The 113745-nt window shown below is 32.5% G+C and overlaps 1 protein-coding gene and 1 long non-coding RNA gene across 7 annotated transcripts; both read left to right on the forward strand.

Annotated features, from left to right (window-relative positions):
* Window positions 1-375: 375 nt before the first annotated feature.
* Window positions 376-86665, forward strand: LOC143066910 (uncharacterized). Of its 6 annotated transcripts, XM_076239743.1 has the most exons (18): window positions 376-536; window positions 6955-7670; window positions 29483-29588; window positions 41407-41427; window positions 42659-42679; window positions 49453-49473; window positions 50650-50670; window positions 51703-51723; window positions 52756-52776; window positions 53618-53638; window positions 56460-56480; window positions 63292-63312; window positions 65092-65112; window positions 66382-66402; window positions 68169-68189; window positions 68546-68566; window positions 71849-71869; window positions 86181-86665. In XM_076239743.1, the coding sequence occupies exons 2-18, from the start codon at window positions 6996-6998 to the stop codon at window positions 86285-86287; spliced, it is 1182 nt and encodes a 393-aa protein (XP_076095858.1). In that variant the 5' UTR covers window positions 376-536; window positions 6955-6995; the 3' UTR covers window positions 86288-86665. The 6 variants fall into 6 exon arrangements, with proteins under 6 accessions (XP_076095858.1, XP_076095860.1, XP_076095859.1 ...); XM_076239745.1 differs by lacking the exons at window positions 51703-51723; window positions 53618-53638; XM_076239744.1 differs by lacking the exons at window positions 42659-42679; window positions 49453-49473.
* On the forward strand, window positions 34711-36314 carry LOC143066284 (uncharacterized). The gene is made up of 2 exons (XR_012975528.1): window positions 34711-34858; window positions 36162-36314. It is a non-coding gene; the product is annotated as an uncharacterized LOC143066284 (long non-coding RNA).
* Window positions 86666-113745: the final 27080 nt, after the last annotated feature.

The raw sequence follows: 113745 nt of genomic DNA on the forward strand, positions 1-113745 counted from the left end.
AAGTTCATTATATTAAACATAAGAAAAAAATATCCAACAATTTTAGACGGCCGTGCAACACTGAAAGTTAAAAAAAAAGCTTTCGAATGGTTATTGATATAGCCGTATGTTTGGTGAAAGAATTGAAGTAACTAGGAGGGATTTTTATTTAAATGTCACTGGTTTTGAAATGAATTCTTTGTTCGTGTTATACCAGAAAACATGTCCTATTTAAATCTTTTCTTTAGTTGTATGATTGTAAATACATATAAATTATCTGATACCATTTTCAAAAAATGTTTGTTTAAACATAAAGTAGGTCAATGACAAAACATTTACTTATAAAACATTTTGTAAATAGTATATGTTTCCTTTAACGCACGGTGTCTCTATTGACACAAAACAAAACCAATATACCATATCAAATTTCAATATGTTCAAGGATATCTTGTTTTTTGTTAAGATCATTTTAAAGTCGTATAAGTTTGGTATACAACCTTTATAAAATAGGGACGGCTTTACTTTATTTGTTGTGGCCTATTGCGTCTTAAAACTAGGTAAGTTTGATTTAATACTTAGATAATGGATAATATTCACAGAAAAATCATACCTTCAATGTAATACTGTAAAAAAGAACGTTGATGTGGTGTAGATCTTTTTCATATTATCTACAATTATAGTAGTTTATACGTGCAACTCCTCTGTTCTTTTTTCACATAAGAATATAAGGTTATTACCATCCCGGGCCGTTTCTTTTGTTTCTTTTGTTTTTTTTTCTGACTTGTACGAAATGTTTAATTGGAAAGTAATAAATTTTGCAATAAAAAAACAATTGCATAATTAAAAAGATTGAACTAAAACAAAGTGTAAGTTTCGTTGACAGGCGAGACATCAGAAAAGTATGGGATCTGGTGAGTGGGATCAGGCATTTTGTTACAGGGGTGACGTTTGCATTCCAAAAAAATATTTCCCGATACATTTATTGACTCTTTACCATAAATTCGATTACTCGTATGGCTAAACCCTTTTCACAATTACTGATGATGATAAATTGCTGCTACGCTTTCAACGTAAGAATATAGATATTTTACAAATTGATATATAATAATTGTTTGATTGAATTGCCATCCATTGATATATGATAGGTCTAAATGTTCATTTGTCTGTCTTTATGTCCAGTAGTCTGTTAACAGTGTATATTTTACAGTAAAGAGGTGAAATTAGGAATTACACGTAATTACTAAAGACAATTCTTACTTGTACTGCGAAGATGACACCTCCCTGCTGATACCAGAAGTAGAGGGGATTTCTCTTGATGACAAGAGTGAACCCTAGGCAATTATTTAATACCTTCCACTATAGAGCCGGTAGGGTAGATATATGTGTCAGAGGGGGACAGTTCCAAGTCCGTTTATTGTCGCCGAGAACCGCCAAAATGAATGAGGGTCTTATAAATCCCCATTCACCGTCAAACATTCTCTGCGCTCACATATCTGGTGGGAAAACACCGAGTACAAAAGTTTCAATAGCAGCCTGAATGTTATTTAAGAAAATACCAATACTAACTTGTGACAGGTGGGTGTCGTCATGTCTAAAAAAAAATGTAATTCAGAGGCTTTGATAGCTGAATACCTCAAAATATATTGACCTTCAATCTCCATGAACGATCTTACGGCACAATTTACTATTTTTCTAGCTATTTCTACTAACTTTGGCCTTAATGTTCCATGCCAGTATGGCCTTGGTAAAATATCTGACCATATTTACTTAATGTCAGGTGTGAAAACCTTTATTCTTAACATTGAACTGAACATGTGATGTTCTCTATTAGCTCTTTTGATTTCATAAGTACTAAATCATTTGCACCTACATGTATAAATATATAATTTGGGGCTGGCCACTTTTTAATTTCACATTTAAAAGATGAATCTAGATATTTCCATTTCATTCCTGATTTTGTCATCCATTTAAATTTTACTCCTAGCCTATCCAAATTTAGGTTTTTCCTTCAAAATCGGCTTGCAGCTGTTATGCCAGCCCAATGGGGAATAGACAGAGAGTTGACTGCATCTCATGACCTACAAACCGAAATTTTTTTAAGGAGTTTGCTATAATGTTGTTTACTTTTGTTCTATATGAACATATAAAGAAATTGAAAATTTGAAATTATTTTCACCAATGATTCCTGATGTAGCTCAAATTCACCTGACGACCACGATTGCTCGCCTCTATGGCGGCTCCAATTATTAAAGAATGCGATTTCAAAAGGTTAAGGTTTGGAATGTTACAAAAATTTACCGACTTCCTAAGCATAGCTGACAGTTGATAACGGGTTAGCGGTGACCCGTCAAAATGCATAAATATCTGATTACGACCCACAGGAACTTGTCTCAGAATTTCCCCCCTAAATACCTTAATGTTATATTGAGGTATAAAGGGGAAAAAATCTGAGACAAGTGCATGTGTTACGACCTAAAACCGTAGGACGTGCAGCTAAATATTTCTTCAAGGTTAACACAGGCAGATGCACTGGTTATCTTTTTCTTTATTTGTCACAATAAACGTTGGATGATTTCTCTGATTCGTTTTACCTTTCTCAATGTTAATTTTTATTTGACGATCTGACAAGACCACACCCGACAATTGCTGTGCTTCGGTACTAAAATCAGATTTATTTTTTTGTCGTAAACTCACTTACACCTAACATATCGAAAAATGCCACAATAAATGAAGATTTAAATAATAAAGATTCGTAAGTAGATGTACAAACACTAGGGAGAGCGGCTGTAATCTATCGTAAAAGTGGTAATGTTATCGGGCTCTGTTGTCTCTCTGTGGGTGATTTCTGTGTAAAACCTTGAAGCATTTTACACATCTTGATACAACAAAATTCTAAGAAGTATCCTTTAAATTACGTGCCTTGTGAAAAAAGGAAATACCACTTATATATAATCGAACTGTAGCTGGAGAAAAATGCTTCACAAATTAATAAGCGATGAATTGTACAAATGTACAACAGGAACTGGCCATACTTTATCCAGTGTGTATAGAAGTTGGAATGAAGCAAGAACAGATCTCGCTCTGGAATAGCTTTTCTATGTATTTTCGGCTAACGAATCGGAAAAAAGTCTAGCTGATTCCTCTGTTATAGAATCCATACTTGGTTCGGAATTGGAGTTGGTGTCAGAGATGCATTTGGTGCTAGGTTCCGGAAGCGGAACCACTGGCAACGAGAAATATTAACACTAGTTCTAGAAACATTACATCATAACATAGAACTAGTGTATGTGTCATTTTGGTCTCTTGTGGAGAGTTGGCAATTATACCACATCTTCTTTTCTTATATAAACGTCTAACTAAAATCATGAGAACCGATGATTTTGACGATTTTTTGGTAAGAATGTTCACTGTGCCTTCGTTATCAATATGAAACAACACCTTTTTTTATTTTTAAGTTCAGACCCCCACAGAATGATTGATACCATGAAACTGGGAATAGTTCTAAAAATGTAATGTTAGACAATAAACCGCGCTTATGCCACGTTCTCGGCAATAACCCGTCAGCCTATCCACCCTTTAAATATATGCCGAAACCAAGTGTGGACCCCCTGCACTGTCTGTGTAAAATTCGAGTTTATTTACAACCACTGGGTCGATGCCACTGCTGGTGGAGATTTATTTCCCCGAGGGTATCACAAGTCCAGTAGTCATCACTTTTTGTGCTGACATGAATTGTCATTGTTATGGTTATATTTATAAATTGATTGTTTACACATTTTTTAATTTTTTGAATTACTAAGGCTTTTCTACCTCAGGCATAGATTACCTTAACTGTTTTTGGCAAAACGTTTTGGAATTTTGGTCCTCAATGCTCTTCAACTTCGTACTTTGTTTGGCCTTTTTAATTGTTTTGGATTCGAACGTCACTGATGAGTCTTTTGTAGACGAAACGCGCGTCTGGCGTAAATACTAAATTTAGTCCTGGTATCTATGATGAGTTTATTTGCAAATAGCCTTGAAAGAATGATGCAAGTCACCACTTTGACTGGTTCCGCCCCTTCAAGGTAGTTTATAATGGTGCCCTCAGATTTTCTTACAGAAACAGCCCAGTGCAGAAAAGAGGCAAATTTGTCAAATAAAGCACTGCTAATTGAGGCTCCAAAAGGGTGGGCTTTATCAAAATATTTTGTTTGATTAATTTTGAAACAAAGAAGATAAAAATCAATCGGCGAGATAGGAATTAATATAAATGCCGAGCTGATGTCGGACTTGCTGGCTTATGTTTTATTTCCGTATAATTTTATAACATCGACAGCGTCATCAATATTTGAGTACGCTACTGAAAATATCTTTTGATCAATAAAATCATTGACGGATGAGTTTTCGGGATAAGAAAAGTGGTGAATACTCTAAACTTGCCGTCCTTTCCCTCTTGAACTAAACTCAATGGCGAGATTCGTAAAGTAGGAATAGGCCTAAACTTAAAAGGACCGGCAACACGCCCTGTATCCATTTCCGTACATCTAGTTCCTTCTTAATTTTTTGAAGAAGTATATCTGGTCTCTCGATAGCACTTTTTAAGATTTTGGAATCTGTAGGTAAACGAGGGCCTGAGTAATGTAAAGAAAAAATAATTTCGAAACCGGACAATGCATACGCAATACGAGGCACTTTTAAAAGGGGGTTATCATGTAAATATATTTCTAAATTTTCAACCGTAACTGGGGAAAAACTAAGTGAAAATGTGTCTCTCTGTTTTGAAATTTTAATATCTCTTACAAAAATAAGCTTAGTGTTGACCTCCATGCTGAGCATCCATGTTTGAATCTACAAGGGTTTAAATTACACTGCTTCCCTTTTGTGCTTTATGCATTGTATGTTCTAGGTGGCTGAATATTTTGCTGGCCTGATGACTGACAAAAGGAATGAAGAGGCTCACTTTGAGAACCGAAACCTACTTTACTTTCATTACTTTGACCTTGATCTCTTATAGCTGTTGCTATATTAAATGAGAATAAGTCTTTGTTTATGACAGCCAAAAATGACTGAGGTCTTTGTGCTTTTCGGAGTCTGAATTGCTCATCGTATGTTCCCCAAACGTGTCATTTATTTGCTGCAAAACGAATATCTCTCATGTACCTTAGCAGTTCTTGTGTTAAAGAACTCTGTTTCTCTAGCAAAATACTCATATAAATCATGAAGGCGCTTATCTATGTGTGTATATTTGGTATAGCGTGACATGGTAAAGATTTAATCCGCATGAGACCCCTTTTACAACTACTAAGTAAGTCACCTTCTTTGTCAGAAAAAATTACCAGTTATCTAGGAGATTTTATCAACAAACTCAGATCGATAAATTCATGTTTCCGATTCTTATCTCTTAGCTTCATGGGTACGTAACACCCAATTTGGTCAATCAAACTTTCCTCAAGACCATGTAGGCTTTGTGAAAACTGAATGTTTTAATTAAATGAGTTAGGTTTTAAGTTGACGTTTTAGAGGGCCCTTGGACACTACTAAAATCAATAACTGACTCACCAGATGATCAGGGGTGACTTCACTAGCCGTTTCTTTTTACCCCTTTCATCCTCTAGCTGGAGTCATTTTCTTAGAATTCCCTCTTGGCATGTTGGATTGGAAACTGGTCAGCAAACACTCTTGAGAAAAAAATGCACGCGATAGTAATCATTCTAAACAAAAATAGGCGTTCCTAAATGTAAGCCAGTGTAAGCAGACCCTTTTGATTTATAATACAAACACATAATAATCCAAACAAAAACAACATTCTCCATTAACCTCATTCAATTCAATTATCTGATAAACAATAATTGCTATTACAAATGTCCGGAAAAGTCTCGAATCAAATTAAGTCAATCACCCCACTGTGACACATAAACCTATGTGACATATAATTAGATACTGTTGGTATCGGTATCGGACTTGACCCGGAACCTTTTTATTATTGGCAATAACAAGTGTTTTTCTTATAAACGGAATAACCGATTGGATCTAGTTATCTAGTATTATACTGAGCAGTTCCTGTATTATTGTATCATGTGTATTGCACGATGAACTATCAAATTATACATAGCGTCGTTTTTATGCAAGTGTTAGTCTCAGAGTCAGAGTCTGTGCAGACTAGTCGTATTATTTATTGTGTGCGTGTGTGTGGTTCCAGGACAACACATTGAAATTTACAAGCCCCTGACTTTGTGCAGACACATACAGAATGTGGTGGTTATAAACATGTTTATGAGCGCTGAACTCTTCCCTAACCTGGAACAGTTATGTTACTGAAAAAAAAAACTGTTTAAGTTTATTTACGTCTTAGAGACCTGTATGTCAAACATTGTCAAAATCTCTAGATGCATAAAAAATCGACACACTGAGTGTTTGTATTCGCCTGTAGAAACTACCGTAATCATTAGTTACATAGTGCGTTAGTGACTTTACTGACCTCGTATACGTCGTATTAGGTCACTAGCACACTATGTAACGAATTTATTTTACCGACTATCTTTATTTGTTGAAATTAGACTAGAGTTTACTCATTTGCAATCATACCACAACTTTTTATTTGTAATATTAAAGTGTTCAAGTGTTGAATTTTAAGAACCTACTGCAGTTGGTATGCACACAAAAACTAATGTCAACAATAACAATTTAATATCAACAACCTTGATATAACAATATTAAACAGAACTTTCAATACATTTGAATAATCAAATAGTGCCTAAGTCGTAACTCCACTACTAGCCGTGTATTGAAAGCCCCGCCTCCCTACTAACCTAATATGGTATATACACGGTCTCAACGTTGACGCTATTAACCAATCATATTCTTAGAAATGTATAGGAGGTAACTTTAAAGATGAAAATGATTATTCGAGTCTTCTGTATAATAAAAACTACGCTTTTAAAATTTAAAATACTACTAGATAGTAATATGCATGACTAATATTTTCATCGTTTACAGAGAGACGGCTTAATAGATTATCGAAAGCAAAGTGGTAGAAAATGAGGAAAAGGGAAAACTTTTATAGAATTTGTACCGCCATTGTTGATCATGGAAAAGAAGCGTTGGTTATGCTTCTTCAAAAAGAATTGAAAAAAAGAAATGAATCGTTTGAAGATTTCATCAAACGTAACCAACATGAAATTTACCATCTTTGTCATAATCGAGTGCCATGTTGCCAATGTAGTGGCGGAACTGTGCCTAAAGGAACACCCAAAGTTCTATTCGTAGCACAACTGGATATTTTACTCGATACAACACCGAACTTGAAATGTCAAAGTTGTAATACACCAGGAAAATTTAAGTGTTGTCACCCGGCGAAAAAAGGATTAACAGAAAGCGAATTAGATGTCACTCTTTTGCGGTGTCTTCTTGTCAATTTGGTACCAGATTTGAAAACCCCAATTGCAAATTACTGCGCTGTACGGAAAGCAGTTGAAGACTTAACAAAGCACAGGAATCAATTGTATGCACATGCAAAATCAGGAGAGATCGATGATGCTGATTATAAAAGAAACATGACCGATATAAGGGTAGCCCTAGTCAAAATAGCAGAATTTTGTAAAAATAAGGCAATTATGGAGGGAAAACTAAACAGTCTGGAAAATCTTTCCGATACCCACGATTTTGAAGAAAGGTACCAAGATATGCTCCAAGAATTAAAGGATAATTCCAAGGTAAATATGAATAAAGGTCGATGTGAATAATACTTTAATGAGACAGCAACAGAAATCATCAAAATATATCTACAATCACTTCAACAATAAATTGTATGTTACGTCATATTAAGCATTTACAATCGGTATATATACATAAAACAAACAACATAGTGAATATCTTTTATTTGGAAATGAAAGAACATTTTGTAATTTAAAATGCATTATAAATAAATGCATGCTATTTTGATTTTGACAAAGAAACAGCATAAACAAGAATGTGTCCGCAGTACATGGATGCCCCACACGGACGGACGCACAGATCAGAAAACATAAATGGGGCATAAAACATTTACAATAATTACTGAGATTGTTACGAATCCAATGAAGAGAACTTAAACAAATATAATAGGCCATAGTACAACCTTCAACGATGTGCAAAACCCAATATCGCATAGTCAGTTATGAAAGGCACCGACATGACAAAACGGTTTAAGAAAAAGGACGAGACAAAAGTCTGGGTAATTTGTTTTTTTGTTGCTCAGATACGAAGTGTGTTTGATTTTTCCTCCTGTCTTTGCTCCTTTAAAGTGAAAAGTGAAATCACAAAAATACTGAACTTAGAGGAAAATAAATTCGGAAAGGCCATAATCACATGGCAAAATCATATAATAATACGCATAAAAAACGAATGGACAAGAAATCACTCTTCATTTATTAAGTGTACGCCGGAACCTCCCTTGACCCACTAAGGGCAGAGGACCTTCTGGTACGTAGACGTAGCCCCCTGAACATAACACGGTTTGAAAGAGTGCCGCTTGATAAGTGCACTACAGTTGTCTAGCTGATTCAACGCAATCACTGTCTTAACAAAGAATTAGTTTGAGTATTGTGGTGTTTTGCTTGGTGGAATATCAAAACACTTAGAGTGATTCTTTACTTGCTTTTCCCCAATATTTGTTGCCGGGTATTCTTCGAATTTCTTGGCAGTTATGGTTTTCTTCGGGCTCGATTTTTTTGAAGAATTCTTCTGGTTCAATAGCTGGAATCAGCCCCTCAACCACTTTGTACATAAATACTTACTTCTGGCTTGTTCGTCTTGTCTGGAGATCTTGTAGTTCCAGTGAGGCAAGCATTTTTGAGACACATCCGTCCTCTATCGACTTGTAATCTCTGGTGATAAATCTTGCCGCTTGACATTGTATCTTTTCAAGCTTATTTATGTTTGTTAGTGTGAAGGGGTCCCATACTATATCTCCATATTCCATCGTTGATCTGACGAGCGAGATGTAAGCGTTTTTTTTTGCAATTTTGTGGGCAGTATTTCAAGTTTCTTCTTAGAAAACCTAGTGTTGAATTTGCTTTCTTTGCAACGTTTGATATGTGGGTGGTCCATTTGAGGTCTTCCGAGATTTGTTGGCCTAGGTACGGGTTATGTTTGACTTGTTGTAGTATGTGTTCATTTAAATTTAAGAATTTATAGCTCTTGTTTCTAATGCTTAGGATGTATCATTTTTTGGCATTGAACCCGCATTCCCCACTTGTCAGCCCATACTTCTAGTTTTTTTAGGTCTTGAAATATGTCGTGGTATTTTTGAGATTTCACTGATCTGTAAAAAAGGCAGTCATCAGCGAAAAGTCTGACTGAAGATTTGACGGCGTCTGGGAGGTCATTTATATTGCAAAGGAAATAGTAATGGTCTTAGGACTGTACCTTGTGGAACTCCAGAGTCTATCGTTACTTCTTCTGATTGTTTTCCTTCCACTACCACTTACATATAAAACCAGTTGTTTATTGGCCCACGAATTCCATAATCGCCCATTGTTATGGCATTTTTCTATGGGGTAATGTGTTGAAAGCCTTTGATAAATCTAGTATGGCAATAGTCCAGCATATGCTTTCACGAAGTCGTTCATAGTGACAAGTAGTTGGGTTTCACACGAGTAACCGGATGTCTAAAACCATGGTTTAAAGATGTAAACATATTATGCTTTTCTAGTAGTTTCATTATATGCCTGCATACATATTATATGTTCCAGGATCTTATATGACACTGATGTTAACGATACAGGTTTGCAATTCTCAGCAGCATGTTTATCGTCTTTTTTTGAAAACGCATTACTATTATATGTTTGCGTTGAGCCAGTCTTGTGGAAGAGTTCCAGTGTCTATAGATTTTTGGAAGATTGCTGTCAGTCCTGGTGTTATTTGACTTGCACATTCTTTCTAAATTCTGTTTGGAAATCCATCTTGTCCAGAAGCTTTGGATGGGTTGACATCTTTCAGCAGTTTTTTCTAGTCCCTTTTTTGTTATTATAAGGTTTGGTATAACTTCCTCAATATGCTTTGTTGTGTCTGGTATGGTTGTGGATTTATCTATTGTGAAAACCGATTTGAATTGCTGTATTAGTATTTCAGCTTTCCCTTTGCTGTCGCTGATGAGTTTCCCTTTGTTTTTTAATGGGGCTACTCCAATGTTGTAATTTTGTCTTGTTGGTAGTTCATGTATTCGAGTAAGTTGGAATGTGGCTGTTGTTTTCATAATTTTGTTTTGGATTTCTTTATCGTTTGCGTTTGAGTTAACTGTTTATGTTTCCAAGTTAATATCTAGACAGTTAAAGTTATGTCGGGTTTTATGTGATTGACTGCTGCCTTGAGTTCTGATGTTTTGTCTTATATGCTCATAAAGTTAATAAGTAGTATTCATAGGTTTCGTTTTTCCTGTAGGTTGAAGATGTTTTTGCTTTCTGTTCTGTTCTGATTTGTTGTGTTTAGACTGTTTTTTTTTAATTTTTCTCATTTTGGGGCTGCTGGCTTTCAAAGGACTGCATATGCTTGATGATATGGATTCAGAGGTGATGTTATGTGAAAGTTGTTCATTATAGTTGGTGGTATTTAGCTCGTAGCTATGAAATGTAAAGGATTTACAGAAAAGTCATTGACATTAGATCTTTCGAGTAGTACATATTCAGCTGTGCATAATTCGATGCATGATCTGTGATGCCATATGTCACAATCATCGCATCATACACTTCGCATTTCCATGTTACAGGATGATCGCATAGCCAACATGGGTAGATGCTTTGATGTTTTTCTCTAAGGCCTGGATTTTGTTCTGTATCGCCTCCAAGTAGTATTAGGAGTAATACATGTTGATGTTTTGTCTTCCCTTTTATTGGTATTGAAAATGGTCGTCTACCTGTGTGTAGCATGTTTTTGTTAAGTGTTTACGAGAGAAGTTGTTGATGATCCAATGATTTGCCTGCTGTAATGCTGGTTCCTATGATGTACTGGAAGCTGACTATCAATATTGTAGCTACTAAGTTCATGCTGATTAGATATATGTATATATGTTGTTTTTATTGTTACCGTTTTTCGGTAAAGCGCGGAAGAGCCCGTGCTGACCTAAAAACTGTAAGCACTTGACCAATGATCTAGTTGAGTTCTGTGTGTTATCGAAAAAAGACATTCCATTTCTGTCATTTAAATCCCATCAATAGCAACATTATATAGAGTCTAATTTGTTTATTCTTTATGCTTTAATGTATTTATTGTGTTGATTTGGAATCCAATGGTCATTTTCTTTAGTCAAAATCGCACAGGCACTTGTCTCAGAATTTTTTTTATATATACCTTAATATAACACAAGGAACTTAACTCGCATTTAAGAGCAATTTCAGGCGGTGATGAAATTTCGTTATATGCCGATTTCAACCCCACTAAAACTTGTTATGTCGTAAATCTAAATTGATTTATCTTCACAATGGTGTATAACACGCCTACGTTTGTTGTTGGAATCATCCGTAGCAATCCTACCGAAGTATGTCAATCGTAATTATTTCGTCTACTGACGCAAAACTGGAAATAAACGTCACTTGGCGTCCGTCGTCCGTCGTCGTCGTCCGTCGTTAACTTTTACAAAAATCTTCTCTTCTGAAACTACTGGGCCAAATTTAACCAAACTCGGCTGCAATCATTATTGGGGTATCTAGTTCAAAATATGTGTCCGGTGACCCGGCCAACCAACCAAGATGGCCGCCATGGCTTAAAATAGAACATAGGGGTAAAATGTAGATTTTGGCTTATATCTCTGTAACCAAAGCATTAAAAGCAAATTTGACGTGAAATAAAATTGTTTATCAGGTCAAGATCTATCTGCCCCGGAATTTTCAGATGAATAAGACAACTCGTTTTTGGGTTGCTGTCCCTGAATTGGTAATTTTAAGGAAATTTTGCCGTATTATATTGAATATTATTATAGATAGAGTGAAACTGTAAAAGAACAATAATATTTAGCATAGTAAGATCTAAAAATATGTCAGCATGACCAAAATTGTCATTTGACCCCTTAAGGAGTTATTGTCCTTTATAGTCAATTTTTGTCAATTTTTCGTAATTTTTTGTAATCTTTAACAAAAATCTTCTCCTCTGAAACTACTGAGACAAAATAAACCAAACTTTTCCACACTCATCATAAGGGTATCTAGTTTAAAAAATGTGTCCGATGACCCCGCCCGCGAACCAAGATGACCGTCATGGCTAATAAAAAATCTGACGGAATAAAATTGTTTATAAGGTCAAGATATATTTTCCCTGAAATTTCCAAACCAATCAGGCAATCCATTGTTGGGTTGCTACCCCTTGAATTGGCAATTTTACGAAAATTTTGCAGCTTTTGGTTATTATCTTCAATATTATTATAGATAGAGATAAACTGTGAACAGCAATAGTGTACAGCAAAGTAAGACCTACAAATAAGTCAGCATGGCCAAAATGATCAATTGACCCCTTAAGGAGTTATTGTCCCTTATAGTCAATTTTGAACAATTTTTATAAATTTCGTAATTTTTTGTAAATTTTTCTTCTGTAACTACTGGGACATGGGAGAATGTTCAGTTAAGTAAGATCTACAAACAAGCCAGTCACAATCACCAAAACAGAGACCCGATAATTTCTAATTTAATACTGCAAAGTTGTGGTGACACATTTCCTGAACAGAAAAAATTGCATTAAATTGAAAAAAAGTTTAATTTTTATCAACGTAGTAATATGTTTTGGTGATTTATTGAGAATATATGATATTTTCATTCATTAAATTACAGTAATAAACTAGAAAAGTCATTTTTTAATCATTCATCACGCCTTGTGGTTTTAAAGTAGTATTTGATATTCCTCTTCTAATAAGTTTATAAAAGTTTATAGACTTTCCAGATTCAACTATTTGGTTATAAAAATAAAATTGTTTCCGTTTACATGCCATGTCCTGTCGTTGTTGTGACCGGATATGTCTTTTGATGGATTTGCGTTCATTAATGATTGGGTAATTCTCAGTTGGTCTGCCATATTGAATCTAATTTTTGTTGATTAAATTGCCTTTAGCAAGTAATTGTCTTAGTGCTGGAGTAGCCTTTCACTTTGGTCCCTTAAGTCGAATTTTCCTACATGGTATAGCTTGTCTAGCTGCTGCAAGTATATTACCATTAAGTTGGTCAATAAATGTCTTTATTTGATCTGGTCTTTCAATAATGGGTTTCTGTGAATTAGACAGAGTGCTTTGATATAACTCTTAATCACAATCTTTCCATGTATTTCTTCTTCTTTCGAAAGGATTATCAGTTTTTCAATAGTCATGCTTAATATTACCTTTATTTTGTCTACCACAGGTACATGACTAGAAGTATTTGTTGGGTTTTTGCTGACATATCTCAAGTTCTAAAAGATTGTCATCTGTATGACTGAAAATATAGTCAATCTGAGATGATCCTACACCATGCTGATACGTTGGTGTGGTTCCTATATTAGCAAAAGTGCCTAGTTAATGTTTGTCTATAAAAGATCTAAAAGGTTTATCTGAATCGTTCCTTCGAGAGAGTAACATTGTTGCATTCATATCACCTACAAGAATAATTTGGTGTGAATCACAATACTTCTGAATAATGATATCGAGCAAGTCAAGATTATCTTGATACTTAACGGCTGTATCAGAGTATCCAGATGTAGGACGGTAGCAATTTATCATACATATCCTTTCCGAGAGCAGTTTTAAAATTTCTACTGCAATAATACGTTCATTACCATCATTTAGGGTTTTCACATAGCTATCAAATTTGGAATTCAGCCAGTAAGAACCTCCCAATTACCACGTGAACGCACAGAGTGTACTTTCGGAAAGTTACAGTCACTTGATCTTATAGCATAATTTAAGTGTTTAAGAAATTTTAAGGCCTCTTGTTGTTCATATTGCCACAACCAGTGCTCTTGTAAACATATTAAATCATTAAAAGGTAATGTTTTCTCCAAATAAGGAGCACTGCTTCGAAGGCCTTCTATATTAAAAGTCAAAAGTTTAAAATGATCAACCACATCCCTCGATTGCACGGTTACATCTTCCGTGTGTCCTGTTCTGTCATGCCTTTGTCTAGAAAAGGATCTGAACATTTAATGTCAATGAAATTGGTTTCATTAGATGGTAACACTACATTGTCAATGATTTTGGTTTCGTTAGGTGATACCACTACATTTTCAATGATTTTGGTTTCGTTAGATGGTTACACTACATTCTCAATGTTTATGGTTTCACAAGATTGTAACAAAACATTGTTATCTCCACCATGATTGTTGACATCAAATTTTGCTAATGAACATGTTTTGATCGTATAATCTTGAAACTGATTCACGGTAAGAAGGTGGATATATTCTCATTGTGTGCACTGGACCTCTATGAATGTTGTAGTTAGCCTGGGTATTACAACGCTAACGAGCAGAATGATGACCAGTGGCTGATTTAGTTATTGGATGAGAATTCCTTTGATGAAGAGATTGATCTGAGTCAATATGTACTTGATTTATAGATTGAGCCATGTTTAATGAGGCATGATAATTCTGTAACAGATGAACTGGAGTAAAAGCATTATGTCCCGGATGGGCTAGATTAATTCCTTGTTGATAATTCAGGTTTAATGGAATGTGTTGAGGATGTAGCTGCATATGCATATTCGGAACATGTCTGATAGGAGCAGTAAAGTTGTGTCCCAGTTGGGAGTATGTTTGTGGATGTACAGGTACATGTTGATAATGAGTTTGTGTTGAAAAAAGATGGAGTGTACGGATTATGAACTGTTTGAATGGAACCTGGGAGTTGTTCATCATAGTATTCTGAAGATTATCGATTTTTGCATTCGGATTTGAAAAGGCAATCATGTGTTGGTAGTCCATGAGAGTAGCAATCTTCTTTTCGTATGTTGTCTATGTGGTTATTATATCCAGAGTTGGGAAGTCCATTTATGTTGTTATGATTGTTCATAAAGTTTTGCGTACTTGTATACTCGTTACTAGATTTTTCAGATTTTAGTTCCAAATGGTTATTCATTATTCATTATAAATAATTTAAAAATATAAACAAATTTTGAAATTAAAAAAAAAAAATCAACAAGTGCTTCAATTTAAAAATTGGACTAATAGTTTTATGTCTTAAAAACAAAAAGAGTAAAGAAAATCAAAATACGATTAAAAATAAGTAAGTATGAGAAATGTCAAAAAAACAAAAGTGTAAAGGAAATATAAATGCAATAAAAATTTAGTATGATACATTAAAATATATACTGAGATCGAATAAAAGTCTAATACCGTCCGTTATATGAGAAAGCAAGTCTGAATAAATAAGATTTAATGTTTTTCTTGAAGGCATTCACATATTCCGGGTTTCGCAGTTCTTTCGGCAAGTCATTCCATAAAACGGCGGCCTCTCTAGCAAACCTTCTCTCTCCGTATGTTTTTGTTCTAATTATTGGTTTGACTAGAAGCATGTTGTTTTCTGACCGAAGAGTTCTTGTCTGCTTGTAAATGTTTACTAGTTCTTAAAGGTACACGGGTACTTCTTGTTTCACAGCCTTAAACACATAAAGCAACGATTTGTATTTGCAACGAAATGTTATTAGCAGCCAATGAAGAGACTTTAAAATTGGACTAACGTGTTCGTTTTTCCTTTTTCTTGTTATCAATTTTGCGGCAGTGTTTTAAACACGCTGTAATCGTTGGATTGCATTTGCGAGAAGTTCATATAACAATGCATTCCCATAGTGCAAGCGAGACGTCACTAAAGAGCAAACAAGTGTCTTTGCTGCATTCTCTGCAATGAATGGACGAATCCGACAAATATTTCTGATCTGGTAGAAACAAAATTTCGAGGTCGCACTAATCTGTTGGTCCATCGCCAATGTTTTGTCAAAGTAAACATCAAGGTTCTTGACGCATGCTAAATTACTAACAATGTTTTTGCCAAAATTGAGATGACAGTCTGAGAACTCTTTTACTCGGTGTTTCGGTGAGTAAATTATCAGCTCAGTTTGATTTTCTTTCAATTTAAGCTTATTTGAACACATCAAAGAGCTTATGTCCGCCATACAGGATTCAAGTCGAGCAGATATATTGTTCCAATTGTCAAGCAGTTTAAATACGAGATACACCTGAGCATTTCACCTATGGGTTTCGAAAAAATGCAGTAAAGTTTCAGTCCGACGACGGATCCCTGTGGAACACCATACAGATGAGTATCGTCCGACTTCTCTAGAACCTTTATTCTAGATACTGATGCGAGTAATAACGCTATCAGAGCTGTGCTATCACAGGAAATTGATGGTAAAAAGAGAGTCATTGCTTTTGGAAGCAGAATCCTATAAAAAACCGAACGGAAAGATTGTGTCACCAGAAAAGAACTCTTATCAGTAGTACACTTTGTCTAAAGTTTTCGTCATTTTCTGTATGGCCGAACATTCATCGTTCGAACCGACCACAGCTCATTGTAATGGTTGTTAAACTTCAAAAACGCAGAGGGGCAATTAGCAAGTTGGCCTGAGGTGTTGAGTACGTATGACATGAAAAAAAAACACAGACCAGGAAGTCAGCACCGATCGCAGATGCGTTAAGTAGGATACCTTGTAGACAGTGTGGATATAGCTCTCATTGGATGGCACAACAACTTGTACAAACAGTGTCATCAAAGCCCGATGAATGTGAAAGAGACAGGAGGGACGACACAGAAATATCACTCAAACATCTTCAAGACAACGACAAAAATTTGCAAATTGTAAGACAGTGGATACAAGATGGACACAAGCCGAACCTGAAAAATACAAGAGAGTACAATTATGTTATTAAAAGCTTAAGCTCCAGTCCCACTAGACCACGATCGCACCACGCTCACCGCGATCTAAACCAAATTTAGATCGTGGTGAGGTCGCGGTATGAGCGGCATAAAAATGTAAATTTTCGTTGCTTTCACGATGCTACTACATCCTAATTACGCTTCTACAACGATCCCGATAGACTAAACCACGTTCAAACCGCGCTTATTCTGCGACCTCACTACACTTATAAAGATCTTTCTACGCTCTTCACTTTCTCACTGCGACCATACCACGAGTTATCCGATTGCAACACGATCTTACTGCGATTATAGCACGTTCTTACCACGATTATACTACGTTCATACCGCGATCTTACTACGTTCTCAGCAATACCGTCAATATCGTGTTTCATATCAATATAGTTCCATTCCTTCTATTTCTGATTAAAACGGAGATTTCTCGGAAACAATACAGTCATGCCACCGAAGTCTACTAGAACACGTGGGCGTGGTGGTAGGGGTTGATGTAGAGGCAGAGGGAGCAAAGTATGAACGCCATACAAATAGTACACAAGAAACTAAAATTAAAAATAGTACAAGACTAACAAAGGCTCCTGACTTGGGACGGACGCAAAACTAGTGGGGTTAAACATGTTTGTGAGATTTCAACCCTCCCCTATACCTCTAGCCAATGAAGAAAAGTAAACGCATAACAATACGCACGTTAAAATTCAGTTCAAGAGAAGTCCGAGTCTGATGTCAGAAGTCAGAAGATGTGACTAAAGAAAATAAACAAAATGACAATAATACATAAATAACAACAAACTACTAGCAGTCAACTGACATGCCAGCTCCAGACTTCAATTAAACTGATACTATACACAAAAGTAGTATAATACTTGTCATCAAGAGATGTCAGAGCGACCAATCAAACCTAAATTACAACCTATTGCTGGTCCATAAAGCTCAAATGACGATATTTTAGTGAACGATAGCAGAGATGATACAGATGTGTCATATATATAGGAAGATGTGGTATGAGTGCCAATGAGACAACTCTCCATCAACGTAAAAATCTATAAAAGTAAACCATTATAGACCAAGGTACGGCCTTCAATACGGAGCCTTGGCTCACACCGAACAGCACGCTATAAAGGGCCCAAAAAAATACTAATGTTAAACCATTTAAACGGGAAAAACCAACGGTCTAATCTATACAAAAACGAGAAGCATGGTAGAGCCGTTAGAGCAAATGGAGAAATACATTCAGACAAACAAAATCTAGGGAGTTTTTTTTAGATATTTTATGTGAAAATGACAATAAAAATGATGGTCGTAGTATGAACATAGTAAGGTCGTGAGAAGAGCGTGATGAGGATGGCAAGGGCGTGCTAAAATCGTACTATGGTCGTGAACAGCGTGGTAAAGTCGTAGTGGAAGCGTAGTTGGGTCGCGGTGAGAACGTGATGGTCGTAGTAAGGTCGTGATAACGTCGCTGTGAGATCGTAGCGCAATAATAATAATAATAATAATAATAATATCTTTATTTAGAGAGAGTAACTCATTTGGATTACACCAATTTTCAATAAGGCTCTCTTAATACAATAATAATTACATTACAAATAAACAATGCATCAATAATAATAAATTAAATAAAGATTATGTACAATTTAAAATACAATAAACAATTATGATATGGCATTACAGTAAAAATATGATGGTAATGTTAAAAGTACATAGATTTGTATTTATGTTTAAATTCGGATACTGTATTTGATTTTTTTATTGAATTAGGAAGAGCATTCCACACTTTTGGTCCATTGTACGAGAAACTAGACTTATACAACTCTGTATTTGGTTTTGGAATAATAAAATTATCTGAGGATGAAAATCTCGTATTATATTTTTGGTTTGCGGAAGCTGATACAATAAGACTGGACATATATTCTGGAGCTAAGCCATGTTTTGCCTTATACATTAGTAATGATTTGTGATAAAGTATTCTTTGTGTGATTGGCACAATGTTACATTCGTGAAATAATTCTCTTGAAGGTTTGGTGTAATCATGTTCGTCTAAAATTATTCTTGCTGCCCTTTTTTGCAGTTTTAGTAAACTATCTAATAGAAAGTTATTACAGTTTCCCCATATTGAACAACAATAATCTAAGTGAGGTAAAACGTAAGCGTTATAGTACATTTGTCTAGCTTTATGATTTAGATATTTCTTTATCCTTTTTAGTAAAGCTAAAGAAGAGTTAACTTTTTTGATTATATAATCGATATGAGAAGACCAAGATAGAGATGCATCAATAAAAACACCTAGAACTTTTTCACATGTACTTTCTATAATTTGTTGTCCATTTAAAGCAAGATTAATGTTTTCATTTGATGTAACGGAAAGCTTTTGTTTAGATCCAATGCATATAGCTTTCGTTTTAGATACATTTACAGCCATCTTATTGTCATCACACCAGCGAAAAATATCTTGTAAAACCGTATTTAGTTTTTGACTGATGCAACTTTTGTTTTGTCCAATGACTGATATGGTGCTATCATCAGCAAATAAATCGGTGTTATGATTAGGATTAGACAAAGGAAGATCATTAATAAAAATTAAAAACAACACCGGTCCTAATACGGATCCTTGAGGTACACCCGTTTTTTGTTTTTGTACGTCTGAAAATGTATTTGAAATAGATACTTTCTGATATCTGTCAGCCAAATATGATGTAAACCAACGTAATGAAGTATAAGCTAATTTGTATTTGTTTAATTTTTGAATAAGCAGTTCATGATTGAGAAGATCAAAGGCTTTTGCTAGATCTAGAAATACTGCTCCAACAAGATCGCCATCATCAATGGCTTTAAGCCATTTATCTATTAAAGCTGTTAAAGCAGTTTGACAAGAATGGTTTGCACGAAAGCCTGACTGCATTCTATACAATAACTTGTATTTATTAAGATATTTTACTAAGTGTGTTTTCACATGTTTTTCAAGGATTTTAGAAATGAGTGGTAAAATTGCAATTGGTCTATAATTAAAAACATCCTGTTTTGAGCCTTTGTTCTTATAAACTGGTATGACTTTTGCCAGTTTAAATGAGGATGGAAAAATACATGTTTTGATACTCAAATTAAAAATATGACAAAGTGGTAGTGAAATAGCATGAGAAGACATCTTTAAAAATTTTGCACTTATGGTATCAAGGCCTGTTGCTTTTGATTCATCTAGTGCTTTTAGTTGTAAACACACAAAATCATTACTCATAAGTGGTATAGAAAAATACACGTCATCTGGTACATGACCCGATATAAAATCACCAAGTTTGTTAAAACAACTACTAGAATTGTCGATGTTTTGATCTATATTAAGATTATCTGTGATATTTGTGAAATAAGCATTAAAAACATCAGCAATGCCTTTTGGTTCTAAAATTTCCTTTTTGTTACAATCACTTATGATTTTTATACTGGTATGATTGTCGGTACCGCTGACAGTATGTAGGTGCTTCCATAATTTACTGCTGTTGTTCTTTTTTTGTTCTATGATATTGGTATAATAATTTTGTTTAGAGTTTTCGATGAGATATTTGACTTTATTTCTCCAAAGTCTATAACTATACATATCTTTTTTCTTATGATAAAAATCACGTTTTCTCATGCTATCTAGAATTTCATCATTCATCCACTCATTTTGATACAAACGTTTTACTCTCTTTTTAATGAGTGGAGCATGATGATTTAATACTTTAGTAAAAATATTCAAAAAAGACAACAGTGCTTCTTCGGGGTCATCAATTTCTAATACACAATTAAATGAACACTGTGATATGTCATTGACAAAATCATTTTCATTAAAATGTTTAGTAGATCTGAACGTAATATATTCATGAATTTTCTTTTTCGATTTTAACCCTCTTTTGTGAGAAATGCATACTGGATAATGGTCACTGATAGAATACTTCGGAACAGATATAAAATGAATATTATGTGGTTCATTGCTATAAATATGGTCTACCAAAGAGGAAGATGTTTGTGTGACTCAAGTAGGAACTGAGACTATTTGAGACAACTCCGAATAGAATCACGCTTTCGCTACGCTCTCGCTACGATTGTACAACGACCTTCGCGATCTTACTACGATCTAAGTGCGCTCTCACTACGCTTCTACTACGCCCTAATTTAGCCACGACCACACCACGATTGTTTTGAACATGTTCAAAGTTGGTCACGCTCTTCACGATCTTGAAGACCTCACCACGACCGTGGTACGACCTTACTGCGACCTACACGATCGTACCACGATCATCAAAATTTGCATTTTTTTCACAGATCGTAGTGCGATCGTGGCCTAATGGGACTGGGGTATTATGGTCGCAGTTTGATGACCTGAAGATTCAGGATGGAGTACTCTGCAAAGTGAACAGAGGCAACCTCAAAAGTAGAGTGATAGTGCCCCTCACAGAAAGACGTCAAATACTTAAGCAGTGTCATTTTAACAAGACATCAGGTCACCTTGGCATTAACAACACAATATCAAGAATCAAAGATGGGTTCTACTGTCCTTGTTTACGACAGGACATGGTAGCATATATAGCCGGTTGTGAGGTCTGTGCCAAGAGAAAAGGTCCGAATAACGACAAAGGGATCCTATGCAGTTGCAGAAATCGGGAAGGATTGCAATAAATATATTGGGAGAACTACCCGAAACCGACAGGGGACAAAAGTATATCCTAGTCATTAGCGATTATTACAGCAAATGGACTGCAAGCTTTCCAATGCCAAACATGCTTGCGTTAACTGTAGCCAATATATTAGTAGCAGAAGTTATTGCGCGTTTCGGTGTGCCTACTGTAGTTCACTCTGACCAAGGTGCGCAGTTTGAGAGCGAATTATTTCAAGAAATGTGTCATTTATTACAGATAGACAAGACTAGAATCACGCCCTATCATCCGCAGTATGAGGGAATGGTAGAGAGATTTAATGGCACATTGGCAAAAATGTTGACTGCTTATCTTGATGAATACCATTATAATTTGGATTGCTTACTGCCCTACGTTATGATGGCATGTAGATCAGCTCAACATGATGTTAGATCGGGAAGTTGCTACACCTGTGGACCTTATGTACGAGGTACCTGATTATTTTAAGAAAATTCCACAAAACAAATGGGCATGGGAACTTCATGAACGAATGGAAGAAGCTCACCACTTTGTTAGATAAAAAGGTAGGACAGGAAACGGTGCGTCAGAAAAAGTACTATGCCAAACAGTTAAACTGGAGCAAGTTTAGGAAAGGCGACCAGGTATATATATTCTTTCCAATTCGAAAATCTGGCCATTCTCCAAAATTCACATCCTACTGGCGTGGTCCTTTTCGAGTACTCAAAGAATACTCGGATGTTAACTATCTCATAAACTGTGGTAGGCGTGGATAGAATGAGGTTGTGCAAGGGCCAACTTCTGAGAGGAGAAACAGAGATGAATGAAAACGAAAATTCAGATGATACTTTTGTACCGGAAAGTGTGGTGCCCGAAACTTCCAATGTTGGGCCTGATAGTGTGGACAGCATTGTTGATGAAAGTGATTCAAGGGATGAGTCACCTACACAGGGCGTCCACGCCGGGTGATTTGGTTAGATAATGTGGATCTCATTGTTGTATATATATATCCTTATCATGTATATAAATATATAAAAAGAAAGTTATATGGACGTTTATAGAAGTGTTTAAAAGTCTTGGTGGAAAAAAAAAGTTTAATTTGTAATTAAAAGTGACAGAATTACTACTAAAAATGTTATTTTGTTGTATATTTTAATATGATGTCCGTCGGATGGGCACGTTCAATCCAAGGTTCCGTGTTCATTGAGTACCATGCGTTGTGCACGTTAAGGATCCCTCTAGCTTTCATGGTTAAAGATTGGTTGCTCAAAAATCTGTCAGCATGCATATTTCAAATCAAGATGTAAAACGACTTAAGGGTACTTAAGATAAAGTTGATATATTTAAGTTGATGCACATATTAAACGTCTTCTCCAATGTTAAGACAATAGTGTACAGTTGAGAGGGAATCTTGTCATGTCGGGTAGATCATTCATCTACGAGTTGTTCTAGTGGACTATTACTGAAGAAGTAACAGTTGTGGTTTTTGAATGACATGGCTCGAGGCAATACCCGGATAGAGTTTGGGACTGAAAAATGTCCACTTGATGTAGATGTGCTCAATTGATTTCGATAAATGCGGGACGCATTTCTTGGAGGCGTGGGAAATGTGATGAACATGGTTCACCTGTTTTGTTTTATTAGGGTTCATCTTCTTATTCCTTTTATCAAAAGTGGGACATTTAAAGGCGTATCATATCCGTATCTGATACGTTGACGCATCTGAACGTATAGATGTGTTATTGTTTAATTGATTATTTACGTGTTTAGATAGTACATCTTTATATGTTTTCTTCCGGTCATTGATACACTCTTTGTATTACATGATAGTTTACAATTTATGTATACTCGTTTATATCTAAACACTCGATAATTAAACTATCATCACTCTTCGTGCGTGAATTTAAGGTTGATGACCACTTCTGTCGCCATGTGTATTACGAAATTTTCGAAGTGCAATAACATCAAAGCAGCAAAGGTAATGAATATTAGAGATATGTCATTTTGTACATATACCCAGGGGAAACTTCGTTCAAAGCAATATTATGTATTATTTTATTGTATTTAATAGAAAATCGGGACTGTGTGGCAAATAAAGCCAAACTTTTTGGAGAAATATATAGACTTTCATACAGAGATTTTTCTTATAAAATTTTAAACATGGATTACTCACTTCTTTGTCCATAATGTGCTATCGTCTATTGCTTACAAAAAGTCCTTAACAACCTTTACATTTCAAAAAATCTCGTGCTGAGTTATTTAAGTCGAGCGCACCCTAGACGATGTACTTGAATTGGTCCATATTAATATTTGTTTGAACCAATATCGTGAATTGAATTGATAAACTTGTTTTAAGGAAATCATTGCTAGTACTGCCTGCAATAAACATCTATCTTTCAAGCACCGAATTGTCAAATATAAGGGTACAAGGGGAAAGGCTTTGAATTCGAGGGGGTGACACTGGGGTGTTCATTTCCCAAATCCTTCATTTTTTTGGAAATTTTTCCTACTTCCCAAATTTTTTAGACCATTTTTCCCACTTCCCACTTTCTTTCCAATTCTCCCAAATCCCAGATTTTTTTAGGAGCCATCCAAAGTTGTCTTGTTTCTTCTTCAGTATGTACAGAACTTATTAATAAACACATATTTGCCTTCCCTATACTTCCCGATTCTTACTACAACCTCAAGAAACAATGTCATTTAAGACTTTTATGAAAAAAATAATAGGAAATAGTTATCAAAGGTACCAGGCTTAGAATTTGATACGCCAGACGCGCGTGTCGTCTACATAAGACTCATCAGTGAGTGAAAAAACACCAAAGGTGATAAAGCACTCCTGGATGACTGTGAAAATAAATGCTTAAAGCAACTCCCGTTTAGTTAATAGAACACAAAACTTAACTGAACACATATCCAACAGAACACAAAACCCAAAGCAGGGAATCTTCATATCGGACACAAGTCTGATACAATTGATAAACAATTGTTAATTGATGAACAAGAATTACTGGTGTACAAGTATGACCAATAATATTTCCAATTGGTACGTTGATACTACTGTCTGTTGAAGTATGGAATTTAATCAACAATAAAAAACATAGAAAATATCACCTAAATATATGCAAAACCATGGAACAAACACCTTTTAGATCGGACGAAGTTTGTGAATTCTCCAGGAAACCCCTTTGTTTGTAACACTATATTTACTGTATGACAATAAGCAGAGACCATTCGGTGAAGGAACTATCTCTGAATGCAAAGCTAAATGTGAATTCAAATGAAACACTGTTAATTTTTCTAAAATTTTTTACAAGGAACTTATTGACTCTTATTGGAAAACCAATGTACAAAAAAAGAAGTAAATTCAAACATAATGAAGACAGAAACACAGATATAAAAATCTTCCGGGACAAGGTAATATATAAAGAGATCTGAAATGGCTAATACAAAATTTAAAAAAACATTGATTGGTGATCATTGATTATTTTTTAAGCAAAATAGTCTTTTAAATAAATTGGTGTCCGTCTTTGTCGTGTCCCGGAAGATTGTGTTATCCCCATAACTGCGCTGATGTCTTCATCCTGTTCGTCTCAAATGCCGTTTTTGTCCTGGGGTTTTCAAATAAGTTCATTATAAAGAAGTTCAGATATACTTATATGATTTGATTATCATTTATCCGTAAATTCAGATATAGTTCCTTCACCACATGGTCTATGCTAATTGTCATACAGTTAATAGTTTTACAAATAAAGGTGTTTCCTGGAGAATCGACAAACAGATCCCACGTACATCGTCCAATCCAACAGGTGGTTTTGCATATGATTAATTCGCATATCCTTCTTTCTTTTTGATTCCCTTGTGTTTAGCACTATAATAGCAAAAGGGTACTACATAATTCTCAAATAATAATACAGATATAGTTAATGATTGAGTCAAAAATATTGGTAAAAAAAATCGAGAATAGGAAAAAGAGATTGAAAAAATAGGGTAATGGTGATGAAAATATTTGGTCTCTTTCTTTTTTACCATTTGAAAAAAAAATATTGCCAGTTATCTATAAACTTATTTGTATTGGTATCAGTAATCAATCCGACTCATCTGATGTGGATGATTCAATCCCCTTTAATCAGCAAATTTAAAGTACGTGTATAAATATTATTAACAATAAATGTATTTGTTTTACAATACAACTACACGCCTGGGAAGTTCTAATGATTTAAATTTCGAGTGTTAAAAAAGTATACAGATTGACACGAAAATCACGTGATTGATAAATGTGTGTAAATGTAAGCTTCTGTTGTCGTCCATGTAATGTTTTCATAATTGTATTATATGTACTGTACATACATATCGTAGAAACATCACTTTCAGGGCAATACATGTAATTAAGTCAGGATTTTGACATACAAGAAGCAAGTGTATAAACATACATAATGATCCAACTCTCATAGCCAAACTGGCCAACATCGGTAAGAATCCATCCTCTGTTTCCATGTTTTGTGATAGCTGTATTACACTCAGCTTCAAGACTATACAATTAAGATAATAAAAATGAAAGATACCAACAATTTTCATCGCTATTTCTTTATTTTTTTCTTCTCTTTTCTTTGTTCTCGATTACTATATAGCATATTTACTTGACGATATCAAGATTTTGGTATTTAGTCAAATCTTAACCGGAAATTGTGATTCTAAAATTTATTAAATGTCAACAACATGTCGAAATATTTAGGCTTGAAATAAATATATTTTTGGATAAGTTAATGCAAGCACACGAGGTGTATAGTGTCTTATACGATTACAGGTTTGTAATGTTTAACAACCTTATTATATCAGTGTGTAAACACGTTAATTATGAGCTTTGAAAGTCAAGTAGTTCGAGCATTTTTCTGAGTAAGTGTTAAAAAATTTCAAACAAATATTCTTTACTGTGGTTAGCATTCAATAGTCGTCAGTATCTATAGATTAACAACTTGTGGTTATATTGATAATTTAGAATCTTCCTTGAAGGTGGTGCACGAATTCGCAGCTAAATAACTCGATTGATGTGTCATTTGTATACAAGAGTTATATTCCTTTGAACTATGAGTCTATGTTTAATTTCATAAAGTTAATATGTTGATTGTCTACCTTGATCAGGGTTATAATTATATCTTATAAATATAGTTTTTTTATTGAATTTAAAATCGTTACAAAATCAGTAATGTACTAGATACTTGTATTTTTCAATAGTTTATCAAAGACATTTATGTATATCTATAATTTCTTTTATTTGTTTTGAAATGTTTAAAATTATTATATACCAATATAAAGAATTATTTTGTTATCTTATAAATATTTTTTTGTTATCTGTAAGTATTCATACCGTGTTTGTACGTAAAAAAATAAACAAGGTCAAATCTGCCTTCATCATCACTAACTTTCTTAGAGCGATGAGACAAACTGATCTAAATCACAGATCACAGGCACTTACAGAATAAAACTTTCCTTTGTTAGGGGGATATATTCTGAAACAATGAATATGTCACAGAAAAAGCATCTTCCCAGTATTCATGAAATTGCTCTCTATTAAAGCCATATCCTGGAAATTATTAAAAAAAACACGTTTTTCCTACTTTTTGAGGTACAATATGCCGGTGAAAAACATTAATTGTGCTGTCAAGAATACACTGTTTCAAGTTGTGGTATGCATCAAAAACTGTCCAACAGCATTCGTCATTCTACTCGTAAAGGCATTTGTTTCTAAGATCGGTATGGTGTATACCATTATGCCAGAACTCAAATGAAGCATTAAGCTTATGTAACTTATCTGCTTTACTCGATCCCTTAAGACAAATACATTAAAGAAGTGTAATAACGCCTAATACAAACACAAAACAGTACACCATAGTCACCATTTTATTCCAGAAGCTTCTAACTGATGCCGAATGCTAGAGTGTAAAATTGTAATTGGGACCTACCCAAAACAATTAGAACTTTTATGAAAAAGACTATAAATGAAAACAGAACTATATCATCTTCCTATAATGATTGAATGTTAGGAAAATTGACCAGAACAAGGTTTAATCCACCATTTTCTACATTTGAAAATGCCTGTACCAAGTCAGGAATATGACAGTTTTTGTCCATTCGTTTTTGATGCGTTTTGTTATTTAATTTTGCCATGTGATTATGGACTTTCCCAATTGATTTTCCTCTAAGTTCAGTATTTTTGTGATTTTACTTTTGACCAGAGTTATCATACTTTAATCACAGAGAGGGGAAAGCAAACAATTTTTAATTTAAGCCTAATTAACATTAAAACAATTTTCCATTAACAAATAAAGTTACCTTATTGAAATATAAGGACTTTGTTAGCTAAATCTATCAATTTTATTAGATATTATGATTTTTTATGACAATAGAGAAACATGCTATACTATATAAACAAGTAAATAATCAATTAAACAATAACCCATAGTCATAGATATGGTCAGATACGCCAACGTATCAGATACGGATACGATACGTCTTTAAATGTCACACTTCTATCAAGCTGAAACATTGTTATACGAACTCGTTAACTTTGGAGGAACCGCATCACGAATGAATGTTCGGTGTATGCTAATTTACGGAAAAAGTAATAACACTTCGTACCCCGAAAATTTAACCACATATGTGAGAATGTCACAGCTTCGAAACGAGCTATCATACATATCCAAGTTTACGATATGGACTGAGCTACAAGAAATACCGTTACCATTACCGCCTATGTAAAAACAAGTAACGATATTGACCAATATGGGTACCAGGGCTTAATGACTTCATACGTATTAGGCCTACCAGGGCTTACAGGCTGCATAATTTAGTAAGGGCCACCATGTAATACTTAGTCATAAATGGTCGGCCCAAAATATGAGGGTTCTAAAAACACCAAGTTCCCTATAAATTAACATTACAGTATTTAAACTGATTTACATATAAAGCTTTAACGAATGACTACCAGTAATATCTGTAATAAAATAAGTACATAATATATGGATTTTTTTTATGTATGAAAATATATTGTCAATATTTATAAAGAAGTTAGGAAGAACAATCACGTCTTAATGTCAAGTCTGTAATTAAAATAAAGTCATGGACTTTCAATTTCGAATCAATTAGTCCTTCTTACTAAATAAAAAAAAACAAAAAAACTCGCAACTTAGAGCTAAAACTTAAAACCAACCAATCCGATTACTTGAAATCCAAATAATCATGAATATTGAACAATAAAGTTTGAGTGTAATTAAAGTTCATAAAAGACAATTTGACTATTGGTGTGGTAAATATTTTTTCGATGATGCGTATACTTTCATAGATAAAGAAAAGAAGGATCATGATCCGATTGATTTAATAGTTTGAAGATGAGTTATTTCAAAATTTTTAAAAACATTAAATTGTATCAGCGATATCACTCACTTGCTTGTTATTCTTTCAATCTAATTATAATATAGATCTCTGGTTTCGTTTACTTATTCATACAAGCATGCATGCTAAGATACATCTGAATTTAACTATAGTTATTCTTTTTATTTGTTTCCTCAACATACTTTGATAGCCGTATAAGAGAGGCAAAGGGGTATTAGTAAGTAAAAAAAAAAAAACCCAAACCGACAATACCATGCAAAAACAAAAAATGAAATACGACCAAAAGACAAATAACACAACACAAACACAACAAAAAAACAACAACTAAAGACTGGGATACACCAACCCCACTAATATTCGAGATGTTCTCAGGTGCTCTAGTAGGCCTAGATAAAGAGATACTGCTCCTTATGTGATACCCGTCGTGTTGTTCTTTAAGACAAAACCGGTGATGAGAATAATTCGATAGGTCACATTCAAGGAAAAGAGGACAGCATATTGTGGAAAAGAGAATTGGAACATACCCGTCTTCATTCATCTCTGAAACAGATATTCCATAACTGTAAACCAACTTGATCAAGCAGTATCAAAATCATAGAATTGAGATCAGAACTTATCAGGATAAAATAATTTCTTGTATGTTATGTATTAATTTCAGGGAATAAAGCTTTTGAAACGATCAGTTAGCGAGTTCGGAGAAGCACAAAATAGAATTGGAATCAAAGTCATGAAAAGCCTTCACTCAGTGGAGCAAGAAACTACAGGTAAAACATCCAGATTAAGCGATAGACTTCAATTATTTACTATAGGCACAAAAAAACATGTTCAGCATGCAATAGGGTTCTTGGACGGAATAAAAGTCTTGATTGGTTTCCTAATCCTTTTTTCTTCAATGTATCTGATAAAGATAGTTTCAGGAATACGCGATGTGCCCTTGGAAATCATATAAATGTTATTTATATTGTGTAATAGAGAACACTAACATGGTAGGGTTTTTTGGTATCATGGTAAAAATTGCTTCACGAAAAGCGGTTGCTGTTCGCATGTTTTTTGTTGTTGCTTAGTTTACATGAAACAACTTAAGATAAGTTAATGGTATTTGGTATGAAGTTTTATAAGTATTGGCATTTCTTTATTTTCATATGGGTTATTTTGCCCTGCAACCTTTATTTGTGGTTCATTGACTGGATCTCACAGTCCACATGTTTAATTAGTTATCAAAGGTACCAGGATTATAATTAAGTACGCCAGACGCGCGTTTTTAAATCTTGCCTTCTTCTTCTTCTTCTGTCGTAATTCCCTTCTGTTTAGGAGCACTCGGATGAGACCGATTATTTCAATACTTAGTTTAGTTTAGTTTATACATATTTATTTAGTTTACTGGAAACAACTTAAGATAAGTCAATGGTATTTGGTATGAAGTTTTATAAGTATTGGCATTTTTTTATTTTCATATGGGTTATTTTGCCCTGCAACCTTTATTTGTGGTTCATTGACTGGATCCCACAGTCCACATGTTTAATTAGTTATCAAAGGTACCAGGATTATAATTAAGTACGCCAGACGCGCGTTTTTAAATTTTGCCTTCTTCTTCTTCTTCTGTCGTAATTCCCTCCTGTTTAGGAGCACTCGGATGAGACCGATTATTTCAATACTTAGTTTAGTTTAGTTTATACATATTTATTTAGAGTGGATTGGGAAACAAGTCTGCCATTGCAACTTATATAAATCCCTTTCCACTTTTTGCGGGTGCGAGTGCTGACTTGTAGCGGCATTAGCCTGCTTTTTTTTCGAAATCTACAAGGATGTCTTTTACGTGCAAGAGATATGACTCTCTCTTATAATAAAAGTAAATAAACATCATAAACAATAGGTGGCTTATTTACAATAATATGAAGCCAATATTTCAAAAATGATTTGTTTTCTTGAGATATTATATCTCCAAGTCCAATGTTGTTTAGTTCATCTTTAATTAACTTTGCCCAATTTACAAATTTTGAACATTTTCGATCAATATAGATACACATATCTTGTTGACAGGATTCTGAACAAGTATTTAAAAATTAAAATTTTCCTTTAACACATCATTGGAAGTATTCCTAGTTCCATGTATATCAACTCAGATTTTGTAGACTGTTTAACACAATGTAGTCTTTTTCAAAAATGCAAGTGGGCTTTTTCGACAATTTCACCTTTATAAACCCCAGACTTCGTATGCGTAAGAAATTACACTACCAAAGTACACATCAAATAGAGACAGGAGAGTTTGAGTGTTGAATGGTAATTCATTGACATAGATAACATGGAAAACATTGATTTTCGACCTTGGTCTGCCAGTTTATTCTGTGAAAATAGAAATTTTCCATTGAATTTAAATGAAATCTCAAGTAACAGAAGTCATTCCCAGTCTCTAAGATCTCATTATTGTAGAACCATCTCTCATCTCTCATAACACCTCCGTTTCGAAACACAACTACCTTATTTTTGTCAATGTTAATTGTTAAATTGTTTTAAGATACAGTGGAGATCACTTCTAACCTCTCATTAAATCTGTTAGAATCTGTCAGGAGAACTGTTCTAGTTTTGTCAGCCTGACACCTTTTAGACAGTTCTAGCTAGAACAGTTCTAACCTGGAACTGATTTGGTCAGTTCTACTTAGAACTGATTTGGACAGTTCTACCTAGAACTGATTTGGACAGTTCTACCTAGAACTCATCCTGACAGTTCTACCCTAGAACAGTTTTAGACAGTTCTACCTAGAACTGACCAAATCTTTGGTCAGTTCTGCAGTTATAATTGATTGACAAATTCTACGGCTAGAATTGATTTATAAATTCTACGGCTAGAATTGATTTAAAAATTCTACGGCTAAAATTGATTTATAAATTCTACGGCTAGAATTGATATATATTTATTAAAGTTATTGGTCACATGACGTTGTAACGGTCAAGTGATTGTTTACTATAAACACGTGTGTGTGTTTATATCTAGCACATGGTGTGTGTTTACGTTCAATTTGATTGGATGGCATATACTTGTAGTGCCGGTTTTACGGGTATATGCCCTCATGATTTTCGTGAAAAGCATGATTAAGGAATATTTAAGGGGTTAGTTTGAGAAAATAAAGTTATTCGAAGTTTGCCTATAGTTCAAAGTAGCAGCATTCGTTATTATGGTATGTCTGACACCGAGAAACTTCATTCATCGCCTGATGGTAGTTCTGCACATCTTACTGGTAATAAAGACCTGGTGGATACATTCTCGCTGTTTAAATCTTGACGGGAAGTTCGATACTCTTTATAAAGACTTGGCCGTTGGCAATGAGAACTTTAAATTTGCAACCAAACTCAAGCCGGAAGTTTCAGTTAAGCGCATTCGTTCTGCAGAATGCCGTGCAATTATGAGTATCCAGGAAAAGAAAAGACCTCATCCTTATAGAACCGCTGCAGCTACTGTTTCTGCTTCTCCTGCTACAATGCCAAACCAACATTACGTTAGAAAAACAACCAACAGCCGCCCTTTCGGACCAGCAGACGAAGGGAATCATCATCTCACGACATCAGTTTCAACTGCAACCAGCTTGGTCACTGGCGAACTCAGTGCCCCCTTTTCAGTTCAAAATCAGCTGTCCCAGGGACATCAAGGCAACATATTTAATGATAAGTATAGTTATACTACTTTTTTAGATGAAAGCAATCTTTACGGACAGTTTGAACTGTTTCTGTCACATGCAAAATATTTTGACAATATTGATATTTCATCTGTTGCAAAAGGGGTAAAATATAGCTTACGCAAGCATATACAATTTTGGAAACATATAGGTGCAAATGAATTTGTTATAAATACTATCAAACATGGTTACGTTATTCCTTTTTTGCAGACTCCTACATCTATGTCATTTAAGAATAACAAATCTGCTTATGTCCATTCTAAATTTGTAAATGAAGCAATTTCAGATTTAATTGATATCGGATGTGTTATTGAAACTCCATTTCAACCATTTGTTGTAAACCCGCTTAGTGTTGCGGTTCAAAGTTCGGACAAAAAACGTCTAATTTTAGATCTAAGTGAACTGAATGTTTTTATTAAAAAAAAGAAAGAATAAAATTTGAAGACTGGAAAGTGGCTTTAAACTATTTCACAAAAGATTGCTATCAATTTAAGTTTTATCTTAAGTCTGGTTATTTTCATTATGACGTATGTACTAAACAACAAACATATTTAGGATTTTTCTGGAACAATAAATTTTACTGTTTTACAGTGTTAGCCTTTGGTCTATCATCTGCTCCATATCTATTCACTAAATGTTTACGTCCAATCGTAAAATATTGGCGAGAAAATGGCGTAGATATTGTACTTTACTTAGATGATGGACTTGGAATGGGTAAAAATAAACAAGAAGCTTCCGAATGTTCATCTTTTGTGAAAGCGTCTTTGTTAGAAGCAGGGTTTTTAATTAACATGGACAAATCTATTTTTGAACCAGTCCAATGTTTAGAGTGGTTGGGTTTAGTTTGGAATTCGTCTGAATTTTCAATTAGTATATCAGATAGACGTATTAAAAATACCCTAACATCATTGGTTGATGTTTTAAATAACTTTCCTAATTTCACAGCACGTAAATTGGCTCAGGTAACGGGAAAGGTAATTTCTATGTGTCCAGTCATGGGTAACATAACTAGTTTAATGACCCGTTACTTACACTGGGCTATTGAAAACAGAGTAAAGTGGGATTTAAAGTTAATATTGGAATGTCCTGATTGTGTATTCAATGAGCTCACATTTTGGCTGAATAACATTCAAAGATTGAACAGAAAACATTTAGCAGGTTATCCTTTTCCTCACGTGGTTGTATATTCTGATGCTAGTAATGTAGCTGCTGGTGCTTACTCGATAGATATCGACTCTAATATTTTTCATCAGATGTGGACTTTACAAGAGTCCTTACAGAGTTCTACATGGAGAGAACTTCAAGCTATTTTGTTGGCTTTGATGTCGTTTAAAAATCGTTTAAGAAATAAATGTGTTAAATGGCATACAGATAATAATAACTGTGTTTTCATTGTTCAGAAAGGAAGTACAAAAGTACATTTACAAGAGATAGCTATTAATATTTTTAAGTTGTGTTCTGAATTGAATATAACGTTAGATGTTGTTTGGATCCCCAGATCTGAAAATACTAAAGCTGATTATATTTCAAAAATGATTGATATAGAAGACTGGGGAACAAGCATAGCATTTTTTAGATTTGTAGATGATATGTGGGGTCCGCATACTGTGGACAGGTTTGCGAGTAATTTAAATAAAAAATTACCAAGGTTTAATTCTAAATTCTGGAATCCAGGTGTTGAAGCAGTTGATGCGTTGACGCAAAATTGGAATAATGAAGTTAATTGGATTGTTCCTCCAATTTCTGTTGTTTGTAGAGCAATTAGACATCTGATTTTATGCAAAGCTAGAGGCACTTTGATAGTTCCAAAGTGGCCTTCCTCGTCATTTTGGACAATGATTTTTAAAAGAGGTTTGCATTTGCAACCATATGTAATTGATGTTTTAGAGTTTCAACCAAATCAGAACATTTTTATTCATGGTATGAATAATAAGTCCTTGTTGGGATGTTCTGAATTCGTATCTAGTGTTTTAGCTATAAGATTGAACGCTGAGTTCACGTAAGAATTTACGACAAGGCTGTTGAGCAAGGTCGCATAGTAAAGACAAGGCCAATATAGTGGCAAGGTCTTATGTTGATGACAAGGCCAAATTTAATAGGCAATGTCTCTCTGACATGGCCAGTGTAGAAAATAAATATGGCAAGGTCATTTAAATATATTGTAAGCTAGTAGTAAAGTATAGTAGATTATATTTCTATTTCATTTGCATTTTCAGATATTTTTTCATGTGGAGTATGGAAATCCTTGCCTAAGCCAGTCGACCAAGATTTGTCATCTTTATCTTATTGCCTACCTGAGTTCTGTCTGTGTTCGAAGGCCGAGAACACCGAAAGAAAATAATCATATGAATTTAACAATTTCTGTAAGTGATGTAATAATTATTATTATGTTAAACCTTTACAAGCTTCAGATTTTTATGTTTCATTGTACTTAATACAACTATCAAAGACATTTAATTCATATGCTAAGGTTGAAGAAGCATACTATTCCATAAGCTGGGCCCATAAACTAGCTGGCTATCCCAATCCGTGTTATTCACAGTTGTGTATATCGGTTAAAGAAGGAGCTCATACAGACATTGTACATGTTATTGTAAATATAAAAGAACCAATTACGCCAGATATTTTAAAGAAAATTGTTATTAAATATGGTCAAGAATGTAACAATCGTATAGAAATTAGAATTTGTTGCATGTGTCTTATTAGCTATGCAGGGTTTCTAAGATTTTCTGAAAAAAAAAAAAAAAAAAAAAAAATCTGTTTTAAAAATTTCTGATACACATGTATCTTTGCTCATGCAGAAAAGCAAAACCGATCATTATAGAGAAGGCACACAGGTTTTAATTGCTAGAACAGATACACAAACATGTCCTGTTAGTATGTTGGGAGAAATGTTAATTATTATCCAATATTGACACATCATCTTCAAATTATATATTTAGATCCATGTATTGATGTAAAAAATCTAAGTCTTATAACCTGAGACTGACTCAGTGAGAGGTCTTAAACCTTTATCATATACTAGAGTAGGAGAAATTATATTATCAGCTCTTGAATCTATCGGTTTAGATGAGTTCGAATTTGGATTACATAGCTTGAGATTAGGTGGAACTTCTTCAGCTGCATCAGCTGGCATTCATGATGGATTATTTAAGAAGCATGGTAGATATACTATACTATTATAAATATACTATATATATATGTATTATTCTCTGTTCAGATCTACTTGGCTTTCTTTTTCTTTCGAAAGGCTGCTACAGCTGTAGGCACACTTATCCTATATATGTTTTGTTTTATTTAATATTTATTAAAGTTATTGGTCACATGACGTTGTAACGGTCAAGTGATTGTTTACTATAAACACGTGTGTGTGTTTATATCTAGCACATGGTGTGTGTTTACGTTCAATTTGATTGGATGGCATATACTTGTAGTGCCGGTTTTACGGGTATATGCCCTCATGATTTTCGTGAAAAGCATGATTAAGTATTACTTAAGGGGTTAGTTTGAGAAAATAAAGTTATTCGAAGTTTGCCTATAGTTCAAAGTAGCAGCATTCGTTATTATGTTATTATGTACCCGCCCTTTTATGAGATGGTTATCGTTAATAGGAGTATATGCATCATATATTACATTATATTAATATGAATTTTTCCTCTTTTGTAGATAGTTTTTGATTGTGTAACTGTATATTACTGTGCTATTGTATGATTGGATTGGTAGTGTGCCTGAATTATAGTGAAGGACTTTAGTTTGAGAATTATATTGAATGTAAAGTTAATATTAAAGGCTGCTACAGCTGTAGGCACACTTATCCTATATATGTGTTGTTTTATTTATTAAATAATTTATATTCGTTTGAGCTGGCGAATTAGAATATAATTATAAATTCTACGGCTAGAATTGATTTATAAATTCTACGGCTAGAATTGATTGATAAGTTTTAAAAACTTTTTCGTCTTAAATATAAGGCTTCGGCAAAATAGCGATTTATATATAGTTTTGCTATTTTGCCGGTCTTATTTCAGATTTTTAATCAAGACAAGCTGTTTAACTCCGCCATATTCTGCATGTATGTGCCTGTTCAAAGTGAAGAGCCTGTAATTCAGTGGTTTTCTTTTGTTGATTTGTTACATAAATTATTTGTTTTTCGTTCATTTTTTGTACATAAATTAGGCAGTTAGTTTCCTCGTTTAAATTGTTTTACATTTGTAATTCCGGAGTCAGGATAACTCGTATAACAAAAGAATTTGACCTTATCAAATGTAATAACTTGTTTCCCAATCCACTATAAATAAATATGTTTTTAAATAAAACTTAAACTGACCATATTTGCACTTCATCATGTAAATCTATATACATGTAGCCGCACACTGCAGTACTACAGTTATATTTTTAGGCCAGGATGGATTGTACAAATGACAGCAATTATATTGGATAACAATGACTACAAAATTTTGTTTGCATCAATTTATAGTGCCAGCATGTCCTCTCTTTATTTAAAATATTGAATCGTAAAGAAATATGATATCTGTTTACGAGTAGTTTTCATACGTCCGACGGACCCGACTAACAAAAATCTTTTGACCGCATCAACCTAAACTGACATTATTTGCTCATTTTTTCTGCAAATCTATATAGCTGCACAGTAATTCAGTTATAATTTTAGGTCAAGAGAGACTGTAATATACAAGTTACAGCAATATTGGAAAACGACGACCACAAAATTTTGTTCATTTATAGTGCCAGCATGTCCTCTTTTTATTAACAGTTTTGAATCGTAAACAAATATCAGTAGTTTTCATACCTCAGACTGACTCGTGTAATAAAATCTTTTGACCGCATCAACCAAAAATGACCATATTTGCTCTTTTTTTTTAATGTAAATCTATATAGCTGCACAGTAATTCAGTTATAATTTTAGGTCAAGAGGGACTGTAGTATACAAATGACAGCAATGTTGGAAAACTATGGCTACAAAATTATGCTCGCATCAGTTAATAGTGCCAGCATGTCTTCTTTTTATTCCAAATTTTGAATCGTAAACTAATATAGGTAGTTTTGATATCTCAAACTGACTCATATAACAAAATTATTTGTCCGCATCAACCAAAACTCACCATATTTGGCAGCATCAACCAAAACTGACCATATGTGACAGCATCAACCATATTTGCACTGTAAATAAGTTATATTTTTGTTAATAAAATTTTGACTTTATATAAAAGTTAACCAAATCCTTCGGATAATAGGTTTTTCCGGATAATGACTATAGTTGACATTGTGTGAAAATACATTGTTTGTCAATTTTTAACCTCAGAGCAATTAAGATGCATGCAAGATGTCGGGGGAAAAGTACTATTGAAGATTCGCAGAGATTTGGTGTGTGACAAGGTGATGCTAAAACCAACTTCTCTTAATATTTTGCCTTCCGTGGGCGAATCATCAGTGATGTTATGAGACTTGCACCGGAAGGCAAAATTGGTGCGTCTTTAAATTAGATTGATTGATTGATTGTTGGTTGCTTAACGTCCAGTGACAAATATTTCATGCATGTTCAGGACGAGAACAAGTTAACAATAAAAACAATAGGTAGGTTTTGTCATAATAGAGGCCATTCGGGATGATGATCGGAAAAATTTAGACTGCCACTGGAAAATGATGGTATATCGGATTGTGACAGAAATTTTCCATTGCAACATGCCACCTTCGGACTCCTCAAACAGTTGATGCAAGGGTTTTTAACATGCAAAGAACGTGACACTCCCTTTACACGAGGCATCGGACTTAACGTCCCCATTCTGACCGGACGTGACTGCGAACTTGGTACATCCCGCACAGCCAAAACGCCCCACTTCGTTTTACTGCCGGTCGGGAGAAGACCAAGTGACCATACTTCGTTTCCCCAGTCACCCTTGGGGAACTTTAAATTAGAAACAACAGAAATCCATACATGTGATCAAACTGATCGACATGTATCCTCACAACCTGACACTTTTATACGATCTCGCGCTCAGTTTCTTCCTTGTAGTTTGGATATGAAAACAGGGTTTTTGTGTAAAAGACAAACCTTTAAAACAAAACCAGAAAACTACGCAAAACTGAGTCCTCTAAACGTGTTGACAGTCTTTTAAGTTGTGCTAATTAATGTGAGTAATCATTTATCCATGCATAACCAAGTACTTATTGAAGTCAACACCTGTGCAATTTAGTAAAACAGTTACTGAAAAATTAGAATTTGAACTTGCTGTCAGTTCATTAATAACGATTGTTAGTGATGTGATTTGTTCTTCCATAAAAAAAGCCTTTCTCATGTAGCACATCCTCTATATATACCGATCAAATTACCCAAGATTGTCTCTGATGCTTACCAAACTGCCAAACTCCAGAACTAACTAGATATTGTGACACCTTACAATTCAGACACAGTGGGGCAAAGGGATATGAAACATAGAGTTTAGCTCTGAACTCAATTTAGGGGATGCCATATCTGCTGCAGGAAAATTGAAGTCTATGTTAAGACTTTCAGAATTACACCAAGGTGTGTCTGAAAATATTAAGGATACATTAAAAGAAGAACAATTACTTCACCCTGCCACCAGTGCTCTTATGAGCTATGTCTTCGTTTTGGTATTTCTATGGAAACGCATAGCTTGTTAATAGATATAGAAAGATGTGGTATGAGTGCCAATGATACAACACACCATTCAAGTCACAATTTATAAAAGTAAACCATTATAGGTCATGGTCTGGTCTTCAACACGGAACCTAGGCTTAAAAGTTCATTTGTTAGTTAATTGATAAAAATAACCCAAAGGCGCTTCTGAACCGTATATTGTCCCTAAAGATAACGAAAATTCGTAAATGTATGGCTATTACAAAATCAATCGTTTCTGTAGCAACATTCGCCCCATTACATTTTGGATTGGCAGTGCAGATACATCATGCATATGCATATGGGAAATATGGGTCACGAACATTGATCGAAACTTTGTACTCACATTTCTTTTGTGTTTCCTATGCAAAGGTAAGACTATATCTGATGAGTTTGACCGAATCATGACGGTATTTACACTCCAGATAGCATTTGTACTCTGTCCTACGCCGAACTTGTTCTTATAAAAAAGGGAAGTGTCTTGTAATGCTAATACGCGTACTGAATCCGCATATGATGACTAAGAGATTGATTCATGTCACTATTTTATGAATACTTGAGCAATTGTGTGTCGCTTTTAAAAGTTATATAAGGATCATGACTGATTTTGAATTACAACATTAGAAAATTGGCATTGCATTGTATAATTTTTCATCCTTCCCTTAAAAAATTAATGAGTTAAAAACACTGTTTCAGCGCTTGAATTTTTTTTTTTTTCAAAGATAGAAAAAATATTGAAATAATTTGATAAACTGGTGTTTTATACTTTAGAAAATAATTCTGTAATATACTATAGTGAAATACTATACACAATATGAAAGTTTATGGATGTGAAAAGGTCAAGGCCACTTCTTATTTTGCTACTGTATGTCTTAAATGGAAAAAAATCAGAAGGTTCCAAATCAACGCCATTTTGTAATAGCAGCTTTTCATATAAGTAGTCAAATTTGTCGTTTTAACATCTTTTATATCATATGCTTATGATTGAATCGTTTTTGTAGCATTCTATTGAATAAATATCAGAATATTTCTCCTTTTTGTCCTTGTGGTTGAAATGTTGATATTTTTAGGTCTGACCTTTGACCTCAATTTCACAAAATTGTGACCACTCTGGATTTTTACGACCCAATTTTTCTTATTGTACACGTTTTCCTCTGTCCATCGATATATAATTTAGATGTGTGTTCTTCCGGACCATTAAAGTTTTGAAAAATGAACTCTGGTTGCAGTACTATAAGGAGATGTGAGGTATGCAATTCAAGTCAATCATATCAACCCAACAATTACAAAGTTTCTAATGTCACACTGTCCCTACATATATGTATCTTCATATCGGTCTTTTTTTGGGTATATTAGTTGGACGGTAATTCAATTTGTCAAAAACTACAAATGAAAAAACAAAACTTTACTGAATAATCTGTGTCTGTATTTATTTTTCAAAATCCAGTAGAAACGCAGATGGAAGTAAAGTCAAGCGAAAGAGTTTCGTATATAAAATATTAGCTCATTAGTTATAGCAAGAAAATTAGAAATGAATAGATAATGAATAAATAATTAATTAATTAATTAATTGATAAATAAATAAATAAATAAATAAATTGAAATTTAAAAAATAAATAAATAAGGAGATATGAGGTATGCTAATCAAGGCAATGAGATAAACCCAACAATTAAGAAGCATTCACGAAGTTTGCAGTGTCACAATGATATGTATTATATATATATTCATATCTGTCATTTAGTCACTGATTCATATCTATCTGTAAGTGACTATTTTTTTAGTATTTATCTTTAAGAAGTTAAATTGTTAATTATAGTGGCAATTGTTAATCAACATCAATTTATACATCTTCAAAATATTATCCGACATACAATATGCACATCGTCTATTGTACTAATAAGTCAGTTTTTACTTTCAATTCAACTATAAGTGACTATCTTTGTATATATTTATAAATGACTATTTTGTTTAATTATAATATGTATTACTCGTTCAAATCAAATTGGACGATACACAAGTCAAACTAACTTATAGTCGTCTGATTTGTCCCATAGGTGAGGGGAATCCACAAACTGTTTATTTAACTACTTACTAATGTAGTATAAAAGCATAGAATGTACATTTATATGGTTCTGGCACACCAAAACTGGTATTTGCCGTCTAAAGTCCTAGTAAAAATGAAAGAACATTAGAAATAGCTGCGAATTAGTTACAATGAAACGAATATTTAATCGTCATCTGTATTTATTTTTTAGAATTAAGTAGGAGCACAGATGGTAAGTTAATTTAAATGAAAGAGATTTGTTTATAGATTATTTACTCATGAGATATGAAAACAAGAATATTGTATCTCAATGAATTAAAGAACACATAAATTATTGAATTAAATTAATTAATTAATAAACAGACAAAAAATCATGAAAGAAAAAAAATAATACAAACTAAAGTGAATAATTAAAAAAAATAACAATAAATAAATAAGGAGATGTGAGGTATGCAATTCAAGTCAAGCAGACCAACTCAACAACTACAAAGAATTCACGAAGTTTCCAATGTCACAATGTTCCCACATATATGTATCTTCATATCTGTCTTTTTTAGGGGGTATATTAGTTGGACGTTAATTCAATTTGTCAAAAACTACAGATAAAATAACAAAACTTTACCCAGATAATAATCTGTGTCTGTATATTTATTTTTAAATTCAATAGAAACGCAGATGGTAAGTAAAGTCAAGCGAAAGAGTTTCGTATATAAAATATTAGCTCATTAGTTATAACAAGAAAATTAAAAATGAATAAATGATAAATAATAAATTAATTAATTAATTGATCAATAAATAAATTAATTAAGATTTAAAAAATAAATAAATAAGGAGATATGAGGTATGCTAATCAAGGCAATGAGATAAACCAAACAAAAAAAAAGCATTCATGAAGTTTACAGTGACACAAAGATATGTGTTATATATATATTCATATCTGTTTTTAAATGACTGATTCATATCTATCTGTAAGTGACTATTTTATTAGTATTTATCTTTAAGAAGTTATATTGTTAATTATAGTGGCAATTGTTAATCAACATCAATTTATACATCTTCAAAATATTATCCGACATACAATATGCACATCGTCTATTGGACTAATAAGTCAGATTTTACTTTCAATTCAACTATAAGTGACTATCTTTGTACATATTTATAAATGACTATTTTGTTTAATTATAATATGTATTACTCGCTCAAATCAAATTGGACGATACACAAGTCAAACTAACTTATAATCGTCTGATTTGTCCCATAGGTGAGGGGAATCCCCAAACTGTTTATTTAACTACTTACTAATGTAGTATAAAAGCATAGAATGTTCATTCATATGGTTCTGGCACACCAAAACTGGTATTTGCCGTCTAAAGTCCTAGTAAAAATGAAAGAACATTAGAAATAGCTGCGAATTAGTTACAATGAAACGAATATTTAATCGTCATCTGTATTTATTTTTTTAGGATTAAGAAGGAGCACAGATGGTAAGTCAATTTAAATGAAAGATATTTGTTTATAGATTATTTACTCATGAGATGTGATAATAAGAATATTGTATCTCAATTAATTAAAGAACACATAAATTATTGAATTAAATTAATAAATTAATAAACAGATAAAAAATAATGAAAGAAAACATTTAATAAATTAAAACACATTTCCAAACCACACTGTTTAGGAGGACTAAAAATGAAAAATATTGAAAACTACATAAAAGGTCTTAAGAAAACATGGATAAGAAGAATTAATAGAAACAATTCAAAACTAGGGAAACTATTCCTCGTTTTAGAAAATTTGAGTTTTTGGGAAATGCAGTTTCTTGGTCCTTATAAAAAGTTAAATAATCCATTTTGGAAAGAATTATTTGATGCTTGGCAAGATCTTAAACATGAACAAAATAACTCTCAGATTAACACATGCTTTATGGAAGAATGATGGAATAAAGATTTTTAACCATTCAATTTTATATAAAGATAGGGCTAAAAAAGGGTTTGGCTGATCAATGACTTGTAACAAGAAGGTGAAAGTTTTTTGACTTTTGATAAAGACTTTAATAAAAGAGGGACGAAAGATACCAAAGGGACAGTCAAACTCATAAATCTAAAACAAACTGACAACGCCATGGCTAAAAATGAAAAAGACAAACAAACAACAGCACACACGACACAACATAGAAAACTAAAGAATAAACAACATGAACCCCATCTCAGGTGCTCCGGACGGGTAAGCAGATCCTGCTCCACATGCGGCACCCGTCGTGTTGCTTATGTGATAACAAATCCGGTAAATAGTCTAATTCGGTATACAATATTAAAACTAATTTTCTCACAAATCAAGGCCTTATTTCGGCAATAAAAAAGTATTTAAAAGATGTCCAAATGACTTAAAGAGAAACGGTCCAGTTTAGCCCTCAGTGTTAAAGTGTTTTTTTCAAATCTCAGAAAGGTTCAAAAGATATGTATATTATTTTGAATGGTAACAAGTCAAATCCTTAACCTAAATGTGAACAAAAATGGTCATTTATTCTCAATGCAAACTTCAATTGGAAAAATATCCATGTATTGCCCTTTTATATAACAAAAATTCAAAATTGTAGTGGTTTCAATACAGAATAATACATCGAATTTAAGGCACGAATGAACTTCACTTTAAAATAAAAAATTAAAGATACAAATATTTGTAGTTTTGGGTGCGGAGGGGTCGAAACAATAGAACATATATTATGGACGTGTCCATATATATCAAAACTATGGGAAGACCTTAACTCCTGGATATTTGAGAAGACAGAAATAGAACTAACTTTAAATATTGATTTGGTTTTATTTGGTATTCTAACAAAAACAGATAAAAATGATATAAAAAACTTCATACTTCTGTTAACAAAATTCTACATTTATAGAAGCAAACTATCTATGGAAAAAACCAATATAATAGCACTAAAAAAATATTTAAAAGAAACTTATTAATAGAAAAAAATATATTCTATAGAGATTAATACATGGCCTTTCCCATATCAGCATGGGTATCATCCCGGGACCCCCATATCAGCCCGAGACGGAGTTGAGGTGCTGATATGGGTCGAGGGATGATACCCAGGCTGATATCTAAACCATCACCACTTCTCAGTCGTGAGTTTAAGGTTCATGTGGACACTTTGTCTAAAATGGCTGCATTTTCACCTCAAAATTTAGTCTGATTACAGACAAACCTATGCATCTGGGAAAGTTTCAATGCATGGCATGCCCTAGATAAGTAAATTTCAGATGCATTGTATGTTTTAGAAAACTGAAAACTTAACTGGATTTTGCAGTGCACTTTTTTTCGTCCCTGCAGTACTCTGAGTAAATTTTGACATGAAAATGCAGCCATTTCATGAGTCCTTCTGTAGCTATGTGTATTACGTAAAGTGCAATAAAATCAAAACACCAAAGGTATAATAGAGATTTGTCATTTTGTACCACAGGCACTTGTCTTAAAAAAAAATTCTTATATACGTGTTATATAAAGGTATATAGGATTTTTTTTCTGAGACAAATGCCTGCGTCTGGTACATATATACCGGAAACTTGGTTCACAAAATCGGGACTTTGTGGAAAATATAGTTAAAATCTACAACAGACTTAAAATTAAGAGATTATAAAATTTTAAACATAGTTTACTCACTTGTTTGATGTGTTAGCGTTTATTGTTTACAAAAAGTCATTTCCAACCTGTACATTCAAATGAAACTCGTGTAAGTCACTAAAGTCCAACGGATTGTGCACTTGGTGTACACATTTAAAAAAGGAGTGCCTGCTAATTTATAAATTTATTATTATTATTTTTTTTTTTTTATTATTTTTTTATTTTTTATTTATTAATATCAGTATCATATGATGTTGATGATTCAATTCCCTTTTATTAGCAAATTTAAAGTACGTGTTTGCATATCATTAACTTTATTTGTTTTATAATTCAACTTCACGCCTGGGTAGTTCTCATGATTTAAATATATAGTTTTAAAACATGTACTGTAACAAGTATATAGATTGACACGAAAATCACGTGATTGTTAAATGTGTGTAAATGTTAGCTTCTGATGTCGTCCGTGCAATGTTTTCATATCTGTATTATAGGAACTGTAAATGTAGTAAAAACATCACTTTTAGAACAGTAAATTTAATTAAGTACAGATTTTGACATACAAGAAGCAAGTATGTAAGCCCAAATAATACATACATTAAACAATTATTCATTATCATAAAAGAACAATTTATATATTTTCATATACTAATCTTTATTTGTCATATAAGTAACATTATACTTGTGACATAAACAAAAGTAAAAACAACAATAAAATAACTGAGTTGAACAGACACATTTCTATATATATATACAAGTAAAACTAACTAAGAGTCACCTGTCCTCAGCTCTAAAGGAACCTGTTTTTTTTCACTTGGTTTAAATTAGACCTTTTCAACAACTCTCGGCACCTACAGTTGAGAACGACTACAACAGGTAAAATATGAAGGGTCGTCTGAAAAATAAAAAAATAAAATAATCATTATTGATTTTATTGCTTTCATTGACAATGGTACAACTTTCCTACAGAGTCCAAATAACATGTATTTTTTAATTTATTATAAGGAAAATGATGGACTTTAAGTCACATTCATCGTTTTTGACGTTTAGCTTCTAGCTGTCCTGGTGTAATTTGAAAATTAAGAAAAAAAAAAGAATGTTTTATTTTAGATGATATTTGATTAAAAATTAATATGTATGTTGACAAGGACGGCACATGTTTCCACAATGTCTGCTAGTGTTGGCCTTGGTGCCTCCATTATAAACTCAATACTTTGAATCTTTTAAATTCACCAATTTGGTGCTCCACTTGAATTCTGTATTCACCAATCACTGCTTAAATGTTGTAACATTGAAACGAGGGGCCAATTATATTTTTTTCATTATCCATCTAGGAAAAATAATCAACTCTGACAAGATATCTTGCAATGGAGAAGTCCATTGTTGATAAAAAAAAAAAAAAAAAAAAAGCAACGATGTGATATTTTCCTTCGACCTTAAAAATCAATATGTGATTATCCCTCCAGAAATTGAATATGTACACCAAGTGAAGATCGGTGGAAAAACACCAAGTTTGTCGTATTCACAATTGTGATATTGACGGACGGTCCAGTAATCATTTTTCATTAATTTTGAAAAAAAATTCATAAAAGCTTTTACACCAATAAATTACTCGTTATTTGCAGGCGAAACATATTTGGTGAAAGACTCACATAATCATAAAATTGAAGAGAAAGTGGGTTATGATGCAGAATGATTGCAGTATTGTTTAATCAATTCAACACGAAATGTCGTTCAAATACTTACGAAATAAGAATATTATATGACAGAGACATATATTTATTTATTTATTTATTTGGTTGATATATATTCTTAAGCTATATACACTTGGGTTAAGCTGATGACCGTTACTGCATTCACGGTCATCCCAAGATGTCGGATGAAAAATAAGGTCAGTTTCTGTATTGTCTGTTAAAGGGTTTTTATATCTTTGTCTTTACAAAGAATTCATTGGTACGATGTAATGTTATAAAAGATTCACACGGGAATTACAAATTGCTACCGAGAAATGTGCATGAAACTGGAAATTGGATTTGAAAACATCGCTAAGATGACCGTAAATCATCACCAAAATATTTTCAAGATGACCGTAACATATGACGAGGATGACCGTGATTGGTAAAGAGATGACCATAATTTGAAAAGGATGACTGTAATTTATAAAGAATAAAAGTATTTAAAGTTTTAAAGGATGACAATCAATTAAAGGAAATATTCGTATTTGTATAACCTTCTTATACGACGCAAAATTAAAAAAAAAATGGTCGTATATTGGTATCCGTCGTCGTCAGTGTCGTCCGAAGATGGATGGTTTCCAGATAATAACTTTAGTATAAGTAAATAGAAATCAATAAAATTAACACAAAGTTTATAACCACAAAAGGTAGGTTGGGGTTATGGTCCTAAAGGTTTAGAAATTAGGGAAGAAAAGGGCCCAAAAGTAGGCATTTTCCAGTTTCAGGACATTAAGTTTCAATTGCTCTGAAATTGTACCACAATGTTCAATACCATTAGAAGAAGGTTGTCTTTTACTGGGTTCAGGGGCAAACAGTCTAGGAATTAAGACAAAAAAGGGACAAAAACGAGCATTTTTCTAGTTTCCGGACAATAACTTGTGTATAACAGTATGGATCTCTCTGACATTGTACCACAAGGTTCCATATAAGAAAGGGAAGGCCGGGATTCAGTTTGGGATTAATTTCCCCGAACATTTAGGAATAAGGGGCCAACAAGAAGCATTTTTCTCGTTTACAGGCAATAACTTGTGTTTAAGTGTATAGATCTCTCAGAAATTATGCTACAAAGATTCCTACTTCAAAGGAAAGGCTGGAATTGAGTTTTGGGGTTCTTGCTTGTTTTTTAATAAGTTGGGGGCCAAAAAATGGGCCCATATGAGCATTTTTGTAGTTTCTAGTCATAAACTTGTGTGGAAGTGTATATATCGCTCTAAAATTAGACCACAAGTTTGCATACTACAAAGGGATGGTTAGGGGGAGGGGGTTGTTATGTGTTACATATTTGTTTTTCGAGTTTTTGTATATAAATAAGGCCGTTAGTTGTCTTGTTTGAATTGTTTTACATTGTAAATTTCGGGGCCTTTTATAGCTGACTATGCGGTATGGGCTTTGCTCGTTGTTGAAGACCGTACGGTGACTTGTAGCTGTTAATTTCTGTGTCGTTTTGGTCTCTCGTGGAGAGTTGTCTCATTGGCAATCATACCACATCTTCTTTTTTTTTTTACATATATACGTTTAGATAAGTCAATTTATCAAATACGGATACGATACGTCTTTAAATGTCCCACCACTGTTAGAGGTCGGTCATTTAAAGACGTATCAACCGTATCATATCCGTTGACGTATTCGCATTTGTAGATATATACTAAAAACAGTATCTGATTCCAAGCTTTAATTTGATGTTCTTTAAATAATCCAATTGGGCGACTGATTTATCTCTAATGCAGACATTTACAAAACAATAAGAAAATATCGAGTTTTTGTGGAACATATAACACGACTTTTAAAGATATTCCAGATAGTTTGAACAGTTTACAGGCATGATAGGAGTGAATACGGTAAACTCGTGTGTTTGTGTATGAACTAGTGCTCACGTAGAACCAAATTGTAAGTTGACAAATTGAGTGAGACTCAGTACTTTTTTATTACCTTTTATGATAAAATCGCAAATGAACAATATTCAAAGTTCCTTACATGTATATAAGAAGTACATTTGATTTTTTTTTTGGTGTTTATTCATGTAAGATCTTGAAATATTTATTAACTAGATTATTAAAGGATTGTGTACGATATTCGTATACCTGTCCTACATTGGCTCCTTTTTTAGGGGATGTAAAAGTAGTTGCTAGAACACCTTAATTTTTTTTTACAAAACACCACTATTACAAATATGTAAAGTAAAATTGAGAAAGGAAATGGGGAATGTGTCAAAGCGACAACAACCCGGCCATAGAGCAGACAACAGCGGAAGGCCACCAATGGGTCTTCAATGTAGCGAGAATTCCCGCACCCGTAGGTGTCCTTCAGCTGGCCCATAACTATGTATACTAGTACAGTAATAATGGACGTCATACTAAACTCCGAATTGTACCAAGTCAGGAATATGACAGTTGTTATCCATTCGTTTGATGTGTTTGGACTTTTGATTTTGCCTTTTGAGTTTGGATTTTCCTTTTTTAATTTTCCTCGGAGTTCAGTATGTTTGTGTTTTTACTTTTTTTTTATACACAAGAAACTAATATTAAAAATCATACAAGACGAACAAAGTGTATCTTTGATTGTTTCGAAGAGATTCCAATTAGTTTCTTTTTAATGAAGCATGGTCTTATCAATAAGCTTGGGATCACATACTAATTTTTTTTTAGATATCTGCAGATGCGGATACGTTTGTAAATGACCGACATCTCTTTGTCCTATATGTGAGTGGAATCCCCAACCTGTGTATTAAACTACTTACTAATGTAGTATAAAAGCATAGAATGTTCATTCATATGGTTCTGGTACACCAAAACTGGTATTTGCCGTCTTAAGTCCTAGCAAAAATGAAAGAACATTAGAAATAGATGCGAATTAGTTACATTGTAACAAATATTTAATCGTCATCTGTATTTATGTTTTAGCATTAAGTGGGAACACAGATGGTAAGTCAATTTAAATGAAAGAGTTTTGTTTATAGATTATTAACTTATGAGATATGATAACAAGAATATTGTATCTCACTGAATTAAAGAACACATAAATTATTGAATTAAATTAATTAATTTCTAAACAGACAAAAAAAAAACATGAAAGAAAAAAAATAATACAAACTAAAGTGAATAATTAAAAAAAAATAACAATAAATAAATAAGGAGATGTGAGGTATGCAATTCAAGTCAATCAGATCAACCCAACAAGTACAAAGAATTCACGAAGTTTCCAATGTCACAATGTTCCCACATATATGTATTTTCATATCTGTCTTTTTTAGAGGGTATATTAGTTGGACGTTAATTCAATTTGTCAAAAACTACAGATAAAAAACAAAACTTTACCCAGAAAATAATCTGTCTCTGTATATCTTTTTTTGTAAAATTCAATAGAAACGTAGATGTAAGTAAAGTCAAGCGAAAGAGTTTCGTATATAAAATATTAGCTCATTAGTTATAACAAGAAAATTAAAAATGAATAAATAAGGAGATATGAAGTATGCTAATCAAGACAATGAGATAAACTTAACAAATAAAAAGCATTCATGAAGTTTACAGTGACACAAAGATATGTGTTATATATATATATATATATTCATATCTGTTTTTAAATGACTGATTCATATCTATCTGTAAGTGACTATTTTTTTTAGTATTTATCTTTAAGAAGTTATATTGTTAATTATAGTGGCAATTGTTAATCAACATCAATTTATACATCTTCAAAATATTATCCGACATACAATATGCACATCGTCTATTGGACTAATAAGTCAGTTTTTACTTTCAATTCAACTATAAGTGACTATCTTTGTACATATTTATAAATGACTATTTTGTTTAATTATAATATGTATTACTCGCTCAAATCAAATTGGACGATACACAAGTCAAACTAACTTATAGTCGTCTGATTTGTCCCATAGGTGAGAGGAATCCCCAAACTGTTTATTTAACTATTTACTAATGTAGTATAAAAGCCTAGAATGTTCATTCATATGGTTCTGGTACACCAAAACTGGTATTTGCCGTCGAAAGTCCTAGTAAAAATGAAAGAACATTAGAAATAGCTGCGAATTAGTTACAATGAAACGAATATTTAATCGTCATCTGTATTTATGTTTTTAGGATTAAGTAGGAGCACAGATGGTAAGTCAATTTAAATGAAAGAGATTTGTTTATAGATTATTAACTTATGAGATATGATAACAAGAATATTGTATCTCAATGAATTAAAGAACACATAAATTATTGAATTAAATTAATTAATTTCTAAACAGACAAAAATTCATGAAAGGAAAAAAATAATACAAACTAAAGTGAATAATTAAAAAAAAAACAATAAATAAATAAGGAGATGTGAGGTATGCAATTCAAGTCAATCAGATCAACCCAACAAGTACAAAGAATTCCAGATAATAATCTGTGTCTGTATATTTTTTTTTAAATTCAATAGAAACGTAGATGTAAGTAAAGTCAAGCGAAAGAGTTTCGTATATAAAATATTAGCTCATTAGTTATAACAAGAAAATTAAAAATGAATAAATAAGGAGATATGAGGTATGCTAATCAAAGCAATGAGATAAACCCAACAATTAAGAAGCATTCACGAAGTTTGCAGTGTCACAATGATATGTATTATATATATATTCATATCTGTCATTTAGTCACTGATTCATATCTATCTGTAAGTGACTATTTTTTTAGTATTTATCTTTAAGAAGTTAAATTGTTAATTATAGTGGCAATTGTTAATCAACATCAATTTATACATCTTCAAAATATTATCCGACATACAATATGCACATCGTCTATTGGACTAATAAGTCAGTTTTTACTTTCAATTCAACTATAAGTGACTATCTTTGTACATATTTATAAATGACTATTTTGTTTAATTATAATATGTATTACTCGCTCAAATCAAATTGGACGATACACAAGTCAAACTAACTTATAGTCGTCTGATTTGTCCCATAGGTGAGGGGAATCCCCAAACTGTTTATTTAACTACTTACTAATGTAGTATAAAAGCCTAGAATGTTCATTCATATGGTTCTGGCACACCAAAACTGGTATTTGCCGTCTAAAGTCCTAGTAAAAATGAAAGAACATTAGAAATAGCTGCGAATTAGTTACAATGAAACGAATATTTAATCGTCATCTGTATTTATCTTTTAGGATTAAGTAGGAGCACAGATGGTAAGTCAATTTAACTGAAAGAGATTTGTTTATAGATTATTAACTTATGAGATATGATAACAAGAATATTGTATCTCAATGAATTAAAGAACACATAAATTATTGAATTAAATTAATTAATTTCTAAACAGACAAAAATTCATGAAAGGAAAAAATAATACAAACTAAAGTGAATAATTAAAAAAAAAAACAATAAATAAATAAGGAGATGTGAGGTATGCAATTCAAGTCAATCAGATCAACCCAACAAGTACAAAGAATTCCAGATAATAATCTGTGTCTGTATATTTTTTTTTAAATTCAATAGAAACGTAGATGTAAGTAAAGTCAAGCGAAAGAGTTTCGTATATAAAATATTAGCTCATTAGTTATAACAAGAAAATTAAAAATGAATAAATAAGGAGATATGAGGTATGCTAATCAAAGCAATGAGATAAACCCAACAATTAAGAAGCATTCACGAAGTTTGCAGTGTCACAATGATATGTATTATATATATATTCATATCTGTCATTTAGTCACTGATTCATATCTATCTGTAAGTGACTATTTTTTTAGTATTTATCTTTAAGAAGTTAAATTGTTAATTATAGTGGCAATTGTTAATCAACATCAATTTATACATCTTCAAAATATTATCCGACATACAATATGCACATCGTCTATTGGACTAATAAGTCAGTTTTTACTTTCAATTCAACTATAAGTGACTATCTTTGTACATATTTATAAATGACTATTTTGTTTAATTATAATATGTATTACTCGCTCAAATCAAATTGGACGATACAGAAGTCAAACTAACTTATAGTCGTCTGATTTGTCCAATAGGTGAGGGGAATCCCCAAACTGTTTATTTAACTACTTACTAATGTAGTATAAAAGCCTAGAATGTTCATTCATATGGTTCTGGCACACCAAAACTGGTATTTGCCGTCTAAAGTCCTAGTAAAAATGAAAGAACATTAGAAATAGCTGCGAATTAGTTACAATGAAACGAATATTTAATCGTCATCTGTATTTATCTTTTAGGATTAAGTAGGAGCACAGATGGTAAGTCAATTTAACTGAAAGAGATTTGTTTATAGATTATTAACTTATGAGATATGATAACAAGAATATTATATCTCACTGAATTAAAGAACACATAAATTATTGAATTAAATTAATAAATTTCTAAACAGACGAAAAATCATGAAAGAATAAAAATAATACAAACTAAAGTGAATAATTAAAAAAAATAACAATAAATAAATAAGGAGATGTGAGGTATGCAATTCAAGTCAATCATATCAACTCAACAACTACAAAGAATTCACGAAGTTTCCAATTGCACAATGTCCCCCACATATATGTATCTTCATATCTGTCTTTTTTAGGGGGTATATTAGTTGGACGTTAATTCAATTTGTCAAAAACTACAGATAACATAACAAAACTTTACCCAGATAATAATCTGTGTCTGTTTATTTATTTTTAAACTCAATAGAAACGTAGATGTAAGTAAAGTCAAGCGAAAGAGTTTCGTATATAAAATATTAACTCATTAGTTATAACAAGAAAATTAAAAATGAATAAATGATAAATAATAAATTAATTAATTAATTGATCAATAAATAAATTAATTAAGATTTAAAAAATAAATAAATAAGGAGATATGAGGTATGCTAATCAAGGCAATGAGATAAACCCAACAAATAAAAAGCATTTATGAAGTTTACAGTGACACAAAGATATGTGTTATATATATATTCATATCTGTTTTTAAATGACTGATTCATATCTATCTGTAAGTGACTATAAAGTCCTAGTAAAAATGAAAGAACATTAGAAATAGCTGCGAATTAGTTACAATGAAACGAATATTTAATCGTCATCTGTATTTATTTTTTAGGATTTAGTAGGAGCACAGATGGTAAGTCAATTGAAATGAAAGATATTTGTTTATAGATTATTAACTTATGAGATATGATAACAAGAATGTTGTATCTCAATGAATTAAAGAATACATAAATTATTGAATTAAAAAACAAATAAAAAATAATGAAAGAAAAAAAATTAATAAAAAATAAAATGAATAATTAAAAAAATTACAATAAATAAATAAGCAGATGTGAGGTTTGCAATTGAAGTCAATCATATCAACCCAACAATTACGAAGAATTTACGGAGTTTCCAATATCACAATGTCCCCACATATATGTATCTTCATATCCGATATCTGTCGTTTTTGTAGGTATATTAGTTGAACGGTAATTCAATTTGTTAAAAACTACAAAAAAAAACATTACTCAGATAATTAAAAACCAATTGTTCAGAGAACAATTGAAGGTCTTTCATAATCAAAGAAATTTTGAAAAGAAGCTAGTTTCTTCAGACTGATGCAATAAATGATGGTTTTGATATGCTTGAAAGTAAACTAAAGGAGATCATATGCTACTTCCAGTTAAGTAAATGTTACTTTTGGTCTCATATGGTAGCTTCTTTCACACTGATTCCAAAAATATATAGTTTTTATATACTTTTGCCTGTAAACTAGGATATAATTCACCTCTTCCGGTTTACAAAAAGTTACTTCTAGTCTTAAGTGATAAGTGAAGGTATTTAAATTACAAAATATATCGAATCTGAGTACTTAGATATGAAAAAAGTGTAAAAAAAGCTCCTTCAGGTTTTCTAAAGGTCGCTTCCGGTTGTCACTTTTCAAGGTCATATGTCACCTTACCTTTTGTAGAAGGTCATATGGCTTTATAATGAAGTTAGTTGAAGTTATAATCAAATAACCTTATATTAAGACATTTCAGGGGCACTAACTCCAATAAGATGCCATTTAATTGTATCAGACCAAATGTAACATATCTTCATTACAATATGCACTTGTTCTTTTATATATATATCTTTTAAGACTCAGAGAAAATCTAAAAATAATGAAAAGTCAAAATTTTGAATTTGACCTTGACCTTTGACCTTGTAACCTTTGTCAAGGTCATTGCTCCACAATGTCATTGCAAAAGACCCTATGGGTCAAGGACATTTTGTTTAAGAGTTTTGCCTAAAAATGGCGTTATATAAACCATCAATGGGGATTATGCCCCTTACCCAATGGTAAAACCAATACAGTCATATGTAACAAAGTTGCCCCTTGAAGTACCAAGCATTTTTCACTATGTAAATTTTCTGTATCTATAATAATTCTAAAGTTATGGGAAATCAAAGACAAATAAAAATCTAAAATACGACCTTGACCTTTGACCTTGACCTTATTTTCATTTTTTGAGACCAAGGATCTCAAATCAAAAGACCCTAGGGCTCTATCACTTATGGTTTTCCAGTTAAAAATACATTTCAAAATTTCAAATACAAAAGGGGAAATTACTCCCATATGGAGCGTTCATATTGCTTCGGTCAAAATTGGACATATCATCCAAAGAATATAATGAGCAATTTTATAAAATAAATTTGTCGTAATATTTAACGGTTGCGAAGGAGTATTGGACACAAGGAAAACAGTGTTTGGGGAGATAACTCCTACAAAGAAAAGTATTCGGTTACACAGGGTAAATGTCAAAAGCACATAAACTGTTCGATATCATATACCAAATATCTAAGTGACTTATTGCGAAACAAATGTTTATCGCAAGAAGAAAATTAGGCGGAAAAAAAACAAAAATAATCCACAGAAAAGTGGAAAGACCTTATAATCTGTGTCTCTATTTATTTTTTAAAATTCAATAGAAACGCAGATGGTAAGGAAAGTCAAGCGAAGGAGTTTCGTATACATAATATTAGCTCATTAGTTATAAAAAGAAAATTAAAAATTAATGAATGATAAATAATAAATAAATTAATTAATTAATTGATCAATAAATAAATAAATTAATCAAAAGTTAAAAAAAAAACCCGACAATTAAAAAGCATTCACGAAGTTTGCAGTGTCACAATGATATGTATTATATATATATTCATATCTGTCTTTAAATGACTGATTCAAATCTATCTGTCAGTGACTAATGTTTTAGTATTTATCTTTAAGTAGGTAAATTGTTTATAAAAGAGGGACGAAAGACACCAAAGGGACAGTCAAACTCGTAAATCTAAAACAAACTGACAACGCCATGGCTAAAAATGAAAAAGACAAACAGAAAAACAATAGTACACATGACACAACATAGAAAACTAAAGAATAAACAACACGAACCCCACCAAAAACTAGGGGTGATCTCAGGTGCTCCGGAAGGGTAAGCAGATCCTGCTCCACATGCGGCACCCGTCGTGTTGCTTATGTGATTACAAAATTTAATCCGGTAAATAGTCTAATTCGGTAGGTCAAATTTATAATAGTGGCAATTGTTAATCAACATCAATTTATACATGTACAAAATGTTATCCGACATACAAAATGCAAATCGCCTATTGCACCAATAAGTCAGTTGTTACATTCAATTCCACTATAAGTGACTATCTGTGTACATATATTTTGTTTAGTTATAATATGTATTACTCGCTAAGATGCATAATGGACGATACACAAGTCAAACTAACTAACTCCAACCTGTGTATGAAACTACTTACTAATGTAGTATAAAAGCATAGAATGTACATTTATATGGTTCTGGTACACCAAAACTGGTATTTGCCGTCTATGGTCCTAGCAAAAATGAAAGAACATTTGAAATAGCTGCGAATTAGTTACAATGAAACGAATATTTAATCGTCATCTGTATTTATTTTTTCAGGATTAAGAAGGAGCACAGATGGTAAGTCAATTTAAATGAAAGATAATTTTTTTTAGATTATTTACTCATGAGATGTGATAATAAGAATATTGTATCTCAATTAATTAAAGAACACATAAATTATTGAATTAAATTAATAAATTAATAAACAGATAAAAAATAATGAAAGAAAACATTTAATAAATTAAAACACATTTCCAAACCACACTGTTTAGGAGGACTAAAAATGAAAAATATTGAAAACTACATAAAAGGTCTTAAGAAAACATGGATAAGAAGAATTAATAGAAACAATTCAAAACTAGGGAAACTATTCCTCGTTTTAGAAAATTTGAGTTTTTGGGATATGCAGTTTCTTGGTCCTTATAAAAAGTTAAATAATCCATTTTGAAAAGAATTATTTGATGCTTGGCAAGATCTTAAACATGTACAAAATAACTCTCAGATTAACACATGCTTTATGGAAGAATGATGGAATAAAGATTTTTAACCATTCAATTTTATATAAAGATAGGGCTAAAAAAGAGTTTGGCTGATCAATGACTTGTAACAAGAAGGTGGAAGTTTTATGACTTTTGATCACTTTAATAAAAGAGGGACGAAAGATACCAAAGGGACAGTCAAACTCATAAATCTAAAACAAACTGACAACGCCATGGCTAAAAATGAAAAAGACAAACAAACAACAGCACACACGACACAACATAGAAAACTAAAGAATAAACATCATGAACCCCATCAAAAAACTAGGGGTGATCTCAGGTGCTCCGAAAGGGTAAGCAGATCCTGCTCCACATGCGGCACCCGTCGTGTTGCTTATGTGATAACAAATCCGGTAAATAGTCTAATTCGGTATACAATATTAAAACTAATTTTCTCACAAATCAAGGCCTTATTTCGGCAATAAAAAAATATTTAAAAGATGTCCAAATGACTTAAAGAGAGAAAACGGTCCAGTTTAGCCCTCAGTGTTAAAGGTTTTTTTTCAAATCTCAGAAAGGTTCAAAAGATATGTATATTATTTTGAATGGTAACAAGTCAAATCCTAAACAAAAATGTGAACAAAAATGGTCCTTTATTCTCAATGCAAACTTCAATTGGAAAAATAACCATGTATTGCCCTTTTATATAACAAAAATTCAAAATTGTAGTGGTTTCAATACAGAATAATACATCGAATTTAAGGCACGAATGAACTTCTTTTTAAAATAAAAAATTAAAGATACAAATATTTGTAGTTTTGGGTGCGGAGGGGTCGAAACAATAGAACATATATTATGGACGTGTCCAAAACTATGGGAAGACCTTAACTCCTGGATATTTGAGAAGACAGACATAGAACTAACTTTAAATATTGATTTGGTTTTATTTGGTATTCTAACAAAAACAGATAAAAATGATATAAAAAACTTAATACTTCTGTTAACAAAATTCTACATTTATAGAAGCAAACTGTCTATGGAAAAAACCAATATAATAGCACTAAAAAAATATTTAAAAGAAACTTATTAATAGAAAAAAATATATTCTATAGAGATTAATACATGGCCTTTTCTATATCAGCATGGGTATCATCCCGGGACCCCCATATCAGCCCGAGACGGAGTTGAGGTGCTGATATGGGTCGAGGGATGATACCCAGGCTGATATCTAAACCATCACCACTTCTCAGTCGTGAGTTTAAGGTTCATGTGGACCCTTTGGCTAAAATGGCTGCATTTTCACCTCAAAATTTAGTCTGATTACAGACAAACATATGCATCTGGGAAAGTTTCAATGCATGGCATGCCCTAGATAAGTAAAATTCAGATGCATTGTATGTTTTAGAAAACTGTAAATTTAACTGGATTTTGCAGTGCACTTTTTTTCGTCCCTGCAGTACTCTTAGTAAATTTTGAGATGAAAATGCAGCCATTTCATGAGTCCTTCTGTAGCTATGTGTATTACGTAAAGTGCAATAAAATCAAAACACCAAAGGTATAATAGAGATTTGTCATTTTGTACCACAGGCACTTGTCTCAAAAAAAAATTCCTATATACGTGTTATATTAAGGTATATAGGATTTTTTTTCTGAGACAAATGCCTGCGTCTGGTACATATATACCGGAAACTTGATTCACAAAATCGGGACTTTGTGGAAAATATAGTTTAAATCTACAACAGACTTAAAATTAAGAGATTATAAAATTTTAAACATAGTTTACTCACTTGTTTGATGTGTTAGCGTTTATTGTTTACAAAAAGTCATTTCCAACCTGTACATTCAAATGAAACTTGTGTAAGTCACTAAAGTCGAACGGATTGTGCACTTGGTGTACACATTTAAAAAAGGAGTGCCTGCTAATTTATAAATTTATTATTATTTTTTTTGTTTTTTTATTATTTTTTTATTTTTTATTTATTGATATCAGTATCATATGATGTTGATGATTCAATTCCCTTTTATTAGCAAATTTAAAGTACGTGTTTGCATATCATTAACTTTATTTGTTTTATAATTCAACTTCACGCCTGGGTAGTTCTAATGATTTAAATATATAGTTTTAAAACATGTACTGTAACAAGTATATAGATTGACACGAAAATCACGTGATTGTTAAATGTGTGTAAATGTTAGCTTCTGATGTCGTCCGTGCAATGTTTTCATATCTGTATTATAGGAACTGTAAATATAGTAGAAACATCACTTTTAGAACAGTAAATATAATTAAGTACAGATTTTGACATGCAAGAAGCAAGTATGTAAGCACAAATAATACATACATTAAACAATTATTCATTATCATAAAAGAACAATTTATATATTTTCATATACTAATTTTTATTTGTCATATAAGTAACATTATACTTGTGACATAAACAAAAGTAAAAACAACAATAAAATAACTGAGTTGAACAGACACATTTCTATATATATACAAGTAAAACTAACTAAGAGTCACCTGTCCTCAGCTCTAAAGGAACCTGTTTTTTTTCACTTGGTTTAGACCTTTTCAACAACTCTCGGCACCTACAGTTGAGAACGACTACAACAGGTAAAGTATGAAGGGTCGTCTGAAAAATAAAAAAATAAAATAATCATTATTGATTTTATTGCTTTCATTGACAATGGTACAACTTTCCTACAGAGTCCAAATAACATGGATTTTTTAATTTATTATAAAGAAAATGATGGACTTTAAGTCACATTCATTGTTTTTGACGTTTAGCTTCTAGCTGTCCTGGTGTAATTTGAAAATTAAGAAAAAAAAAGAATGTTTTATTTTAGAAGATATTTGATTAAAAATTAATATGTATGTTGACAAGGACGGCACATGTTTCCACAATGTCTGCTAGTGTTGGCCTTGGTGCCTCCATAATAAACTCAATACTTTGAATCTTTTAAATTCACCAATTTGGTGCTCCACTTGAATTCTGTATTCACCAATCACTGCTTAAATGTTGTAACATTGAAACGAGGGGCCAATTATATTTTTTTCATTATCCATCTAGGAAAAATAATCAACTCTGACAAGATATCTTGCAATGGAGAAGTCCATTGTTGATAAAAAAAAAAAAAAAAAAAAAAAAAGCAACGATGTGATATTTTCCTTCGACCTTAAAAATCAATATGTGATTATCCCTCCAGAAATTGAATATGTACACCAAGTGAAGATCGGTGGAAAAACACCAAGTTGGTCGTATTCACAAGTGTGATATTGACGGACGGTCCAGTAATCATTTTTCATTCATTTTGAAAAAAAATTAATAAAAGCTTTTACACCAATAAATTACTCGTTATTTGTATGCGAAACATATTTGGTGAAAGACTCACATACTCATAAAATTGAAGAGAAAGTGGGTTATGATGCAGAATGATTGCAGTATTGTTTAATCAATTCAACACGAAATGTCGTTCAAATACTTACGAAATAAGAATATTATATGACAGAGACATATATTTATTTATTTATTTATTTGGTTGATATATATTCTTAAGCTATATACACTGGGGTTAAGCTGATGACCGTTACTGCATTCACGGTCATCCCAAGATGTCGGATGAAAAATAAGGTCAGTTTCTGTATTGTCTGTTAAAGGGTTTCTATATCTTTTTCTTTACAAAGCATTCATTGGTACGATGTAATGTTATAAAAGATTCACACGGGAATTACAAATTGCTACCGAGAAATGTGCATGAAACTGGAAATTGGATTTGAAAACATCGCTAAGATGACCGTAAATCATCACCAAAATATTTTCAAGATGACCGTAACATATGACGAGGATGACCGTGATTGGTAAACAGATGACCATAATTTGAAAAGGATGACTGTAATTTATAAAGAATGAAAGTATTTAAAGTTTTAAAGGATGACAATCAATTAAAGGAAATATTCGTATTTGTATAACCTTCATATACGACGCAAAATTTAAAAAAAAAATTGGTCGTATATTGGTATCCGTCGTCGTCAGTGTCGTCCGAAGATGGATGGTTTCCAGATAATAACTTTAGTATAAGTAAATAGAAATCAATAAAATTAACACAAAGTTTATAACCACAAAAGGTAGGTTGGGGTTATGGTCCTAAAGGTTTAGAAATTAGGGAACAAAAGGGCCCAAAAGTAGGCATTTTCCAGTTTCAGGACATTAAGTTTCAATTGCTCTGAAATTGTACCACAATGTTTAATACCATCAGAAGAAGGTTGTCTTTTACTGGGTTCAGGGGCAAACAGTCTAGGAATTAAGACAAAAAAGGGACAAAAACGAGCATTTTTCTAGTTTCCGGACAATAACTTGTGTATAACTGTATGGATCTCTCTGACATTGTACCACAAGGTTCCATATAAGAAAGGGAAGGCCGGGATTCAGTTTGGGATTAATTTCCCCGAACATTTGGGAATAAGGGGCCAAAAAGAAGCATTTTTCTAGTTTACAGGCAATAACTTGTGTTTAAGTGTATAGATCTCTCAAAAATTATACTACAAAGATTCCTACTTCAAAGGAAAGGCTGGAATTGAGTTTTGGGGTTCTTGCTCCAAGGTGTTTTTTAATAAGTTGGGGGCCAAAAAATGGGCCCATATGAGCATTTTAGTAGTTTCTAGTCATAAACTTGGGTGGAAGTGTATATATCGCTCTAAAATTAGACCACAAGTTTGCATACTACAAAGTGATGGTTAGGGGGAGGGGGTTGTTATGTGTTACATATTTGTTTTTCGAGTTTTTGTATATAAATAAGGCCGTTAGTTGTCTTGTTTGAATTGTTTTACATTGTAAATTTCGGGGCCTTTTATAGCTGACTATGCGGTATGAGCTTTGCCCGTTGTTGAAGACCGTACGGTGACTTGTAGCTGTTAATTTCTGTGTCGTTTTGGTCTCTCGTGGAGAGTTGTCTCATTGGCAATCATACCACATCTTCTTTTTTTACATATATACGTTTAGATAAGTCAATTTATCAAATACGGATACGATACGTTTTTAAATGTCCCACCACTGTTAGAGGTCGGTCATTTAAAGACGTATCAGCCGTATCATATCCGTTGACGTATCCGCATTTGTAGATATATACTAAAAAACAGTATGTGATTACAAGCTTTAATTTGATGTTCTTTAAATAATCCAATTGGGCGACTGATTTATCTCTAATGCAGATATTTACAAAACAATAAGAAAATATCGAGTTTTTGTGGAACATATAACCCGACTTTTAAAGATATTCCAGATAGTTTGAACAGTTTACAGGCATGATAGGAGTGAATACGGTAAACTCGTGTGTTTGTGTATGAACTAGTGCTCACGTAGAACCAAATTGTAAGTTGACAAATTGAGTGATACTCAGTACTTTTTTATTACCTTTTATGATAAAATCGCAAATAAACAATATTCAAAGTTCCTTACATGTATATAAGAAGTGCATTTGATTTTTTTTTTGGTGTTTATTCATGTAAGATCTTGAAATATTTATTAACTAGATTATTAAAGGATTGTGTACGATATTCGTATACCTGTCCTACATTGGCTCCTTTTTTAGGGGATGTAAAAGTAGTTGCTTGAAAACCTTAATTTCTTTTTACAAAACACCACTATTATAAATATGTAAAGTAAAATTGAGAAAGGAAATGGGGAATGTGTCAAAGCGACAACAACCCGGCCATAGAGCATACAACAGCCGAAGTTTACCAATGGGTCTTCAATGTAGCGAGAATTCCCGCACCCGTAGGTGTCCTTCAGCTGGCCCCTAAAAATATGTATACTAGTACAGTGTTAATGGACGTCATACTAAACTCCGAATTGTACCAAGTCATGAATATGACAGTTGTTATCAATTCGTTTGATGTGTTTGGACTTTTGATTTTGCCTTTTGATTTTAGATTTTCCTTTTTTAATTTTCCTCGGAGTTCGGTATTTTTGTGTTTTTACTTTTTTTATATACACAAGAAACTAATATTAAAAATCATACAAGACGAACAAAGTGTATCTTTGATTGTTTCGAAGAGATTCCAATTAGTTTTTTTTTAATGAAGCATCGTCTTATCAATAAGCTCGGGATCACATACTAATTTTTTTTTAGATATCTGCAGATGCGGATACGTCAAAGTATGCGATACGGTTGATACGTTTGTAAATGACCGACATCTATTTGTCCTATATGTGAGTGGAATCCCCAACCTGTGTATTAAACTACTTACTAATGTAGTATAAAAGCATAGAATGTTCTTTCATATGGTTCTGGTACACCAAAACTGGTATTTGCCGTCTTAAGTCCTAGCAAAAATGAAAGAACATAAGAAATAGATGCGAATTAGTTACATTGTAACAAATATTTAATCGTCATCTGTATTTATGTTTTAGCATTAAGTGGGAACACAGAAGGTAAGTCAATTTAAATGAAAGAGTTTTGTTTATAGATTATTTATTTATGAGATCTGATAACAAGAATATTGTATCTCACTGAATTAAAGAACACATAGATTATTGAATTAAATTAATTAATTTCTAAACAGACAAAAAATCATGAAAGAAAAAAAATAATACAAACTAAAGTGAATAATTAAAAAAAATAACAATAAATAAATAAGGAGATGTGAGGTATGCAATTCAAGTCAATCATATCAACCCAACAACATTGTGACATTGGAAACCCCAAGTTTCCAATGTCACAATGTTCCCACATATATGTATCTTCATATCTGTCTTTTTTAGGGGGTATATTAGTTGGACGTTAATTCAATTTGTCAAAAACTACAGATAAAATAACAAAACTTTACCCAGATAATAATCTGTATCTGTATATTTTTTTTTTTAAATTCAATAGAAACGTAGATGTAAGTTAAGTCAAGCGAAAGAGTTCCGTATATAAAATATTAGCTCATTAGTTATAACAAGAAAATTAAAAATGAATAAATAAGGAGATATGAGGTATGCTAATCAAGGCAATGAGATAAACCCAACAAATAAAAAGCATTCATGAAGTTTACAGTGACACAAAGATATGTGTTATATATATATTCATATCTGTTTTTAAATGACTGATTCATATCTATCTGTAAGTGACTAATGTTTTAGTATTTATCTTTAAGAAGTTATATTGTTAATTATAGTGGCAATTGTTAATCAACATCAATTTATACATCTTCAAAATATTATCCGACATACAATATGCACATCGTCTATTGGACTAATAAGTCAGTTTTTACTTTCAATTCAACTATAAGTGACTATCTTTGTACATATTTATAAATGACTATTTTGTTTAATTATAATATGTATTACTCGCTCAAATCAAATTGGACGATACACAAGTCAAACTATCTTTTATATCTGGGCGTCACTTGTAAGTCCTGTGTGGACAAGGCGCGTTTTTGGCGTATTGTATTTTAAACCTGATGCTTTTTGTTATCTATTAATCATGTTTTTTTGTCTAATATGTTCTCCTATTTATTTGTATTGTAGTCCTGTAATATTATGTTGTCATTTGAATGTTATATTTAACTTTGCCATTAAAGTGCAAGGTTTGGCATGCCACAAAACCAGGTTCAACCCACCACTTTTATTCCCCTTTAAAAGTGTCCTGTACCAAGTCAGGAAGATGGCCAGTGTTATATTATTGTTCGTTTCTGTGTGTGTTGCATTTCAACGTTGAGTCGTTTGTGTTTTCTCTTATTTTTGAGATATTGAGATAAGACGTGGCACGGTACTTGTCTATCCCAAATTCATGTATTTGGTTTTCATGTTATATTTGTTATTCTCGTGGTGTTTTGTCTGATGCTTGGTCCGTTTCTGTGTGTGTTACGTTTCGGTGTTATGTCGTTGTTCTCCTCTTATATTTAATGCGTTTCCCTCGGTTTTAGTTTGCTACTCCGATTTTGTTTTTTGTCCATGGATTTATGAGTTTTGAACAGCGGTATACTACTGTTGTCTTTATTTATAGTCGTCTGATTTGTCCCATAGGTGAGGGGAATCCCCAAACTGTTTATTTAACTACTTACTAATGTAGTATAAAAGCCTAGAATGTTCATTAATATGGTTCTGGTACACCAAAACTGGTATTTGCCGTCTAAAGTCCTAGTAAAAATGAAAGAACATTAGAAATAGCTGCGAATTAGTTACAATAAAACGAATATTTAATCGTCATCTGTATTTATTTTTTAGCATTAAGTAGGATCGCAGAAGGTAAGTCAATTTAAATGAAAGATATGTGTTTATCGATTTTTTATTTATGAAATCTTTTAACAAGAATATTGCATCTCAATGAATTAAAGAACACATAAATTATTAAATTAAATTAATTAATTAATAAACAGATAAAAAAAAATGAAAGAAAAAAAATGATAAGAAATAAAGTGAATAATTTAAAAAATAACAATAAATAAATAAGGAGATGTGAGGTATGCAATTCAAGTCAATCATATCACCCCAACAATTACAAAGAATTCACGAAGTTTCCAATTGCACAATGTCCCCCACATATATGTATCTTCACATCGGTCTTTTTTTTTTGGTACATTAGTTGAACGGTAATTAAATTTGTCAAAACTACAAATAAAATAACAAAACTTTACTCAGATAATAATCTGTGTCTCTATTTATTTTTTAAAATCCAATAGAAACACAGATGCTAAGTAAAGTCAAGCGAAAGAGTTTCGTATATAAAATATAAGCTCATTAGTTATAACAAGAAAATTAAAAATTAATAGATAATAATTAATAAACAAATTAATTAATTGATAAATAAATAAATAAATTAATTAATTGATAAATAAATAAATAAATTAATTAATTAATTAAATCAAAATTAAAAAAAAAAAAACAAATAAAGGGATATGAGGTATGCTAATCAAGACAATGAGATAAACCCGACAGCATTCACGAAGGTTGCAGTGTCACAATGATATGTATTATATATATATTCATATCTGTCTTGTAATGCATGACTGATTCAAATCTATCTGTCAGTGACTAATGTTTTAGTATTTATCTTTAAGTAGGTAAATTGTTAATAATAGTGGCAGTTGTTAATTAACATCAATTTATACATGTACAAAATGTTATCCGACATACAAAATGCACATCGCCTATTTGACCATTCAGTCAGTTTTAACATTAACACTATAAGTGACTCTCTTTGTTCATATTTATAAATGACGTTTTTGTTTAATTATAATATGTATTACTCACTCAAATGCATTTTGGACGATACACAAGTCAAACAAACTTATTGTCGTCTGCTTTGTCCCATATGTGAGGGGAAACCCCAAACTGTGTATGCAACTTCTTACTAATGTAGTATAAAAGCATAGAATATTCATTCATATGGTTCTGGTACACCAAAACTGGTATTTGCCGTCTAAAGTCCTAGCAAAAATGAAAGAACATTAAAAATAGCTGCGAATTAGTTACAATGAAACGAATATTTAATCGTCATCTGTATTTATTTTTTAGGACTAAGTAGGAGCACAGATGGTAAGTCAATTTAAATGAAAGATATTTGTTTATAGATTATTTACTCATGAGATATGATAACAAGAATATTGTATCTCAATGAATTAAAGAACACATAGATTATTGAATTAAATTAATTAATCAATAAACAGATAAAAAAGTATGAAAGAAAAAAATTAATAAAAAATAATTTGAATAATTAAAAAAATAACAATAAAAAAATATAGAGATGTGAGGTATGCAATTCAAGTCAATCAGATCAACCCAACAATTACAAATAATTCACGAAGTTTCCAATGTCACAATGTCCCTACATATATGTATCTTCAAATCTGACTTTTTTTTGGTATATTAGTTGGACGGTAATTCGATTTGTCAAAAACTACAAATAAAATAACAAAACTTTACTCAGATAATAATCTGTTTCTGTATTTTTTTATAAATCCAATAGAAACGCAGATGGTAAGTGAAGTCAAGCGAAAGAGTTTCGTATATATAATATAAGCTCATTAGTTATAACAAAAAAAAAAAAATAATAAATAATAAATAGATTATTAAATTGATCAATAAATAAATAAATTAAAATAAAAAAAAATAAAAATAAGGAGATATGAGGTATGCTAATCAATGCAATGAGATAAACACAACAATTAAAAAGCATTCACGAAGTTTGCAGTGTCACAATGATATGTATAATACATATATTCATATCTGTCTTTTAATGACTGATTCATATCTATCTGTAATTGACTATTTTTTTAGTATTTATCTTTAAGTAGGTAAATTGTTAATAATAGTTGCATTTGTTTATCAACATCATTTTAGACATGTACAAAATGTTATCCGACATACAATTGGACATCGCCTATTGGATCAATAAGTCAGTTTTTTCATTCAATTCAACTATAAGTGACTATCTTTATATCTATCTATAAATGACTATTTTGTTTAATTATACTATTTATTACTTGCTCACATGCATATTGGACGATACGCAAGTCAAACAATGTTATTGCCTTCTGATTTGTTCCATATATGAGGGGCATCTCCAACCTGTGTATGAAACTACTTACTAATATAGTATAAAAGCATAGAATGTACATTTATATGGTTCTGGTACACCAAAACTGGTAAAGTCCTAGCAAAAATGAAAGAACATTAGCAATAGCTGCGAATTAGTTTTAATGTATCAAATATTTAAAGTCATATGAAACGAGTGAGTGATGAAAAATAATGTTTATCCAATTCTTGAACCAATGCATGTATATATCATAAACGTATTCCTCTGTGCACGATTATTTCATTTTTTACGCAAATATATCGTATAATTGTCAATTTTTTTCTCTCTGTCTGTAATGATTTAACAAATATGGCTGCTCATTAAATGCCGTGTTTTAAAGCCGAAGTTTACTGATTATCACCTTATAGTAAACAAATGACAAAAATCATGGGTATTGAGCACGTGTTTAACATGTACAATCAGATAATTGTTTATTCTAATGACAGATCCATGCGTATTGCGATTAACGGGTTTTTACGAGGAGGATTACGCTCAAATCACTATGCATACGGAAAATATGTCGGCGAATTGCTTCCTGGACGCAAGCAATTAAAAATAAGTAAGCTTCTTCTTAATGTGGACAAATTAAAGTATTTTCCTCAGAAAAGAGTATGTACATAAGTTGTATAATAAAAACTATCCATTTAGTTATAAAAAATATATGCATATTTTTTTTTTAATTTGAGGTTTCTTATGACTTTAATCGTCATCTGTATTTATTTTTTAGCATTACATAGGAGCACAGAAGGTAAGTCAATTTAAATGAAAATAATTCGTATATAAAAAAATTCTCATGACATATGACAACAAGAACATTGTATCTCAATGAATTAAAGAACACACAAATTATTGAATTAAATTAATTAATTAATAAACAGATAAAAAAATAATAAAAGAAAACATAAGTAAGCTATAGAGTGAAAAAATAAAATAAATAACAATAAATAAATAAGACGATGTGAGGTATGCAAATCCAGTCAATGAGATCAACCTGAAATCGTGTCTGATTTATATTAGATGGACGGTAATTTAATTTGTCAAAACCTACAAATTAAAAACAAAACCTTACGCAGATAATAGTCTTTGTCTGTATTTACTTTTTAGAATCTAATAGGATGGCAGAAGGTAAGAAAAGTCAAAAGAAAGAGTTTCGTATATAAAATATTAGCTCATTAGATATAACAAGAAAATTGAAAATAAATAGATGAATAAATTGTTTATAATAGTGGTATTTGTAAATCAACATCAATTTATTCATGTACAAAAATGTTATCCAACATACAATATGCACCTGGCCCATTGGACCAATGAGTCAGTTTTTACATCTATTTCAACTATAAGTGACTATCTTTATATCTATCTATAAATGACTATTTTGTTTAATTATACTATGTATTACTTGCTCACATGAATATTAGACGATAAGCAAGTCAAACAATGTTATAGCCTTCTGATTTGTCCCATAAGTGAGGGGAATCCCCAACCTGTGTATGAAACTACTTACTTATGCAGTATAAAAGCATAGAATGTACATTTATATGGTTCTGGTACACCAAAACTGGTATTTGCCGTCTAAAGTCCTAGCAAAAATGAAAAAAAAACCATTAGAAATAGCTGCGAATTAGTTACAATGTATCAAATATTTAATCGTCATCTGTATTCATTTTTCAACATTACGTAAGAGCACAGAAGGTAAGAAAATTTAAATGAAAGTGATTCGTATATAAACAAATTCTCCTGAAATATGATAACAAGAATGTTGTATCTCAATGAATTAAAGAACACACAAATTATTGAATTAAAATTAATTAATTAATAAACAAATAAAAAAAGAATAAAAGAAAAAATAAGTAAGCAATAAAGTGAAAAAATAAAATAAATAGCAATAAACAAATAAGACGATCTGAGGTATGCAAATCCAGTCAATGAGATCAACCAATATGGGCTTTCCATTGACCATTATTGCTAAATGCAATCCCTAAATATTTGTAAACATTTGTACCTGCTATGTTTTTATCACCAAATGTATGGAACATTATTATCTGTGATTGACACCTACCTGAATCACATGAACGAAGGGTTCAAAAAGTGGTCAATGTCGTATGATCATTTTAAAACAGAAATTGTGCTATTTTGTATTATCGGTGAATATTTGAACATCTAGGTAGAAAACCTGATTGGTACGCAATTATGTTCCATTTTGTCGACAATTTAAAACATATTTATGAATAACACGATTTTTCTATACAACTAATCTATAATTGAAAGTTTTGAGCATCATTTGACTTATAATGTATAGACTTGACTCTTTATTAGTTCTTAAATGTTTAATGATATCAAAAATGTCATCAGTATTAATTAATGTATCATTCAAAGATTGTAAGGTTGTTATTTGATGTCAAGCAATCTAAAGACCTACACCATTGAGGACAAACAGACGGAACAAATCAACAAAACACTTAGTCCATACGTAGAAAGCTAAAGTTTGAGCAACACGAATCCCACCAGGAACCTGGGATAAACTCAGGTGCTCCGAGAGGGTATCAATATTACTGTCGACGAAAAGAAGGTCCTGTTTGATATGGTCTATTTTCACTTTAACCGTTCAGGACAATTGATCCTTGATATAGGTAGTATTAGACACCGAACGTGGCAAGTCAATCACGCATGGAAGTGCCATTCATTATAATACAGCAATTTTATTCGTAGTAGCTGTCATACTTAATCCCTCAATGTTTCACTATACTAATAATAAGGAAACTGAATCCCAAAATAAAAGTATCCGTCAATAGAATAAAATGATTTAAACTTTTAAAAAATAGAATTTAAGTTGATTCACTTTCTGATTTTGTCCTGTTTAATAATGTAATGATTTTGATTTTTATCGTAATGTCAACAATTTAAACCACTACGATTGGACTTACGACACCTCTTACCACTCGTAAGCTTACGATCGACAAAATCTTCCTTACATTTTTTTTTATATAATCGTATGATTTGACGTACGACTGAAGAAAGATCTCGGATTGTCGTAAGACCTGTTGTGAAACTCTAGCCTGGCTATCAAATATGTGGGTTGAAGCGTTCCTGATTTTTCTTAAATGCAAGGAGTAGCAACAAAATGTAGATCTTTACCACAAATATGTTGTAGAATTTAAAAAAACACACCTGTGTGCGCGTTATATCTGTTAAGATATATTGATAATGTTCTTTCGATCAATAATTGATAAACCCCAACGATTAAATAGACTAAAGAAACATGGTCACTCGATCTAAGCAAAACCGACAATAAAACCCATGCACTGATGGCGTCCTTTTTCAATGTAAAGAAAATACACAGCCACTATTACGTTATCAATTTTATTTACTACAACATCTATTGGATTGAATTTTCAGACATTCATATTTTCCGGATATAATCTGGACTTATCCGTATTTTCACTACCATTTACTTTCTCATCGTCGCCTGTCTATTGCAAATGCATGCCACGACAAAACAGCTCCTGTGGATATTGTGACAAATCACCGTCAAGTATGTTTCAAATCGATTATAAACTGTTAAATATATTTCCGTTATATTCCGTTAATTCCGTTAACTTGACAAACACGTTTATTCAACAGATATGAACTGTAATTGTTTATTACTTTGAATTGAACTGAGAATTCTACTTTTGTTTTTGTCTTGATATTATTATTGCATTGAACATTCATATATTTCTTTCGTACATATTGTATTGTTATTTCTTTCAGTTTACCAAACAATACAAACTCTGTAAAAACTCCTGTATCATTTCTGCTGGAATTATAATCTACAATCTTCACACTCAAATTGTTATTCTTTATAATTTGCCGAGATTCCGATACAATCACATGGTTATACTAGCTGAGTCAGGCTCAGTATAGCCACGTTCAGTCGGAATGGACAAGTTTAATCTCGTGTAGCTTGAGAGCGACGTTTTATACACATGTAAGTTCCCTTCAAGGATCCATTGGTGATCTGTTGCAAGGCAAAATTGCTACCATCCACCCAAACACCCTCTATTTTCCAGCGCCAATCCAATTTACCATACCTACATACCGGTCACCTACTTCGTGCCCTCGGAAATCATATCAAATGTTATTTATATTGTATGATAGACAATACTATCATGATCGGGTTTTTGGTATCATAATAAAAACTGCTTTACGCAAAGCAATTGGTGTTGGCATGTTTTTATTCTATGTTATGTGGCGACATGTACTAAGCCTTACGTGTTCTATAATGCGTTCATAGTTGCATTTCTGAAAATAATCATTTACAATATTTCAAATAGTTTTGGTGATAGCAAAAATGAACGAACCTTAGAAATTGCTGCAAATTAGTTACCATGTAATGGTTAGTTATTCTTTATCTGTATGTATTTTTAGAATCCCAAAGGAGCAAATTGCGTAAGTAAATTTAAATGAAAGAGTTAAGTGTATAAAAATATTTACTCATGAGATATGATAACAAGTCAATTGCAAATATAAATAAATGAAAAAATAAATAAATAAACAATTTTTTTCGTTCATAGTGTATTAATATACGTTTTTTGATTAAGTTAAATTTGCAATTGATATTTTATCGTGTGTTTTCCTATGCTGTGTTGTGATGTTATGCTATTGTTTCAGAAAAATTTAGAAGGTTTCGTCTATTAAAACGTTTAATCCCGCTGTAAATGTTTGCACCTGTCCTAAGTCAGGAATCTGATGTACAGTAGTTGTCGTTTGTTTATGTAATTTATACGTGTTTCTCATTTCTCGTTTTTTGTTTAGATTAGACCGTTGGTTTTCCCGTTTGAATGGTTTTACACTAGTAATTTTGGAGCCCTTGATAGCTTGTTGTTCGGTATGGGCCAAGGCTCCGTGTTGAAAGCCGTACATTAACCTATAATGTTTTACTTTTTTTTTTAAATTGTTATTTGAATGAGGAGTTGACTCATTGGCACTCACACCACATCTTCCTATATCTAAATAAATAAGTAAGTAAGTAAGTAAATAAATAAATAAATAAATAAATAAATAAATAAATAAATGAATGAAGGGATGTGAGGTATGCAAATTCTGTCAATGAGATCGACCCAACAATATTAAAAGCATTCACGAAGCGTCAAACGCTATGCATTCCATATATTTCATATCTGTCTTTTGGTGACTAATTTTGTATCCATCTATAAGTAAGTATTTTTCGTAGCTTTATTTATAATATTTGTCACTTGTTAAAATACATATTTGACGAGACACAAGTCAAACAAACTTATAGAGTTCTCTCCATATAACAGAATTATTCGTGTCTGATTTATAGATATTAGTTGGACAGTAGATCAATTTGTCAAAATATAAAAATAGAAATAATAAACAAAACTTTACTCAGATAACGATATGCGTGTGTTTATTTTTTATACTGTCTTAACAATATGATATATTTCCGACACATGAAAGATATGATCGATTGACCGTGAGGAAATAAGCAATCCCCGAGGTTAATAGCTCTATTTTAAATAGATATTACTGCGCAGAATAACACTATTTATAGAGGTTACCTCTGGGCCCCTTTCAGTGTAACTATTATCCTTGTGCCATGCACAGCGGCACAAGATGAAATTATAAAAGCTAACTTTGTGCATCTAAATATAGTAAACATTAAAAAAAATAATGATGCTAATTTTCAGAATTAGTACCACAGCGGCTTAATTGATAAAATATAATGTTGAATCTACAAAGATCATAATCAAAGGTAGCAGCAGAGCATCGAAATTAGCTTGCGATATTCCAAACTCAAATAAATTCGATAAGTTGTAAGACATATACATTTTCTTCTTCTCCTCTCAGCCAGATCTATCAATGATCCTTGTAAAAAACTGATCTTACAAAACTTCGTAAACCCGTTACTATCTATCAGCTTTGAGCTGTTATTGCTCCAGCTTATCAATATTACCCAATCCCATTTTACATATAACTTCACTGATATATTGAAATACGGGTCTTAAAAATATATCTATAGTTTTCAATTTTTGTTTTATACTGAATCTGTCCAGTTTCTCAGCATATTTTTTTTTGTAGATGGACCTAATATAATATTATCAATATGGGCATTCCATTGACCAATATTGCTAATTGCAATTTCTAAATATTTGTAAACATTTGTTACTGCTATGTTTTTATCACCAAATGTATTAAATATAAAAATCTGTGATTGACACCTACCTGAACTATATGAACGAAGGGCTCTAACAGTGGTTAATGTCTTTTGATCATTATAAAAAAAAAATTGTGCTATTTTCTATCATTGGTGAATATTTAAACATTTAGGTAGAAAACCTGGTTGATACGCATATATTGTTTTCTTGGTCGATGATTAAAACATATTTATAAATATGACGATTTTTTCTATACAACTTATCTGTAATTAAAAGTTTTGAGCATCATTTGACTTATGATGTCTAGACTTGACTCTGTATTAGTTTTAAAAATTTTTCATAATATCATCAAAAATTCCACCAGTATCAATTACTTTATCATTCAAATATTGTAAATTTGTTATTAGCTGTCAAACAATCTGAAGACCTATACCATTGAGAACAAAAAGAAGGAACAAATCCACAAAACATTTACTAGTAGTCGACGTAGAGTCGTTTAAGAACTTTTATAGGTTCATGAACATTAATTTATGCCCAGAAATTGTAGTTTCTAGCCCATTAACGAGTCACAAAATAAGCGGTGGAATATTGCTCATGGAACAAAAGCTAGACTCATAAAGAGCTGCGCCACGAGCTCATGATACGCCCGTCGCTTTTTCAAAGTATAAAGTTCCATAACTCCTGAATGGTATCAGAAATTTATATAAAATTAAACCAAACTTGGCCCCAATCATCATTGGGGTATCTAGTTTAAAAAATGTGTCCGATGACCCGGCCAATCAACCAAGATGGCCGCCATGGCTAAAAATAGAACATAGGGGTAAAACGTAGATTTTAGCTAATATCTCTGAAACCAAAGCATTTAGAGAAAATCTGACACATGGGTAAAATTTTTCATCAGGTCAAAATCTATCCGCTCTGAAATTTTCCGATGAATCGAAGAACCCGTTGTTGGGTTGCTGCCTCTAAATTGGTAATTTACGGAAATTTTGCCGTTTTTTGTTATTATCTTGAGTATTATTATAGATAGAGGTACAATGTAAACTGTGAACAGCAATAATGTTCAGCAAAGTAAGATCTACAAATAAGTCAACATGATCAAAATGGTCAATTGACCCCTTAAGGAATTATTGCCCTTTATAGTAAATTTTTAACAATTTTTCGTAATTTTTTGTAATCTTTTACAAAAATCTTCTTCTCTGAAACTACTAAGGCAAATTTAACCAAACTTGTCCACAATCATCATTAGGGTGTGTAGTTTTAAAAATGTGTCCGTTGACCCGGCCAGCCAACCAAGATGGCCGCCATGGCTAAAAATAGAACATAGGGGTAAAATATAAATTTTGGCTTATAACTTTGAAACCAAAGCATTTAGAGCTAATCTGACGTGTGTTAAAATTGTTTGTCAATTCAACATCTATCTGCTCTGAAATTTTCAGATGAATCGGACAACCCGTTTTGTGGTTGATACCCCATAATTAGTAATTTTAAGGAAATAGTGCTGTTTTTGGTTATCATCTTGAATATTATTAAAGATAGAGATAAACTGTAAACAGCAATAATTTTCAGCAAAGTTAGATCTACAAATAAGTGAAATGACCAAAATGGTCAGTTGACCCCTTCAGAAGTTATTGCTCTTTATAGTCAATTTTACCATTTTTTAAACCATTTTTAATCTTTTACAAAATTCTTTTCCTCTGAAACTACTAAGACATAATGTAACCAAACTTGTACACAATTATCATAAGAATATCTAGTTTAAAAAATATGTCCGATGACCCTGCCTGCAAACCAAGATGGCAGACATAGCTAAAAATAGTACATATGGTAAAATGCAGTTTTTCGTTTATATTTCTGAAACTGAACCATTTAGAGCAAATCTAACTGGTGACAAAAATTTCATCAGATATAGATATATATGCCAGTTGTTGGGTTGCTGCCCCTGAGTTAGTAATTTTATGGAAATTTTGCAGTTTTTTCCTACTATCTTAGATATTATTATAGTATCTAATGATATCTTACACTATACATTATGATTTTAACTTTATTTAACATGATTTCCAAAGCATCAGTAAATACAGGTGAGCGACACAGGCTCTTTAGAGCCTCTAGTTTAGGAATAAAATCCCATAACTCGGAAACGTAAAATCTAGAATTTATAAAAATCGAAAGGGAGTCGTCCGTCGTCGTTAACTTTTACAAAAATCTTCTCTGAAACTACTGGGCCAAATTAAACCAAACTTGGCCACAATAATCATTGGGGTATCTAGTTTAAAAAATGTGTCTGGTGATCCGGCCAACCAACCAAGATGGCCGCCATGGCTAAAAATAGAACATAGGGGTAAAATGCAGTTTTTGGCTTATAACTAAAAAAAACCAAAGTATTTAGAGCAAATCTGACAACGGGTAAAATTGTTTATTAGGTCAAGATCTATCTGCCCTGAAATTTTCTGATGAATCGGACAATCCGTTGTTGGGTTGCTGCCCCTAAATTGGTAATTTTAAGGAAATTTTACTGTTTTGGGTTATTATCTTGAATATTATTATAGATAGAGATAAACACAGCAATAATGTACAGCAAAGTAAGATTTACAAATAAGTCAACATGACTAAAATGGTCAATTGACCCCCTAAGGATTTATTGTCCTTTATAGTCAATTTTTAACAATTTTCATTTTCCTGGGAAACTACTGGGCCAAGTTCATTATAGATGGATACCTGTAAGCAGCAAGAATGTTCAGTAAAGTAAGACGTACAAACACATCACCATCACCAAAACACAATTTTGTCATGAATCCATCTGCTTCCTTTGTTTAATATTCACATAGACTAAGGTGAGCGAACAGGCTCTTTAGAGCCTCTAGTTTAATGAATAAAACTCCATAACTCGAAACGTAAGATCTAACATTTATTAAATTCGAAAGGGAGGTCACGTTAATAGATATAACCAATTCACAAAAGTTTCATGATAATTGGTTAATGTTAAAAAAGCGTTTTTGAGTTACTGTCCGACGTGTTGACGACGGGACGGACGGACAGACGGACGATCAACGATATACCATAATACGTCCCGTAAACGGCTGCCTCAAGTTAAAGTTTGATTCGATTGAGTGTAAACTTCAGCATTCTTGGCTAGATAGCTCTATGAATATGTGTCATAATTTTTATCCATCTTCTAATGTTTGTTTTTCTAATGTTTGTTTAATAAAGATAAAATAAATCATTTACAGCTAAAAACCTCAGTTTCTAAAAGTTAAGAATCAGAAAGCCGGTAAGATAAAAGACTGTGTGACCAAATCTCCTTGACAGCAGACAGTGTAAACCGTACTATGGGTCAACTCATTACTGAAACTATGCCGGCACGACTTTTATAAACAAAGAGACTTGCAATTTTTCTTATCTTTCGGATTTATTGACACATTTCAATTGGCTACAAACAACTTTCTGGGCGTTTTAAATCAGGTTATTGCAACCAAAAGGATTGATAACTGGGTTTTAAGTGTGTTGTATGTCATGCAAAAATCACAATGAAAGAGTATTAAGCTTCGTTTCAATTTCTTCAAGCCAATTGTGCTGCCACACAAAAGCCTTCTCAACCTATTGATTGACGAGACAGATTTGTCTGAAGTTGGCGGATTAAGGTATTATACAAGTAATACCTCATGTAAATAATTGGACTTAAAAATGAGAATAACTCTTTATAAATTTCGTTCGTCCGAAGTGCATTTCTAGATTTACCTTGAATAAGAACGCTCAAATATAAACATTTGAACTCTAGTGATACATTTGAGCTTAATAAGCAAGGAGACTTAATTGCAAAGGTAGATTTATGACATGTGACAGGTGTGAAGTTTCATCTCGGTGATACTAAGATACTTTTTGAAGCAGGACAAAGTCCAAGTAAGATTTAAAGATCAAACGATGCTGTGTGTTGAATTATGAAATCAAGATACACTATTTGTGTTATTGAATATTTAGTGATGGTTAAAAGCACGAGAGTGACGTATTATGGTATTCCGTCCATCCGTCCGTCCATCGGTCCGTCGTACCGTCCGTCCATCCGTCCGTCGTACCGTCCGTCCATCCGTCAGTAGTACCGTCCGACCATCCGTCCGTCCATCCGTACATATGTTAACAACTCTCGTCTCGTCGGCTATGATTTGAGACTGCCTCTTGTCTTTGTTCCTTCCATTCATATGTCCATTCACTAGTCTAAAAATATTGTAGTGAGCGATACTCCTCTTACATTGCTTGAGAGATTTAAGTTTAGTTCACAGTTTTAAAGTGCACATAGGGAGATTGTACATGAAGGGTTATTATTCAGGATAATCAATTTCAAATAGAGATTAATAATAAGCAATTTAAATTTACAATTACAAACTTGCTTATAAGTTATCCTATTTTAACGCTTGTTTTGTTTATCCACATTTTTCAATACCATTTTTCCTGTCAACTAATATCAGACACTTATTACAGTTATGAGATCTTCGCACATAAGAAAACCAAACGAAACAATCAATTATAGCATGAAAAACATCGAAATGCGAAAAAAACAATTTTACTTATTGTTTGGATAAAGTTTAAGGGGTCTCCTGTTTAATCTTATTTTTGGAAAAGACAATACTTCAAACCAACTTAAATTGGCAAGCGATTTTTTTACGCGATGTTTGTGATAAAAAAAAAAAATAACGCGAATATAATAGCACTCTTTCTTCTCTAGTATACAAATAAAGTGAGCAAATTGCCAAAAAATCATTAACAACAGAGGGCTTAACGACAAAAAAGTATCTTCGAAAATAAGTTTTTTTTTTAGAAGACATCGCCAATTAAAAAAACTAATAAATTTAACCACACTATTCATTTCTCACAACTGTCTATTTCTCACAATTGTCTAAATATTATAGCTTAATCATAACTTCATTGTAACCATATAAATCACAATTGTATATGTATTCTCTTTTCATATGCCTATTTTCAATCAATGCGTTACAGAAGTTTTACTGAAATAGCACTCTGGTTTTCTGAATGCCCTAAATGAAAATATAATGTGGCACATTTACCATAAAATTTTAATGCAAACTCATGACCAAGTAAATTTGAAATAAAATAAGTCTAAATACATATTTATTTACAACCACTGGGTCGATGCCACTGCTGGTGGAGATTTATTTCCCCGATGGTATCACCAGCCCAGTAGTCACCACTTTTTGTGCTGACATGAATTATCATTGATATGGTTATATTTATAAATTAACTGTTTACAAATTTTTTAATTTTTGAAATACTAAGGCTTTTCTACCTCAGGCATAGATTACCTTAGCTGGATTTGGCAAAACTTTTAGGAATTTTTGTCCTCAATGCTCTTCAACTTCGTTCTTTATTTGGCCTTTTTAACTTTAATGGATTCGATCGTCACTTATTAGTCTTTTGTAGACGAAAACGCGCGTCTGGCGTATATAAAAAAATTAGTCCTGGTATCTATGATGATTTTATTTATCTTTCAGTTTCATTATGCAAATCTATAATTTCTTATATGTACGGAGCTGCAGTAAATAGCAATATCAAAACTGCTATATTTTGTCAGAGGTGCCAATTTTTACAAAACGTTCATGATGCTGATGGGTTGAATTGTAACTTCTTTCTTTTTACAAATAATATTTAACTACTAGAATTATTGAGAATAGCTAGAATTTTCAAATAAAAATAAAGATATAGGCTGTCAGCTAATGTAACTGCAACGTTAGATATTTTTACAAGACTATTACGTAGTTTGATAGGGTTCCATTGTCTAGTATATAATAGTTAAAACTTCCTTTCTCAATGCACGATGTAGTTGAAAGAATTAAGAACACAAATTTTCTAATTTGTACTAGACAAATATTTGAAATTCAACTTTCATCAATTATTTTTACTAACTATGTAATCATTTATTTAGGTATTTAATTGTTGGGGGCTTGATTTAAGTATCTATCAATATTTCGGATAACAGATATCCTTCATTAGTATGATTATGATATAAAATGAATCATATCAATCTATTCTGATTTAACTATTAATAATCTTTAAATTTATACTATTGAATCGAACAACGATTGTATAGTTCTAAAATTTTAAAAATGACGTAGATATATATATATACAATATAGAGTCCATTATTTCTTTTAATGTTAATCATGAAATTACAAACTAAATAACAAAAAAAAAACATAAGAGTTTTCCTTATGTGGGCATTCAAAATACATTTTAAAATATCAAAGATTCGATTCCCTTAATTACCCTTAACGGTATAAATCCCGCGTTTATTATTTCCTTTGAATAGTTTTTTGAATTTGAAGATTAGTGTTTCTTCAACCTACTATTGACTACATAATTTTATAATTTTCATCAAGTGGAACAGCTAAAAAGCTATCTTTTTGCAGATGGTGGTATTTTGGGCAACTGTATGAGTTATTACGATTAATTAGCAAGATGCATGATTGCAGTAATTTGATGATATAAAAAAAAATTCATTAGCACTAAATAAAATATGTTATTCGATTTAATGGTGATAACAATTGAATCACAGACAAAGATTTTGGTTTTCACTCTTTTTTGTCATTTTCACTGGAATTTCTTGGAAAAGGCATTATCGTTTATAAATACGTTATTAAAATTTCAAAATGCGTTTGATAAGCAACTATTAACCACATACCACAACTCCTTATTCTTATATTATCCTTTGTTCTAAAAGATTTTTTTATTTCCATATATTATTCTATTATTGACTCAGAAGACACTATATGCAAAAATGCAGTCATTTTGTAAAATAAGAAATTCCTCGTCCTTTACCTTCTATCGTGATGTGACGGAAATTGCACTGTACGAATATTTGAATAAGGGGCAAAAAAGTTGAGATGATATGCTTTCAAATGGTATATTAATCTGCCGTATGTTAAGTGGGTTCCATAAGAAATCAATTTTATGGTTAATGTCCCTCGTTTATACGGGACTTTAACTTGCGTATGCTTAAATAAATTTACTTGCAATTTTACTTAATTGTTGAAATTGGTTAATAGAAATTACATTTTGATTTAGAAATGTTTTCAGAATTTGTTTTTCGAGATTTATGGAACTTTAACAGTCAGATTTTAGCTGACTTTCAAATGTCTCGTCCCACTAGTTCTAGTATGCTTGGATCAAATTGCTACAAGCTTAATACTGCTGTTGGAATTATTGAAACAAGGCTCACCTTTGATTTTGAACATTTTCCGGTCTGATGTTCCAGAATTATGGAACTTTAAACAGTCATATTTTAGGCAATATTTATACGCATCAGAAAATCCTCAAGCCACATTTTCTGTGGTGTAGAAATAATGAGATGTGGTATGATTACCAATGAGACAACTATCCAGCAGAGTTCAAATGAAATGAATGTAAGCAATTATAGATAACCGTATGGCAATAAACATGAAAAAAAACATACCATATAGTCGGCTTTCAAATGCACAGACATGAAAAATGTGAAGCAATTCAGGCGAGAAAACTAACGGCATAATGTATAACAAAACAATTTACAAAAAACACATATGACGGATATGAACCAACGACAACCACTGAACAACAGTCTTGATTGTACTTATACCCTTTCTAGTAAATGGGGGAGACATGTGCAGTTCGCCAATCAATGGGCCTTCGCCAGTGTCTTATGATTTATTGAATATAAGGCAGAGGATGTGGAATACTAGTATCTCATGAGCCCACTTGTTTTTGGTTAAGTTGAGTTAAGAAGATGGTTGTACCTTGGATTTTAAAGTCTTGCATGGTGGAATGATTTTTTGTTTGCACTAATGATTGTTTTCAAATTCATTCTTAGTGATGCCTCTGCGAAAACTGATTTAAATTGTCGATTGAGAGCATCTGATCCCTGCTTCTTGATTCTTCATTCTGTTTAAGTGATGTTGTAATCAGATCTTTGAATATTGTTTAAATTGGTATAAATATTGATTATTTGTTATCAGTAAATTAAAACCATACTACATATTATTATTATACACATATGCACATTCACGGTACTACTATCTGTCGATACTTATATTTTGGCATTGCAAAAGGTTATGTTTTTCTCTGACGGTTAATGACATCTTTACAATAAATCCATTGAGTGTTGAATGTGTACTGATTGATATTTCAATCTTAGATACATGGTTTTGTATTGGTTGTTATTGGCTTTGAACTTGTTGTCAGTAACAGCGAGTACCCTCAGATCTGTACTCTGTGTCTTTTTTGTTTTGTTTTTATGGATATATAAATACCCTGCCACGTCCGGTTTGTGTTTTTATTGTGAGGTTTTTTCTGCTTTTTATCGATCTGCTGAGTCAAACCCTTTTCAACTGATTTTTATAGTTTATATAAAAAAATAAGGAGATGAGGTAAGATTACCAATGAGACAACTATCCACCAACGTTCAAATAAAGTGGATGTAAGCAAATATAGACAACCATACGGCCTTCCACTATGAGAAAAACCCATACCGTATAATCGGCTATAAAAGGCCCCAACATGAAAAATATGAAACAATTCAATTGAGAAAACAAACGGCCTAAATTATTACAAAACATTTCACGGAAAACAAATATGACATACATGAACCAACGACAACCACTGAACTACAGGCTCCTGATTTGGGACAGGCACATAAAGAATGTGGCGGGGTTAAACATTTTGTTTGTGATGATCCTATTCTGCTGCACTACTGTCCCAGATTAGGGGAGAGTTGGCACCTTCAAACTTGTTTAACCCCGCTACATTCTATATGTGCCTGTCCCAAGTCAGAAGCCTGAAGTTCAGTTGTTGTCGTTGGTTAATATCTGACATATATGTTTTTCGTAATATGTTTTGTTATAAATTAGGCCGTTAGGATTCTCAATTGAATTGTTTCATATTTGCCAAAATTTTAACTTTGGTGGATAGTTGTCTAAATGACAATCATACCACATCTTTTTATTTTTATATTAATCCGCAATAGTGAGGTTTTTTTTAATGTTTATTTAATTACATATATTCTTCATATTAGAAAAGCTGTTCTCAGCTGGTTTATTTGTTTTTCTTCAAACATATTTGATTCATTAGGATATGAAAAGTGTTGGGCAACATGCGCAGCCTATAAAGCTCGCCACATTACTGATACATAATATAGATCATACATTAACAACTGTATTCAAACTAGTACAACAATAGATAATTGCATGCTACTTATGAGCACACACAAATAAGCACATATTTAAAGTGTTAACCTAAGTGCAATTAATCATCAGTTATTTAAGTTCCTTGAGTCATGTATATATCAACACCATTTATAAGTCATTAGAAATATATATGAGCAATAAAGTTCGGGATCGTCACTAAGCATACTATGTGGAATAAGTTTAAGTGTAACAATACTTTCTAAGTACTGCAAGTATAATTGTCGTAGCTGTTTTGTACTTGAAGTTAAGTTGTTTATATTTGTGTTTCATGTTGTAATTTCAAATTTAATTTTATTTTCATAAATTGTTTATTTAGTTTCAGCTGTTACCCATGGCGATTTATTTTTTGAGGTATTTTTTTTTTGTGCGGAATGTTCTCATTCATTGGCTAGTTGGTTTTTATTTTGTTTTAAATTATATCCGTAGGTCTTTAACACTGTATATAGACAATAACTGTTTAGTGTCTTTAAATATCAGCTGTATCTGTAAGAGGATAAGAAGCAGGTGTAATGCAAGCTTCAGTGAGCAATATTACTCCTGTTTCGAGCCGAGTAAAGAGTAAAAAAATCGACATAAATTAAACGCGGACTGCAATGAGGATCCCAAATTGAACTGTGACGTAAACAGTAATTTGACACAACCGTTCGCTAGCAACAGAAGCAGGATACCAGGAGATTATATACGTCTAGTGTACGTGTATCGCTTCGTGTTATCTGTACACCTGTATTAGTAAAGTAGAAATTTCTATTGCAGGATAAAAACATGTATCTTCCTTTGTCTAAGTGTAAGGAGTAGATACTGTACCTCTTCTTATATAGTTTCCCAGTTTGTTTTGTTGTATATTGTTACATGCTCACCCATAATGCTATGTACATTCAGTATACTAGTAAATGATGACAATGGTTAGTACATGTGTGTACAAAGATAAGTTAAAGTCAAGATACCTTAGAAAGTTAGATGTTCTTTATAACTAAATTCAGCATACTTTTCATCGTATGCAATATTGAAGAAATAATACAAATAAAGTCTCAAAAATTTAAAAAAAAATACTGAAAACCTTTCGAACTTTTCGGACTTTATCATGCATTCCAATACATTTCTGTGTTTGTGCATATATAGCCGGGGTCACACATTCACAATTTTTTTACTGCAGTCCATGATAGTACTATTCCCGTTTAGAATTGATAAAAAGTCTCATCAAGATCCGGTGAATCGTGGCTGGAAATTCAAACTTTGATTAAAATTTAAAAAATTGTTTTATTCAATCACGCCAAAATCAGATATTGTTCAGGCAGCGTCCAAATTCATCCGTTGTCAGCCGAATTGTCCCGATTATCCCGTTCTCAATCCGATTCTTATTCGATTTGAATCTTTTGCATGGAAAAAAACGACTGAATAGATCCGTTCGCTCGCAACAGAAGCAGGATACCAAGAGATAATATACGTCTAGTGTACGTGTATCGCTTCGTGTTATCTGTACACCTGTATTAGTAATGTAGAAATTTCTATTGCAGGATAAAAACATGTATTTACCTTTGTCTAAGTGTAAGGAGTAGATAATGTACCTCTTCTTATAGTTTCCCAGTTTGTCTTGTTGTATGATGTTACATGCTCATCCATAATGTTATGTACATTCAGTATACTAGTAAATGATGACAATGGTTAGTACATGTGTGTACAAAGATAATTTAAAGTCAAGATACCTTAGAAAGGTACATGTTCTTTATAACTAAATTCAACATACTTTTCATCGTATGCAATATTGAAGAAATAATACAAATAAAGTCTCAAAAATTTTTAAAAAAATACTGAAAACCTTTCGAACTTTTCGGACTTTATCATGCATTCCAATACATTTCTGTGTTTGTGCATATATAGCCGGGGTCACACATTCACAATTTTTTACTGCAGTCCATGATAGGACTATTCCCGTTTAGAATTTATCAAAAGTCTCATCAAGATCCGGTGAATCGTGGCTGGAAATTCAAACTTTGATTAAAATTTGAAAAATTGTTTTATTCAATGACGCCAAAATCAGATATTGTTCAGGAAGCGTCCAAATTCATCCGTTTTCAACCGAATTGTTCCGATTATCCCGTTCTCAATCCGATTCTTATTCGATTTGAATCTTTTGCATGGAAAATAACTACTGAATAGATCCCGACAGCGTCCCGATTCTGTCCAATGCGGTCCGACAGAGATCAGACAGTGACCAGATAGTAATCCGACGCTGACGGAAGATATCCGTTAGAAAACCGTTGTATGTCCTATACATAAAATCGCCATATTCGGGTTGATTAGTAACTACCGGAACGCAATTCTATCACATTCTGCTGTACCGCATTGCAAACGGCTTTGTCTGGACTCCGTTGTATCGTGTTCTGTAATTGTCGGGACTCCGACGTGGGTATTATTTCCGAATTTCGTATTAATAACATGGCTGTTCCGGAACGAAGACGGTTCGCCTTCGGGAAGATCTGAATGCAATCTGGTCTCAATCGACAAAAAAACAACAATGACAAATTTCTCCAGATCATGCCCGTTCCACAGAACACCGTCCAGAAAACATAGAATATTGTTACGATTTTGATCCGACTAGACAAAATTGGCTGAGTCACCACGAATCTTACGGGACGCACTTAACTGTCAGGGGTGCTTGGCCGACCATTCCGGACCATTCCCGATCTATATGAAACTGTTATGAACGTATACGACTACGTTCAGACAATGATATGACATTCCAGATCATTGAAGATAGTAATCCGACATTTTCACTTTTCGTGTCGTAGCGCTGTCTGATCTCCAACGGGAGCCATAATCGGCACTATGTGAACGTCGCATTAGAAAGATTGTGTAAATTATCTTTTTCCACTTAAGCAGTGAGCTGAAAATTTTTAGTTTAAACAATATTTATTCAGATAAATCAACATTAAACATATTATACAATACAATAATATTAAGGATTCAGAAACAAGCAATTTGCTTTTACAAATCTGTCTCCTTTTACAAAAATAATACACTTATTGAACAATACATAAATATAAATATTGGCATGCTCTGTAATAAATATATGAATATGAAAAAGGTAAAAAATTTTGCTAGATTTAGAGATGAATTCAATCTGTAATTGCGGAAAACATTTAAGCAAATTGGTTCTTTGAACGAACAAAGTCTTTCGAAAATGGACAGTAATGTGGAGAAGATAATTATATGATTATCAAGCTTTTATAAAGGTTATATTCTATACATACGCAGACTTCTCGCTTTTAATTAAAAAAATCTTTAATTACACAGTTGCATTATTTCATTTGAATTTTCTGCTTTTGAGATTTCATTATTTTACTATATATTATACAGGAGCAGCTGTTTGTGGTACAGTTGTTGGAGCAGTAGTAGCAACGGTTGTTCATAAAGCTAGGGAATTTTGGAACACACCATCAACAAGTCAAGACGACAGTTCATAGAACAACAAGCGAACTCTTTCTTGCATTTGTACAATTTTTTGTTAAAAAGATGTGATATATTTTTATACATTATATAGTGATATGGTGTATCTATTTTTGAACTAAAACAAATTTAGTTGAAATGGCGCGTCAAAACAAAACTGATACTTATATCACCTCCTCTTTTTATTTAGAATTAGTTCAATTATTTAGCAGATCTCAAAATCTGTTACACCCTTTTCAGCTGTTAATTACAAGTTACCTTGCCGTGTGTCCTAAAAGATCGTTTTGCCTCTTTTGTAGCTACTAAAACAAATACTATATAGTTTCTATCATTGCACTAACATTGTTTTTATCCTGCAATTTATTATTTGTTTAATAAAAAGTACGTTTTTTTAAATTCTTGTTGTTGCTTTAATATTTTCATAGAAATCAGCATTTGACACATATAAAAAAAGAATACAGAAATGAACTGTGTGATGTACACTGTCATAATAGATGTAAACAACTATTTATATCGTTCGTGTGTCCGAAGCGCCATCATGGATTTACCTAAATCAAGAACACTCAAACCTATACATTTGTAGAAACGTCAGTTATGAAACCGTAAGGAGCCTTAAAAGAGTAGCAATATCTTCAATAAACGTCATATATGACTAATTATGCTTCATTAAAACATATAGACGAGTAAAGTTTACCATACACTTTAATTGTAATGCACAAACTAACGTACGGCTTATAAACTGTATAAGAATTCGCCAAGAAATTTGAAGTATGAAAAGTGTTCTGGTGTTACAAATTTGTTTCTTGTCAACAATAAGTAAATCAAAATAATTGTTGAGAAATTTGAATTCGGTGTAAACTTGCACAGGACGAAAAAATAAAAATTAAACCAGTTTCATGTAAAAAGTCTGGAAAACAATTGTTAAGATGTGTCTTACTTAAAAGAATTAAGTACCACACTTTCCGGTAAATCGGAAAATGAAAGCATCAAGTAGATGAGTTCCGCTTTGAGAACGAATGTTATCTATGCAATAAAAAAAATAGTGGATAAAACTACTGAAGCACACGATAAAAAAATCAATAGAACAGAAATTTGAATTATTATTTACACAAATAGGAAACTAAGAGGAAGAGTTATAAGCCATGGAAGTCACATTTAAGGAGAAATCTTTATGCATATTACGTACAAACTTCGAGCAAGAAGTTAATAAATGTCGACATGAGAAAAACAGTTGACGAAGTGAATATGAAGATTTATTTTAAGAAAGAGAGGCATATCATGATGAAGACAAATTTGGTGATGCCAGTGACATTTTGCTGTGTGACAATAGTAACTTGTCATTTCATGGTTGACCAGCAAACGGTATTTTGGTAGATGATGGTATACATTTGACTAGGAAAGGAACATTAACTGTCATGAAATCTTAAGCAATTGGTCATAATTTTTTATTTTCGTGGTGAAAAATTAACAATTAGAGGGATAATTGGTGTTCAAAATCGGACTTGGTATACATCCAGTGGCCGTAATGTCAGAAGAGTTAAAACATGGTGATGGAGAAACTCGGTAAATATAGGCTATTAAATTGTTACAACCTAATGATAGTTTGGTCTTCAAATGTATAGGCAAATGTAATATTGGATATTCTAAAACGTAATCTTTCATTTAAATTATAATACTGATATATACCTTTGATAACTATTTACACCACTGGGTCGATGCCACTGCTGGTGGACGTTTCGTCCTCGAGGGTATCACCAGCTCAGTAGTCAACACTTCGGTGTTTACATGAATATCAATAATGTGGTTATTTTTATAAATTTTCTATTCAAAAAACGTTTAATTTTTCGAAAAACTAAGGATTTTCTGATCCCATACCTTAGCCGTATTTGGTACAACTTTTTTGAATTTTGGATCCTCAATGCTCTTCAACTTTGTAATTCTTTGGCTTTTTAAAAATTTTGAAATGAGCGTCACTGATGAGTCTTATGTAGACGAAACGCGCGTCTGGCGTATAAATTATAATCCTGATAACTTTGATAACTATTTACGCCACTGGGTCGATGCCACTGCTGATGGACGTTTCGTCCCCAAGAGTATCACCAGCCCAGTAGTCAACACTTCGTTGTTGACATGAATATCAATAATGTGGTAATTTGTTTTAATTTTCTGTTCACAAAACTTAGAATTTTTCGAAAAACTAAGGATTTTCTTATCCAAGGCATAGATTACCTTAGCCGTATTAGGTACACCTTTTTGGAAATTTGGATCCTCAATGCTCGCCAACTTTGTAATTGTTTGGCTTTTTTAATAGTTTGATATGAGCGTCACTGATGAGTCTTATGTAGACGAAACGCGCGTCTGGCCTATAAATTATAATCCAGGTACCTTTGATAACTATTTACACCACTGGGTCGATGCCACTGCTGGTGAACGTTTCGTCCTCGAGGGTATCACCAGCCCAGTAGTCAACACTTCGATGTTGACATGAATATCAATAATGTGGTTATTTTTATAAATTTTCTGTTCACAAAACTTTGAATTTTTCGAAAAACTAAGGATTTTCTTATCCAAGGCATAGATTACCTTAGCCGTATTTGGTACAACTTTTTTGAATTTTGGATCCTCAATGCTCTTCAACTTTGTTATTGTTTGGCTTTTTAAATATTTTGAAATGAGAATCACTGATAAGTCTTATGTAGACGAAAAGCGCGTCTGGCGTATACATTATAATCCAGGTACTATTTGTCAGGTATACAACTGGATAACTACATTGTTGTCATTTCGACAGAGCAAAAAGAAACAAAACAAAAGGAAGTATATGGTGTTTTTGGTTTTTCAAGCAACACTAATGCTAGACAGGGTGAAAAAAAACTTTAAAATACATGCTGAGAGTCCCAACGGCTAGATAAATCATATTTTGGTATCGAAAATAATATATTTTAAAGTTTTGTGTACATCAGAGTAGCAATGGCTAATGTTGGAAAAACTATTTTTTGGTTTGGAGATAATATATTTAAAAAAAAAAGATGGCTTTGATATTTTGACTAATCTCGAAATAGCAAGTAAAAAATGTTAGCTAACAAATCATTAAAAAAGAAAACAAAATCCAGACGTGGAGTCATTAAGTCTAAGCCGTGATTTGATTAATGGGTTTAAGAAGTATGCGTAAAGAAGTAGAAACAAAGGCACTTGTTTCTATCCATATGAAGGTCGACTATCCATGCATAATAGAAAAAGGTAGTTAACGAATGTCACGACCATCTCCGCTTTAGACGCTTTAGTTAACTTTAATCATGTCACTATCACAGCTCAGTTTAACGCCTCAACAGATTGGTTATTTAAAGTACACAAAATATATCCCATACAATATCGTTTCATCTCAGCCTCTAGTAAGTGTTCCACTACTAATCTTTCAGTGCGTTTAACGAGTTCCTTAACTACTATTAAAGAATTTCTCAATATTTTTTGTAATAAATCAGTAGTATGAAATTACCGGTCCTGCCCCAAATCCATTTTGAGGGGAAAATCAACATGAAATTTAAAAAAATGGAAGAAAAAATGGTAAAATGTAAACGTATAATATACGACAAAAAATAAAATTTTGAGATATAAAGTTGAGAAAATGACAACAACAAAAGTTGGGAAAATTGAGAAAATGACAAAAAAAAATTTGAGGAATTGAAGGAATAGATTAAAAGCAAACGAAAGTAAAGATAGTATGGCATCAAATATAGAATCAATCCTTGAAAGTATAGAATCAATCATTGAAAGTATAGATGATTGTGATGATGAATTTCTCACCTTTAAAACCATAAATAAAATAAATAAAAAAGTAGATGAATTTCCTACCTTGGATACCCTAAATAAAAAAGTATGTAATAAAAAACAAGAAACACTTGCTTGGATAAATTTACCTATTGGAATATTTTATGCATGTAAAAGATCACAGTATGGAGAAGCTAAAATTCTTACCATGAAAAATCGAATAGGAGAAACAGTTAAAGTGTGGGATTGTAGTCGACTTATCGAAGAAATAGATGAATTAAAAGGTGCTTATGATAAAAGTAATTGGAAAAAAATAGGCCTTAATCAAGTATATAATTCTTATGATCTTGTTAAAATGTAAAAGGTTTTTTTGTCGGTTGTAAGTTTTACACTTCTTGTTTGGTTTTTTTTCAAAACCAGACTAGAAATTATAAAAAAATAATACAGAGGGAAAAAAAAGGAGGGGATGGTTATTTTAATTTTTAATTTTTTTAACGACATTATATATTTTTTTCCCAAATATGCTTGTTACATTGTTACACAATGACAAAAAGCTTTTCTTGACGCTTGATTTATCCTGTTATATTCCACTGATTACCGAGGTTAGTAATCAGCTGATGGTATATATGTATATATTATAATAATATGTATAAATTTCTTGAAATACAATTGTACAACATCTTAATGCATTATGTTTTATTCTATTCAATCGACTAAACTTCTTTTTAGTGACTTCAGTAATGGGTTAAATTTCATTGTTCTGTTTTCGATATATCTTTTAATGTATTCTTGAACAACATTTTTATAAACATTTACATTTCTTAATTTCTGATTAGATACATAATATGATTTGTATATAGAAAAACCTAAAATTGTTAGGAAATAATTCATACCAAAATAATTTTTGTCAAAATTTTTATATCCGAAGACTAATTGCTTTAACGATACTCTAAAATTTAAATTTGATTTTATCATTAACTCATAAATACTTTTCCAAACATTTTCTAAAAATCGACAAGATATAAAAAAAGGGGTTATAATCTTCTTCTTCGTTATATACATTACATAGACCGTCATTCTTCTGTTTCCATTTGAACAATAAGTGTTTTGTTGGTAATATGAATTGTAAAAGTTACCATCTATACTTATTCTCTTCTAAAAAATGAAACATGTAAACATATACATTTTGTAGTTGGTTAATAAAAATAAAAATCACAAAAATACTGAACTTAGAGGAAAATCAATTCGGAAAGTCTAAGGTTCTCATTAATTTGTAAAATATGCATACATTTGCTTACACCAATTGATGGTTCAGTTCTATCTTTACAAATTTACTTATATAATGTATTTGTTGAATAGCTTGAAGCCTCAATGTAATTACATTTCCAGTTTAGTTTTTCTAGGAATATTTACTATACTTTTTATAGAACTTTAAGACTTTCACATCTGAAGCCAGTCTTTTGGGATGGCTTTTTTAAATGTATATTTCATCAATCCAATTATTCTTGCAGTCTAACTTTTGCAGAATACACAATGTTGAGATATATAACTTGATATTAGTCATCTATAATATCGTTGAAAAATATCAAGTTACTCTTAATCCAATTTTAAAAATAATGGTTTTAAATTCAAAATTAATCAGTTTGTTCCCCCAAATTACCTGTTTTCTTATTTCTGTGAAGTTGGCAGGTTTTTTCGTCTGTCCACCGCCTGATATTACCCAACATTTAAATTCTTCTCTATAAAATTCAGGGATGTGTTTGATATATTCCAGAATTTTCTTCTCTTCAAAATTCATCTTAAGTTAATCAACCAGTTATTACCAACCATGAGTTTACTTACCAAAGATGCTTTTAGAGACATAAAATAACTTTGTATGTCGATTATTTGTAACCCCCCTTCTTCGTATGACTTAAGTATGGTATTTCGTTTAACCTTATCTGGTTTACCATCCCAAATGTATTTATAACATTAACTTTCTATTTCTTTTTTAAATTTCTCTTGAACTGTACAGGCATTTGCAAAACATGTAAAAAGTGGTAAAACTAATGTTTTTATAATAAGAATTTTCCCCATTAAAGTTAAATTACGTTTCCCCCATAAATGAAATAATTTATCCATTTTCTCAATTTTATTTTCCCAGTTTAATTTTTCACAATCTTCTCTGTTATGACCAAAACATACTCCTAATGCTTTGACTGGTTTATTTATCCAATTAATCCCGGCTACCTTAACTTTACTATTTTTCAATTTTCCTATCCATATACCCTCCGTTTTATTTTTATTCAAAGTTTACCAAGAAAATGATCCACAAATTTCTATTTCATTCATAGCAGCTTTGATTTTTTTCTTATTTCTGAGAAATAAAGTCGTATCATCAGCTTGTTGTGACATTTTAATGCTATGATTTTTATTATCTAGTTTAACTACGAACCCTTTGATTTCTTGGGGATGGTTATTACTGTGCATGCACAGTAAGAAATAAACAACCTGAACGAATATTACAAAATCAAAATGGCTTAAAAGGAAGCGTTAGTAAAGGTGCCAACACTTTGGAATCACCATCATTTGAAAATAAAATTGAGTATCGAGGGAAAAGGGTAAAACACCTTAAAGGAATGCGACAGTAGAGGTAATAAAGATATGTCATCATTACAAAATATAAGTGATGATGAATTTTTAAATGTTTGTGGGATCAAATTGATGAGGACAGATTGTCACTGTCAGAACAAACCAAGGGAAGATTTGTTGGAGACACAGAAGGCAGTTCAACAATAATGATGATGGGATTATTATTAATGGTAAACTACAGGTTAACAAAACCATTAAGGAATTGCGACAAATTGCCAGTGAAAAGGGAAACTTGAAAAGGTATAGTAGATTGTCGAAAGTCAATTTGCTAAACCTTATTGAGGACAAAACAGACCAAAGATTTAAGCGTGAAGAAGTTTCTACTATGAAACAGTTGAAAGCACTTGCCAAAAGTCGGGAGATTCATAACTATTCCAGACTAACAAAAAAAACTTTAAGTACCCTAATCATTAAATAATATTGAGGAGGCTTCAATTAATAAAGAACTAGAAATAACAGATGAACGTGATGCATAAAATGGTGTATTTGGCACGATAAAAATTGGATCCAAAAAGAAAAATGATGTAAATACATTTTTGAAACTGTGTCGAAACACCATCATTAGCAAAATACAAGAGGCGTTGACCAAGAAAATAGGGTTGAAAGTGGATTTGGTTTTAATAGTTGAAATGATGAAACCAATCACTACATCACCTGAGGAACCTATAATAACGGAACCTTTTGTTAGATCCTTGCTTATAACTATTCTCGAGGCAACAAACCTTGAGCAGGAAATTGATGACGCAATCGAAAAGATCAAAGAAAGAATGTCTAAATATCAACGCAAAGGCAGTGGTTGGGTGATTAGCCGAATTAAACGGTTAGATATTCATTTTAGTAAGTTCAAACCGGTAGCCGGAAGTTCATTCATAGGACTCCCAGGATATCTATTGCTAAAGAAGGCAATAATCAACGTAAAAAATATGGATCACCAATGTTTTAAGTGGGCTATTATTTCAGCACTTCATTATAATGCGGTTGATCAAAAACATACCGTCTGAGTGAAACAATAAGAGAAATGGGCTAACGAACTTGCATTTAAGGGTATTGAATTCCCAGTGTCACTCAAAACCATCGATAAGTTTGAAAAGCTTAACCCAAATATCAATGTGAATGTGTTTGGGTATGAGATTACACAGGAAATGGTTACCAAGAAAAAGATTACCAAGAAAAAAGTTACCAAGAAATACATGAAAGTTATCCCCTGAGAATATCGGTGAACAAGGGTAAAAATATGGTAGATCTTATGTTACTGACCAAAGATGATAAGGAGGTTGACAAAAGGAACATTATTGTTGGGTGAATAGTTTATCGCGACTTTTAGGACCACAAGTATCGTCAGACAGTCATAAACTTTTTTCCTGTCGTAGGTGTTTGAATAATATTACCAGACAAGACATTTTGAAGGATCATCTTGAATATTGCAGTCAGAAAGAACCGGTAAACACAAAAATGCCAAAGCCAGGGATCTATACGTTTTTTAAAGGTTAAAACCGTACAATAAAAGTTCCATTCACCATATGCAAATTATGAATGTCTAGTGGAGAAAATTGACACATGTCAGCCCAAATCATCAAAACCATACACGAAACAATATTAACATCACGAACCATCAGATAACTCTTATTATGTAAAATATGAACATGGACACTATAAATCACCGGTCTTGTACCAAGAACCTGATGTGGCTAAGAAATTCGTCAGAGAAATGAAGAAAGAAATGTGGGCGATTAACAATATTTACCAGGATATGAAAGACATGGTGATGACTGAGGAAGATAAGAAAACACATAAATCCAGCATGACCTGTCATATATGTAGTAAAGAGCTTAATGATAATACGGTTCGAGATCATGACCACATCACGGGTAAGTATCGTGGAGCTGCTCATAGTGAACGTAATCTAGCGTTTCAACTTCCAAAATTTGTCCCCACTTGTCTGGAACAGATCAACGGGAAAGGTGAAAGGCTGATGAACTATTATCAGCTAAATAAGTTTGGACGGTACTGGACTGAAAGTGCTCTCGGTATCCAGAACATGAGTAGGAAGATCAGACATACATTGTTTGCGGACTTTATGTTTGATATTGACATGAAGAATGCCCGCCCAACACTATTACCTTGGTATTGTCATGACAACGAAATTAATTGTTCAGGACTTGACGCTTAAATTGCAAACAGAGAAGAATATATGGCAGATTGGATTGTACGAACAGGAATTACTAAGGCTGTTAATAATAATAGTTAAGGCTCATTTGTTAGCGATTATAAATGGAAGAAAAGTGACTTTAGAAGAGGACGACCCCGAATGGTACAAAGAATTTTTCAATGGAATGAGACATATTATTGATTCGATTATAAAATAAAACTCGACCTTTATGAATTGGCCAAAAAGTCAAAAAGTTGTAAAGGAACTGACTATAACATCGAAGGAACAACAGTGAACTATGTAATGTGTAGTTTAGAAAACAAAGCCTTGATGGCTGCGTTTGATTATTTAACAGCTCAAGGTATTTAAGTTGGATCACTTGTGTTTGACGGCCTCATGATTTACAAGGACAATGTGTCATCAGAACGACTTTTACAGATACTTGCTGGGTACTCACAGAAAGTTAATGAGGTATTTGGATGTGATATTACCTTCAGCAGCAAAGTCATGGATGAAGGTTATGATATACCAAAGGACAAATTGTCCAAATCAGTAACAGGAAATTTTCATGAACACTGTGAACTACTCTTGCGAATAGGGGTGTATCCTTATAAATAGATGGATAGTCCAGAGAAATTAATGGAGACTGAACTACCTCCCAAAGAGGTATTTTATAGTGGACTTACCGGTGAGGATATTGAAGATGATTGTTTATATCTATTGATGTAACAAATAATACTTTATAAAATCTGATGAAAACATAAAATTTGTAAAATCTTTAGTTCAATTTAAAACATTAAATTTCTTGTAGAAATAGGTTCCATGAATGTCATATGTTTGTACTATTATTGAATGGTTGCAAGGATGAAAGCACATTAGCATTCTCTGAGATACTAACTGTTCCCTGAGGCATATATCATTTTATAATAACATTTTTACTATCTAAGCTATGGATAAAAATCAAATACTGTTTTTGCATATAGGATGTTTTACTCTTGTTAAAAATTGGTTAGCATTGCAGCTTTTTTATAGAGTTCGGTTTCGGTGGAAGGGTTGAGCGCAATAAAAAATGTTATAAAACATAACTAGTCTACAATAGCACATAATAAGTGAACAAGTGACAACATGAAAATCCTAACATGTGACTAAATATTCCTTAAATGTTAAAGGGTGTCATTTTATGAAAAAAATAAGGAAATCAAGTCTCCTAAACATTTATCAATATGATCATCTTGTGAATATTCTAAACAATAAAAAGATAATAATCATTATCCACCATATTAACCACCATTTGAACAACTTTTGCATACATCTTTGTATAATTTAGTATGGATTCCTTACTGTGTTCAACAGAATCTAACTATGAGCAATATACCCCAAGAAAATTACCTTCTTTCAAACTACTATAAAATTTGGAAATCAGCCATAGAATTACTAAAACCCATAATCATATATCACTTTCCTTATATTGCATTGAAGACTTCTATGTTATATGCCAATGTTAATGATATTTGTTTTTTATGCTAAATATTGAAAAGCTGAACTAGGTTTAATCATCAGTGTCTTCTTCACTGTAATCACTGTCTTCATCATCAGAAAAATCCTCATTTACATTCTCAGAAGAGGCCTCCTCATCATCAATACAATCTTTATCTTCATCATCAATGAAATCCTTACTTTTATCACCTACTTCCTCATTTAGATCATAAATTTCAGTAGAGTCACTTTCACCATCTTCACTTTCCCTGTTATCTTCTTGCTGCTCCTCATTGTCATTGTAGTCTTTTTGCCATTTTTATACGCCCGTCGTCAATGAAATCCTTACTTTTATCACCTACTTCCTCATTTAGATCATAACTTTCAGAAGAGTCACTTTCACCATCTTCACTTTCCCTGTTATCTTCTTGCTGCTCCTCATTGTCATTGTAGTCTTTTTTGCCATTTTTATACGCCCGTCGTCTTTCAAACAACGGGCGTATCATGCGCTAAAGCGCAGCCCTTTATTTGTTTTACTATTTACTATTATCAAGTATAACAGCATGTTTTTATTTCCCTGTTTGCTAGTTCATAACAATTGTAAAGTTGAAATTTCTGTAACAATTAATCACCTATGATTCTTTCCTACAATGTATGAGTTTTTTTTAAAGCAGGGTGTTTTTTTTCAATATTGCCATATTCTTATGTCTTAAGTAGCAGTATTATATAAGGTGATTGCTACATAAATCATTTCTCATTTTAATAAATAACATTTATTTGAACTTTTTTATGTTTCTTTAAAATATTATTAAAATAATATTTTGTTCCGCTTTTTAGAAATAATATTGTTTCAATTATTTTGAGAGGAAGAGTTTTGAGTTTAAATCCTAAAGACTAAAAGCTGGTATTTGCTTGTAATAATATTTCAGGTTATATTTATCACTTCAGAATAATATTTTAGGGTATAGTGATTCTATAGATATAAGAAGACGTGGTATGAGTGCCAATGAGACAACTCTCCAACTGCTGAATTATGTTTGGGGTATGGTGATTCCTGTCTATTTTGAGGTTCACTTTTAATTCAATGTTAATCATTTCGAATTGTTTTTTTCTTTGCTTGGTTTTTTTTTTACATAAATCAGGCCATAATGGTTTCTGCATTTAAAATTGTATCATGCTTTGTCATATTGGCGCCTCATACAACTTGCTTACAGTGACCTATAGTTTTTAACACCTACATCATGAAATAAATACCTACTTATTTGTACTACTAGTATATAGTAATAACACTGTCTTTGTCATCTGACCCTTGTGTAACCTCGGATCAAGAATATCATGACCTATTATGTTTTGTTCACAGTATACCTTTGAAATGAAGGTACCATTAGTTATTAACGTTTATTGGGAAAGACTGTACTTCAACATTTTCATAGGTTTTTTTTTTTTTTTGGTTTTACTCTATTGTTGAGTTGCTGTCACATTGTATTTACCCAAAAGGTGACATCTCTTTGGAACCTTTTGAAAACTTTCAAGGAAACCAACTAAAACTGGACTGCTTAGTACATTTGAACTTGTATAAAAAAAAAATTTCACTTCTTGCCACAGGAAACTTGAATGCAACGTTTTTATATTATTATTGTGTTATATAACTTATCAGTAATAGCATTGGATACTTGATTACATGTATGGGAAGTTAAGTCGCCATCTGTGTTTAGGGTTCACAGATACTATACCTTCCATTTAGATATAGTAACGTCCCCACCATACTTATCAAGTATTTGCTAGTACTGGTATGAACTGAGGGAGATAGATCACTCAGTTGGCCACTGACCGTCAGACCAAGGGTGACTTGGTCAGACTGCGAATGGGTAGTGGTCTAAACCTTTTGTCTGTACCATGCATGAACTGAGGGAGATATATCACTCAGTTGGCCACTGACCGTCAGACCAAGGGTGATTTGGTCAGACTGCTACTGGGTAGTGGTCTAAACCTTTTGTTTGTACCATGCATGAACTGAGGGAGATAGATCACTCAGATGGCCACTGACCGTCAGACCAAGGGTGATTTGGTCAGACTGCGACTGGGTAGTGGTCTAAACCTTTTGTTTGTACCATGCATGAACTGAGGGAGATAGATCACTCAGTTGGCCACTGACCGTCAGACCAAGGGTGACTTGGTCAGACTGCGACTGGGTCGTGGTCTAAACCTTTTCTTTGTACCATGCATGAACTGAGGGAGATAGATCACTCAGTTGGCCACTGACCGTCAGACCAAGGGTGATTTGGTCAGACTGCGACTGGGTCGTGGTCTAAATCTTTTGTTTGTACCATGCATGAACTGAGGGAGATAGATCACTCAGTTGGCCACTGACCGTCAGACCAAGGGTGACTTGGTCAGACTGCGACTGGGTAGTGGGCTGAACCTTTTGTTTGTACCATTCATGAACTGAGGGAGATAGATCACTCAGTTGGCCCCTGACCGTCAGACCAAGCTAAGGGTGATTTGGTCAGACTGCGACTGGGTCGTGGTCTAAATCTTTTGTTTGTACCATGCATGAACTGAGGGAGATAGATCACTCAGTTGGCCACTGACCGTCAGACCGAGGATGATTTGGTCAGACTGCGACTGGGTAGTGGTCTAAACCTTTTGTTTGTACCATGCATGAACTGAGGGAGATAGATCACTCAGTTGGCCACTGACCGTCAGACCAAGGGTGATTTGGTCAGACTGCGACTGGGTCGTGGTCTAAACCTTTTCTTTGTACCATGCATGAACTGAGGGAGATAGATCACTCAGTTGGCCCCTGACCGTCAGACCAAGGGTGATTTGGTCAGACTGCGACTGGGTAGTGGTCTAAATCTTTTGTTTGTACCATGCATGAACTGAGGGAGATAGATCACTCAGTTGGTCCCTGACCGTCAGACCAAGGGTGACTTGGTCAGACTGCGACTGGGTCGTGGTCTAAATCTTTTGTTTGTACCATGCATGAACTGAGGGAGATAGATCACTCAGTTGGCCACTGACCGTCAGACCAAGGGTGATTTGGTCAGACTGCGACTGGGTCGTTGTCTAAACCTTTTCTTTGTACCATGCATGAACTGAGGGAGATAGATCACTCAGTTGGCTACTGACCGTCAAACCAAGGGTGATTTGGTCAGACTGCGACTTGGTCGTGGTCTAAACCTTTTCTTTGTACCATGCATGAACTGAGGGAGATAGATCACTCAGTTGGCCACTGACCGTCAGACCAAGTGTGACTTGGTCAGACTGCGACTGGGTCGTGGTCTAAATCTTTTGTATGTACCATGCATGAACTGAGGGAGATAGATCACTCAGTTGGCCCCTGACCGTCAGACCAAGGATGATTTGGTCAGACTGCGACCGAGTCGTGGTCTTAACCTTTTGTTTGTACCATGCATGAACTGAGGGAGATAGATCACTCAGTTGGCCACTGACCGTCAGACCAAGGGTGATTTGGTCAGACTGCGACTGGGTAGTGGTCTAAACCTTTTGTTTGTACCATGCATGAACTGAGGGAGATAGATCACTCAGTTGGCCACTGACCGTCAGACCAAGGGTGATTTGGTCAGACTGCGACTGGGTCGTTGTCTAAACCTTTTCTTTGTACCATGCATGAACTGAGGGAGATAGATCACTCAGTTGGCTACTGACCGTCAAACCAAGGGTGATTTGGTCAGACTGCGACTTGGTCGTGGTCTAAACCTTTTCTTTGTACCATGCATGAACTGAGGGAGATAGATCACTCAGTTGGCCACTGACCGTCAGACCAAGTGTGACTTGGTCAGACTGCGACTGGGTCGTGGTCTAAATCTTTTGTATGTACCATGCATGAACTGAGGGAGATAGATCACTCAGTTGGCCCCTGACCGTCAGACCAAGGATGATTTGGTCAGACTGCGACCGAGTCGTGGTCTTAACCTTTTGTTTGTACCATGCATGAACTGAGGGAGATAGATCACTCAGTTGGCCACTGACCGTCAGACCAAGGGTGATTTGGTCAGACTGCGACTGGGTAGTGGTCTAAACCTTTTGTTTGTACCATGCATGAACTGAGGGAGATAGATCACTCAGTTGGCCACTGACCGTCAGACCAAGGATGATTTGGTCAGACTGCGACCGAGTATTGGTCTAAACCTTTTCTTTGTACCATGCATGAACTGAGTGAGATCGATCACTCAGTTGGACCGTCAGACCAACGGTGACTTGGTCAGACTGCGACCGATGTTTTAAATTTTTATCCAAATTTGAATTGGGGAAGTTTTTATCTTTTTATCCATATTTTATTAGGGGATGTTTTTATCTTTTAATCCAATTTCTATTGGGGATGTTTTATCTTTTATTCAAATTTTTATTGGGGATGTTTTTATCTTTTTTTCTATATTTTAATAGGGGATGGTGTTATCTTTTAATCAAATTTTTATTCGGGATGTTTTTATCCATACTTTTATTGGGGATGTTTTTATCTTTTATTCAAATTTTTATTGGGATTGTTTTTATCTTTAATTTATTCAATATTTTATTGGGGATATTTTTTTCTTTAATTTATTCAAAATTTATTGGGGACGTTTTTATCTTTATTCAAATTTAATTGGGGATGTTTTTATCCTTTAATCAAATTTTAATTTGGGTTGTTTTTAACTTTTTATCCAAATTTTAATTGGGGATGTTTTTATCTTTTATTCAAATTTTAATTGGGGATGTTTTTAATTTTTTATCCAAATTTTAATTGGGGATGTTTTTATCTTTTATTCAAATTTTTATTGGGGATGCTAATTTTGATCCATATTTTAATTGGTTTTTTTTTTTTAGCTTTTTATCTAAATTCTAATTGGGGATGGTTTTTTTTAATTTGTTAAATGGGTCAGGTTTTTGTATATTGGCTGTATAAGTCATGCTTTTGTCAAATCAGAAACTCTAAAATTGGTACTCCGAAAGGAAGAGACTGATGGTCACTGCGGCCATTTGTCCAGATAACCCCCAGGCCAGCTGGCTAGTACATTAGTAGACAGGTACTTTTGTACCATTTGGCATTTTAAAAACTTTTGGCAATTTTTAAGACCATTTGTTTTCATTTTGGTTTTTTTTTTTTAATATTTTTTACACCTTTCAATTAAATATACATTTTGGCTGCAAAATGGTTATCTAAGGATAATTTCTTTGAATAAAATTTATAAAACACATTTTGGCTTATTGAAACTTTGGCTGTTACCTTAATATTAAAGATAATGATAACCATTTAATATTGATATAAAAACTACAACTCCAAATTAGCTCAATATTAAAAAAAACATGAAAAGTTTAGATCTTCTTTTCAGTAATGAAATTTTTCATGCCTGGTACTTCATGATTAAAATCTTTCCATCAACTAACACTTTCATGGGGATATTTAACACACATAGTAGGCTAATATAGGTGGTTAAGGTTGATATGGATAAGAGAGAAATGGAGGGAGGATGAGGATAAATAATGAGAGTGGTATGTATGGATATATGTCCTATAGGGAGAAAAAGGAAAAATTGAGTAGATGAGGGTAATATTGAGAGTTGTATGTAAAGTAGTTAGGGAGAGAATGTTAATTTCTTTATAAGGGCTTGGTGTACTGGTCTAATGGAAGTGCAGTTTTCTTTTTTCTCTTGTGTAGTTCTTATTTTCTTCAAAAATCTGGAGTAAACCTTTTAACTTCTAAAAGTACTGCTGTCAAAGATTAACAAGTTAACAGCCTTTCTTGTTACTGATTATGTGCTGCTTAAATATAAACATTGTAGCTCTTCTCGGTGACTAGATAGGGTTGCAGCTTTTCATCAGTTTTAACAGCATTATCTTACAGTTATAGATGCAGTGATCAACACACTTTTATTAATAGATATAGGAAGATGTTGTGTGAGTGCCAATGAGACAACTCTCCATCCAAATAACAATTTATAAAAGCAAACCATTATAGGTCAATGTACGGCCTTCAACACGGAGCAGTGTTCCTTTCATTCTGCGAAAAGTTGCTTTACAGTCTTAAAGAAATTTCTTGGTTTAATGTTTCTTCTGTATCTTTGCAGTCAAGTTTGTAGTTGATTCTCATCATATGGTTTTTTATCAGTCTTAGAAGGCAGTAATGTGTGTACGGTGCAGGTATCTAACATTTAATGGTTAATTTCAAACAGTCAAATCAAGTCTGTATTTAAACATATGTTTTATTATACCAGTTACAAACATAATACAAAATGGGTCCCATGGACATTCTTTATTGCCATACATTATTTTATATCCAAGCCTCTTTTAAACTATTTGAAAACAGCCTTGGTGGTCCTGTCAGTGTTTCAAGCACAGCAAAGTAGAACTAGACTCTTAAATTGGTATTTACTGATTATTACGCTAAGCAAACTGCATTAAGAAAGAAAAAACAGCTAAGACAGTTGCTTGGAGTCGAATTATGGACTATGGGATTATATAATCTTCTGCTCATGAAATTTTTAACAGTTTTCATTAATTTGGTAATTTTTTGTAAATTTTTACAAAATAATTTCCTATGTTACTAATGGGCAAAGTTCATTATAGATAGAGATAATTGTAAGTAGTAAGAACGTTCAGTAAAGTAAGAACTTCAAACACATCACCATCACCAAAACACAATTTTGTCATGAATCCATCTGTGTCCTTTGTTTAATATGCACATAGACCAAGGTGAGCGACACAGGCTCTTAAGAGCCTCTAGTTTCTTAAATTTTTATAATCTTTTACAAAAATCTTCTCCTCTGAAACTACTTGGCCAAACTAAACCAAACTTTGCCAAAATCATCATTAGGGTATCTAGTTCAGAAAATGTGTCCCGTGAACCTGCTTGCCAACCGTGATGGCCGCCATGGCTAAAAATAGAACATAGGGGTAAAATGTAGATTTTGGCTTTTAACTCTTAAACCAAAGCATTAAGAGCATATCTGACATGGGTAAAAAGGCAAGATCTAATTGCCCTGAAATTTTTAGATGAATCGAACAACCGGTTGTTGGGTTCTGCTCGAAAATGGGTAATTTTAAGGAAATTATGCTGTTTTTGGTTATTGTCTCCAATATTATTATAGATAGAGATTAACTAAAAACAGCAATAAAGTGCAACAAAATAAGACCTACAAATAAGTCATGAAGAGCAAAATGGTCACTTGACCCATTAAGGAGTTATTGCCCTTTATAGTCAATGTTACCATTTTTTCTTACATTTTTGTAATCTTTTACAAAAATCTTCGCCTCTGACACTACTGAGCCAAATTTAACCAAACTTGGCCAAAATCATCATTGGGGTATCTAGTTTAAAAAATGTGTCCGGTGACCCGGCTTGCCAATCAAGATGGCTGCCATGGCTAAAAGTAGAACATAGGGATAAAATGCAACAATTGTCATAAATTTTGGCAAAATGTTTTTCTCAGTTACTACTGGGCAAAGTGCATTATAGATAGATATACTGTTAATAACAAGAGTGGTCAGTAAAGTAATATGGCGTCACAGGGGTGGGCCGATATCTACGAACATATCACCATCACCAAAACACAATTTTGTCACGAATCCATCTGTGTCCTTTGTTTTATTTGCACAAATAGACCAAGGTGAACGACACAGGCTCTTTAGAGCCTTTAGCTTTGTTTTCCTCAAGTTAGATTTTATGGGACTTTTTTCTGTGTATATTTGTTGTATATTGCTAAAGATGAAAACTTAAACATTTTCTGTTGCAATTACTTCCAGGTTAGGCTCAAATTTATGCTGGAGTAACTGGACTACGATCACACCTTTAACATTCTATATACCCCATTTGAAACTCATAAAGCAGTTTAATTTCAAAGAAAGCGTGCGAACACAAAATTATTTATTTATTTCAAAAAAATAAATTTTGATCACAATATTGTAAATCAATGTATAAAATTAAAAATGTATATACACGTTGCAAAAGCACACCATTCCTCATACACCATTACATCATTCCCCTTACACCATACAACATAGCACAATAAAACTTCTTCCATTGCATCATATGCCATACACGTTTTTTTTTGAGAAGTTTACACCACCCAATGGCTATAGGGGGTCGAATACCAGGGCATTTCTTCTCAAAAGGCTATAGGGGGTCGAATACCAGGGCATTTCTTCTCGAAAGGCTATAGGGGATCCAATACCAGGGCATTTCTTCTCAAAAGGCTATAGGGGTCAAATACCAGGGTATTTCTTCTCGAAAGGCTATAGGGGGTCAAATACCAGGGCATTTCTTCTCTAAAGGCCATAGGGGATCGAATACCAGGGCATTTCTTCTCGAAAGGCTATAGGGGGTCGAATACCAGGGCATTTCTTCTCAAAAGGCTATAGGGGGTCGAATACTAGGGCATTTCTTCTCAAAAGTCGAAAATACAAATTTCAATCCTGGGTTCTGAGTTAATTGTAAGTATGGCTTATACATATGAGTAGTGATTCGTCTGTTCAATCCTGGTATTTGTACTGAGTTAATTGTAAGTATGGCTTATACATGTGAGTAGTGCTTCGTCAATCCTGGTATTTGTACTGAGTTAATTGTAAGAATGGCTTATACATGTGAACAGTGCTTCGTTAATCCTGGTATATGTACTGAGTTAATAATAAGTGTGGCTTATATATGTGAGAAGTGCTTCGTTTTTTCAATCCTGGTATTTCTACTGAGTTAATTGTAAGTATGGCTTATACATGTGAGTGGTGCTTCGTCAATCCTGGTATTTTTACTGAGTTAATTGTAAGTATGGCTTATACATGTCAGTAGTGCTTCGTCAATCCTGTTATTTGTACTGAGTTAATTGTAAGTATGGCTTATACATGTGAGTAGTGCTTCGTCAATCCTGGTATTTGTACGGAGTTAATTAATTGTAAGTATGGCTTATACATGTGAGTAGTGCTTCGTCAATCCTGGTATCTGTACTGAGAAAATTGTAAGTATGGCTTATACATGTGAGTAGTGCTTTGTCTGGACCATGTATATATCCTCAAACAATTTTCCCTACCACATCTTCTTGAAAACTCTTTACTAATTTTCCTGAGTGAACAATACCCGATTCTCCGGCGATAACAGATATCTGCCATAGTTTGGCACGCATGTAGTCTATGTGCTAACATCATTGAGCGAACCAGTGACATGCGAAAGTCAGGTAAATGGCCATTGTTATATTATAGTTCGTTTTTGTGTGTGTTACATTTTAATGTTGTGTTTCTGTTGTGTCGTAGTTCTCATATATTTGATGCGTTTATCTCAGTTTTACTTTGTAACTCGGATTTGTTTTTTCTCTATCGATTTATGAATTTCGAACAGCTGTATACTACTGTTGCCTTTATTTGATATTTTCAAGACCTCTTTAGGTGTAATACCACCATTAATTTTCCACTGTAAGTCTTTGTTAATTTTGCACTTTTCAATAAATTGTGCAGAATTTATCTTTGTTTCAAATCCAAAAATACTTTACATTAGTAACGTTTTATTCTGTCCAGTACTATTGACAAAATTTAACATAAAATTCCATTGCATATAAGAAAATAACAATCATTGCAAATTAACCAATCAAATTGTCACTTCTTATTCAACTGTGTACAAGCTTTAGTATCTATATTACCTCAAGTTTCCAAAATATTCTATAGAAACCCAAAATAAAAAAAAAAATGGTGCTTTGAAATATCTATGATATATGTTTAAAACCCAGAAATGTTTTACTGCAATGAAATGTAGTATTCATTACCTACAGCTGTCAAATTTAAGGGAATATTTTTTTACGACCTATTTCCGTATGCAACCGACGTACTAGTATGATTTGCATTACACCTAAATTTACTAATATTGTTGGTATTAATAATGCTTGGTTCTGATAGAATTATGTTATATAAATATGCATTATGCAAGCGCTCCAAATTTACAGGTTTATGATTATTTTGTTTATCCTTTAACAGGTTTCTCACATGAATGAGTAAAATAAACACCCCTTACAAAATATTAAACTAATTCTATAATAAAATCATATTTTCATATTATTGAATGAAGATAAGACTGTACCATATGTTTATATATATTTACAAAATTATTGTAGAAAAGTACATTTAAATCAGAAATATACATAAACTCTTTGTGCACAATAACACATATTCGTATCTTAAGATTAACAGTCATGTTTATCACTTTCAATAAATATTTGCAAGTGTACGTTTTCTTACTACTTGTTTGATTTTACCTAAATTTATGAATTCGACTGAAGGTAAGAAAAATCACAATAATGTACACTTTTGAAATTTAACAGGACCAAGTTAACACAATCAATGAATTCTTAAATTCTCATTTGAATTGTTTTACATTTTATTATATCAAGGCCTTTAAAGTTCAAAATATGTGTTAAAATATATAACTTCCTGTTTCTTTTAGATGAAAATTTAGTAGACATTTTAGAAGATTATTCAACACCTTGGTTACTTTTATATATGTTCCAGACCGTATGAGTATTTCGACCGTACGCGTACGGTCTGGACCGTATGCATACCTTTTTAAAATACTCATACGGTCGGACCGTACGCGTACGGTCTGACTAATATTAAAAAGTTGGTCAAATTTATTATAATTGTTCCAGACCGTATGAGTATTTGGACCTTACGCGTACAGTCTGGACCGTATGCGTACTTTTTCAAAATATTCATACTGTCGGATCGTAAGCGTACGGTCTGACTAAAATTAAGAAGTTAGTAAAGTTTATTAGATACAAATGCGTATAACAGATCAGCATAACTTAACTCTCAAATTAATATGAAACAGTTCAATTGTAATGAAATAAAAACTTTACATTTTAACTATTCAAAAAAGTCACGCTAATTAAATATGTTAATCTCTTGTATTTAGCATGTCAATCAGTAATACATTAATTGAATTATGAAGATATTGGAAGTAAACATAATGTGGGAGGACAATTGTTTTAGAATAGTTAGCAACTTTACCAAAAAAATGCAAATGCAAAGGAACATGCATGATCTGCAAACATGTAAATGTTAAAAAAATATTACGTTACTTGTGGTAGCAAGTGTCACTTTGGGCGAGAGTACCAAAATAGGATTCGGAAATACAATAAAACAAATGTTGAATTTTAATTGTTCGTTTGTTTATTTTATCCATCTAATTGTAATAATAACAATTTGTAAAACTAAAAATAAAGATTGTGATAAAGGTTTGTTTAAATTTAACCCATGTATAGTCAGCTCGTACTGGACCGTACACCGACCGTACGAGCTGACTCATACGGTCCGACCGTACGCATATGGTCGGACCGTACGAGTATACGTATACGGTCCGGACCTTACGCGTTCGGTCCAAATACTCGTATGGTCTGGAACATATATATATACTCTTTGAGAAATAATATCTTTCTGTTCAAGATCAATTTAAAACTCAAAATTCATGATAATCGTTAAGTTTGAAATAAAAAATAAAATATAAAACGTAAAAGAGATGCGAAACATACCAGAAGGACATTCAAACTTGTATGTTAAAAAAAACCTGACAACGCCGTGTCTAATACAAGAGAAAAAAACACGAACAGCAAAATAGTGAAAAAGAACATATAAAAGTAAAAACTTAATAACCCGAAACCAACTACAATAAAGGTGAGATATCAGATTCTCCTTGAGAGTAAGCAGATCCTGCTCATAAAGTACAAACCCGGTAATAAGTCTATATCGATACGTCACATTCGGAAAAAGATACATTACGTAGCCAAAATAATTATTTATCAGAAATTTAATGATATATCATTAATAATGTCTATAAATAAAATTGATTGAAGTTAATGTTTAATATCTGCAATCGGTTACATATTGGACTTTAACTATAATACATGTATAGAATTTGTCTCCACAAAGTTGTTAATTATTTAACACTGTATTTTTTTTTCTTCAATATAAAACGTCTGTCAACAAAATATTTAAAAGAAATGTGAAAACTTATCGGGTTGTGATTGATACTCTGGTTCAAAGTGTCTTCCTAAATTCAACTACTAGTATCTTCTTTGTCAACATTGTTTTTTCTTTTTTTCAGTTGAAAACCAAAAGTTTTAGTAGTTTTGATGAGAAAACAGTCGGTTTAATGTTTAGAAACTAAGTTTTAGTAATTCAGAGAATATACAACCTATAATCTGAATTGTGTTTTGTAAAACTGTATTGTTGTAATGTATTCTTCTACCATATAACTATTACTATATCCTAGGATTAACCATGAGACTTGTGTTATGTTTTTTGTTTGCTGTCATTGGGTTCGTAACGGCCAAAAAGTAAGTCTTTTTTAAACGTTTTTTTTATTTAAACGAAAAGTAAGTTGAACATAATTGGTTTAGCGTTTCACAAATATTCGTACAATATATATCAAATTTACAGATCTAACATTGATGGGTTGATGTTTAGACGAGTTGTATATACATTATGTACACAGCCATGTATCACCATCATTGCTGGTGATCCGTTGGATACATCTGTTGTAGAGCTGTCACTGACTCAGACGTACTTATATATATATAATAACAATTCAAAATTATGAACAGTACTAAACCCAAACGTAATAAATATATTTTTTTTATATTCATGTTCATTTTTGAAAAAAAGTATTACAAAATCTATTTACGGAATGACTGTAATATGTATTCTGTCTATGAAGAAATAACATAAAAAATGTGATGAACACTGATTAATCGGCATAGCGGGTTATTTCAAAGTGTGCACCTGAGTTATTTCGAATAGACTTACTTTTACTGCAATTTTTTCGTTGGTTATAAAAGAAACTCAAATCCTATACATAACTGGATCTATCATGATTATGTTTTATGTTTATATTTTTAAGTATTTCTTTTTAGTTGAGACATTGTGGTCTTACATTTTGTTTGTTTTTATCTTTTTCAATATCACATCCTTTTACCGACTATTATTACTGCAGATGCAATACACCCTGTATCGATTATGATTGCCAATCAGTGCAATTCGGCTATTGCTCGTTGTTCCTATAAGTATCAACATCTTGTTATATAAACGACAAGACGATTTCATATATTCAAGTAATGTAACGTATGAATAAAAGGTTAATCAGAACCAAAATAAACCATCTAAACAGATATAACATAACGAAAAAACAAATTGTACAGTGTCATACGCCTATAGCACTTTTCTGGATTAACCCTCACCACAAACACAAACGCCCAAAGCCGAAAATTTTAAAGCCGAAGATTAGGCCAGTTAAAATTGAAAGTACTGAATGATGTATGAATCAATATGATTATCAATTCAGTATCAATTGTGATTACCTTTGTTTGTACGAAAATGAATGATTTTGAATCACGAAGTTCCATAAACAAGGCTTCAGAAAAATATGAACTCTATTGTTATCAAAATGATATTTTCCAGCACATATATTGCAACTGTTCCAAAAGAAATAAAAGCAGGATCAGATGCTAAACTTTGTATATCAGGTTTAAAGGGAGGTGTTAAACGTGTTACAATCTTCGTAATGTTGCTAGACAAACAAAACAGAACTTTAACAAGAGTCAAAGCACAACGCAGTCTGCTTCGTGAGTTGATATAACAATAATGTTAATCAGATTAAATGTATTATGATATCAGTTTTTACAATCAAACTAATCAGGAATTAAAATAAAACTATTATACTTTGATAAACATCAGATTTAAATTTTCACATATTAAATGAAATTTGTGTATACGCAAAAAGTCAATCAACCAAACGAGAAAAATAGCGAAGATATTTTAAAAGGATTGCAGTTTAAGATCCAGGAATATCGAAAATACATAAAAGAAAGCCCCTAATCAAATCACAAAATCGAACCAAGCACTTCAAACGAACGGAACACAAATGTCATATTCCTGATTTGGTTCAAACATTTCTTAATGTAGAAAAAGATAGATTAAACCTGAATATATCTAACTTAACCTATCACTTGTTGCACTTGTTGCATAGAATTCAATGATATTGACAAGACTATATATAGATGTATGAGTCAACAAACTAAGCAGAAATAATGAGTAAGAAATGACGACACAGCAATTAGCATTGTGTTATTATCCTAACCATCACAAAACAAAAATAACTAGATTATATATAGATTTTATGAGTCAGCAAAATAAACAGAAATAATGAGTAAGAAATGTCAGAAATGACGATACAGCATTGTGTTATAATCCTAACCATCACAAAAAACAAAATAACTATGCCAACAACAAAATATGACATGCAAACACTTTAAAGATAAGGAACATAAGAAAAAGCAAAAGATAATAATACAAAAAAATGACCAAAGCGCAATTACATAATGGCGGCATTTATATATATTAGACTGCTAGTATGCCAACAAAATATTACAAAAAAAGAAATAAGTTGAAACGGAATATTGACCAACAAGGTCTTAGTATCTTTCTTTGAAATGGAAAAGGACCATTCTTTAACAAAGCCCTTGTTTATCTACTTAGACACTGGTGACGTTCTATAAAGTTCAGTTATTAATGCATAAAGTGTTGGCACTGATGAAAGTTTGGTTAATAAAATATTCAAATGTCGCGACCATTTTTTTAATGTTTATGATTCGACCGTCACTGATGAGTTTTTTGAAGATGAAACGGGCGTCTACAAAAAAAAATATAATCATCGTATCTAGAATGAATTTATCGTTATACACAACAAGCCACCACACCAATTATAAAAGAAACCGGCTAATACAGATGGGTGCAGTCCTAACCTGTACAGCAAGTTAACTTGATAACCAGTCATTTGGACTGGTCAAAGTTAACCTGTGACCAAATTTAGGACTGCTCTGACCAGTCCTAGGACCAAAATCTAGTTAACTTGAAAAGCGGACTTGGTCCTAGGACTGTTTTTATGTCTGCCAAAAAGTTAACTTCGAAACAGGTCCGCTATTGATATAAGTTAACTTCGAACCAGTCCTGCCGTAAAGTTAACATAAGTTAACTTCGAAACCAGTCCTGCCATAAAGTTAACATAAGTTAACTTCGAGACCAGTCCTGCCACAAAGTTAACATAAGTTAACTTTTGCTTTGACAAATCCGATCGAAACCAGACCTGTTCCCAAGTTAACTTTCGACTGGTCTGCTCAACACTAAGTTAACTTGTAACCAGGACCGCTCTACATCGATTTTTTAAAAATATTTTTTAATATCTTTGTTTCGTAGTATAAACATCGAAAATAAAGTAAAACTAATACTTCCGTTATATAAACAGGATTTAATACAAATATTTGAAAATAAAGTTCGCATAAAACGTTGCTTGAAACACAAATTTATCTGTGATCTGCCAATCTATAAATTAAAAAACGACCTTGGTTACAATGATAACGGGCACTGAATATATATTCCAATACCTATCAAATTCAACCATATTTGCACTTTATTTATATGTATATCTATGAAAGGACGTATTTTAGAGGAAAGCATCATTTTAACACATGACTACAAATTTTTGTTTGCATAAATTTAGGGTGCCAGCATGTCCTCCTTTTATTCAAAATATTGATGCATAAAAAAATGTAGTTACGTTTTGATACTTCATGCTGACTTGTACAACAAAATTATTTGACCCCGTTGACCAAAACTGACCATGTGTGCACTTTTATTTATAAATCTATATACCTGCATAGTAAATCAGCCATATTTTTTCAAATTTTTGTTCGCATAAATTTAGGGTACCAGCATGTCCTCCTTTTATTCAAAATTTTGATACGTAACAAAATTTCAGTAGTTTTGATACCTCATACTAACTTGTACAACAAAATTATTTGACTGCATCAACTAAAACTGACCATATGTGTACTTTAATTTGTAAATCTATATACCAGCATAGTAAATCAGCCATATTTGTTATGTCAGGATTCAATGTATATTACAATGGACAGCAATATTGCTATACAATAACAACAATTTTTTGTTTGCATCAATTTAGGGTGCCAGCATATGTCCTCCTTTTATTCAAAATATTGATACGTAACAAAATTTCAGTAGTTTTGATACCTCTTGCTGACTTGTGCAACAAAATTATTTGACCGTGTTGAACAAAACTGACCATGTGTGCACTTTTTTTTATAAATCTATATACCCGCATAGTAAATCAGCCATATTTTTTCAAATTTTTGTTCGCATAAATTTAGGGTGCCAGCATGTCCTCCTTTTATTCAAAATTTTGATACGTAACAAAATTTCAGTAGTTTTGATACCTCATATTGACTTGTACAACAAAATTATTTGACTGCATCAACTAAAACTGACCATATGTGCACTTTAATTTGTAAATCTATATACCAGCATAGTAAATCAGCCATATTTGTTATGTCAGGATTCAATGTATATTACAATGGACAACAATATTGCTATACAATAACAACAATTTTTTGTTTGCATAAATTTAGGTTGCCAGCATATGTCCTCCTTTTATTCAAAATATTGATACGTAACAAAATTTCAGTAGTTTTGATACCTCTTGCTGACTTGTGCAACAAAATTATTTGACCGTGTTGACCAAAACTGACCATGTGAGCACTTTTATTCATAAATCTATATACCAGCATACTAAATCAGCAAATTTTTTTCAACTTTTTGTTTGCATAAATTTAGGGTGCCTTCATGTCCTCCTTTTATTCAAAATTTTGATACGTAACAAAATTACAGTAGTTTTGATACCTCATGCTGACTTGTCCGGCAAAATTATTTGACCGTATCAACTTAAACTGACCATATGTGCACTTTAATTTGTAAATCTATATACCTGCATAGTAAATCAGCCATATTTGTTATGTCAGGATTCAATGTATAATACAATAGACAGCAATATTGCAATACAATAACAACAAATTTGTGTTTGCATAAATTTAGGGTGCCAGCATGTCCTCCTTTAATTCAAAATATTGATACGTAACAAAATTTCAGTAGTTTTGATACCTCATATTGACTTGTACAACAAAATTATTTGACTGCATCAACTAAAACTGACCATATGTGCACTTTAATTTGTAAATCTATATACCAGCATAGTAAATCAGCCATATTTGTTATGTCAGGATTCAATGTATATTACAATGGACAACAATATTGCTATACAATAACAACAATTTTTTGTTTGCATAAATTTAGGGTGCCAGCATATGTCCTCCTTTTATTCAAAATATTGATACGTAACAAAATTACAGTAGTTTTGATACGTCATGCTGACTTGTCCGGCAAAATTATTTGACCGCATCAACTTAAACTGACCATATGTGCACTTTAATTTGTAAATCTATATACCAGCATAGTAAATCAGCCATATTTGTTATGTCAGGTTTCAATGTATATTACAATGGACAACAATATTGCTATACAATAACAACAATTTTTTGTTTGCATAAATTTAGGGTGCCAGCATATGTCCTC

The sequence above is a fragment of the Mytilus galloprovincialis genome, chromosome 3 (assembly GCF_965363235.1).
Source record: "Mytilus galloprovincialis chromosome 3, xbMytGall1.hap1.1, whole genome shotgun sequence".
NCBI classification, from domain to species: Eukaryota; Metazoa; Mollusca; class Bivalvia; order Mytilida; family Mytilidae; genus Mytilus; species Mytilus galloprovincialis.

Bases quoted from the DNA above. Each gene is read 5' to 3' on its own strand.
- LOC143066910 (XM_076239743.1), top strand. From the start codon at position 6,996: ATGAGGAAAAGGGAAAACTTTTATAGAATTTGTACCGCCATTGTTGAT. The intron at 51,724-52,755 runs GTAAGTCAATTT...TTTATCTTTTAG, and splicing joins ATTAAGTAGGAGCACAGATG to GATTAAGTAGGAGCACAGAT. The intron at 56,481-63,291 runs GTAAGTCAATTT...TTTATGTTTTAG, and splicing joins ATTAAGAAGGAGCACAGATG to CATTAAGTGGGAACACAGAA.